The sequence below is a fragment of the Cibotium barometz genome, chromosome 55, assembly GCF_041138505.1.
Source record: "Cibotium barometz isolate CiBa-2024 chromosome 55, ASM4113850v1, whole genome shotgun sequence".
Classification (NCBI taxonomy): domain Eukaryota; kingdom Viridiplantae; phylum Streptophyta; class Polypodiopsida; order Cyatheales; family Cibotiaceae; genus Cibotium; species Cibotium barometz.
The window spans coordinates 19652621-19796799 of NC_141100.1; the positions used below are offsets into that span (position 1 = coordinate 19652621).

At 40.7% G+C, this 144179-nt stretch overlaps 1 protein-coding gene across 1 annotated transcript; it reads right to left on the bottom strand.

Annotated features, from left to right (window-relative positions):
* Positions 1–23671: 23671 nt before the first annotated feature.
* LOC147607485 (uncharacterized) lies at positions 23672–75940 on the bottom strand. Its single transcript, XM_086790590.1, has 11 exons — positions 75436–75940; positions 74810–74921; positions 74623–74714; positions 74404–74522; positions 74083–74198; positions 73850–73986; positions 73686–73772; positions 73529–73589; positions 73403–73443; positions 24077–24197; positions 23672–24000 (listed from the first exon to the last, which is right to left on the bottom strand). The coding sequence occupies exons 1-11, from the start codon at positions 75804–75806 to the stop codon at positions 23704–23706; spliced, it is 1554 nt and encodes a 517-aa protein (XP_086646716.1). The 5' UTR covers positions 75807–75940; the 3' UTR covers positions 23672–23703.
* Between the last annotated feature and the right edge of the window lie 68239 nt (positions 75941–144179).

Consider the following 144179-nt stretch of genomic DNA (forward strand, 5'->3'; position numbering starts at 1 on the left):
CAAAAAAAAAAGCGGCTCACACAAATATAAAAATGCAATCATTCGCACAAAAACCCCCCACCTCGTTATAGGAATTCCTAATACACCACTAACTTTATTCATTAACTATCTTTTCTTATTCTAGGGAGAAATAAAGACCATTAAACGTCATTCAACATCAAAGCCATCGACAAAGCTTGTTCATTCTTCCCACACAAAGGTCTTCAACATGATCACGGAGGACGCGATTGTCATTCAGGAAGGGGGGAATGTTAATCCAATTCTAGGATTAACAAGAGCTACGGCCATTATCTTACATCAAGGAGTCACGATAGATACACCAAAGGGTCATACATTCAAGATATCAAGCAATAGTGTCCAAAGCTACAACTTGGACAGGCACCCGTAATGGTGTGACAGAGTACAATTTCTGCTTCAAGAGCGTGTGCAATTTAGGAAGTCCTAAGTGATGTACTTCATGGATATATTATGAGAGTAGTCATTGTAATAGCATTAGGACTCTTATGAGCCTAAAGTTCCCGGCCGACCATAGTTTAAGTGAGTGTGAACACTTATGGCCATGTATATAAGTGAATATCTCTCATAATACAACAGACTCTTCCATTGTGCAATATTGAGTCTTGCTCTTATTAATCCTCTTGCTAATCTCTCTCCCTAATGCATGCTAGTGAGTGTGTGTGAGTGAAGTGAGGTGAGAGGAGGGACGAGGACCCGTAGTGCAACGCGGCGGTGTGACAACGCTCGCGGGGGAGACGCGGTGGAATTGCTTCTTAAGGAGTTGTAGAGCTTGGAGTCCTCGAGGGTTACGAGTTCGGCCATTGGAAAGGTCCTCACACGCCAGTTTGCGGTTCACCAAGTAATCTCTATTTGGATGTGTTAACAGTGAGTTACATCAACACTCAAGACTCTACAAACTCTAGTATAAGCATATATTTTGGAATGGTGGTTTTTACAAGAGGTAAAATCTTATAAAACTAATGATTGATGTAATAAACCAGTGGCTTGAAAGACTTAGAAGTGTCTCTAAGGTGAGAAAAAGATATTTAACAAGGACTTATGCTCATATCAATACCTAATGGGGTGATTATCCATGGCATTAGTAGAAGATCTTAAGCTCACAATGATTAAGGTGTTTTAGTTTGGTCAAAATTCCACAGAATGCATTGAACCACAAGGGTACAGACATCTAGAGTTAGAAGAACTCGTAAGCATTGGACTTAATTGATGTCACTAATGAAGGCACTAATTCAAATTTAACACTAAGAAAAATTTGCACAACAATAAACTAGCCTGGTTTTGCCTTAGTGTGGCAAATCTACATCAAATCATAGCATTTAAAGCACATGTGGATCTTCATTAAGTCAGAGTGCATCTTGCCATCAAGGTAATTAGACGATTTTGTTGTGATTAAGCACCATAAATCTTTGGAAGGCTTAAATTTGATGAGATAATGGGTAATGGTGAGCATTGAGGTGAAGAGCATGTGTTTGCAGCATGCAAACACATGAAAACGGGTTGAAAAATGATGCTATCTACAACTCATTTTGTGTAGATTTGCATGGTTGACAAAGTCAACAAATACTTTTGGCCACTCTCATAAATTAGGTTTTTAAAATCTTTGAAGGTAAAATTTTAACTAATTTATTGTGTGATGAAGCTAGAATGCAACTTAGAGGGGTTGTTCTACAGCTTGTAAAACCATCATATAACCTCGGCATTATGGGATTGAATTCCCTTATCCTTTTGGTCAGATCAAGGAAGAAACTTGCACTTGGATCATAAAGACCAACGCTTTTTTCCTCATCGAGAGGCACAGTCGTTAATTCTTTTTCATAGAACAATTACTATCCGGGATTTACTTCATCTATCGTACCATAATAGAATTGAGTCTTATTTTAGGGATCCATCAATCTAGCCTAACCCCATCCAGTCCCATGGGTTAGCCAACCACCCACCACCAACCACTGTAGTTATGGGATCCATTTAGAAATTTGGTTAGGTTTTGTCCCAGGTACCAGGGAAAAGAGTTCCCAGGTCCCCTAGCCGATGCTTCATGCAAACTTCAAGATAGTCACACCACTTACACACCCAATATAAAAATTGCCTGTTTCACAGATTCAGCTGACTTTAAAATAATCTTTTAATGAAACCATAGTATCACTGATCATAATCCTCCAAAATATCCAGTTGAATTCTAATTTCCAATCATTCCTTCATCGGTGTACCTATGGCATCATTGGCAACCAGAACGCTCACCACTTGTCCACTTAGGGGTCTTTTCAATAGTTCTTAGCTCATAGTACCTGGCAATATAATCACATAAGAAAATCCAGATGGACTCTCCGTTGAAGATAAGCAAGATCAACCAACAGATCCATATAAAAGAGCCATGGACTCATCTGTTGAGGACCAGTAAGGTCAATCAACCAGATCCATGCCCGAATTCAGAAAACAACTCTTACTCCTTGTTCCAATATCTTCCTCGATGCACACGTGGGTATCTTCGGCGACCCTCAGAGCCCGAGCACCGTATGGTCAGCACTCTTTAGGATCCTTCGTAGGTCACCTAGCGCTTCACTCATAGGCCACTTCCTGTTTCCTCATCCATCGTACCGGAAGCTCACCTTTTAAATCGACCCAAGGCTAGTCAAGACCTCAGCCGACCTTGCTACGTGAGACGTCCTCCATTGACTCTCCGTCAGCTGTTGCAACTTTATCACTTAGGTCTCCATGACCTCATTCAGAAGACGGTCAAAATGCTTCCCCAGCATTCTTGACATAAAACAATCATTTAAAAACAGGTCAAAAATACAGTTTCTATAACGAACTCTCGTCTTTCCACATTGTTCCACATCAATCCATATTACTTAATCCAAGCCCAATCATTTGTATTCCCATCGTCATTCATCCATTCTCATCCAATCACATCATTTTTCATCTCATCATATCTTTCTCACATTTATACTCATCACATCTCATCCACTCACATCTACCCATATTACTTAATCCAAGTCCAATCATTTGTATTCCCATTATCATTCATCCATTCTCATCCAATCACCTCATTTTCCATCTCATCATATCTTTCCACATTTATACTCATCATATCTCATCCACTCGCATCTATCCATATCCACATCTCATCACATCACATTCATTCACATCTCGTCCATTCATATCTACCCCAATCCACATCACATCACATCCATTTCACCTCATATCCCATTCATTCACATCTATCCCGATTCACATCCCATCACATCTCATCCATTCACATCACATCTCATTCATTCACATCTATTCCGATTCACATCACATATCATCCATTCACATCTATTCCCATTTACATCACATCACATCACATCCATTTCACATCTCATTCATTCACATCCCGATTCACATCACATCACATATCATCCATTCACATCTATCCCAATTTATATCATATCACATCACATCCATTTCACATCACATCTCACCCATTCACATCCCAATTCACATCACATCACATCTCATCCATTCACATCATATATCATCCATTCACATCCCGATTCACATCACATCACATCTCATCCATTCAAATCACATATCATCCATTCACATCTATCCCAATTTACATCATATCACATCACATCCATTTCACATCTATCCCAATTCACATCACATCACATCTCATCCATTCAAATCACATATCATCCATTCACATCTATCCCAATTTACATCATATGACCATTTCACATCACATCATTTATATCATATCACATCACATCTCACCCATTCACACTTATCCCCACTCAGATCACATCACATCCATTCACATTCATCACATTCATTGTATCCCCATTCCATCACATACATTCTATCCACATTACATCATGTCCACATCATATCTCGTTCATTCCATCCACATCCACATCATATCTCATTCATACACATCCCATCTCATTCATACACATCCCATCTCATTCATCCACATCCATCCAATCATTCACATGCACGACTATCCACATCTATCCATACATTCACATCCACATATATTCACATCATATCACATTTTATCCACATCTCTTTTCATCACATCACATCTCATCCACATCCACATCACATTCACATCCACATCTCTTTACATTACATCACATCTCATCCACATCCACATCACATTCACATCCACATCCCCTTACATCACATCACATCTCATCCACATCCACATCTCTTTTTTAGCACATCACATCTCATCCACATCCACATCCCTTTACATTACATTCTTTTACATACACATCCACATCCATTTACATCACATTCTTTCACACACATCCACATCCATTTACATCACATTCTTTCACAGACACATCCACATCCATTTACTTCCCATCTCCCCCTTTCACATATCCTCTCATCTCATCATTCACATCCACATCCATTTACTTCACATCTCATCCACATTCATTTTCATCACACCACATCCTATCACATCCCATTCACATCTTATCACATCCATTCACATCCTATCGCATCCCATTTACATCTATTCACATCCTATCACATCCCATTTACATCTTATCGCATCCCATTTACATCTTATCACATCCTATCGCATCCCATCTACATCTTATCACACCCTATCACATTCCATTCACATCTTATTCCCATTTAGTAGCTTTTCTTACTTCGATACCGATAATGGGACTTTTTCTAAATTTCTGCCAATTGTTTGGCTTAGATAAAGGTTTTTTTTCTCGATAACTATTTTCATATTCTTTCTCAATTTCTCAAATGAATTATATTCAATATTCCTCTTTTGAATAAAAGAATTCATGGGATTTATAAAAATCAATTCTACCCATATTTCCACTTTTGATAAATATTCATAAATTGAATTATACTCAAAATTTCTCTTTTTTTCATTTAATTTCTTGGATCTCAAATATCATGGAAATTCCTCTTTTTGCATTTAATTATTTGCATTCCAATGTCATGGGAATTCCTCTTTTATCATAAAATAAATCTATCTAAAATTTCTCTTTTCTTTAATAAAATATCCATTAATTCAATATGCCAAGAATTTCACTTTTACTATTTAAATGATTGAATTCCAAATGTCATGGAAATTTCTCTTTTATCATTTAAATATTTCTCATACATAAAATAAATTTATCTAAAATTCATCTTTGAATTTAAATAAAATATCCATTAACTCCAATATGCTAAGAATTTCACTTTTCCTATTTAAATGATTGAATTCCAAATGTCATAGGAATTTCTCTTTTATTATTTAAATATTTCTCATGCATAAAATAAATTTATCTAAAATTTATATTTGAATTTAAATAAAATATCCATTAATTCCAATATGCTAGGAATTTCACTCTTCCTTTTTAAATGATTGAATTCCAAATGTCATGGGAATTTCTCTTTTATTATTTAAATAAAATTACCATAATTTTCTCTTTTCTTAATTATTTAATTATACATAAACCTTAAAAATTAATTTTTCTTGAATGTGATGAAAATCATTCTTTTAGCCTAGGATATTCAATCCTAGAGTATGGTAGGAAGTCCTCTTTTCACGTTATGCATAAGAATGAATTATATATTAATTTCTTAAAAATTTTACCATAGCTCGCTACTATTACTGACAAATTTTAATATTTTTGAAAAGAATAAGACTTAGTAATGTAATTATGATAGTATAACTATCTTTTAACCTTAAATCTAATTTATGGATTTATCTCATAATATTACCATAATTTACAAGCATATAAGAATAAAAACTATAGCTTGGTAGGTACAGTATTAAGAGACCCTATGTATCATGTGCATTCAAGGGGTATTTAGAAAACCCCTTACCTATATGAGTTTTTCATGAATAAATGACCCCTTTTCCTTGATGGACTTATGGGTTTTTTAAAAAATTTATTTAAAAAAGGCATTCTATAAATGTGTTTCTATAAATTTATCTTCAAATTTTGAATTAAAAAACACCTTCATTTGAACTCACGTGCTATACTTACATATTTTTAGGTGAATCCCCCAAGCCTGCAAGGTAGAGACAAGACGAGGAGTTTCTTGAAGGTAACATTAGATTGGAAAGTATCTTTGACAAGCTCATATTCTTTGATTGGATCTATTGGTTTCTCCAATCTTGTTGGAAAATTATCCACTCATACTTTTATGACTTTGGGGTTTTGTAGGGGCACCATAAAGGCAAGATCCTCTTTGGTGGAAGGAAGTCATGCTTAGAGAGGTTCTTCTTATGCGTAAGGGCTTAGATATTGGTCCCGCTAGTTGTGGAACTTGAGGGATCATTTTTCTTTATTTTTTTACTTTTGTAAATCATCAATGGTGACTTTAAAGAACTTCCTTCTTTCTCTTTTCCTTTGAGGAGGGGTTGAGAAAATGTTACCTGCTTGTTGGCAGCTTATACTATTTTAGGATCTAAGGTATCTGTGCTTGTCCATGTACCACCACTAGTTCCACCAAGTGGTACGTATCTCTAGCTTTGGATTTCCTTCCTTTGATGCATCCATTGACGTCAAAGAGCTAGGACAATCTTTGGCCATATGACCTTCTCCTTTGCATCTTCCATATAAGGGCTTATATCCTTGTTGCTTCCTAGGATTTGGACAATTTGGAGGTATATGGCTCTTCTCCTCACACCTGAAACATTTCATTTGGCTTCTTTGATTTTTTTAAAGGCTATTCCTCTATAACTTTGGGATGAAAACATTCTAGGTCCAAAATTAAAACCAAACTCCTGGGGCTTAGGACCAATTATCTTGGCTTCTAAAAGGTTGAACCTTTGACTTCTTCCTTCTTTTTTCTCTCATACATTTGCTCCAAGAAGAAAATTTCTTCATTGTGATTCTTCCTTAAGAAATAAGAATAAAAGGCTCCTAGAATAGTTTACTTCCTAGTATATTTTATGGCCAAGTGTCTTGCATGATGACATTTCTTGCACCATGTGTTGGCCCTTAGAGTGTCTCTAATAGGTCTTGACAGGTTCAAGGAAGTGTCATTATTAACACTGAATTCATTTTCTCTAGCATGGCATCCACCATTAACTTATTCTTCATATTGGCCAAGGAGTGCAAAAGTAACTTTAATGTTCTCCTATGGTGCACTGGGGGGCAGGAACCTAGGGATTTTAAGTTATGACTACATAAACTAGCCGCCAGATGGGGTAGAGTTCCTTTGTACTTAAATTTGTTAAGGTGGATGATTCCATGAAGGTTGGTTCCATTGAGCCTAAGGAGCCACAGGAGGCCGGTTCCATTGAGACTGAGGAGCCACAAGGGGTTGGGATTGGGACCATGCTGGACAACCCCAAGTATGGAAAGATGTTTGGGGAGGAAGACTCTAAGTTTGTTGGGACATGGTTCATCATAGGATTGACATAAGTATTATATATAGGGAGGAGTGGGTAATACTCATTTTCCTATTATAAATGTGTCATCATATTCTCCACTTTATCACTTGGTCTAGGTGTTATAAATACATCACATTCTAATTTCCCTCCCTTCCTAAATAGCAAAAACCTCAAGATAGTCTACTAAGTCTAACTTGGGAAAATTTTCTACTCGTCCGACAACTTGACCATGTAAAGATACAAGGATACGATTACTAGGTAAGAACTAGTTCTATCCCGTAGGGGGAGCGTGGTCTTTCTAATTGATTTCTAAAATCAAACCACTCATAGAGTGATCAACCTTAGCTCGGGCAACCTCTATTCTTGACTTCTAGAAACAACGCTTTTTTCCTCATCTATGCAAGGCACAGTCGCCGCGCTGACCTAGTCCTCTAGAGTAGGGTTGCCCATGGACCTATTTATCTAACATGAAACTTCAAGTAATTTGTTGAAAAGCTACTCGACTAATCGGGTCCACCCATCCATATGATGTTGCCGTCATTAGGGCATTCCATCCTCCCACTTTCCACCCAACTCACGCGTCAATTTGTTTTCTAATTAAACCTACCACATTGTTTGACATAAATAAACAAGTTCCTTAATTAATGGCCTTACACATTGTTTGTTTAAATAATCTTTATCAATGATATAACAATGCTTACAAACAAAGGATTTTAAAAAAATAGATACAATGTTCAAAATTATCCATAGCCAAATCGAGGCTCTTTACTTAATTCTGCACCGATGAACTAGAATTCGGCCTTCCAACCTCTATAGACTAGGCAATCCCTATGGGACCACATACCTCATCGTTGGCAGCACCAAGACTCAAGCCGGGGCCTGTCGCCCTCTCAAGCTCCATCGCTTAATCCTCCCACCCCTCAGAGGGATGTCTATGCGCTAGGGAGGGCTTATTAACCGCACTAGCCTGGGCTCATAGAACTAGGCAGCATCACAATGCTTGCCTCAATTGGTGAACCTCATCTTCCTAATGATATGAGGGGTCGACTCCAGGCCTTGCTAACCTACCTGACTACACAAGCACGGAAATGGGATTAACGTTGAGGCGGGGAGAAGATGTACTTGTACGTTTTAACTTAATCAAGATAACAATTGCTAAACTAAACCATAGAATATGATAGACAACATGACTTTCTCAAGAAAACAACAATTTCACATAATTTTGGTATTTTCAAAGCAAAGGAAAGGGACATCTTCTTTCTTAATTTATTAATGTTGACATTGAAGATTAATCAAAAACCTCTTTTTTAAACGATGACCAAGTTAACCTGGCCATTAATTCCTTGTGAGGCTCCCAAAGGAGAGTTGGAGCCGCATCCAGGAAAATCTCTCGCCCCCCCCCCCCCCCAAGGTGATATTTTGGCATCTTCATGGTGGTTGGCAACTCTTGGGTTGTTTCACATGAATTTATAGCAAGGATATATGAGTTTTATGCATGGAAACCATGAGGTTACATTGATCAAAACTCATGTGCCAAGTATCAAGATGATTAATGCAACACAACGGAAGAGGGAGCTAAAGAAAATGGGATGCATATATGTTTTGCAGCTTTGCAAAGAAGAAAGCAATGAACAAAAGGGTGAGGTTATGCATAAAGGTATGAAGGAATTGTTGAAAAAGTATGAGAATGTGTTCCAAATGCCAAAGTGCTTGCTGTGCCAAAAAGGGAGGTAGATCATGGGATAGAGCTTGAGCCGCATACCAAGCCCATTAACAAACCACTTTATAGATTGTCAAAAGTAGAGAAGGATGAGGTGGCAAAGAAAGTGCAAGAGCTTATGGACATGGGATGGGTTACTCCTAGCCAATCACCTTTTGCATCACCAGTACTCTTGGTCAAGAAGAAGGATGACACTTTTTGCATGTGCTTGGATTATAGGGATTTGAATAAATCTACAATCAAGAATAGATTTCCCATTCCACGAATTGATGACTTGCTTGATGTGCTGAAAGGTGCATGTTTCTTCTCCAATATTGATTTGAGATTGGGCTATCACCAATTGAGAATCAAGGAAGGTGATGAGTACAAAACGGCATTTCAGACTAAGAGACGTCTCTACCATTATTTGGTTATGCCGTTTAGGTTGTGCAGCAATGCGTTGAAAATATTTCAAGCTTTAATGAACAAGGTGCTTGGAACTTTTCTCTAAAAATGGGTGCTTGTCCTTGTATTCTTTGATGATATCTTGATATATGACAAAGGGGAGAAGGAGCACTTGATGCATGTAAGGGCTATTTTGGATGCTTTAAGGGCCAACAAATTCTATGAAAAGGAGAGCAAATGTACATTTATGACATAAAAGGTTGAGTATCTTGGACACATAATGAGAAAAGGAGAGCAAATGTACATTTATGACATAAAAGGTTGAGTATCTTGGACACATAATGAGAAAAGAAGGCATTATGGTGGATCCTAAGAAGGTTGAGTGTGTTAAGAATTGGCCCATGCCTACAAATACTACTCAATTAAGGGGATTCTTGGGCTTGTCATCATTTTATAGGAGGTTCATTAAGAGGTATGCTCATATTGCCGCACCTCTTATCAACAATCTTAAGAAAGAGGTTTTGTTTTGGGATGCTATAGCTGATAAGAGCTTCCAAGAGCTCAAGGAGATGCTCACATCAGCCCCTATACTTGTATGTCTGGACTTCACGAAGCCATTTGTGGTTCAAGCTGATGCATGTGGAAGAGGCATTGGGGCTGTTTTGTTCCAAGAACATGGAGTGATTGCTTTTGAGAGTCCAAAAGCTCGATGAGAAGGAAATGGTTATACATGTCTATGATCAAGAGATGTTATAAATACTTCATGCAATAAAGAAGTGGCATCATTACTTGTATGGGAGTCATTTCTTAGTGATCATAGAGTGCTTCAATACTTCTTGTCTCAACCTACACTCTCTCCCAAACAAGCAAAGAACATGGGTGGCTACATTGCAAAATTATGACTTCGAAATCTCTTACATGAAAGGGAAAGAGAATGTTGTGGTGGATGCATTGTCATGCATATGGGCATGTAGATGCATGGCAATATTGGAGGTACATAAAGATTAGATTTTGGATATCCAAGAAGGGTACCTATTGTATGAGGAAGTGGCACCAATGTGGCAGCAAGAATTACAGCAAGGATCCCATGATGATTTGCTACATTTTGAACTTCGTAAATGGACTCATCTACTACAAAGGCAAAGTCTACCTTGTGCCTACATCAAGCTACAAGAAGAGGGTGTTAGAAGATATGCATTCTTCTCCATTATCGGGGCACATGGGGCTGTTTAAGACCTTTGAGAAGGTACGGAAGAATTTTTATTGGAAACGAATGTGGAAATATGTGTATACTTTTGTGACAAGTTGCTTGCCTTGTCACAACAAAACAAGGATCCCACGCATAAGCCTGGTGGTTTGGTTCAGCCTTTGCCTATTTTGGATCGCAAATGGACACACATCTCCATGGATTTCATCACGGGGCTTCCTCATACAAGGAGGGGATGATATAGTATATATGTGGTGGTAGACTGCTTGACAAAAGTGGCACATTTTATTCCTTCTAAGGTCAAATTTTTAGCATCTACGGTTTCAAAACAGTTTGTGGATGCTGTGTTCAAGTTGCATGGAGTGCCACAACGAATTGTTAGTGACTAAGATTTGAAGTTTATGAGTTCATTTTGGAGGACATTTTTTGAGATCATGGGGATTATTTTGACACCTAGCACCACCTATCACCTCGAAACCAAAGTGGGTAAAAACTTACTTAAGGCACTATTGCCATGATACGCAAGGTGTTTAGGATGAGTGGTTGCTACTTGTTGAGTTTTCTCATAATAGCACGCATCATGAGAGCATTGGCATGTCGCCTTTTGAGACACTCTATGGGTACAAAGTGAATATGCCAATGATGGTTCAAAAGCAAGAAGGGGTGAATCCTAATGCAAAAGAGGAGATGGAAAAGTTGGATGCACTCTTGCAACAACGCAAAGCTAATATGAAGCAAGCTCAAGAAAGAATGGATTATTATGCTAATGTTCGTTAGAGGCTATTGGAGTTCATGGAAGGTTGGGTATTCTTGATCAATTCCCAATACAAGATATGGTTCTCTCAAGGGCATGACAAATACCAAGCTAGCTCATTGCTACTATGGACCCTTCACTTTTATTGATGATTACTCCAAATATAAGTGGGTGTATCCGTTAAACCAGAAGTCAAAAGTTTTTATGTGCTTTAGGTACTTCGTATCCATGGCTTAAAACACATGTGAATGTAAAGTTGGCACCCTTCGTTCAAATCGGTATGTCCAAGGAATTTCATGCATATATGGCTGAAAAAGGCATAAGGCATCAATGTATAGTACCATACACACCTCAGCAAAATGGTGTGGTTGAGAGGAAGAACATGTCTCTCATGGAGATGGCACGATGTATGGTGAAAGCCCAAGATTTACCTTATGGTTTTTGGTTAGAGGCAACTATGTGTGCAAACTATATGTTGAACAAATGCCCTACCAAGGCCTTGCAGTCAAACTTCTTATGAAGCTTGGCATGGAAGGAAGCCTTATGTGGCTCATTTGCGTGTTTTTGGTTGTCTTGATTATGCTCTTGTGCGCCTGTCAACAATGCAGTAAGCTTGAGGATAAGGTAGTTAAATGCATATTTGTGGGATATAGTTCAGAAAGCAAGGGATATAGATTCTACCATACGGCCTCAAAGCGGATTTTGGTAAGTAGAGATGTTGGTTTTGTTGGAAACTCAGTTCAATCCATGCTTTCATGTAAAAAACAGCAGAATGTATGCTCACAGGACATGTTTGATTCGCTCCTACCTTTGTTTAATGGAGGGCAGCCATATGTAGAGCAATTGAATGCTCAACCAAGTACTGAAATTCAGCCTTTGCAAGTTCAAAACAGCCTGCAAATTAGCCTTTTGAGGCAATTATTGAGGATGTAGTGGATGAGGAAAAATGGCTTGTGAAGACATTGAGGGATAGCAAGTTAGCAACTTCTTTACCTAGCAGAACTCGTACACATTCTCATCATGTAGATTATTCTCATGTGGATCATGTTCTCATTTCTACTTTATGTACTGAGAAGGAACCTATTTCCTTTAAGCAAGCACAGGATGATGATCATTGGATGCATGCTATGCAGGATGAATATAACTCTATACTCAAGAATGACACCTAGTATGGGGGGTTTACAAGTTAAAACACAAAGCAGATGGTAGCATTGATCGCCACAAGGCCAAACTTGTTGCAAAGGGGTATGCCCAACAAAAGGGCATTGATTATGATGACACCTTTGCACCCACATCTCTACCATTAGGTGTCTCATTGCTTTGGCAACACATCATGGGTAGAATGTACATCAGTTGGACACTAAGACTGTATTCTTGAATGGTGATTTACATGAGGAGATGTATGTATCGCAACCTCCTGCTTTTGTTATGAAAGGAGAAGAGTCTAAAGTATGCAAGTTAAATAAGGCTCTTTATGGCCTTAAGCAGGCTCCTAGAGCATTGTATGAGAAGATTCATACATACTTGGTTGCAAATGATTTTTACAACAGTCCAACAGAGAGTAACCTCTATGTGAAGAGGAGTAAGGACACATTTTTGGTTATCGTTCTATATGTTGATGACATGCTACTCACGGGACCCAATATAAATCAGATTTCAGCCTTTACGATTGATTTGCAGTCATCGCTTGAGATGTCAAATTTGGGGCCGTTACATTAGTATTTGGGGATTCAGTTTATACAGCGCAATGATGGCATTGTTATGCTGTAGTCTAAATATATACAGAAGCTATTGAAGAGGTTTAATCTTGAAGACTATAAACCTATGGCTACACCTATGAAGACAGGTACTCGACTTAGTCTTCAAGATGCAGGAGACTCTTTTGATGCTAGTTTGTATCAGCAGGCTGTTGGATCCCTTCCTTATGTGTGCAACATGAGGCCAAATATACAATATGCGGTCTCACAGTTGAGCAGATTTATGCATAGCCCAGGTACGAAGCATTGGCAGGTTGTTAAGCAGGTTTTCCACTATTTACAGGGCACTCAGTATTTTGGATTGTTTTATCCAAAAGGAGGTGAGTCATATAGCTGCATGCTTTTAGTGATTCAGATTGGGGTGGATGTTATGACGCACGAGTGTCCACTAGTGGGTTTTGCTTTTGCCTTGGTGATTCACGTATATCATGGCTCAGCAAGAAGCAGCCTCAGCTATGAAGCTGAGTACAAGGCAGCTTTTACAGCTACAGTTGAGTGTGTGTGGCTCAGACGTCTTATGGTTGGCTGATTCGGGTGTTGGACAGTCGTCTAGCACTATGATTTTCACTAAGAGCCATAGCACATTAGCAATGGCAAGGTACCCAATGTTTCATGCTCGCACTAAGCACATTGAGGTGCATTACTACTATGTCAGGGAAAGACTCTCTGCAATAGAGATTAGCTTGGCAGATTTATTCACGAAGGCTCTTCCTCGTGAAAAGTTTGAAGCTTTTTGTAAAGCTTTAGGCTTACTGCCTTTTCCATACCCTGTACATGTTCACATCATCACTCTAGAGGGGATTTGTAGCATTGTATGGTAGTGATGTGTGTGAACACACTTAGGAACGTCGGGGCACTTTTTTCCTCACTAAGAGGTTTTTTCCCCCATTGTATGTACACCCTCTTATCTCTACTCATTTTGGGATGTGTACTTATCTCTTGTATCTAGCATACATTTGTTCATTCTAATCTAGTGAGTTTGTGTGCTCTCAAGCTTCTATAACTTGTGTGTGTGCATTGTTGTAACCCGAACCCTAATTCCAACAATATCCACCAACATATCGTATCAAACCTCACAACCTCCATCTAGGAAATAAATACTGACCTCCTATAAATGAAGGATGAGTCACTTCAACAAACAGTGCTAGAGGAATAGGTCAAAGTAGCATAGAGGGGACCACTATAAGATATAATCAGCTTTTGTAGGCAAGGGCTACAAGAGAAGTGGCAATTACAACATTGTTGTGACAAAAAAAGATCAAAGGATAGCCCAATTGGAGCAACAGGCTAAGCAACCAACTCTAACCACCACAAGCCGAATGCTCAAATGAAGTAACTCGTAATGCTAACTTTGCAGTTGGCTTCGTGTTGGCGATAACTCCTTGGGCCTCTCCACAAACCTTAACACTTTTCTTTTCTACACTAACCCTCTCTTTCTTACAATACAAGATAGACATTAGTGAGGATATTACTATGGGGAACCTTGTGTTAGTCCAAAAATATTATGATAGCCAACCATGATTTTCATAACGATATTTATCTTATAGATTATATAGCCATGTATACTTATGCCTTACACCCCATAGTACTTAACTTTACGTCATAGTGTAGAGTACTAATGAACTCTACCATTTTGGATGAGAGGGAAGACATGCTTGAGCTCTTTATGCCCCCTAACCTTCTCTCCACTCCTGCCAATTTTGAACTCTACCATTTTGGATGACAGGGAAGTCATGCTTGAGCTCTTTAGCATTCCCTCCCCTCCCGCCAATTTTGAAACTTTCACTAACTCATTTGTTTGGTTCCAAACCCAAGGATAAATAGAGGCCTACAATACATACAAGTACCTACGCTTGCATAAGAGTACCCTACACCATCCTAACAATATCGTAAAGCTTACATTGAGAGTACCCTATACCATCCTGATGGTATCCTAAAGCATCTAGAGTAAATTTTGGTGTTTGTGTGGTATATAATTTTTCTCTCCAACACATTGAATATATCCTCCTATTATTTCTCATGAAGAGTAATTGAAACTCAATGCATTCATGAATACCACTAAATCCCCTCCACCCTCAACTCTGATGAAGATAAATATGGGGAAAATACATATTCTTATACCTATCCCCTTAATAGGCCCCTATCCTCTAAGCGTCTTACCTCTCATGAACCACCACTTGAACCTACTAACACTGAGAGGAACCTCCTAATACTAAGGAACTTTCTTTCCATCATGATTTTCCCACTAACACTCTCACCCCAAGGAGTCACTGGCCAATAGCTCAGTGAGCTACATTAAGGCCGTAAATCCACCACCCTCTCCAATGTGTGCATACTATTCTAACAAAGATATCTTGGCACAAGTTTCTGTAACATATTATGAAGATATCATTAGAGTGGAAAACCCAATGTTGCGACCAAAGCTATTCTTTAAAGTTCTCATGTAGGTCACACCCTTTAATCTGATAATTTAGCTCTTCCCAGAGGCTTACAGTGATGCTCCCAAAAATCTACCATATGTGCCATACCCTATCAAAGTGTCTATGCTAGAGTGGGAGGAGTTAACGCCGATGGTAGGGGAAAGCACTCTATGGGGAGAATGCGGTTGTTTCAACAAAGCTTGCAAATCTGCACGATAGGATTTGGTTGAGATTCGTTTAGTCACATACATAATTGCATATAGCTATAGGAGGTGTAAGAGGAAGCATCCCATAGACACAAGGGCGGCTATTTCAAGATACTAGAGACAAATGAGCCAAGCCCAAGATTGAAGACTTCAACATTCAACCAGAGTGGTGAAAGGAGTTCGTGACCATCCCAAATATGGAATTATATACATGTGGTCATTACTGACACAGCAGGTAAATCACCTATACACGCCGATCTAAAGGTGTTTCATTGTAGCACAACAAAGAGACTCCCACGCTTGCTTCAAATTTCTAGTATTTGAGCCAGCAAAGTTTGATTGCATAGAGAGTCAAAGGAAAGGGTCGATCAAAGCATGGAGGAGGATCCCTGATCCAGCTATTGTTGGTAGTAGCTGCATATCGCTTAAATGGAAGTGATATGGGATTTTGACAAATAAGTGATATGTTTTGACATAAACGGGGGTCCAGAAGAGCACGTGATTATGTATTATTAACATCATCTAAGATACCTGTACCAAGTTACATCCATATTACTTTCAAAGATGAATACCTCCTTCTAGACACCCCATCTTTATTTTTGATGCACTTTATGCAAGCTTCAATCACATAGTAACCATTATAGGTTTAAGCTTGGCGATAGGGCCTTCTGGCCTTAACATGTTTCAAGGACAAAACATGCATCAGGTAGGGGGGATGTTAACCCCATTTTGGGCTTAAGAAAGGCACTCCCTACTACACACGAGAGTACCTGAATAAGTGTCATGTAAATGGCACTATAAACGTTGTATATATTATGAGAAAAGCTGGAAAATAACGAAGCTTAATAGACTAAATAAGAAATAAGAAAGGACAATGCATTCTCCATGGTCCAAAATTTTGACTTTGTAAAAAGCAAGGTTAGGATATTACAGAATATAAAATTTTATTTTTTGGATATGGAAAAAAAATCACTAGTTAGTAAATGAGAAAGAGCAAGTTGTAATTAATATAGAAAACTACTTTCATAATATACCTCTCATAGAGAAAAGTTGATCAATATGCACACATAGACATGTTGAATTTGAACTCTACACTTTTACTATGATTTTTCATTCTCTAAAATGCTATGAAAACTAAATACCAAGCTATGATTGAATGAAATGAGCATAGAAGTGTGTACATTTGTAGGAATGAACACTCTCTTATCTTGTATTGTATTGGATATTTTAATTCATAAGGTAATATTTTTTAATTCAATTTGATGACTATGGATTCATAGATAAGAACTTTATATATATATATATATATATATATATATATATATAATACATTTGGTTAGATTTTTACAAAAGTGTGAAGTCTAATATCTTGTGGCCCTTATCTCTTTTGACTATCACTACATTCAACAAGTGACTCCAGTGGTGGTTAATGACCTTTTCCAAAACCCGAAGGGCATGTTTTTTATCATAACAAAGTGTTTGATGAGATTTTGATCTTGGCATTAAGCTCTTCAACTTTCTCTCTCCATAAGTGCAATTCTTCACTCTGCCTTTGTTGCATCCATTAAAATGTTTTGCCGACTAAGTATAATCACTTTTTTTTGCTTACAACCTTCTTTGAGCCTTGGGATATGCAATAAAGTAAAGACTACTACAATATCTATAAAGACCATGTAGTAGTAGTAGCATTCTAAAACTTGAGTGTTAAACCTCATAGAGGATCTATAGATCAACGCTTTTCTAATTTCTTGCATGCACGCTTTCCAAATTAATACCTCTCATAATCTCTCTTCTGCTAATAATCTAAAGGCTTGCATACTATCCACATGCAATCCAAATTTGGGAGGTTTGCTTGTATTATCTTGTGAAGGCATTTTTACTAAAGTTGAACCAAAGGAACAATAAAATAAAACAAAGGTTTTCTTATATTGTCCCGTGGAGGCATTCTTCACTAAAGTTGAACCAAAGGAATGACCAAATAAAAGAGAGGGAAGAGACATGGGATCAATAAGATAAAAGGAAAAGTAAGTGTCTTCTAAGTAGACGTTGGAGGGGTGCTAGGGTGTTGTAGACCTTATTAAGGTTCTATAAACATTAGAGAGATGTTGTAAACCAAAAAGAGGTTTGTAGAGCTCAAAGAAGTATTTCAAAGCTCAAAGAGGTACTAGGGAGCTTGAAACATTTTGGAAGATGGAGATTTACCCCGCCAAAAAGAGACTTGTAGAGCTCAAAGAAGTATTGCAAAGCTCATAGAGGTACTAGGGAGCTTGAAACATTTTGGAAGATGGAGATTTACCCCGCTTCAAAATTATCATCAAAGTTTGAAAGCACCATAAACGCTTTGCGAAATTAACAAGACAAGACAAGAACAAGAAAATCAAGAACACCACCAAGCCACAAGGAGAAGAGAGAAAAAAAAATCATAGATTTCTAATAATAAAAGGAAAAAATCCCTTGGATTGCTATTTTGTTGCCGTTTTTGACCCTTTCCATTCTATCATCTCTTCGATTACCTTACTCTTTCCTTTTTCATTAGAGCAGCTTATTTTTGTTTGTGTAGCTTAGTTCTCTGATCAAACAAGGCTATGGGCTCGATCGTTGTGGATCGTCGCCTCAAATTTATAGGCGTGGCTGGCTCCGTTCGCAAGGCGTCCGCCAACAAGGGCCTTCTCCGCGCAGGTGGGTACTGTGATGGGCGCCTTCGCATAGCTTCTGTTAATTCATGCAGAAGTGTTATGCATGAATTAACTATGGACAACCAAGGCACCAGGAGAGAGCAACTATGGACAACCAAGGCACCAAGAGAGAGAGAACAGAAATCTTGGATTGACTCTTTGTATTCCGGCTTCCATTCCTGTGTTTCACTTCTTAATGTATTTTACAAACCGCAACAACGCATGGGTTGAGTACTAGTTCCAATTATATAGACTGTTAGAGCTAATAATAGCCTTTCTTTCAAAATTGGGTCTTTCATACTTTCATAATATACCTCTCATAGAGAAAAGTTGATCAATATGCACACATAGACATGTTGAATTTGAACTCTACACTTCTACTATGATTTTTCATTCTCTAAAATGCTATGAAAACTAAATACCAAGCTATGATTGAATGAAATGAGCATAGAAGTGTGTACATTTGTAGGAATGAACACTCTCTTATCTTGTATTGTATTGGATATTTTAATTCATAAGGTAATATTTTTTTATTCAATTTGATGACTATGGATTCATAGATAAGAACTTTATATATATATATATATATATATAATACATTTGGTTAGATTTTTACAAAAGTGTGAAGTCTAATATCTTGTGGCCCTTATCTCTTTTGACTATCACTACATTCAACAAGTGACTCCAGTGGTGGTTAATGACCTTTTCCAAAACCCGAAGGGCATGTTTTTTATCATAACAAAGTGTTTGATGAGATTTTGATCTTGGCATTAAGCTCTTCAACTTTCTCTCTCCATAAGTGCAATTCTTCACTCTGCCTTTGTTGCATCCATTAAAATGTTTTGCCGACTAAGTATAATCACTTTTTTTTGCTTACAACCTTCTTTGAGCCTTGGGATATGCAATAAAGTAAAGACTACTACAATATCTATAAAGACCATGTAGTAGTAGTAGCATTCTAAAACGTGGGTGTTAAACCTCATAGAGGATCTATAGATCAACACTTTTCTAATTTCTTGCATGCAAGCTTTCCAAATTAATACCTCTCATAATCTCTCTTCTACTAATAATCTAAAGGCTTGCATACTATCCACATGCAATCCAAATTTGGGAGGTTTGCTTGTATTATCTTGTGGAGGCATTTATACTAAAGTTGAACCAAAGGAGGAACAATAAAATAAAACAAAGGTTTTCTTATATTGTCCCGTGGAGGCATTCTTCACTAAAGTTGAACCAAAGGAATGACCAAATAAAAGAGAGGGAAGAGACATGGGATCAATAAGATAAAAGGAAAAGTAAGTGTCTTAGAAGTAGACGTTGGAGGGGTGCTAGGGTGTTGTAGACCTTATTAAGGTTCTATAAACATTAGAGAGATGTTGTAAACCAATAAGAGGTTTGTAGAGCTGAAAGAGGTGTTGCACACCAATGAGAAGTACTTCAAAGCTCAAAGAGGTACTAGGGAGCTTGAGACATTTTGGAAGATGGAGATCTACCCCGCTTCATAATTATCATCAAAGTTTGAAAGCACCATAAATGCTTTACGAAATCAACAAGACAACATAAGAACATGAAAATCAAGAACACTATGTGAGTTAGAGTCTCCTCTCGCATGTGAGTGGCTCCATCTCATTCACATAAGTATTTAAATCATATTATCTATTATTATACATATTAACCATGGACAACCAAGGCACGAGGAGGAGAGAGAAAAAAGAAATCTTGAATTTCTAAAAAATAAAAAGGAAAAAATCCCTTGGATTGCTATTGTGTTGCCGTTTTGACCCTTCGTATTCTATATCTCTTCGATAAGGAAAAAATCCCTTGGATTGCTATTGTGTTGCCGTTTTGACCCTTCGTATTCTATCTCTCTTCGATTACCCTACTCTTTCCTTTTTCACTAGAGGAGCTTATTTTTGTTTGTGTAGCTTAGTTCTCTGATCAAGCAAGGCTATGGGCTCTATCGTTGTGGATCGTCGCCTCAAATTTATAGGCGTGGCTGGCTCAGTTTGCAAGGCGTCCGCCAACAAGGGCCTTCTCCGCCTTCTCATAGCCTGTGTTGATTCATGCATAAGCGTTAGGTAACGATGTGTGTGCGCGCGCGCGACAGCGGTTGAGCTAGTCAGGGACGAGTTCCTAGACTTGGAGATGGAGATTTTGGAGACTGGACACCTGCCCTTTGTCAACGCGGACATGTAGGTGGAGGACAGGGTGCCCGACTCGCAAGGTGCTTGAAGCTGACGTGTCATCTTCGAATGCCCGGAATACAACTACTCTGTCTCAAGTAAGGCCGCCCCCCTTCTCTTCTCAGTAATCAGGCTTATGACTATTAATTTTACTTAATTAAGCGTTTGATTGATGCCTGCAGCTGTTTTGAAGAACGCGGTGGATTGGGCATCCCGACCCTCACGAGTGCAGTACTCTTTGCGACAGACGGGCGTGTTTCTTGATCTGCACTTTATCAACAAGCCCGAGGTGTTCATCAAGGCCCATGAGAGCCCACCGCCCGAGTTCGACCAACAGGGCGATCTCACCTCCCGAGCCCACGTCCGGAAACTCCTCGCTTCCCTCCACACCTTCCCTGTCAGGCTCTCTCACCACAACGAAGAAAAGTCATAGTAATGGCGGATAGTTTTTTTTTTAATATATCTTACTTTTCATGTTTTCATGGAGGACATTAATTAATCACCCATCTATATCTATTATTACATATTAACCATGGACAACCAAGGCACAAGGTTAGACGAGAGGACACAAAAGAGAAATCCTGGATTTCTAAAAAATAAGAGGAAAAAATCCTTTCAATTGACCCTTTGTATTCCAGCTTCCATTCCTGCGTTTCGCTTCTTAATGTCTTTTACATACCGCAGCAACACAAAGGTTGAGTAGTAGTTCCAATTATATAGACTCTTGGAGCTAATAATAGCCTTTCTTTCAAAATTGGGTCTTTCATACAATATTAATAATCATAGTCTCAGCTATATCACACAGCTATTATGGGCAAAAAAATAAATATAAATGCCCATGCACATGCAATCTACATAAACATCGTCGTTTGACCAATATTTACAAGCTAAAATGGGAAGAAAATAATAAACCAAACATATAGATCTAATACTCTGCAAGACACCTCAACGAGACTTTGCGCACCATTTCACTAATCCTCACCCAAGCAATAAGCTTACAATTTTCCACTATCATCACCTACACTCATCAAAGATTCCAATGTATTAGTTATATCAGTCTATCAAAGTCACATTAATAAATCCCAATATGAATGCTTGATAGTGCCCAAACACAAATACACCAATAACACTAGTGTCACCACTAGCACCGATAGCATTAACATGGACATCACCTAGAATACTAATCTAACATGGAAATAACCTAGAATAGTAGCATTAACATGGAAATCACATAGAATACTAATAGAACATGTTATAGTAAGAATAAATACTAATAACATTAGGTCACAATATTCACAGTGGTATCACGTATGATACCTACTAACTTGCATGGTAAACAATAGGTCACAAAAATTTACAATGGGTATCACCTATGATACCTAATAACATTAGTTTCACCTACGATACCAACTACTGGCATGGTAAATAGATTAGCGAGGTGTCCCCAACTAAACCAAGTATGCATATGTATCCATCATAGATAACCTCACACGTGTTGACATGGCAATCAACTCATTACATCCCTCTTGCTTGGCTTTTCCTTGGATTGGAACTGAACTCAATTAAGTGTTGATATGACGTGACGAGGTTGAGAAATCGCTCAAGCTTCTATAAAGCATTATCTCTAGAATAGTTGTAGCTAAATGTAAGAATAGAGATACCTCTATTTATAAAGAGTATCTAAAATATCTTTATAAATGAAATCATGAACTTAATACCACTAAAATGTTTTTGAAACTGAACATGCTCCATAAATTATCATCAAAGATTGAAAGCACAATAGATAAAGCTTGATAAAATAAATCAAACAAGCCAAGCCTTTTCAATCACCCTTACCGTCATGATTGCTAATTAAGTGGCCAATTCCTCGGTATGATAAATTCATTGCATTATCTCTTACACATACACCCTTGCTAGCAAGAATGGAGCTTCAACCTCTTCGTTAGGTTTTTTAGAACTAACCTCCAACTAAGCCTTCTCCAATCTCAAGCCAATATGTGGCTCATGAGTCACGCTTTAAAGCTCAAGAAGCGACCACCTCATGTTAAGAGTCATTAGCCTTAAACCTCAGGAAGCATTAGCCTTAAACCTCAAGAAGCAACCACCTCATGTTAAGAGTCATTGGCCTTAAACGCCAAGTTTACATAATTGCTTATCAACATTTACACTCTCACGGGTAGACATAAGAATCTATCCTCAAAAGGGGATGGACACACGCACCTTCTTGCTCCCACGGAACCAAAAGCATCATAGGAATACATATAAAAACAAATACCTCCCTCAGCGGGTTTGACTTCATGGACCATTAATTTTATTTTATTTTCCATTAAGATGGCTTTTCTTGCTCTCACACTAAACCAAAAAACATCATGACACAAGAACCTTTGCATAGAAAAGTACACAACCACCTTCTCTAGCAGGTTTGACCTCATCAACTATCCATCTTCAATGGGTTGCGAGGGCCAAAACGTTACACCTCCAGTAAATTCTCTCTCTCTCTCTCTCTCTCTCTCTCTACACACACACACACACACACACACACACACACACACATACATACATACATACATACATACATACATATATATATATATATATATATATATATATATATAAAAGCAAAGGGAGCAGCAGGCAGGCACTACAAAGAAGGAAGAAAGGGCTGACGAGGGGTGGAGAAGCAGAGTGAAGGGTCGGGATGTGCAGATTAGGAGCTTGCAGGACCGGCATAGGAGAGCAGCAGGCAGATGCACAGGACGTGATCATCAATGCTGCACATATATTGTCTCTTCCAATGAGACAGAAGACGGAGTCACAATAGACGAGATCACTGAGCCTGTTGCTATTTAATAAATCTCTACACTACTATTATCCTGTGATTCATTAAAGTCCATTAGAATCACAGTCGATTATCCAATAAAAAGCAACAGACCTCTGCATGGTAAGTCTAGGGATGTGCACGTATTGAAATAAGGCAAAAGAAGTGCAAACAATTTCACGAATGAGAAACCCACCTTTATTTTTGACCCTACTAAAGAGCTCCTTGCAAAATGGCACGAAGATACTTATCAAGGTCATTCAACATATTTAAAAGACCTTGCATAAGGTATTGTTTAACCCATAGTAAGGTGGTAAGGATATAGGTTACACAGTTCTTCTCAGAGCTAGCAAGGAACATCAACAAGGACCAAATGAAGATGATAATTTGTGGCATTGCAATCATAATGTTGTGAAATCTTGCTAGAACACTTCGAATGATCTTTGAATTTGCCACCAAGACGGTGGAGCCATCAATCTGCGATAGTACCGCTGAGACACAACAAATAGCCTGCATGCACCAAGTTCCTAATCATGAATATATTTAACAATTAACAGATTTAGGAGACACTTTCCTCAGAATCTACCTGAAATAGCATCAGCTTGATGAAGAGATGATATTCTGAACAGCATCCAAAGAGCCTCAAAAACAAGTTGACTAAGTTCATGTCATTTTTACCCATCAGAAGGCCCGATCGAGGGTCAAAGCTGTCTCAAAAAAAAATAGACTCAAAAATTTGGATAAGATTTGCACAATTATGAATTTGAAAATATTGATCCACAAAAGGTTTGATTGCGCAGTGCATGCATTGAATGAATTTTCGATTCACATTTTAGAGATGCTGAAAATCCTAAATACAAGACAAACCAAGTCCATTATATGCTCATTTTTTGGCCCTGGCAATATGCTATAATGTAACTACACCACACTGTCGCCACATTCTTAACCCTGCCAGTTGACGTAATTCCAAGGTGTAGTTTTGAAACTGCACTTATGAAACTAAAGCCAGCCAGACAATTTAGCTCATCTGTTGGCACCATAAAAGCTTTCTGACCCGAGCCTTTAGCTGCACATACTGCTCTAGAATGTGTTGCTTGCACTTGTTGCTGAATATCTCTCAAGCTTATTCACAATCAACCACTACTAAGCATGTAAATGGGAGACAGTTCCACCAATCTATAGAAAGCTTTTTCTTTTTTTTTTGGTGAAACCACTGTCTAATTAATCACTCAAGGTATGGTACAAGCATAGCTGCCCATCAGAAAGGACAAGCTAAAAACAATGGAAGAACACATCTAATTGCCTAGTAGTGATCTTCCCCAAGGTGTAAAGAGTCCTAGAGAGATTCACACAAAGAGTGTATAAAGCATTAGTCACATGGAACGGGAACGGACAGATGGAACGCGGGTCTGTTTTATAACGAGAACGGGAACCCGAAAAGAAAACGGGAACGACGTCATCACCATTTGCAAGCTAAGGAGATGCAAGGGCATATAATGCCAAGCCTTTTAGATGGAGGGTCATACACCACTCTCATATGATATGATATGATCATAGAAAAATACAAAAATTCTCATTTACTCAAAAATTAGACCCTGAATGCCTATAGCCAAGGATGCACATTTGCGGAACGGGAACGGGAACAAGAACGACACAGGTTATGGAACGCGTTCCCTCGTTCCCAAGGCTATGGAACGGTGTTCCATGTTACTATGGTATAAAGTAGACTGATCAGTCGGTAAAGACTCTCTGATTTCTATCATGCCAAACAGTCTATAGAATCTTTTGGGGTTTCCACCAAAAAGCCAGAATTGCTTGGAGAAATGATGCCAAGGAAGACGAGCCTTCAAGTATCCAGAAAGCCTATCAAGAAGACCACCAAAAGATGGAAAGTGCCAAAGCAAATGAGGCACCGTTTCTCGTCATGCATGATAGCACCTATAACAATGTGATGAGGCAATGTGTCACTTGGCCAGTAGTATACCGACAAGCACCCCAACCGGGCATCTCCACAAGAAGACTCTCTGTTTCAAAGCGAGATTATTTTTCCAAATGTTATTAAGGCATGTTTTCCACCAACGCAATGGTTTAGATATCCGCCAAAGCTGGTTAGCAACCCATTGGGGAGGAATAATTCAATTTATATGTTCTAGCTGCAATCAACTGACCAAATGAAACAGGCTTATAACCAGGCATCAATCTATCCAATTTCCAATCCATCAGCCTATTTTGTGCATTAAAGGGCGGAACAGGTTGTGCATACCGCATTATCAGGATGATCTCTTGCCATATTGGTCTATGATGCAAGCCCAAATCATATTCACGATTTGCTTGAGGAAAGCTGAGAACTTGTCCATTCGCATCTATAACATCATGGACAAATCGAATACATTTGGTAGATAGAAAATAAGCCTTTCGAGGTTCAATAATGCTAGTGGTTCCTCAAAGACTCTGCTCTAGCGTATACTTTCCAAAGCTAGAGAGTTTCCAATGTCTGCGTTCCTGCCATACCAATTCAAGTGTGATAGGATATGTTTCCAATCCTAAATGAGCTTGGTAGAATACCACAACCACCATTAAAAAGTCCAAGAACAATGTCCCAGTGTGTAAGGAGCCAGTTGCCAAATGCCAATGTTCTCATATTTGCACATAATGTGGCTATCATAATACCCATAGCTGTTTTTGTTGCAGAAAATCAGCTCTATCATAGTGGCTTTTCTGGCCAAGACATGATAATGTAAGTTGAGAATATTCAAACCACCATGCATCTTATAAACAAGTTCATATTTCAATAGCCTGGGTGCCTTTTATCAAATGTGGTTCTCCATAAGCATTCCAAAGCTCTTGACATAAAACTATCAATATCTTTTTTGGTCCAAACTAAAAGAGGCAAGTAGAACTGATCTCAAGCCATAAGAATGAATTGAACACTCCGAAGTCAAACATGCAAAGGCCATGTGAAAAGCTTCCAGTAATCCCACATACGGACGGCCTGACACAGATCTACAACCAGTTGGCCTTTGATGTGCCGAAGTGTTATGTCCACGATCAGCTTTGAATGATTCTTTTTCTTCAGCTATTGGAAGGACTCCATATGAGGCAGCGTTTGGAAGACCGTTCCAGTCGCTATTGACCAGGACCTCGTCTTCAGTATACCCGAAGCAAACAAAGTGACGGAGTCTTACCATGAGATTAGAGTCAGTAAAAGACATGTTGGCTAAAGCGCAAGAGGCCTACACTCGACAGGCCAATAAAGACCGAAGGGATATGAAGTTTTCGGAAGGGGATTGGGTTTTTTTTTTTTTCCGGAAAAAAGATCCTTCTATTAGTTAATGAGAAAACGCCATAAGGCTACAAAGCTCACCTCGCAAGGAGGGATAAAACACAGTGAACTCCTGAGCTCCACCCCCGTGGCTGGCCGCTCTCTGGGGGGGGCTACCTAATAGTACATGTGGGAGGTGAGAAAAGCCAAACTGGAGGCCTGTAGTGCCAAGTGACATCCTCGCCCCTCGCGGTGAGGAAAGGGCCAGGCTGCCAAGTGCGGAGGAAAGCCTTGCGGCGCCCTCTCATGCGGTCCGAGTCGCCCTGGAGTTTCCCCCAGTGTCCTCTCAAGGTGTGAATGATGTCCACCCAGAGGGCCTGTATGACCTCCGCCGGTGGAGTCGCCTGGCGGTCAATGGCCTCCCTGCATCGGGCTCTCCAAATGTGCCAAGCCGTCATGCTGCTGATCAACTCCCATCTGTGCCCGACCCCCTCCTGAGGGGCTGCCGAAGAGAAATCTGGCGTCGGAACCACCACCATCACCCTGTCAGAGACCTGGATGGTCGCACTGCCAGGGACGTCCTCATATCCAAGGGCCGGGCCGCTGTCCGTGGCCCAAGCCACCGCACCCCACGTCACCAGCATCTCACCTGGTGAGCCTGCAAAAACCATCCTGAGAGCGCGCTGCCAGACCTGCTGTGCCTGTGGGCAATCCCATAAGCAGTGCCGCTGCGACTCCTGTGCATGGCCGCACCGAGGGCAGGACCCTGGGTGACTGCCGAAAGCTAGCCAAGCCCCCACAGCCAGTCCTCTATGCGCTGTGAGCCAGAGAAACAGCGTCACCTTCCGGGGCCGGAAGCTGGCCCAAAGGCGCTGCCAGAAGTCCCTAAGAAAGGCAGGGGAGAGCCCCTGTCGCCGCCAATGCTCGGCCGCCGCCGGGGTGCTCGCTATCCTGTGTCTCTGAATCCGCCGCCCCAGCCTCGCTGTGTACTGAAAAAAGGGAATGCCTGGGCTGGTAGGGGCCAAGTAGGGATCTCGCCAAAACCACTCACCTGGATCCCACTGAAGGCGAATAAGAGGCCTGCTGTCCCAAGCCCATAATCTCCAAGAACAGTCCTCCCCTATCGAGGCCGGTGAGGGGTCTACATGCCACTGTCTCTGATGAAAGCCGACCACCCGCACCCTCTGAAGAATACATCCCTGGAACCCATCCAAATCTAGTCGTGTCCTCTGAAGCTGGCCACCCTCTCCCACCTCGAAAGTGAGTGGGGCGACTCTCTCCGCTGTGCCGCAGACCGCTAGAAGGATCTCATGCCGAGTAAAGACACCCATCCACTGTGGAGGTGGAGGGTCCTGTACTAGGGTCCGCCACTCCCGGGGGATGGCCGCCTCAATGTCCTGTCTCATCAACTCTCTGCCCCTCATCCCACTGAGTCTCCTCTCCTGAGCCTCTAGAGGCAGCTGCTGAAAACCTATCCAGTCGTCTAGGGACTGGGCTGGGCCAGAGCTCAGCGGGCCCCACGACACCTGAGACCGCGATCCAACCATATGGCCACTGGGGAGACGAATCAAGGGGTTCCAGATCAAAGGTTGCCTCAGGCGCTCCTCATCGGTGCCCGGGGGAGTCTGGAAGAGTGACGGCCTCAGATGCGACCAGGCCCTCAGAAGGCTAGCTGCAAAACGCTCCTCGAAGCCAAGGCCCACTCCTCTGGATCGCTGCTCTGTAAAGATCAACCTGATGCTGGGGTCCAGGGGCCGCTAAGAGGGGTGCGGCTGAGCATCCTGGAAACAAGAAACTCCTTCCACGGCTCAGCGCCTGGCAGGAGGCCACGAACTACCAGCTTGCCAAGCAATGCTCGGCTTTGGCAAATAGGATCAACAATGCCCAGGCCGCCTCTCTCCCTCGGCTGAGTGATCACCGCCCATGCCACCTTGGCCCTGGCGGGCCGCCCGTCGCCACCGGACCAAAGAAAGTTCCTGATGAGCCTCTGCACCTGGCCAATGCACGCCCGAGAGAAGGCCCAGCAAGAAGTGATGTACCACATAGTAGCAAGCAGAACCTGGTTGGCCACAACTACTCGGCCAGCCAGAGATAAACGAGCGGTACTCCAATACAGAAGCTTCTTCCGAATGCTCAGAAGAAGGGGGGCTATCTGCTGCTCCGGAGATATGTCAATGCCCACATAGCATCCCAAATAACGCACTGTAGTGCCGGGGGGCAGCCACTGAAAACCGTCAACTGGCCTCCAAGTCGGGGGGGGGGCATAGAGCTGACCCACAACCCACACGACTTGTGCCAGTTGATCAAAGCGCCCGAAGCTCTGCAAAACCTGTCCATGGCTAAGGCGAAGCGGCGGAGGTTCTCCTCACCCCCCTGAAGATAGACAGCAGTGTCATCCGCAAACTCCGAGTCTAGGAGCTCCTCCGAGGTGCGGATGGGAAGCTGGAGGCCCCGCAAACCTGTATCCTGTGCCGTCAAAAAAGTGCTCATGGCCTCCGCCACAAAAAGAAAAAGAAAGGGCGCCAAGGGGCACCCCTGCCGCACCGAGCGCGAGAGCTGGAACCTCTCTCCGCGCACGCCCTGTATCAGCACCTGGCTATGAGCCGATGTGTAGAGTGCAGAGACCCCACGGATCCACTGAGGGGGGAAGCCCATCCTCTCCATAGTGCCTTCCAAGAAGGCCCAATCCACCCGATCATATGCCTTCTCGAAGTCGAGAAGGAGCACTGCCAGATCCTCCTGTCGAAATCTAGCCAGAGCCGTAGCCTCCCAGAAAGAGAAAATGTTATCCAGAATGCTCCTATCCTGGATGAAGCCTGTCTGCGTGGAGTGGATGATGTCCGGAAGGTGAGGCTGAAGCCGCCTGCTGATCGCCTTAGCTAGGACCTTGTAGGCCGTGCCTAGCAAGGTGATCGGTCGCCACTGTCTAATCTCCAGTCTGTCTCCTCCCTCTTTGGGGATCAAGTGGATCAACCCCTCTGCCATGCTGTCCGGCATGACTCCTGACTCCATAATCTCCTGAAATGCCACTCTGAAGCCCCTATGTAAGAGGCCCCAGTACCTCTGGAAGAAAGCCACCGAAAGACCGTCCTCTCCAGGGCATTTGCCCCGAGGTAATGCCTGAAGAGCCTCCTCCAGTTCCGTATCCGAGAAGGGGGAGAGAAGGGAGTGCTGCATATGGGCCGGCACAACCGGTCTCGTGAAGCTCCAGACTGCCTCCCGAGCCTCTCTCACCCTGTCATCTGCTGGCTCAGCAGAGAGAAGATCCCTGTAAAAATCTGTGGCTATAGCCCGAACCCTGGGGGGATCCACCACAACCTGGCCATCCGCCTGCCGAAGACGCCTGAGACCCTCTCGTCTGAAGCGAGGCCCTGTCGCCTCAAAGAAATCTCGAGTCACTCTGTCTCCAGCCTGTGTCCAAAAAGACGCCCGAGCATGGAATCGGAACTCCACCCTCCTCTCCTCGATGGATCTGATCTCAGTGCGAGCTGACTCCATCTGCTCTGAGATCCAAGGGCTCGTAGGATCCCTCTCCTGGAGTCTCTGGAGGGACGCTAGACTCCTCCGTAGGCTCCTCTCCTGCTCTCTGAAGGCCTCCAGCCGGTCCAAGGCAGCCTGTCTGAGCATCTGGCTGATCTCCTGCAAGCCACTGGCAAGATCGCTGGCTGTCGATCCTCTCCTGAACTGCAGCTCCTGCCAGACCTGCTCAACTCTGATCGCAATCTCGGGCTCCTCTATGAGACAATCTGGAATCCGGACGCTCTGGCCCTGCTCTCCTCTCGTGGGGTCCTCGATCTGGAGAAGCACTGGAAAGTGGTCTGAAAACGAGGAACCTGCAAGTATGCCCACTGTGCCACCTCTATCACAGGCCCACTCATCAATGTAAAACCTGTCGATGCGGGAAAGGTTAACTCCTGTGGCCCGTCTATTTGAGCGCGAGAAAGATAGGAAGGGGATTGGGTTTATCTTCGGATTATGAAGCAAAGGTTGAAACAAGTGGGCAAGCAATGTCTTTCAGGAGCTTTGGACCTTTTCCCATCCAGAGAAAGATTAATGAGGTTTCGATGAAGTTGAAGCTACCTCCAAGTTGGACTATGCACGATGTGTTCCACGTCAGTCGGTTAAAGCCATATGCAGGTCCGATCCCTTCAGAAGTTATAGACAAGGTGGAACCAAATATTATTGATGAAGCTGAAGTTATGGTTCCAGCACAGATCCTTTTGCACCGTTTCAAGCATGACTCAGGCCAAAGGCAAAGACAGTTCCTCACAAAGTTTCAGGACCGAGGGACCCACGAAGCGGTATGACTTGACAAAGAGTTTTTTCAACGAATATCCGGCGTTATTGACGGATTATTTGGAGACTATGCAACTTCCGTCAAGTTAAGCAGAAGGGGATGTCATGTGCATCCCGCACTTGGATGCCACGTAGACATATCTGTACAGAAGGTGCACGACCTAGCGTGGAAAACTGGTCCAATGTGAACGCAATCCGAGACTAGTCAGCCAGGGTTCCATTCCAGTTGTCCGAGGTCAGGTGTGCATTGTCCTCCACATGAAAACAGTGACAGTCCGTGCTGTGAGTGTCACCAATTGGCCGACCATTTGGTCCATCTCCAGTTTTTGCGTCTCGTTCACTTGAGGCCAGGCCGGTGTCTCGTGTGAAGAGGCCAGTATTTTGCTGACATGGACGGGAGCCAGACTGGTGCCACCCGTGTGTTAGCAAGATGGTGTCTCGTATGGACGGGAGCCAGACCAGTGCCACCCGTGTATGACCTGGACTGTGTTCGACCCATGGGATTGTCACGCCATGGAAGAGCCAGTATTCGTGCCGTGTTTTGCCTATGGGACTGTCACACCATAGGGAGACTCGTGCCTGGAACCGTGTCTTACCTATGGGACTGTCACTCCATAGGAAGACCAGGTTCTTATGTTTTTATGTCGTGCCAGTTTTGTGCCGACAGATATTTTGTACTTGTTCCATGAACGGGAGATATGTCCATGTTACTATTTGCACATGCACACATGATTTGCATGCTTGAAACTGTTTTCGCATGACTTGTATTTTTGTGTTTGCCTACTTGACGTGTTACTTACTGAGCGGGGACGCTTGCCAGTGAGTCGTGAAGTCTGCTCTGTATTCTGACGAGTTTTGGTGCATGTGAACAGGTGGTAAGTATGTCGCACATATTGTTTTAATGTTTCACATTCTAACCTTTTATTTTATAAGGTTAGGTGTTCACATTCACTTAAATGAGGGCACCCCCTTTGGGCACCCACTTAGGGGCCAAGCTGGGGAGCCCCACTTAAGTGAGTGTGGGGGTGGGCATGGTCACCTACCCAAACTCCCCACCCACATGCAAGCGTGGAGTAAACTCCACTTTTATTTTATTAAAAAAAAGGGCTCTCTCCTTCAAGCGTAGACATCATCGCTTCTACCTTACGTGAGAACCGGCGAACATCTCTTCAGGCTGCGCACGTATTCTGATTCTTTGCGCCTTCATCACCCTGTGCTTCATCACGTGCTGCCGGTTGAGCCAAATCAAAGGCGGCTGTTTATGCTGCTGCTGCTGGCTGCGCCTACTCTTCCTACCAGGCGGCTGATGTACTGCTGCGCCTAACCTTTCCAGGCGACTCTGAAGTGCTGCAGCTGCTCCCACAGGCGGCTGATGTACTGCTGCGCCTAACCTTTCCAGGCGACTCTGAAGTGCTGCAGCTGCTCCCACAGGCGCCTGAATTCCAGCAGGCTGCGCTGTCCTCACCTCTGCGCTGAAGTTACCTGCAGACTACCCATCCTCTACCGGCTGTCACCTCCGATAGGTTGAGCTGCTGTACAGGCCAGAGGCGGCTGCCATAAATAGCTGTACGGCTGCTCATAACTGCAGCGTGCAGCTGCTGTTTTTTCCTTCCTACAGGCGGCTACTTCCTGCAGGTTGCCCATTCACTACCGGCTGCACCTCTCCAAGCTACGCATGCCCCTACAGGCGGCTATGGCTGTGCGCTTGTGTTCCAGCCAGTAGAACACTACCCTCAGGCGACTTTGCTTGAGCTCCTCCACACTGCAGCCAGGCATCTCCTCCCTTGCAAGTGGATGCTTCTTCTCTCACAGCAGGCGGCTGTGTCTTTTGCGGTGATACTTGTCTTGGTGGTTCACCACGAGGCAACTGTTTCTTGAACAAGGGTGGCTTCATCATACCACAAGTATTGGCTTTCTATCAACCATCTACAAGTAAGTGAATTTCAGATTTAAGTGAAGTATTTTATGTTTAAATCTGATAAGGGATTCATCCCGCTTGGCCAACACCCGTTCGCTGCCGGGTTGTCCAAGCTCTATTGGAGAACCTCGGTCCAAAGGTGCTGAGATCGGGAGAGCCAGGCGTTAGTACGAGAGCGCCTGTTTGTGCGTAGTCTCGGAACACCAGTGAGACGCTCTCCGCGGAGTCCAGTGAAAGCACAGGACCGTAGAGATTGGACCACACTAGCGGTCGTACTGCTTCAAGCTTCTACATCGAAATTCGACTTCGAGCCTATTTGTTTGGTACTGTTTTCATATGTACATGGACATTATCTGGTTCTTGGAACCCATGGAGCATTGTATTCATTAAATACTCCCAATAAATATATCATATATTGAGGGGGGGTCGGCCCGTTCCGGCCCCAGTGCTGGTGTCCATCTTTCCATTTCATTTCATTTCAATTTCAAGTTGTATTAAGTTGTCCATTTCAAATTTGTGGTTTTAAAGTTGTGCTATTAAGCGTGTGGGTGTCCAACGGAGTCTTTCCCACTTGACGGGATCGGTTTCATTGGTATCAGAGCACGGTTATTTCCCTCTTCCTAGTGGGGAAACGAACCTGTGTACTGGACATCCCGCTTTTAGCAAACTTAAAACACAATGGACAGCCAAGGCAACCCTTTGGAAGTGCCAAATTCGAGGGGTCCATCTAGTGCCTCTCGTGGGTCTGATGCCCTGCGTGGTAGGCACAAGCCCCTTGAAAGGGTTATTGTTAGTGAATCCAAGGGTCAACTGTCTCCAGGAAAGACAGTTATGCTTGAACAAGAGCCTGATGCTATGAGGGCTGAAATGGAACATATGAGAAAACTTTTGCAGACTCAAGAGCAAGAGTTAAAGTTTTTGCATGAAGATCCCCATCTGCAAAGTGCTATTGAAGCCAGGAAGGCTGATGCTATGGTAGATGTAACTTTTGAATCAATGGCTCGTGAAGTGGGCAAGAAACCAAGGGAGTTGACACTTGCCTATCTCCTTCGCAAAGGTGATATCAAAGAGGGGGATGACGGAGAGCTGAAATTCAGAAATCCACCTCGTTTGAAGCATGGAGATCCCGCATCCCAAAGGCTGAAATCTTTTATGCAAAAGGAAGAGGTGACAGTCACCTCTCGACATGCATCCTCTCCCCAAGGCACAAAGCCTGAAAGATATATGTATGCCAGTGCTCATGGAGGGCATGAAAGTCACATGCATGCAAGATATGTATCTCATGGTGACAGGTCTACTTCCAGAAAAATTTTACCTTCTGAGTTGTCTCATGGAGAGACATTGCCATATGCAGGTAAGTCACATGCATCTGAGTTTCGAGTTCGTGGAGCACATGCCACCGTGCCCCATGAAGCCCATGCAAATAGGGCTGCCCCGTTGGATAAGGGGACAAGAAAAAGAGAAGACCATGAGCCTCATGCTAGGAAGCTCAAGGAATTCAAAGCAGGTGACAAATCTGTTAAATTTGATGCTTTTCATGGTGAACATGATGCTTCTAAGGTATTAGCATTTGTGGCACATTTCGACATTGCTTTTAGCGATGAGGATTTCACAGAAAAGTCAAAGGTGCGCCATGCTAGCATGTTTTTGAAAGGGACTGCTCCTCATTGGTGGATCACTGAAAAGATCACCAAGGATCCCATCTCCACTTGGAAGGAATTCAAGGATAGATTTTATGCTCAATTCTTGCCACCAAATGCAGAGCAAACTCTCACTCAAAAGTGGGACAGGCTGGAACAAAGAGACAATGAAAGTGTGCAACAGCATGTTTACAAATTCTGGAAAGTGTTGCTGGAAGTGACTCCCTTCATGCAAATCACTGAGGATGAAAGAAAGAGGAAGTTTCGTTCTGGACTGCAACCAGCATATAGATCGGGTATTGAATTGCACCCGAAACATGCGTTGCAACAACTCACAGCTTCTGCTCTTGCTACGGAGCAATTGGTGCTCAAGATTAAGCAAAGATCAAGGAGGTTCCAAGGGGAAAGACAAGGCTGTCCCAAATCAGCAAAAGGGTGGACAGCCACCTAAAAAGAACTTCCGGGAGCCTTACAAGGGTGGTAAAGCTGAAAATATCACATCTAAAGAACAGGATCCAAGGAAGAACAAATTCGGCTTAACCCCGGAGCAAAGAGAGCAATATGCCAAGGATGGAAAATGCTTTTCTTGTGGTAGCAAAGACCACATGTTCCGACAATGCCCAGATCGCAAATCAAAGCACGAGGATAAGCACACCAAAGCTAATGTACATGCAGTTCCTGATGTGCAAGGAAATACAGGTCATGATGCAAAAGAGCATATGGTTTGCAAGGCTTGGGGGCAAATCAAGGATCAGCCCGCACTCTTCATGTTTGATGACTGTGCAACTGACAATTTCATCTCTATGCAAATGGCAGCTGCATTGGGTATTGAGGTTGAAAACATGGGACCTCAGATTGAAGCCGAAGCTGCATTTATTGGTAAAAGAGGTGCAGGTTACCCCTTTGATAGGGAAGTTGCGCATCCATACCCAGGGCTACCTTGATAATGAGCATTTCCTAGTTGCTCCACTGAATGGATGTGATGTATTGTTGGGCAAGCCGTGGCACCATAGGCTTGAGCCCCGCAAAGACTACAAGTCCAATATGATTTCTTTTATGCATAAAGGCCGCATGCATTTTATTGATGCTGGCAAAGAAGGGGATTCCATCCCAGTTGTATCACACATACAAATTAATAAAGCAATGAAAAAGAGTCTTTCAACGTACTTGGTTTTTGTGCGTGATAGTCTTGTGCCAAATCGTCAAAATGTGGATGCTATGTCTAATGATAGGCTGAATTTTCTTAATGCATTCAACGACTGTTTTGCTGACTCATTGCCAAGTGAATTACCTCCCCAAAGGCCCGAAGATCACCGTATAGATCTTGTGCCAGGTAGTTCTCCTCCTAACAAACCCGCATACACTCTTTTGATCTGCCACATAACACTTCAATAAATCCAACACGGCTGAATTTGCAGCTTCACTTTGGCCACCCGTTTGGGGATGATAAGCTGATGAAAACTCAAGCTTGGTACCCATATTATCAAACAAAGCCCTCCAAAATAGGCTTGTAGTTCTGGGATCTCTATCCCCAACAATGGATTTAGGCATACCATGATGCTTGAAAATATTAGCAAGAAAAAGCTTTACCATATGATCAGCTTTGATGGTTTTCTTGACGGGCAAGAAATGAGCTTGCTTGCTAAACCTGTCCACAATAGTCCAAATAGCATCATTCCCATGCTGGGATCTAGGCAAATCCATAATAAAATCCATCGTGATACTTTCCCAAGGTTGCGAGGGAATAGGCAATGGCTGAAGCAAACCTGGAGGCTTTTGCCTGTCAAATTTCACCTTTTGGCAAGTAATACATGCACGCACATAAGCCTCAATGTCTTTACGCATGGTTGGCCAAAAGAAATACCTCTGAATCATGCGAGTAGTAGGCATAATACCTCTATGACCAGCATAAGGTGGAGCGTGACATTCGTCCATAACCTTTGGACGCAAATCCTTCACGACACATAGGCAATTATCCTTCATGAGATAACCCTCGTTGATAACATAAGAGGCATGTGAATGACTAGCCATCAAATCAGTCCATATATGGCAAAAATCAGCATCCAAATGATACAAATCTCTCATAGCAGATAGGTCTCCATGAGAGGCCACTGAGACTGCGGCAACATAAGGCCTCCTAGAGAGTGCATCGGCCACCACATTTTTCTTTCCTGGGGTATGCACAATCTGAAAATGAAACATGGAAAGAAAATTTGCCATTCTCATCTGCTTGTCTGAAAGCTTGGTTTGAGATAGAAAGTATCTCAAGCTTTGATGATCTGTCTTGACTACAAATTCAGCCCCAAGAAGGTAATGTTTCCATATCTTTAAGGCGTGAATTACAGCCAAGAGCTCTTTCTCATAGATATCCATATGAAGCTCAGCATCATGCAAACGACGGCTCTCGTATGCAACTGCATGCCCTTTTTGATTTAGGACAGCTCCTATGCAATCACCACAAGCATCACATTCAACCACGAATGACTTGTGCAAGTCAGGAACAATCAATATTGGGCCACATATGATAGCATGCTTGAGCTGCAAGAAAGCATCCTGTTCCTTTGAAGTCCATTTGAAAGCAGTTTTCTTCTTCGTGAGATCATGTAGAGGAGTGGCAATCATAGCAAAATGCCTTATGAAACGCCTGTAGTACGAACATAATCCCAGAAAACTACGTACTTGATGTACGTTTTGCAATTCGGGCCAATTCCGAATGGTCTCTATCTTTGCAGGATCCATTGTAACTCCATCCTTGGATACAATATGTCCCAGATAATGAATTTCTGAAAGGAAAAACTCAATTTTCTTGGCATTGATGAAAAGTTTATGCTTCCGCAACTCTTCGAACACTGTGACCAAATGAGTTCTGTGTTCCTGCTCATTCTTGGAGAAAACCAAGATATCATCAAAGAAGACTCCTGTAAACTTGCGATGGGGTCGGAATATCCTATCCATCATAGGATTAAAAGTAGCAACAGCATTGGTAAGACCAAAAGGCATTACCAAGAATTCATATAATCCGAAGGCTGTCCTGAATGCAATCTTATGGACATCTTGTGGCACCACGCGTATCTGGTGATAACCACTCTTCAAATCAAGTTGCACATCCAGATACGCGTGGTGCCACAAGATGTCCATAAGACTGCATTCAGGACAGCCTTCGGATTATATGAATTCGTGGTAATGCCTTTTGGTCTTACCAATGCTCCTGCTACTTTTAATCGTATGATGGATAGGATATTCTGACCCCATCGCAAGTTTACAGGAGTCTTCTTTGATGATATCTTGGTTTTCTCCAAGAATGAGCAGGAACACAGAACTCATTTGGTCACAGTGTTCGAAGAGTTGCGGAAGCATAAACTTTTCATCAATGCCAAGAAAAGTGAGTTTTTCCTTTCAGAAATTCATTATCTGGGACATATTGTATCCAAGGATGGAGTTACAATGGATCCTGCAAAGATAGAGACCATTCGGAATTGGCCCGAATTGCAAAACGTAAAGTACGTAGTTTTCTGGGATTATGTTCGTACTACAGGCGTTTCATAAGGCATTTTGCTATGATTGCCACTCCTCTACATGATCTCACGAAGAAGAAAACTGCTTTCAAATGGACTTCAAAGGAACAGGATGCTTTCTTGCAGCTCAAGCATGCTATCATATGTGGCCCAATATTGATTGTTCCTGACTTGCACAAGTCATTCGTGGTTGAATGTGATGCTTGTGGTGATTGCATAGGAGCTGTCCTAAATCAAAAAGGGCATGCAGTTGCATACGAGAGCCGTCGTTTGCATGATGCTGAGCTTCATATGGATATCTATGAGAAAGAGCTCTTGGCTGTAATTCACGCCTTAAAGATATGGAAACATTACCTTCTTGGGGCTGAATTTGTAGTCAAGACAGATCATCAAAGCTTGAGATACTTTTTATCTCAAACCAAGCTTTCAGACAAGCAGATGAGAATGGCAAATTTTCTTTCCATGTTTCATTTTCAGATTGTGCATACCCCAGGAAAGAAAAATGTGGTGGCCGATGCACTCTCTAGGAGGCCTTATGTTGCCGCAGTCTCAGTGGCCTCTCATGGAGACCTATCTGCTATGAGAGATTTGTATCATTTGGATGCTGATTTTTGCCATATATGGACTGATTTGATGGCTAGTCATTCACATGCCTCTTATGTTATCAACGAGGGTTATCTCATGAAGGATAATTGCCTATGTGTCGTGAAGGATTTGCGTCCAAAGGTTATGGACGAATGTCACGCTTCACCTTATGCTGGTCATAGAGGTATTATGCCTACTACTCGCATGATTCAGAGGTATTTCTTTTGGCCAACCATGCGTAAAGACATTGAGGCTTATGTGCGTGCATGTATTACTTGCCAAAAGGTGAAATTTGACAGGCAAAAGCCTCCAGGTTTGCTTCAGCCATTGCCTATTCCCTCGCAACCTTGGGAAAGTATCACGATGGATTTTATTATGGATTTGCCTAGATCCCAGCATGGGAATGATGCTATTTGGACTATTGTGGACAGGTTTAGCAAGCAAGCTCATTTCTTGCCCGTCAAGAAAACCATCAAAGCTGATCATATGGTAAAGCTTTTTCTTGCTAATATTTTCAAGCATCATGGTATGCCTAAATCCATTGTTGGGGATAGAGATCCCAGAACTACAAGCCTATTTTGAAGGGCTTTGTTTGATAATATGGGTACCAAGCTTGAGTTTTCATCAGCTTATCATCCCCAAACGGATGGCCAAAGTGAAGCTGCAAATTCAGCCGTGTTGGATTTATTGAAGTGTTATGTGGCAGATCAAAAGAGTGCATGGGAGAAGTATCTTCCACTTGTTGAGTTTGCCTACAACAATACGATCCATGCTTCCACAAGAAAGGCTCCGTTTGAGATTATTTATGGCAGAGTGGTCTTGCCACCCATCCTTCGTACAAAGGATGAGATTTTTGCAGCTGATGAATATGTTCGTGACTTGGATGTTGCCTTTGGTCAGGTGCGGACAGCCATTGCAAGATCTCAGGATAAGCATAAAATGGCTGCTGACAAGCATAGAAGGGACATGGAAGTCAAAGAAGGTGATTAGGTATTGCTGAAATTTGAGAAGGCTAGGCTTCGGAAGAGGCCAGGACGAGAAGGATCATATCCTAAGCTTTCTCCTCGCTATTATGGACCCTTCAAGGTGATTCACAAAATCAATGAAGTGTCCTACAGGCTTGCTTTACCTAGTCATTGGAAGATTCACAATGCTTTTCATGTGAGTCTATTTCGGAAATATGTGGGGCCAGATCTTGATGAGCCTGTCACAGAAGATCCGCCAGAAATTGAAGACCTTGAGGAGATCCTTCAGCCAGAATAGATTGTTTTTCACAAGGAGAGAAAGCTACCTGCAGGAAAGCTTTCCAGGAGATACCTTGTAAAGTTTAAGAATTATTTGCCTATTGATGCCAAATGGGTAAATGAGGATTATTTTGCAAATTATCCGCAATTGTTGCAGGCATATCTTGAGGCTTTTCAGTTGAGGTCAACTCTTTAGAAGCCCGGGGGGAAGTCACCAATTGGCCGAGCATTTGGTCCATCTCCAATTTTTGCGTCTCGTTCACTTGAGGCCAGGCCGGTGTCTCGTGTGAAGAGGCTAGTATTTTGCTGACATGGACGGGAGCCAGACTGGTGCCACCCATGTGTTAGCAGGATGGTGTCGTATGGACGGGAGCCAGACCAGTGCCACCCGTGTATGACCTGGACTGTGTTCGACCCATGGGATGGTCACGCCATGGAAGAGCCAGTATTCGTGCCGTGTTTTGCCTATGGGACTGTCACACCATAGAGAGACTCATGCCTGGAACTGTGTCTTACCTATGGGACTGTCACTCCATAGAAGACCAGGTTCTTATGTTTTTATGTCGTGCCAGTTTTGTGCCGACAGATATTTTGTACTTGTTCCATGAACGGGAGATATGTCCATGTTACTATTTGCACATGCACACATGATTTGCATGCTTGAAACTGTTTTCGCATGACTTGTATTTTTGTGTTTGCCTACTTGACGTGTTACTTACTGAGCGGGGACGCCTGCCAGTGAGTCGTGAAGTCTGCTCTGTATTCTGACGAGTTTTGGTGCATGTGAACAGGTGGTAAGTATGTCGCACATATTGTTTTAATGTTTCACATTCTAACCTTTTATTTTATAAGGTTAGGTGTTCACATTCACTTAAATGTGGGCACCCCCTTTGGGCACCCACTTAGGGGCCAAGCTGGGGAGCCCCACTTAAGTGAGTGTGGGGGTGGGCATGGTCACCTACCCAAACTCCCCACCCACATGCAAGCGTGGAGTAAACTCCACTTTTATTTTATTAAAAAAAAGGGCTCTCTCCTTCAAGCGTAGACATCATCGCTTCTACCTTACGTGAGAACCGGCGAACATCTCTTCAGGCTGCACACGTATTCTGATTCTGTGCGCCTTCATCACCCTGTGCTTCATCACGTGCTGCCGGTTGAGCCAAATCAAAGGCGGCTGTTTATGCTGCTGCTGGCTGCGCCTACTCTTCCTACCAGGCGTGTCATGTGCACAGTGGGTATCTACCGTGTGCTATACGCATGCAAGACTGGTTTCGAGGCTTGGGGAAGCTTGGAACTAGGCAGGCTGATTGACGAGCTGAGTTAGGGATATACTAACGGGCGGGCACCCAAGTATGGACGGGCGGGCGGCCAAGTGTGGACGCCCGATGACCGGCCAAGAGCCTATAAAAGGGTGGCCAAGGTTAGTTATTGTATATAGAGAGTCTCGCGAGTTTGTGAGAGCTCTATGGTCTTGGAGCCTGGATCTAGTGCAGACGTGCACCTGCTTTATGCAGCCGAGGCCGGCAGCAATCTCGAGGCCCGCGAGGGCAGCTTCGTGGCGGTATGGGACGTCACGAGGAGGAGATTGGTCGGTACGTCAACCTAGTTAGCTCAGCTCGTGGCTCGGTGGGGACAGCCAAGACTGTGGGCTCGCCCACGGCTGTCATGGTTGGGAGGTGAGTCAGGCCTGCACCCCCTTTGTTGTTTGTTGTTCGTTTGTTTGCAGGATTCGAGTTTCGAACCAAGATCGATCATGAGGGAAGATCTGTGGGGTTTTGACAGTGGTATCAGAGCATACCTCGTGAACGAGCAAGTCGGTAGGTAGAGAAGAAGAGGTCGAAGAACGGTATGTGTTAAAAAACTTGCTGTTTTTCTGTGCATACTGCAGTTTTCAGATTTTGTATGTGTTTTTTCTTCATCAAAGAACCCCATGTTGATGGGAGATGGTAGGATTAGTAAGGGTTGATTGCTTTGCAAAGAAGGGGAGTCGTGTTGTGCAGTCGCATGAGAGAAAACAGGAAAAAAAGCATGATGCTTTTCGTTTCTTTTCGTTGAACGAACGAGAGAGAGAGAGTGAGAGAGAGAGCGTGCGAAGCGTATGCTGTCCTGCTGGTTACGTGCGTTGGTCGGGTCTCGTTCGATGCTGCGGGCTGTAGAAGGCACAACGGTTTGGGCGGCCAGGACCCGTAGGCTGGCAGGCGCCTAGACTTGCGTGGCCAGGCCTGCCAAGCCAGGCGGCCAGACTAGCGCAGCCAGCCAGGCCTACGCAGGCGCCCCAGCCAGGCCCTGTAGGCGGCCAGCTTACGTTAGCAGGCGCCGGTTTCCAGCAGCTGATGGCAGGCGCAGGCTGGCGTGCAGCGCAACCACCAGCAGCAGCCGACGGGGCAGGCAGGGTCACACCGCCAGTACTCGCCGTCAGCAGACAGACGTCAGCGCCGAGAGGAAAAGCATGCGCTTACAGAGGACCGACGGGCGAATCCAGGGGAGAAAAAAAAAAAAGCTACGTTTTTTTTTTAGCTTTCGTTTTTTTGGAGTTTAATTTTTATTTTTTTTTTAAAGATTTAAAAGTTCTCTCCTCTCTAAGGTTTCCAAGGTTTTTATTTTTTTAAGTCAAGAGAATATATATATCCATATATATATATTAAAATATATATATATATATATATTTATTCATGAAAAAAAAAACACAAAAGCTAAAGCAAAAGCTAACCATAGCTTTTCGAGATTTTTTGGCTTTTGGGAAACCTTTATAAACCCCCTCACGTGGGCTTCTTGCCACACATCTCTCAAGTTCTTGAGTTCTCAAGTTCTCGATTTCTCAAGTTCTCAAGTTTTCAAGCTCTCAAGCTCTCGAGCTCGCTCGCACTTTCATTGTGCAAAGATCGAATTTTCTCTCCACGTACCCTCTTCACGATGTCGACCCAAGAATCAGAGTTGGAGCCCCTCGTGGAACGCGAAGGCTTGCCAGCTACGGAAGGCACTGATGCCGATCTTTTTGACGAGTTTGTGTCAAAATCAGATTTCCAAGAGTTCAAAGTAGCTCTCGAAGCTTCTTCGGCGGAACGTCAGGCACAAATCGCAGCCCAGATGCAGGCTTTGCAGAACTCCATCGCTCACCCTCTCTACTTTCTCGGGAATGGATACCTTGGCTTCAGCTTTAGGCCCCAATATTACTCCGGAACCGTTCGGGGGCGAGCAAAAGCAGAGAACCAAGGAGATCGTGGACACTTGGCTGCATAAGTGGCAAGTTCACTTTCAGTTTCATCCATATGATGATGGAAAGAAGATACAGTTAGCAGCAGGTTTCCTGTCCGGCAAAGCTTTGCTTTGGTGGAAGGAACTGAACCCAAAGCCAACGACTTGGGCACAATTCGAAGACATTTTCAAGAAAAAATTCCTCAAGAAAGAGGATGATTACGATGTTGTTGCCCGGTTTTCAGCTTTGACCATGACCTCGCAGCACCTCACTTATGAGGTCTATCTCCAGAAATTTCGTGACTTGCAGATGAAAGCTACAAAGATGGATCCCACTACCCTTTTGGGATTTTTCGTAGCTGGTTTACCCGACTCGTACCGATTACAGGTTAAAAATATGTAATGCGCGGAAGCTCTGGGTAGTCTTCTTTCAGCCCTAAACACTCTTGAAGACCTCCTGATGCAAAAACGCACCATGATGCAAAAACGCAGGTAGAGAGAGAGTAGAGAGAGAGAGTGAGAAGTGCTGGAAATTCAGTATATACTATGTACAAAAAAGGTACAAATCTGTACAGCCATGGGCTGCCTTCATAAAAAGGTTGTTAACTCCTAAATCTGTCCCCAAGGGACCTCTAAGTGACCCACACCCCTAGTGGGAGTGAATACCTAAGACATTGAGCAAGGGGGCTATTTATAGCCCCTTGGAATAATGATGAACTGGCCGACTGCTGGTCGGCCAGTTACAGCTTCATAAAATTCCCTTTTAATTCAGCCGACTGGATGTGCTCTTGTCCTTGATGCGCCTGCTGCTGCCACCTCTTCCTGACGTCAGCCGACATGCTTTCTGGTGCAGCCGACAGTCCCTATACTCAGCCGACTGTACCCTGGTTCTTCTCCACATCCAAACTGGCCACTTGTGCTCCAAGTTCTGCTCCATGTCCATCTTCTACTGGTTCATAATCTTTATCTGCTTGCCTCTTCTGGATCTAGCTCTGAGCATGTCCATGGCATCTGTGATGCACATGACATCCCCCTCTGCTAAATGTAACGCGCGGAAGCTCTGGGTAGTCGTCTTTCAGCCCTAAACACTCTTGAAGACCTTTTGATGCAAAAACGCACCATGATGCAAAAACGCAGGTAGAGAGAGAGTAGAGAGAGAGAGTGAGAAGTGCTGGAATTTCAGTATATACTATGTACAAAAAAGGTACAGATCTTTGCAGCACTTGGCTGCCCTCTTGAAAAGGTGATAAACCCTAATTCTGGCCCCCTATGGGACCCTCCTACTGACTCACACCCCTAGTGGGTGGAATGACTCAAACATTGAGCAAAGGGGCTATTTATAGCCCCTTGGATTAAATGATGAACTGGCCGACTGCTGGTCGGCCAGTTACAGCTTCATTAAATGCCCTTAAATGCAGCCGACTGGATGTACTTGTTGTCCTGGCTGCGCCTGCTGCTGCCACTCCTTCCTGGCCTTGCTGATGTCAGCCGACATGTCTTCTGGTACAGCCGACAGCTCCTAAACTCAGCCGACTGCTCCCTGGTGCTTCTCCAAGTCCAACCTGTCCACTACTGCATCTTGTGCTCCACAGTCTGACTCTATCTGGTTCCTAGTCTTTATCTGCTTGCCTCTTCTGGATCTAGCCCTAGAAATGTCCATGGCATCTGTGATGCACATGACATCCCCCTCTGCTAAACTTGATGACGGGAATCCAATCTGCTCTTGGATGACTGTCATCATCCCAATCCTGTTCCGAAGTCCCTCTGTCATCATCCATCCCTGGCAAACCTTTTTCTCTGAAAATCCGATCTGTTCTCCAAACCACTCTGTCTCTGATGAAGATCTATGCATCTGGTCTTCCTCTAGTCCACAATCCATTCCTGCCCTGATTCTGAACACCGTCTTGGTCTTCGTTCCTGGAACTGAGTCTGGCACTCTCACATCACCCTTGGAGGATCAACCTCCCTTGGGACCGTTCCCTTAGAACCCATCTGGCTCACGGAACTGACATCCCCATCTGGCACTGTGGAACACCACCAACAAACCTTCTGGGAGTTCTTCCCGATCTGTGTTCTTGTCTTGGGCTTCGAATCCGTGTACTTTCCTGTACCTTGGACCTGTACACCATCATCTGGGACTGAATCAGCGTTTAGGTTTGCTGAGCCTGATGCTCTGATACCAATGTAACGCGCGGAAGCTCTGGGTAGTCGTCTTTCAGCCCTAAACACTCTTGAAGACCTTTTGATGCAAAAACGCACCATGATGCAAAAACGCAGGTAGAGAGAGAGTAGAGAGAGAGAGTGAGAAGTGCTGGAATTTCAGTATATACTATGTACAAAAAAGGTACAGATCTTTGCAGCACTTGGCTGCCCTCTTGAAAAGGTGATAAACCCTAATTCTGGCCCCCTATGGGACCCTCCTACTGACTCACACCCCTAGTGGGTGGAATGACTCAAACATTGAGCAAAGGGGCTATTTATAGCCCCTTGGATTAAATGATGAACTGGCCGACTGCTGGTCGGCCAGTTACAGCTTCATTAAATGCCCTTAAATGCAGCCGACTGGATGTACTTGTTGTCCTGGCTGCGCCTGCTGCTGCCACTCCTTCCTGGCCTTGCTGATGTCAGCCGACATGTCTTCTGGTACAGCCGACAGCTCCTAAACTCAGCCGACTGCTCCCTGGTGCTTCTCCAAGTCCAACCTGTCCACTACTGCATCTTGTGCTCCACAGTCTGACTCTATCTGGTTCCTAGTCTTTATCTGCTTGCCTCTTCTGGATCTAGCCCTAGAAATGTCCATGGCATCTGTGATGCACATGACAAAATAACAAATGTAAAACTTTGGACGAGGCCATTCATTCAGCTCGTATCTATGATGATACGATGGTCTCTTCCAAGTCCAAACCCGTTACCGAGCAGGGGAACAAGCATAAAAGAAAGTTCTCCGCATCTATGGCTAACACGACTGAAGGCAAGTCTTCGGACCAACCTTCGAAGAATACAAGTTCGACACCAGCGAAGAAGAAACGACTCCTTAGGGCTTTGAAGCTCAAGAAGGAAGGACGTTGTTTTATTTGCGAAGAAAAAGGACACATGCGTAACGAGTGCCTAAAGAAAAAGGGTACCAAGTCAAACGCAGGACCCAAGCCAAAGGCAGCTAACCAGTTGTCTTTGACAGGTACGTCAATTACTGTACTTTCTCGCCCTAGTACTTGTTCTGATTGTCTGTTCAATTCTAAGGTATTTGGCATGCATGATCTTCTTCGAGTTTATGGAGAAGTGAATGGCCATAAAATTCACATTCTTTTAGACCCTGGCAGTTCGCATAACTTTGTTAACTACAAACTTGTGCAGAAATTGAGTCTTGATACGACACTCAGCGACCATACCTATGAGGTACGTCTACCTGCGGGCAGACAAGTTTGGGATCGCAAGGTCGAGATGCTTCCAATCCAGATTCAGGACTACAAAGATACTCTGGAATGCTATGTTATGCATCTGGAAAATGTAGACTTGTTATTAGGGATTGAGTGGTTTAAGACTCTTGACGTCCAGATAGATTGGTCTAGTCATATTTTTTCTTTTCAGCATAGGGACACCAAGTATAGTATTTTAGGTGATTGTATTCATCCCTCTCAGGGACCTCTTGTAAATACTATTGATTTTGGAAATATAATGGATTCTTCTTTGTACACTGCTTTCCATTGTGTCTTGATTCCACTTTCTTCTTTTCTCATCCCTTCCATGGATGTGAATGAATTAAGTGTGTTTGAAAGCAAAGAATTACGGAAGATACTTGATTTGTTTCAAGATGTATTTCCTAAGGAATTGCCATCGGGTTTACCACCTGAACGGGCAATAGATCATCGTATTGACTTGATCCCTGGTGCTCATCCTGTGAGTATTCCACCTTATAGGATGAGCCAAGCTGAGGAAGATGAGTTGGCTAAACAACTCGAAGATTATTTGAGGATGGGCCAGATCCGTCCAAGTTGGGGTGCACTTGTGTTGCTTAGGAGAAAGAAGGACAATACTTGGAGAATGTGTATAGATTACAAAAGATTGAACAAGCTGACCATTAAGAACCGGTATCCTCTCCCTCGATCAGATGACCTAATTGACCGGTTAGCAGGAGCGAAATATTTCACGAAGATAGATTTACGTACTGGCTATCACCAGATACGTATTCATGAAAGGCATGTCGAAAGAACCGCCTTTCGGACTAGGTATGGCCATTACGAGTTTCTCGTATTACCTTTTGGGTTAACCAATGCTCCAGCCACTTTCCAGCAAATGATGAACGATCTTTTTCGTGAACATTTGGGAAAATTTGTGGTGGTGTTCTTGGATGATATTTTGATATATAGTCGTACTCTCGAGTATCATGTCAGACACCTCACGATTGTCTTATCTATTTTAAGACAGAATCGACTATATGCTAAGTTGAGTAAATGTGAGTTCTTTATGACCGACATCATTTACTTGGGACACAAGATCACTAGAGATGGATTGAGCATTGACTATGACCGAGTTCAGAAGGTTTTGGATTGGCCTATACCGCGAACAGTGAAACAACTTCGTTCTTTTCTCGGTTTTGTTGTTTTTCTTCGGAAATCTGTACGGGAGTACTCTCAGCTCACACTACCGATGACCGACTTATTGAAAGGTCGTGGACGTAAGTCCAATCAGCCTATCACTTGGAATAACGATTTGGATATGGCCTTCAAACTTTTGAAAGATAAAGTCAAGGAAGCACCTATCTTAGCATTGCCTGATCCTAGTCGGCCTTATGTTCTTGAAACTGATGCCGGTGACTATGCTATCGGGGCTGCTTTATTTCAAGATAGTAGACCGGTTGCTTTTGAAAGTAAAAAGCCAGACGACACTCAATCTCGTTGGCCAACCCTTGAGAAGGAGCTTTATGCTGTGATTCATGCTCTCAAGGTTTGGAGACATTATTTATATGGCTCCAAGTTTGTGGTATTGACTGATCATCAGTCAATCAAGTATGTGTGTGATGCGGATGATTTGAGAGGCAGGAAAGCTCGTTGGGCAGAGTTAATGCAAGATTTTGATTTTGAGATCCGTTATCGGAAAGGGTCCATGAATAATATTGCAGATGCGCTTAGTTGGATTAGAGAGGTGAATACTTTGTCGTTCACCGAGATTTCTACTGACTTATTTCAGTCATTGAGAGGGCTTTGCAGGACTGATAGTTATTTTGGTCCATTTTGGCAGAAGATCCAGGACGGGAGCTCATTGATTGACCAAGACTCGGTGACTGCGCAGTCTACCATTCAGGCTGCAGGAGGTCAGTGGATGATTCGGAATGGTTTACTATTCCGTAATGACAAAATTTGTGTACCACAGATCCCGGACATTAGATCCAAGATTCTGAGGGAGTGTCACGACGCCCCTTCTGCTGGACACCCTGGGGTACACAGGACGCTATCATTAGTGAAACACACTTTTTATTGGCCGAAGATGAAAGGGTATGTAGAAGATTATGTTCTTAAGTGTCAGATTTGTCAGGCAAATAAAGCTGAACGCTTTAGACAGGCTAGGTTGTTGCATCCTTTGCAAATCCCAGGTAATAAATGGGAAAGTATTTCCATGGATTTTATTACCGGATTGCTAAGAACACATCAAGGCCACGATTCTAAATGGGTTGTGGTAGATCGCTTGACAAAGATGGCTAGATTTTTACCGACCCGGAAGACTATTACAGCTACGCAATTAGCTCGGCAGTTTATCGAGCAATTGTTTAGACTGTACAGGTTACCGCAGGACATAGTCAGTGATAGGGACTCTAAGTTTACGAGTGACTTTTGGAAACTTGTTTTCGAGAAGTTGGAAACAACTTTAAATTTGAGTTCCTCTGATCATCCTCAATCTGATGGCCAGACTGAAAGAGTGAATCAGATTTTGGAGGATATGCTTCGAGCATATGTATCCAAAAGACAAAGTTCATGGGAGGATTATCTTCCTATGTTAGAATTTGCATATAACAGTACTAAGCATACGAGTACAGGGTTTAGTCCTTTCATGCTTATGTATGGTTTTCAACCAAGATCACCTGTTACAGTAGGATTCTCAGGACTTCAGCATGATGCAGCACGTAATTTTTTGCAAGATATGTAGGAAATGTTACAAGTTGCAAAGGAATCTATTAGAAGTGCTCGAGACCGCGGCAGGTTTTATTCTAATAGACATCGTTCACCTAGAGAGTTCTCTGAAGGAACGATGGTGTATTTGCGAGTTCCAAAAGATTCCGAGACTTTACGGACAGGTAGATCTCCGAAATTATCTCCTAGATACTGTGGACCATTTCATGTTACACGACGGATTGGTTCGGTTGCATATGAATTGGATTTGCCTTCTCATGTGAAAGTTCATCCTGTATTTCATGTCAGTAGACTTAAGGAAGTACTGGGTGGAGCAGATCAATTAGTTACTCCTCAAGAAATTATAGATGTCCAGGACATGACATTTGTTCCGCACGAACCTGAAAAGATTCTTGGATTTCGTGAACGAAGATTGCGTCATACGCTTATCACGGAATACAAGATCAAGTGGAAGGATCGTGTTGAGGAGGACGCTACATGGGAGACATTGACTTCTCTTCAGAGAGATTACCCTGGCTTTTTAGTGAGCTCAGGAGTGAGCTCTTAGAGGAAGGGGAGTATGTCATGTGCACAGTGGGTATCTACCGTGTGCTATACGCATGCAAGACTGGTTTCGAGGCTTGGGGAAGCTTGGAACTAGGCAGGCTGATTGACGAGCTGAGTTAGGGATATACTAACGGGCGGGCACCCAAGTATGGACGGGCAGGCGGCCAAGTGTGGACGCCCGATGACCGGCCAAGAGCCTATAAAAGGGTGGCCAAGGTTAGTTATTGTATATAGAGAGTCTCGCGAGTTTGTGAGAGCTCTATGGTCTTGGAGCCTGGATCTAGTGCAGACGTGCACCTGCTTTATGCAGCCGAGGCCGGCAGCAATCTCGAGGCCCGCGAGGGCAGCTTCGTGGCGGTATGGGACGTCACGAGGAGGAGATTGGTCGGTACGTCAACCTAGTTAGCTCAGCTCGTGGCTCGGTGGGGACAGCCAAGACTGTGGGCTCGCCCACGGCTATCATGGTTGGGAGGTGAGTCAGGCCTGCACCCCCTTTGTTGTTTGTTGTTCGTTTGTTTGCAGGATTCGAGTTTCGAACCAAGATCGATCATGAGGGAAGATCTGTGGGGTTTTGACAAGGCGGCTGATGTACTGCTGCGCCTAACCTTTCCAGGCGACTCTGAAGTGCTGCAGCTGCTCCCACAGGCGGCTGAATTCCAGCAGGCTGCGCTGTCCTCACCTCTGCGCTGAAGTTACCTGCAGACTACCCATCCTCTACCGGCTGTCACCTCCGATAGGTTGAGCTGCTGTACAGGCCAGAGGCGGCTGCCATAAATAGCTGTACGGCTGCTCATAACTGCAGCGTGCAGCTGCTGTTTTTCCCTTCCTACAGGCGGCTACTTCCCCAGGCGACAAAACCTGCAGGTTGCCCATTCACTACCGGCTGCGCCTCTCCAAGCTACGCATGCCCCTACAAGCGGCTATGGCTGTGCGCTTGTGTTCCAGCCAGTAGAACACCACCCTCAGGCGACTTTGCTTGAGCTCCTCCACACTGCAGCCAGGCATCTCCTCCCTTGCAAGTGGATGCTTCTTCTCTCACAGCAGGCGACTGTGTCTTTTGCGGTGATACTTGTCTTGGTGGTTCACCACAAGGCAACTGTTTCTTCAACAAGGGTGGCTTCATCATACCACGAGTATTGGCTTTCTATCAACCATCTACAAGTAAGTGAATTTCAGATTTAAGTAAAGTATTTTATGTTTAAATCTGATAAGGGATTCATCCAGCTCGGCCAACACCCGTTCGGTGCCGGGTTGTCCAAGCTCTATTGGAGAACCTCGGTCCAAAGGTGCTGAGATCGGGAGAGCCAGGCGTTAGTACGAGAGCGCCTGTTTGTGCGTGGTCTCGGAACACCAGTGAGGCGCTCTCCGCGGAGTCCAGTGAAAGCACAGGACCGTAGAGATTGGACCACACTAGTGGTCGTACTGCTTCAAGCTTCTACATCGAAATTCGACTTCGAGCCTATTTGTTTGGTACTGTTTTCATATGTACATGGACATTATCTGGTTCTTGGAACCCATGGAGCATTGTATTCATTAAATACTCCCAATAAATATATCATATATTGAGGGGGGGGTCGGCCCGTTCCGGCCCCAGTGCTGGTGTCCATCTTTCCATTTCATTTCATTTCAATTTCAAGTTGTATTAAGTTGTCCATTTCAAATTTGGGATTTTAAAGTTGTGCTATTAAGCGTGTGGGTGTCCAACGGAGTCTTTCCCACTTGACGGGATCGGTTTCAGTGAGCCTCCCTCTAGAATGATGTCAGTGGTTCTGTGTATCTGGTATGATACCGGATCCCAGATCACTGTGTAGACAGTTACGGTTTGCATATGGGAAAGGGCCAGCCCATACAAGGACACATGTGGGCATGGGGAAGGTGTAGAACCACCCCCATAGGGACCAGGAAGGCCTTGGCTGTACCCACCAGCCATGGGATGGCCATGGAGGGAATGTAGGACAGCCCTAGGGCTCCTGGACAAGTGGCCGACTAGTTACACAGCCCCTAGGGGACTGTAGACCAGATGTGGGGCAGCCCACACAGGCTGCCCAGCAGCCAGATCTGAGGTGCATGGTGGCCAGTACTTATTTAAGTGATGCGCAGCATTTTACAGCATTTAATGCTGATTTTACCAGTCGTGGAGCAACTTTAAGACAGCCAACTGCTGTAAACCAGCCGACTGCATACTGTTGAGGGTATAAATACCCAAGACATAAATCAGTTCATTTATCTCATAATTCACCAAGTGCTGAAGCTGAACAAAGGGCTAGGACAGCCAAGGACAAGCTAATGCAGAAGGGATGAAGGATTGAAGGTCAAGGGCAGAGATCTATCTTAGCCAAGAAGGTTCAGATTCAGTCTTTTATTTCAGTTTTGCATCATTCTAATAAAAGCAAATACACCATTCGTGGTGGGGACCCTACAGAGGGTATTCGGGACCCAATACTGTGTCCTCCTCTCTCTCTCTCTCTCTCTCTCTCTCTCTCTCTCTATTTTTCTGCACATCTATATTCAGTTTTGTGCGTTAATTTCGTCACGACAAGTGTGCTGTTTTTTTGAGCATTGAAGTTACCGATCTCCCCCAAAGCTTTCGCATGTTACAAACTCCTTGAAAAAGGTGCTAGATCACCAGCTCTATTTGTGAGGAAAGGGCCAAGCCGTCAGAGCCTCAAGAAAGCTTCCCGCTGCTTCCACATGCAGTCAAAGCCACCCAACAACTTCCCCCACTGACTGCGGAGGGTATGAATGATGTCGAGCCAAATGCTTCTGAAGGACTCCGAAGGCGGAGAGTGGGTACCCTCAATGGCTTCTCTGCATCTAGCTCTCCATATGTGCTAGGCTCCAATGCTACTGCAAATCTTCCATCTCTGGTATACGAGCCCGGACTCAATTGATCAGTAGATAGAACTGGGACTAGGACTACCAAAATGCGAAGGTGAGAGACCTGAAGGGCTAGCCCCCCACCTTCCTCCTCATAAGTCATGACAACCTCAGCCTCTGTGGCCCAAGCGATAGTGTCCCATGAAATGATATGGGTTGGAGTCCTATCCATCATGAAAATGTGGAGAATCCCTGTCAAATCCCCACGGATCCCCTCGTGATCGATCTTGGTTCGAAACTCGAATCCTGCAAACAAACGAACAAACAAGCAAGGGGGTGCAGGCCTGACTCACCTCCCAACCATGACAGCCGTGGGCAAGCCCACAGTCTTGGCTGTCCCCACCGAGCCACGAGCTGAGCTAACTAGGATGACGTACCGACCAATCTCCTCCTCGCGACGTCCCATACCGCCACGAAGCTGCCCTCGCGGGCCTCGAGATTGCTGCCGGCCTCGGCTGCATAAAGCAGGTGCACGTCTGCACTAGATCCAGGCTCCAAGACCATAGAGCTCTCACAAACTCGCGAGACTCTCTATATACAATAACTAACCTTGGCCACCCTTTTATAGGCTCTTGGCCGGTCATCGGGCGTCCACACTTGGCCGCCCGCCCGTCCATACTTGGGTGCCCGCCCGTTAGTATATCCCTAACTCAGCTCGTCAATCAGCCTGCCTAGTTCCAAGCTTCCCCAAGCCTCGAAACCAGTCTTGCATGCGTATAGCACACGGTAGATACCCACTGTGCACATGACATACTCCCCTTCCTCTAAGAGCTCACTCCTGAGCTCACTAAAAAGCCAGGGTAATCTCTCTGAAGAGAAGTCAATGTCTCCCATGTAGCGTCCTCCTCAACACGATCCTTCCACTTGATCTTGTATTCCGTGATAAGCGTATGACGCAATCTTCGTTCACGAAATCCAAGAATCTTTTCAGGTTCGTGCGGAACAAATGCCATGTCCTGGACATCTATAATTTCTTGAGGAGTAACTAACTGATCTGCTCCACCCAGTACTTCCTTAAGTCTACTGACATGAAATACAGGATGAACTTTCACATGAGAAGGCAAATCCAATTCATATGCAACCGAACCAATCCGTCGTGTAACACGAAATGGTCCACAGTATCTAGGAGATAATTTCGGAGATCTACCTGTCCGTAAAGTCTCGGAATCTTTCGGAACTCGCAAATACACCATCGTTCCTTCAGAGAACTCTCTAGGTGAACGATGTCTATTAGAATAAAACCTGTCTCGGTCTTGAGCACTTCTAATAGATTCCTTTGCAACTTGTAACATTTCCTGCATATCTTGCAAAAAATTACGTGCTGCATCATGCTGAAGTCCTGAGAATCCTACTGTAACAGGTGATCTTGGTTGAAAACCGTACATAAGCATGAAAGGACTAAACCCTGTACTCGTATGCTTAGTACTGTTGTATGCAAATTCTAACATAGGAAGATAATCCTCCCATGAACTTTGTCTTTTGGATACATATGCTCGAAGCATATCCTCCAAAATCTGATTCACTCTTTCAGTCTGGCCATCAGATTGAGGATGATCAGAGGAACTCAAATTCAAAGTTGTTTCCAACTTCTCGAAAACAAGTTTCCAAAAGTCACTCGTAAACTTAGAGTCCCTGTCACTGACTATGTCCTGCGGTAACCCGTACAGTCTAAACAATTGCTCGATAAACTGCCGAGCTAATTGCGTAGCTGTAATAGTCTTCCGGGTCGGTAAAAATCTAGCCATCTTTGTCAAGCGATCTACCACAACCCAAATAGAATCGTGGCCTTGATGTGTTCGTGGCAATCCGGTAATAAAATCCATGGAAATACTTTCCCATTTATTACCTGGGATTTGCAAAGGATGCAACAACCCAGCCTGTCTAAAGCGTTCAGCTTTATTTGCCTGACAAATCTGACACTTGAGAACATAATCTTCTACATACCCTTTCATCTTCGGCCAATAAAAAGTGTGTTTCACTAATGATAGTGTCCTGTGTACCCCAGGGTGTCCAGCAGAAGGGGCGTCGTGACACTCCCTCAAAATCTTGGACCTAATGTCCGGGATCTGTGGTACACAAATTTTGTCATTACGGAATAGTAAACCATTCCGAATCATCCACTGACCTCCTGCAGCCTGAATGGTAGACTGCGCAGTCATCGAGTCTTGGTCAATCAATGAGCTCCCGTCCTGGATCTTCTGCCAAAATGGACCAAAATAACTATCAGTCCTGCAAAGCCCTCTCAATGACTGAAATAAGTCAGTAGAAATCTCGGTGAACGACAAAGAATTCACCTCTCTAATTCGACTAAGCGCATCTGCAATATTATTCATAGACCCTTTCCGATAACGGATCTCAAAATCAAAATCTTGCATTAACTCTGCCCAACGAGCTTTCCTTCCTCTCAAATCATCCGCATCACACACATACTTGATTGACTGATGATCAGTCAATACCACAAACTTGGAGCCATATAAATAATGTCTCCAAACCTTGAGAGCATGAATCACAGCATAAAGCTCCTTCAAGGGTTGGCCAACGAGATTGAGTGTCGTCTAGCTTTTTACTTTCAAAAGCAACCGGTCTACCATCTTGAAATAAAGCAGCCCCGATAGCATAGTCACTGGCATCAGTTTCAAGAACATAAGGCCGACTAGGATCAGGCAATGCTAAGATAGGTGCTTCCTTGACTTTATCTTTCAAAAGTCTGAAGGCCATATCCAAATCGTTATTCCAAGTGATAGGCTGATTGGACTTACGTCCACGACCTTTCAATAAGTCGGTCATCGGTAGTGTGAGCTGAGAGTACTCCCGTACAGATTTTCTAAGAAAAACAACAAAACCGAGAAAAGAACGAAGTTGTTTCACTGTTCGTGGTATGGGCCAGTCCAAAACCTTCTGAACTCGGTCATAGTCAATGCTCAATCCATCTCTAGTGATCTTGTGTCCCAAGTAAATGATGTCGGTCATAAAGAACTCACATTTACTCAATTTAGCATATAGTCGATTCTGTCTTAAAATAGATAAGACAATCGTGAGGTGTCTGACATGATCCTCAAGAGTACGACTATAAATCAAAATATCATCCAGCAACACCACCACAAATTTTCCCAAATGTTCACGAAAAAGATCGTTCATCATTTGCTGGAAAGTGGCTGGAGCATTGGTTAACCCAAAAGGTAATACGAGAAACTCGTAATGGCCATACCTAGTCCGAAAGGCGGTTCTTTCGACATGCCTTTCATGAATACGTATCTGGTGATAGCCAGTACGCAAATCTATCTTCGTGAAATATTTCGCTCCTGCTAACCGGTCAATTAGGTCATCTGATCTAGGGAGAGGATAACGGTTCTTAATTGTCAGCTTGTTCAATCTTTTGTAATCTATACACATTCTCCAAGTATTGTCCTTCTTTCTCCTAAGCAACACAGGTGCACCCCAAGGTGATTTACTTGGACGGATCTGGCCCATCCTCAAATAATCTTCGAGTTGTTTAGCCAACTCATCTTCCTCAGCTTGGCTCATCCTATAAGGTGGAATACTCACAGGATGAGCACCAGGGATCAAGTCAATACGATGATCTACTGCCCGTTCAGGTGGTAAACCCGATGGCAGTTCCTTAGGAAATACATCTTGAAACGAATCAAGTATCTTCTGTAATTCTTTGCTTTCAAACACACTTAATTCATTCACATCCATGGAAGGGATGAGAAAAGAAGAAAGTGGAATCAATACACAATGGAAAGCGGTATACAAAGAAGAATCCATTATATTTCCAAAATCAATTGTATTTACAAGAGGTCCCTGAGAGGGATGGATACAATCACCTAAAATACTATACTTGGTGTCCCTATGCTGAAAAGAAAAAATATGACTAGACCAATCTATCTGGACATCAAGAGTCTTAAACCACTCAATCCCTAATAACAAGTCTACATTTTCCAGATGCATGACATAGCATTCCAGAGTATCTTTGTAGTCCTGAATCTGGATTGGAAGCATCTCGACCTTGCGATCCCAAACTTGTCTGCCCGCAGGTAGACGTACCTCATAGGTATGGTCGCTGAGTGTCGTGTCAAGACTCAATTTCTGCACAAGTTTGTAGTTAACAAAGTTATGCGAACTGCCAGGGTCTAAAATGTTGGATATATCACCCAAATCCATTCAATGGTTGAAAGGGGCTATATAACCTTGACTTCTTTACTCAAGCCACATCCTCAAAAGGGCGCCTACATCAAAAATAGCCTAGAGGGAATATTGCTCATTTATGGCATACCCACATGGGGGAGATGGCCTCTTATGGTTGTAAGACATCATAGGTGATGTCATGTGGTCATGTACTACTTGCCTATATAAGAGGCCTTTGCTAATGAAGAAAGAACTCGTGTATTTCCATGATAATGCCCAAGCTATGTCTCATTAGTGTCTCCTAATCCACTCTTAATCATGGTTCTAATCATGACCTAACCATGACTATAACCATGTTTGATCCTCCTTAGTTTTGTTAATTCACTCCTAATACCAACATTTGGTATCAGAGCCACGTTAATACAACCTCATCCCTCTCATTTGCCTCATCATTAGTGATTAATTAGCTTAATCATAAGCTTATCCCTTCCTATTTCATAGCCTGAAATATAGGGCTGCCTTGGAGCATCCACAGCTCACAGTCGCCTCCACGAACTCGTACGGGATTCAAGCTGTGCATTCTCAACATCATAAAGAAGCTGCAGCTCGGTGGAATTAGGCGGATTTTGCGCAGACACGCCAGCATTGCAGACGAAACCGGCGCCAGTTTTTTTGGGGGAAATCAGTCCACCGATTGAACCAGTGCAAGATTCACTAATTCGCCTTGGCTTTGGGGGTTTTCAATAGCTGCAAACACGCCTGTGCAGTCAGTTTCTTGAATGGTTTAGTGGTTTGGTGGCTTCAGGTCTGACATAATCTCAGAAAGCTCATTTGGTAACAGTTAAAGCATGGATGATTAACTCACTTAATCACTAGTAATTAGTGCTTAATCTGGCCTCAAGTCATTGCTATTGAAGGTGCTAAAGGCATTTGGTGTTTAGACTTAGGCTTCTATCTCATTCAAGTACTCCAAGTGACCCAATTTTTGGAAGTTGTTTTGAAAGCATTATCACATTGGTCACCATATACTTGATGATATTACTATATTGTGATGATGATATTGTTTACATCATTTTTTGAATCACAATGACTGAACCATCTGATGCTGAATCATCAAATATTCAACATTTGAGGCCTAAGAAGAAAAGCAGAAAGCCGAGGAGACGGGTAAGAAACAATGTCTACAACTCAAGAGCAAACAATGTTTTAGGAGGGCATGATTGGTCTGAATTTTTCATAAATAACCTCCATCTATTTGGTGAAGGTATCTAATCTTGTAAAAGCATTAGACACTGCCCTTGAGGGATACTCAAGTGGTAAGACCTTGCTTTATCATCATGTCTACATCCTCATTTCATGTTGATAAGTTTAATGGGATAGGCTTTCATACCTGGCAAGTTAGAGTAAGATTTATTCTCATGAAGAAAGGTCTGTGGGGAGTTGCTAGTGGAAAGGAGAAAAAACCTACCACTAGAGATGGTGAACAAGGATGGTTACCTAGGGATGAGAAAGCTTTTGCCATAATTGCATTAGGTCTAAGTGACAACTACATACATCATATCTCTAATGCAAACAACTCAGCTGAAGCATGGGAAATCTTAGAGAAATTATTTGGGGCAAAAGGGAAGCATTCCAAGATAGGGCTGAAAATCCAATTCTTTAAACTTGAAAAGAAAGCTTTTGAGTCTTTACCTACTCATCTTAATTATATGAAAAGCCTAATGTCACAACTTGCAACAATATGAGCACCAATAGATGAGGAAGATGCCATTGCAGTTTTATTGAAAAGCATGCCTTATGATGAATATGGGCACTTAGTGTCAACTCTCATGAATCTTCCGGATCCTACTTTAGAGGCCATTGAAGCTGCACTCCTTGAGGAGTACAAGAAGAAGCAAGAGAATCTAGGGATAATGGAAGAGGCATACTTCTCCAACAACAAGTCACACTTCAAGAAGAAGAACTTCATCGACACAAAAGGAAAGAAGAAGACTTGTGGATTCTGCGGCAAGGACAATCATATTGAAGAAAATTGTTTCTTCAAACAAAAGGCACAAAAGGCATTTCTCGCAAGTCAAGACAAAGAAGAGCTGCAAGAAGAGGCCTCCGAAGAGGCCAATTTTATCGAAGAAGATTGGGCCTTTTGAGTAAAATCAAGGGATAGCCCATACCATGTTTAAAAACCTCTCCATCCTAAACATAACTATCTCATTGTAAGCTTTACTATGGTATTCTAGCATCATCCATCATTGCTAGCATTGTAAACCTAACTGGAATAAGACCTACGGGCACCAGCATGGTCATCATAACTAGTTTTTGTATGTTGTAACTAGAACCTAGAATTGCCATCATAAAGGTAGCATTGTCATGGATTTGGTTGAAGGAGGGTTTGTTGGATATATCACCCAAATCCATTCAATGGTTGAAAGGGGCTATATAACCTTGACTTCTTTACTCAAGCCACATCCTCAAAAGGGCGCCTACATCAAAAATAGCCTAGAGGGAATATTGCTCATTTATGGCATACCCACATGGGGGAGATGGCATACCCACATGGGGGAGATGGCCTCTTATGGTTGTAAGACATCATAGGTGATGTCATGTGGTCATGTACTACTTGCCTATATAAGAGGCCTTTGCTAATGAAGAAAGAACTCGTGTATTTCCATGATAATGCCCAAGCTATGTCTCATTAGTGTCTCCTAATCCACTCTTAATCATGGTTCTAATCATGACCTAACCATGACTATAACCATGTTTGATCCTCCTTAGTTTTGTTAATTCACTCCTAATACCAACATAAAAGAATGTGAATTTTATGGCCATTCACTTCTCCATAAACTCGGAGAAGATCATGTATGCCAAATACCTTAGAATTGAACAGACAATCAGAACAAGTACTAGGGCGAGAAAGTACAGTAATTGACGTACCTGTCAAAGACAACTGGTTAGCTGCCTTTGGCTTGGGTCCTGCGTTTGACTTGGTACCCTTTTGCTTCGGGCACTCGTTACGCATGTGTCCTTTTTCTTCGCAGATAAAACAACGTCCTTCCTTTTTGAGCTTCAAAGCCCTAAGGAGTCGTTTCTTCTTCGCTGGTGTCGAACTTGTATTCTTCGAAGGTTGGTCCGAAGACTTGCCTTCATTCGTGTTAGCCATAGGTGCGGAGAACTTTCTTTTATGCTTGTTCCCCTGCTCGGTAACGGGTTTGGACTTGGAAGAGACCATCGTATCATCATAGATACGAGCTGAATGAATGGCCTCGTCCAAAGTTTTACATTTATTATTTTTAACCTGTAATCGGTACGAGTCGGGTAAACCAGCTACGAAAAACCCCAACAGAGTAGTGGGATCCATCTTTGTAGCCTTCATCTGCAAGTCACGAAATTTCTGGAGATAGACCTCATAAGTGAGGTGCTGCGGTCATGGTCAAAGCTGAAAACCGGGCAACAACATCGTAATCATCCTCTTTCTTGAGGAATTCTTTCTTGAAAATGTCTTCGAATTGTGCCCAAGTCGTTGGCTTTGGGTTCAGTTCCTTCCACCAAAGCAAAGCTTTGCCGGACAGGAAACCTGCTGCTAACTGTATCTTCTTTCCATCATCATATGGATGAAACTGAAAGTGAACTTGCCACTTATGCAGCCAAGTGTCCACGATCTCCTTGGTTCTCTGCTTTTGCTCGCCCCCGAACGGTTCCGGAGTAATATTGGGGCCTAAAGCTGAAGCCAAGGTATCTATTCCCGAGAAAGTAGAGAGGGTAGTGGTCAATAGAGCGATGGAGTTCTGCAAAGCCTGCATCTGGGCTGCGATTTGTGCCTGACGTTCCGCCGAAGAAGCTTCGAGAGCTACTTTGAACTCTTGGAAATCTGATTTTGACACAAACTCGTCAAAAAGATCGGCATCAGTGCCTTTCGTAGCCGGCAAGCCTTCGCGTTCCACGAGGGGCTCCAACTCTGATTCTTGGGTCGACATCTTGAAGAGGGTACGTGGAGAGAAAATTTGGTCTTTGCACAATAAAAGTGCGAGCGAACTCGAGAGCTTGAGAGCTTGAAAACTTGAGAACTCGAGAGATGTGTGGCAAGAAGCCCACGTGAGGGGGTTTATAAAGGTTTCCCAAAAGCCAAAAAAAATCTCGAAAAGCTATGCTTAGCTTTTACTTTAGCTTTTGTGTTTTTTTTTCTTTTTTTTTTCTTGAATAAATATATATATATATATATATTTATTAATATATATATATATATGGATATATATATTCGGTTTTCTTAAAAAAATAGACACCTTTGGAAACCTTAGAGAGGGGGGTTTCTTTTAAAATTTAAAATTTTAACCTCCCCTAAAAAAAAAAAAACAAAAACGAAAGCATAAAAAAAACGTTGCTTTCTTACGTGTTTTTTTTTTCTTTTTTCTTCGCATCCCTCCTGGCGCCTGGATTAGCCGGCGGTTGCCAACATGGACTGCTGACGTCACGTGCTGGTGCCTGCGTTTCATACGTGCTGCTGCTGCTGACGTCAACCTGCGCTGCAGGAGTTTGCTTTCCAGCCGGCGCCGCCTGTGCGCACAGGTGGTCTTGGCCATTGTTGCCTGCCCGCCTGGCCTAAGCGACTACGTAGGCCTGGCCTGGGCACCAGCCCGCCTGGCCTAGGCGCTGCGTAAGCTGCTGGCCGCCTGGGGGTAGGCCTGGCCGCCTGGTTACATGGCTGGCTGCCTGCGTATACAAGCTGCCTGCGTACAAAGCCTGACAGCCTGCCTGCGTACAGAACCTGCCAGCGCACAAGTCTCAGCCAGCGGTACCCTGCGCATACCACAGCACGCGATGTTCTCCTCTCTCTCTCTCTCTCGTTCAACAAAAAGCAACGAAAATCAACATGCTTTTTTCTTCTTCTTTTTTTTCTGTTTTCTCTCCCTGCAGTTCATGCGTATGCACAATAATTCACCTCTTCTTTGCAAAAGCAATCAACCCTATTAAACCTACTATCTCCCATCAGCAACATGGGTTTCTTTGATGAAGAAAAAACACATACAAAACTGAAATCTGCAGTATGCACAGAAAAAACAGCAAGCTTTTTAACACATACCGTACTTCGACCTCTTCTTCTCTACCTACCAACTTGCTCGTTCACGAGGTATGCTCTGATACCACTGTCAAATCCCCACGGATCCCCTCGTGATCGATCTTGGTTCGAAACTCGAATCCTGCAAACAAACGAACAAACAAGCAAGGGGGTGCAGGCCTGACTCACCTCCCAACCATGACAGCTGTGGGCAAGCCCACAGTCTTGGCTGTCCCCACCGAGCCACGAGCTGAGCTAACTAGGATGACGTACCGACCAATCTCCTCCTCGCGACGTCCCATACCGCCACGAAGCTGCCCTCGCGGGCCTCGAGATTGCTGCCGGCCTCGGCTGCATAAAGCAGGTGCACGTCTGCACTAGATCCAGGCTCCAAGACCATAGAGCTCTCACAAACTCGCGAGACTCTCTATATTCCAATAACTAACCTTGGCCACCCTTTTATAGGCTCTTGGCCGGTCATCGGGCGTCCACACTTGGCCGCCCGCCCGTCCATACTTGGGTGCCCGCCCGTTAGTATATCCCTAACTCAGCTCGTCAATCAGCCTGCCTAGTTCCAAGCTTCCCCAAGCCTCGAAACTAGTCTTGCATGCGTATAGCACACGGTAGATACCCACTGTGCACATGACAATCCGTTACCAAACCTACTGAGCCTTCGGGCAATCCCAAAGGCAGTGTCGTTGTTGAGACTCCTATGGGTGGCTGCACCTCGAACAAGCTGCTGGTCAATCACCAATGGCCAACCACGTCCCAACCGCGCCATGGACTGCCAAGAGATTATCATGCCTAGTAAACACACCTAGCCACTGTGGGGGGGTCAGGTCTGAGATAGGTGTCAACCACTCCCAGGTAATAGCAGAGTCGATATTGAGATTGAATCTGTCTCTACCCCGAACCCCTGCTAGGCCTTTCTCCTGAGCCTTCGAGGGCAACTGCCTGTGTGCAAGCCAATCTGCAAGGGACCTGGCAGGTCCTATGCTCAACGCTTCCCATTACACACGAGGTCGGGCCCCCAACATATGGCCACTAGGTAAACGGATCAAGGGGTTCCAAATCAAGGGCTATCGAAGGCGCTCCTCTAAGGCTGTCGGAGCTAATTACCTAAGGTGATCCCAAGCACGAAGTAGGCTAGTTGCAAATCTGTCCTCAAAAGCAGGGCTAAATCCGCAGGCCCGCATCTCTGTGAAGATCCATCTAGTGCTGTGCGGCTAGGACCACCCTAGGCTCAAGGTACAGACTGACGTTCGGGAGACGAGGAAGTTCTTCCAAGGCTCGCCACCGAGCACGAGTCCTCTAACAATCAGTTTACCCAACGAGGTGCAGCTTTGAATGGCAGGGTCAATGATGCCTAGGCTCCCTCTGCGTCATGCCTAAATAATCTCTCTCTAGTCTCCACGCCACCTTGTCCCAGGCAAGCCTCCCATCACTGCCACAAGAAATTTCAAATCAACCGATGTACTTAACCAATGCATGCTCGATAGAAGGTCCAACAAGAAGTAATGTACTACTCAGTGGCAAGAAGGACCTGGTTCGCCACCACCACTCGACCAGCTAAGGAGAGCATTGTAGAGCTCCAGTACAAAAGCTTCTTCCGAACGCTCAAAAGAAGAGGGGGAGCTGCTGCTCCAGACAGATATCGATGCCCACTTGGCATCCCGGATAGCGGACTCGAGTGCCCCTCGAGATCCACTAGAAAGCCTCAACTGGGCGCCAAGTCAAGGTGAGTGCAAAGCCTACCCAAAAACCACACGATTTGTGCCAGTTGATTTGCACTCCTGATGCGCGACAAAAGATCTCGATCACCTCAACAAATCTTTGGAGATTCCCCACATCTCCAGATAGGTACGTTGCTATGTCATCTGCAAACTCTAAGTCCAACAGCTCCTCCTAAATACGGAGGAGGAGACGCATCCCAGAAGCCCAGTTTCCAAAGCTGAGAGGAAACTGCTCATGGCCTCGGCAACAAATAGGAAAAGGTAAGGTGCCAATGTACAGCCCTGCTGGACCGAGCAAGAAAGGGGGAATCTATCGCCTCGGGCTCCATGAATGAGAACCTGACTGTGAGAGACTCAGTATAAAGTCCTGAAATACCACCGATCCACTCCACTGGGAACCCCATCTGGTGCATCGTACCCTCCCAATCAACCCTATCATAAACTTTCTCAAAGTCTAGGAGGAGCACAATGAGGTCCTGCTGCCATATCCTGGCCAAAGCTATCGCCTCCCAAAAGGTGAAGATGTTGTCTAGAATGCTCCAATCCAGAACAAAACCTATCTGAGTGTTATGGATCAAGTCAGGGAGGAAAGGCTGAAGTCTCCGGCCAATGGCCTTGGCCAAGATCTTGTAGGAAGTCCCAAGAAGAGTGATGGGTCTCCACTGCTGGATCTCCAATTTATCACCACCCTCCTCAGAAATCAAGTGTATCAAACCCTCTGAAAGCCTCTTTGGCAAGGCACCTATGATCATAATCTCATTGAAGGCTAATCAAAGGCCACCTTCCATGAGATCCCAGTGGTGAAGAAAGAAGGAAATTGGAAGCCCGTCCGCCCCCTAGGGAAAGCTGTTAGTGCCTTCACCAACTCCTCTGCTATGAAGGGAGTCAATAAGGACCATAGAGTGCAGGGAACCACCTCTCTCGTGTGCCACCAGACTCTCTTGCACGCGTCCATCACCTGTGGGGATAATGGGACACCCAAGGTTGTTAGAGGCGTCAAAGGCGTTTGGTACGAGGTGGGTATGGTACGCGCCTCGAAAGACTCGTATTTTTTAGAGATGTTAGAGGCGTGTTAGAGGCGTTTGTTATATACATACATATATATATGTGTGTGTGTGTGTGTGTGTGTGTGTGTGTGTGTGTGTGTGTGGTGATAGATAGATATAATATATATAGTGAAAGTTGAGAGAGAGAGAGAGAGACTAGAGTGTGTATGTATGAGCCTTGAGGGAGGGAGAGAGAGGGTGTGTACGAGAGGGAGAGAGAGAGTGTGTGTGAAAGAAAGAAAGCTGTATTAAACGTCTACAAAAGACCAAAATGACCTATGAGACCAAAATAATCTATCCTCATCATCTGGATACATCATCAAGATTCAAGGGTACAAAGTAAACTAAAATGAACTGAAATGAACCGGTAGAGTATATAGAGAGAACTCCAAAAGTGGGTATAAAAAACATCATCATCCTAGTGTGTTTGAAGTTTGAACTTTGAACTTTGGGTCTTGACAAAGGCTTAAGGGAGGGAGGGAGAGAGAGAGTATGTGTGAGAGGGGCTGCCTTGGGCCCTTAAAGCCCCCGTCTAAAGACTCAAACCAGCAAAAAATAATAATAATAATAATAATAATTAATAAATAAATAATAATAAAAATTGTGGATGCCTCGATCAGGCAATTGTACGCCTCGATCGGGCCTCGAACGCCTCGAACCGTTAGAGGCACGCCTCATAACAACTATGGGGACACCCATGAGGGATCGAAAAAAATTAGTGGCGATGGCTCACATTGGGGGGAGGGGGGGAGGGGGGGGGTCAAAAACAATAGCTCCATCCTGGCCATGCAACCTGCGAATACAATCTCTCCGCCTATGGGGGCCTGCTATCTCAAAGAAGTCCCCATGACTCTATTGCCGGTTTGGGTCCAAAAGGAAGCTCAGGGATGGTACTTGTACTCCACCCTCATCTCCTTGATGGATATGATCTTTGTATGGGCGGCATCAAGCTCACTCTCAATCCACAGCTATGGGGGAAACCTCTTGAAGCTGCTGGAGAGAAGCAAGACCCTCCTCATGCTTCTCTCCTGTTCATGAAATCCCTCCAATCTGCTATGTGCTGCCTCCTACAAAAAATTGTTGATCTCACCAAGGCCCATATCCCGAGGTGCACGCGGCAAAGCCTGAGATAAAATCCAGTCCCGCCCATATCTGCTCTATCTTGTTGGAGATCTTGGGGTCCTGTATGAGGCTGTCCGAGATCCTAGTGCTCGCATGCATGTTCTGCCTCCAGCAGTCCTCTAAGGACATAATAACTAGGTCGTGATTAGAAAAAGTAGTACCCGCTAAGATGCCGATCATGCCCTTGCGACCGCAAGCCCACTCATCCACACAAAACCTGTAAAGTCAAGAGAGGTTGGGGCTAGTGCTCCTCCTATTGGATCACGACAAGCACATGCTCCCGGGACTGTGCCCAGACTGTGGTAGATGCCAAGGGTCCTATCCCCTAAGTGCCAGGATCAGTCCTCTGCTGACGCGATCGTGTTAAAGTCTCCACCCATGCATCAAAAGTCAACCTGAGGAAGGGCTTGACAGACTGTACCCGCTGTGGCATTCGGGGCATAAACATTGAGAAAGCTCACGCACTCCTCTCCGATCATAATGGAGACCCACTGTGTACTAAAAATATATACGAAGAAGGGCACAAAAACTGAGGAAAGAAAGCAAAAGACGAGACGTGGGACTCGCCTATAGAGCTCTTCAAAACGTAAACCGCTAGCATTGTGGCTGTAGATTTCGTGGATGGAATCTTCCAAAACCTTCCATGTGCACTCAACATACCTTGCTTGCCCAGAGACAACGACACATGAGCTTGTCTCTGTCGGCAAGAGCTGCTCACTGACAGAAATACAAACTCCTCCCTGCATCCCCCAAGGGCCGAAAGAGGAGACCAAAAAGGGCGGCTCCTGCCTAGTAAAATCTTCCTGCAATGGTGGGTACGCCCCTCGGAAAGATGGTGCTCTTGGAGGGAAAGAATGTCGATGGGTCCCCCAACTGTAGCTCTATGAAGCTCTCCTCTGAGGACTCCTCGCCTCTGAAAGCACTAAGGCCCCCTAAACCCTAACTCTTCCACGAGGCTATCTGCATATCATCTCTATGGTGGGGGGGGGGGAACTATTGGAACTGCCCTCCACTCGAAGAGTCTTGGGCCTTGGTTTTGATGGGGAATAATCACAATCAGTCATGGGGCAAAGGTGCGCCAAGTAGGCGGATCCTGTCCTCCATGTGTCGCCACTCTATCCGAGCACGAGAGTAGGTATACTGTCACAACCCTGTGAATTTGTGCTGGTGGACAATGTGCAGGACACAAGTGTGCAAGACATTGGTTATATGTTCACACTTGGGGACACTTATGAAGGGTTCTTTTTATTACCCCATGTGGGGGGGGGGATAAATGTTTAGAGGGAACAAAGGGTTAAAAACCTTTAAAACAAATGAATCTTTTTTTTGGAACATCGTGGCCTATTTGGGAGATCCCACGTTATTTTTGGCGTAGAAATTTTTTTGTGGAGAATCGGGCTGCTGGATACGTGTGTGCTTCTACTTACGTTTTTGGAAGGAGCTGGCGGCTGGACTGCTCACTCAGGTGCTGGGGATCGTGGAAAAGCAGATTGGCTGGATGGGTAGCGACGCCGGCTGATTTTCTCAATCTCTAGGCACACAGTCGGGCTGCAGCACACAGCACACACAGGTTCTTCCCTCTTTGCAACAGGCTGGAAGGCTGGTCGGGCAGCACTCACAGTTCTCTCTTTCACGATTTGGGGAGGCTGACGGGCTGGGCTACTGAGGTAGACCTGCAGATAGCACTGGACAGCAAGCAGGTTTTCCCAACTTCTCTCTCTCTCAGCTAGAGATTGAGACTAGCAGATTCAAAGGAGTACCAGCTGAGGCCAGGATTAGCCAGTTGTGCCAGATGGAGCCAGAGACAGAGTTACATTACATATGTCACTGTCCAATATATTATGAGATACGAGGCCATTTTCACTGCCTGTTCAGAGAGGGTTTCAGACCACTTTCCAGAGTCATGAGATACCAGGATCAGAGATGCCTCGGATTATACTTGCTGGAGCCGCATAGACATAGAGAGGGTCTCTTGAGAGGGAGGGGATCAAAGAGGGAGAGACACCTACAGAGGCAGATTACAGAGTTCTTTCGACCAGAGATTGAGCAGTCAGGCCAGCAGGCATTGCAGCTAGCCCCAGAGTATAGCCGCACCAAAGGTACACTGATTGATCGGGCTATAGAGCTGGGGCGGTCCAAGCGCCCCACGATGAGAGGCTCATCTCGACACCGGCGGAGACTACAACAGAGGATCAGGACCATACTAGCACGGCATGGGAGACGTCCAGTACTCACCATGGAGGACATTAAGGATATCCGCCATCGACCGATGAGAGACATCTTTGGATAGTGATGTATATGATGCTTACCTTTGTTGCTGGAGTTTTCCTTCCCAGATGTTATCCATTAGGAGCTCCTAGTACCTTACTTTTCCTCATAGTTGTTGTTTCAGTTTCAATTAGTTGTTTAGTTGTCTTAGCTTTTCTTACACAGACATTGTATCATATCCACCAATTGTTGTAACCTTTTTGGTCTCATAGGTCATTTTGGCCTTTTGAAGACGTTAATATATCATTTCATTTCATTTTCATTTCTCTCTCTCTCTCTCTCTCTCTCTCTCTCTCTCTCTCGTGGAAGACAGTGAACAGCAAGAGCAACAGGAAGGCGCTTGACTGTTACCATGCAGGGACAGCCAACTATTGTTTCTCTCTCTATCCCTTTTTACAGGCTTGTGGGCAATGTCAGATGCACACAAGTTAAAGCTCTTCTTCCTTCCGGCTCGTGGGTTGTTCGGGAGTGCTACTCCTGGTCCCTTGTGAGAGGAGGGATTTGCAGCCTAAGAGGGCAGAAACAGGAGTATATTTAGCATGTTTTTGGAAGAGTCTACGAACTGATGTACGGCTGTGTTTTTGGCTATGTGCATGGGCCAATCAGATGCGTATTCAAGGTCTCGTGGATGTACTATCTTGGCTGATTAGAGGTGAATAACAGTGTGGTGTTTTGGGGCACAGGGCTATGTGAAACCTCTATGCTAAGAGGTCCAAAGGATTGGCAGTTTGGACATGCATATGTATAAGCCATCAGTAGTCATGATGTATTCAGTTAAACTCTTCCATTGAATGTGAATAAAGAAATACTAAAAGGGGCGCCAAGTTTTGGGGCCAACAGGTGTCGCGGTTCTTTTTGTGTAGGAGCACTCTAGCTCCCTTTTATCTGTCTTATTTGCTGGATTACAACTATGTTTGGGTGACTGCTAGTCTACCGCACTTTGGTTTCTACCAGAGGCTGGTTTCAAGCTTCCGTTGCCGGGACCATCACCAACTTTCCTAAGGGGGTGAGCTCGTGGTTGTCTTGAGGAAAGTCGTTGCTGAAAATTTCAACAAGATGTCAGACTATGAGAATGACTATGACTAGACTATGATGATGAGGAAGAGCAGGAGACCACTCTGAGAGGACTGAATCCAAGGATGTACTTGCTGGAGAACAGGCTACACAAGATGCACATTATGAGGATGTAACACAACCAAAAGATATGCCAAGTAAAGAGGAAGATGATGCCCAATTCAAAGCCCTTTTGGCAGGGGCATGGATGTGCTCATGCAACTCATGCAAAGTGAGAAGTTTGTTGACTTTATGAGGGCCCCTTCTGAGCCTAAGAAGAAGAAGAAGAAGGTGCTTTCTAGGAACCCACCTCAAGGCAATAGCGATGCCTTCCCCCAAGATCCTACTTTTGGACAGTTTTCCAACATGCAGAACACTTATGGTGCAAACCCACAGAATTCTTTTTTCAGGCAGCCACCTATTCCGCAGCAATCGATGCATCCAGGCTATTTTGGCGGTGGTTCCGTGTTCCAATCTATGACTGGGGGTTATCCTCAAGGAGGCATGGGAATGCAAGGGAATTTTGGAGCTAGTTTTCAGCCTGGTATGCAAGGCAACATGTATGGTGGTATGCAGCCCGAAATGCAAGGAAATATGTATGGGGACATGCATCCCGGAATGCAAGGAAACATGTATGGGGGCATGCAGCCCGGTATGCATAGTGGCATGTTTGGAAACATAGGAGGATCAGTAGGATTGCATGGTATGCAAGGTGTGGGAACTAGCAATGTTGACCCTAGTATGGGCATGAATGCAGGGAGTAGCAATCTTGTGAAGCCACTTCCTTACAATAATCTGACACCTATGGGTAAGGCAAAGGATTATAAGGAAGGGGGAGCTACGGTGAAATTTGACAGGGCCAAAGACAAGCTCAAGGCTCTTACCTTTTTACAACAGTTTGATGCTGCTAATCTAGTGGAAATTACACGGAGTCCTTGAAAGTGAGAAAAGCCGCGACTTTCTCAAGGACAATGCATTGCAGTGGTGGTCCACTCTTCTTTTGCAAGGCATAGCACCATCTACTTGGGTACAATTTAAACAGGTGTTCTCTTCCGTGTGGCTCACATCTACATTTGATGTGGACGTAATGGCAAGCATGGCATAAGTTGGATGCATCAAAGTGTGAAAATCTGGAAGACTCTAACAAGAAGCTTTGGGCAGCTCTACTCCCAGTTACTTCTTATCATGCAGTGCCACTGTCTGAGCAGGTTGAGAAGTATTGTTGTGGGTTGCCCAAGGAAGTGCGTGACTATTGCATTAAGACCCCAGTAACAAATGTCGCAGATGATAGAGAATGTCGTGACGGCAAATGCGTTACTCACTAGGGTTTCAACTGGATTTAAGGGCACCAAAAGCACTAGCAAGAAAACTCAAAAGTCAGGGCATGCATCTCGAGATGCAACAATGCCTGCAGAGAAGCGGCGTGAGATGTTACCAATGCCCAAGAAAACTCTTGAGGAGAAGCAGGCTTTGTTGGATGCCAAGAAATGCTTTTTCTGTACCGAAGAGGGACATATGTCTTTCAATTGTCCCAAGCGTAAGTCAAATAAGAACTCTGACACTAAAGGGGAGCCCAAGTCTAAGAAAGAAAAGCCTTCTGTAGGATTAGTTCCTAATCTTGTTGGGAAACAGCTAGGTAGTGAGGAGACTGAGTTGTGCACAGCATGGGGCAAAGTTAGAGATCAGAATGCTTTGATTTTCTTTGACACATGTGCTAGAACCAACTTTATCCCACCAGATTTGGCTGGCAGATTGGGGATCCGTGCAAAGGAGATGGGGTCTTTGTATGAGGCTAATATGGCTTGTCCTAGGTATGCGGAACCCATTACCCCTATTATTGGAAAGCTGAGGCTTCATATGCAGGGTTATGTGGACAGTGACGAATTCTATATCATGCCACTTAATGGGTGTGATGTTTTGTTGGGCATGCCATGGTGCCATAGAGTATATGCGCTGGTGGATACGTACAACTAGAAGATTACTTTGACTCATAGAGGAAAAGAGCACATTTTGGATGTAAAGCTTAAAGGGAAATCTATTCCTATTATATCGGCTTCATCCATTTCATCAATAATGAAAAAGTGTCACCAATTGGCCGACCATTTGGTCCATCTCCAGATTTTGAGTCTCGTTCACTTGAGGCCAGGTCGGTGTCTCATGTGAAGAGGCCAGTATGTTGCTGACATGGACGGGAGCCAGACCGGTGCCACCCGTGTGTTAGCAGGATGGTGTCGTATGGACGGGAGACCCGTGTATGACATGGACTGTGTTCGACCCATGGGATTGTCACGCCATGGAAGATCCAGTATTTGTGCCGTGTCTTACCTATAGGACTGTCACTTCATAGGGAGGCTCGTGCCTGGAACTGTCTTACCTATGGGACTGTCACTCCATAGGAAGACCAGGTTTTTATGTTTTACGTCGTGCCATTTTTGTGCCGGCAGATATTTTGTTCCATGAACGGGAGATATGTCCATGTTACTATTTGCACATGCACACATGTTTTGCATGTTTGAAACTGTTTTCGCATGACTTGTATTTTTGTGTTTGCTTGCTTGACGTGTCACTTACTGAGCGGGGACGCCTGCCAGTGAGTCGTGAAGTCTGCTCTGTCTTCTGACAAGTTTTGGTGCATGTGAACAGGTGGTAAGTATATTGAACATGTTAGTTTAATACTCTTATTTCTAACCTTTTGATTTATAAGGTTATATGCTCACACTCACTTAAAAGTGGGCACCCACTTAGGGGCCAAGGTGGGGAGCCCCACTTAAAGTGTGTGTGTGGATGGGTGGGTCACCTACCCAACCCACCTTGGAACTGGCCACCCACATGCAAACGTGGGGAGCCAGCCAAATCAAAGGGTTTTACTCCACTTTAAATTTTATAAAAAAAAGCCTTCTCCTCCAGCGTAGTCATCACCCGGTGATTCGCTTCCACCATCTTCGTGGAGATCAACCGCCGGTGACCATCTCTCTTGCGCATGTTTCCCTACAGGCGGCTGCCTCAATTCATGCGGCGTTTCTTCTCCTTCCCAGGCTGCTGTGTATCAATATAATCAGGCAGCGAATTGTACAAGACTGCTGCGCTGCTGCTCATCCAGTCACCTGTATGCTGCGCAGGCTGCCTATTCCACAGGCAGCTGTGTACTTCTTCAGCCAGGCGCTGCACTGCCTATCTTGCAGGTTGCCGCACATATTTCTCCTCCAGCAGACGACTGCACATCAGCTGCGTTTTTGCTTCACTCAGGCTGCGCCCACTTTACCTTTACAAAAGGCTTATCTTATGCTGACCCTTCCAAGATAAAGCACCTCCAGCTAAAGTTCCTAGACCTTCTATAAACTATGGCAACTGATCAATGGCCAGGAGAGACTATTCAAACAAACTTATTGTTACTTGGGGATGTGATTACTGTTAGGAAACAGGTCCCTGGCAAACAGTATCAGTTTCCCAAAAAAAAAGAGATCAAACTTGCCCTGGTTTGCACTACTCATGGCTGTAATAGCATTTACCTGCCACACAAGGGATGGGGATCTAGAGTATTAGAAAAGGGGGTGTACACTGCTGCATTAACTTGTTGCAGTAATAATGCACAATCTTGTGCTCAATAATTGGTGATGCATTTACGTTGTTGTGGAAATTTCAGGCTACAAGTAAAGCTTCAGTTGTCAACTTCATCATGCCTATAAGCCACTATCTCATCAGGGCCCAAGTAGAGGTTTATACATAAAGGCATTCCCACTTTCCTAGTCACATTTTCATATAAAAAAATTACTGTCCCCATACCATCAGCCCTTCATTTTTAAGATTTGAGATGCTGTTGACTGGTTGTGGAATTCAGAATAACTAGGAACTTCTTCCTTGCTATTTTTGGGATCCTGTCATATGGCAATAACCTTGTAATGGCTGTTACCGCATTTATATTATGGCCAACATCTGAAAGCTATCTAAAGGTAACCTGCAGATAGATGTGTTTCATAACCATAGCAGCATGTTACTGGGAATGAAAACAGCAGTCATTTGCTGTCTCTATGAAGTCTCAACTTGATAGACTCTATGTTCAATTCTAGACATTAAAACTTCTCTTATCCAGACAAGAAATTGGTGCCTTCCACATTGTGCAAACTCAGGTTAGCTATTTTAGATCAGAGGTCTACACAAACAACTGTCTACTTGATTCCTATAACAGCAGAAAAAAGCAAGAACAATCAAAGAAAAATTTTCATTCAAATAACACAAATCTTTGAGGAGATTTCTTGGCACCATACATAAACAAATAGATTGAAAAGATTATATTCAATAGAATGGGTACCTGGGCAGCCTATGTCTTGGGCATGGCACTATTTTCAGAAGCTGTTAACATTCGTACCGTAAATTAGTGGGTCACATAAAACAATGGTAGCAATTATGGTGCTAAATTCAATGTAGAGAAAGTTACCTGAGGTAAAGAGTAGACGAAGTTCAACACCTGTGGCAACATCAAAAATACCAACGTCTCACTGCAATACACTCAAAGAGATCAACCGAAATTAGAATCTCATGAAGATAATTATACCAGTCACTCTGAACTATACATGCAAAAGAGAGGACCCGACCTAAAATGACCGAATATGGCCACAACAGCCATAGTCATCCCTGCAAAATATGTGAAGGAGTCTCCCACAAAAACAGATGAGGGATACCTGCCAGCAAACACCATAAGAGTAGCTCTAATAACAACTCATCAAATGACATTCAGGACAAACCCAAGGGAACTAACCAATTGTATGAGAGTAGACCAAGAGATACAGCAACCAATGGCTGAGTAAGATAAACGGAGAATATATGGGCTAGCTGCTGGTCTGTACGATGGTCAACTGAAGCTGACACAATGTTTATCAAATTATATGTGAGGACCTGCAGTAAAGCTTCACAATCAGTCCTTTAGTTTTTGCCGCCCTCAAATCGGTATTTGGCTTAATGAATAGAAAGTATACTTGAAAACAGGCTTACCGAACATGCAATGACTACAGTCTGGCCAGCTTCCAGGCCATTTATGCCAGCAAAGATATTCACAGCGTTGGTGCAAAAAACCACCAGAAATCCAACACATAGCTTGTAAATCCACCCTGTGCATGATAAAGCAAGACAACAAATCAAGATTAAACTTCCTGCAGATATACTGCGAAATTGTTACCTTCAGTAACAATCCAGTCTTAATACCAGCTCACCTTATCTCAAGAAAAGTGCTAGTGCATGAAAAATGAAGATGACCAAAACAGCATGTAAACTGATGCATAACTTTCTTGTCTTTTTTTTTTTACAACTGCTTACCTAAATCCAAAAGTGTAATCCCAAGCCACATACTGAATGGTTTTGGTATAAGAATGGTTGTTCCCCCAGAGTATGCCATCACTAAAAGCAGAGCTGCAGATGACGGCAAAAATAATTTTCTGTACCAGATGTGGAGAAAACTTGTAAGTAAAAAAAAGTCTAAAATGCAGCCATAGTGATATTGCATTAGAAAAGCACTTGTAGAAGAGAGCAACTTACATGCGCCAGGGGATGTCAAGAACATCATCCACAAACCCTAAAAAAAGCATGAAGCAAATAGAAGCAAGGGCAGCATTGAACTCTTGAAGGGACTGCAAAGCAACAAAGCAAGTCACGACCAAACCAAAAAACTTGAAACAGTATTAACCCTAGGGTTAGGAATCACTAACTTGAACTCACAACGCACCAAGGGACTTTGCGAAAAAGAGTTCGTGAAATTTTGTGCTATGTAGAACCGCTGAAAAGCAATCATGACCACCAGATAAACAATGCCTGAAACCAAGCCCATAGACTCTGGTCTGGACCACAGACACCATGGATTACACTCACTTTAGTGAGATGTCTAGTGTGCTAACACCATCACTTGCACCGACAAACACACAAAAAAATACCTAATGCACTTTAATTTACACAAAGATACACAGCCTATCTTCGTTACACAGATATTCATATCCCGGTTTGCATCATAGAAACCACAGAAATACAGCTTGCATCACAGAGATACATAGATCTTGTTCTGGAACACAGAAACCCTAGCTTACACACATCTTGTTGAGAACAGTAGCTTACACAGAGACACACACATCTTTGGGTGCATCGTAAAAAACCTAGCTTACACAGAAACACACACACAGCTTGGCAAAGGATATGACTAACGTGCATTAGACATCACCTCTTACACATCTTCGCAAAGTATGATGCCTATGTCACAATCACCGTAGCTTACACAGAAATACAGACGTAGTGGCTAATCGCAACGCCTGAAGCACCTTGCACAAACATACACACCTTGCACGAGATTTAGCTTCTTACATTTTCACCAATCCGGCCGGGGTGCCTTTTTTGTTGACGTCGTAGCCAAACAAGTCCCGCTTCATCATATACTTCGAAGCCACAGGGATGAAGAAGACTGTCGCCAAAAAAGCCAGAGAGCTCATCCCAAAGTTGAGCAGTATACTTTGACGGACGTCATGACCGAAGTCAGAACGGAAGAGGAGGTAGAGGTAGGGCAAAAGACAGAGAAATCCAAACACAAGAACCTCCTTGTGCTTGAAAATCAACCGATTCGATGAAGATGAAGAAGAGGGGGAAGGAGAGTTTCTCTGTGATGTAGGTTTTCCCCTGCTACGAGCCAGAATGAGTAGCCTTCTCCGAGCTTTCCTTCCTTTGAGTGACAGAAACATCCTGTCTACAGCGAGAAAAAACCCGAACTCTTCTTTCCTCCAAGGGGATCGTGTTGCAGCGAGGAAAAAAAAAACTAACGCCCCCAGTAAAAGAAGAACTGTGCTGCAAGAATCCCTAACACTTCCTCTCAGCCCGTCACCCTACGAAGCAGGTCTAAACTCCAAGATGTTCTTTTGGGCTCGATTAATTAATTCGTTGACGTAAGAAAACTCCAAATATATATATACCAAGATGTTTTTTTGGGCTTGATTAATTAATTCGTTTAAAAAATAAGGAAGTAAGTTTTCAAAGGTTTTTAACCTTGTGCTTTTAGTAATATGCAGACGTGTCATTGTTTTTTTATATGGCAAGCGAGCGATCAATAACGTGCAGTGTGATGTCGTCTATTGCTTTGCATGTGGTGGCTTTCTATATGATCTCCATGGCAAGCTTCTAGGCCATGGCACGGTGATGGTCCAATTTGCTAGTGTTGTTACCTTCACACGCAGTCAACAGCATGTGATCTCCGTGGCAAGCTTCTAGGCCATGGCATAGTGATGGTCCGATTTGCTGGTGTTGTTACCTTCATGGGCAGCTGACAGTGTACAATGACGTCGTGTGTTGCTTTGCATGTGGCAGCTTTCTGTGCAAACTCCATGGCAAGCTTCTACCCAATGCCATGTTGATGGGAGGATTCGTGGGTATGTTGACAACGTGCAATTTAATGGCGTCTACTACTTTACATGTGGCGTCTTTCTGTTGCGATCTCCATGGCATGGTGATGGTCTAATTTGCAAGTGTTGTGACCTTCACATGCACAGTCTGACTTTTGGCACTCTTTCTATTCTAATGTTTTGGATGTGGGCATGTATCATGCATGGCATCGAAAGCTACTAGCCAATGCCAAGTGGTCTACGTGGCTGCTTTTCTAAGGACCCTAAACTCTTTTCCTTGTCTACTATTAGATAATGTTAAATGTCTTAGAGGATGGCCATCATGTGCCCGCAGCACCTACGACAAGAATATGTCTATCATTTCTTTTTTGAGCCGTTGCTCGTCACCGAGACTATTTATAAGGATCCTGCCATCGTACCTGTTCGTGTGCTTGTGATACTACCGAAAAGGTTTGCTTTACGTGATGTAACTAATTTTGCACCTACTCTACCATTATCTTGTCTTCTCTGTCTCACGAACCAGTGCCAACGTAGTCTACTGTTCAAAGAAATGCTCCTACAAATCATCAATCTTCGAGGATACTCGCGCACCCTAAAGGTCCCTCGTGTGTGCGTAATATGCTTGTTACTGTGAAGAGGAAAGCAAGATCGTTAGGTTTGTTTCTTGTACATTTTAACGAGCATAGAACTGTGCAAGAATAACCATCAAAGTTCCTGCATAACTCATTACATGAAGCATTTGTGACAGTGGGGATTAGAAACTGTCAGGAACTTGCCACCAAAAGAGAATCAAAGTACCAAATTGCACACAATAACATGAATAAATATTCAACTCCAACCAAATAACAGATTCAGACATATTAAACATAGACATGGAAATAAACATGGAAGATAAACCATAGACTTGAAAACTGTGCGCAAAATAAACATCACCATCAATCAACAAGGATTGGGTTAAATCTCCCTCTCATACACGTGCTGACTCCTTGCACGACATGAGTATTTAATCATGTATTCCTCAAAATAGCCCTTGAGCCAATCGTGAAGCTTTTGCCAAAAATAGGGCTCTTTTTACAAAAATAATAAATCCTTCTAGAGGATGTTCACACACATTTAGTGTATACCAAAAACAATAGTGAACCTCTAGTTCACAGGCACTACACCCGTGCACATCGGGGTGCATAAATATACGAGTACAAATAAATGGCACACGGCCAACCAACAATAATGAAGTATACCTCATAAATGTTGAGGCAATGTAAACGCCCATGCACATGACAAAATCCGTGCGACACCTCGTTCGGTGACCCTTGCACACTCATGCCTATGCGACACCTCGTTCGGTGACCCTCGCACAAGTACAACGGCTCATTCGGCATCCTCGTACTCATCACCTATACTCAACAAGTCAACATGTTAAGTGAGGCAATCAAACACCAATATCAACAACACTAGCATGCGTACACATAGCATTACCCAATCACAGCATACATAGCATAGACCCGCAAAGCATATGCTAATCACACTTACAATGTAGTATTTAATATGACATCACTCACGATACTAATTGCAAGCATTGCACAATGGTCGGATGGGCGTCCCCAATAGACTATGCATAGAGGGCCAATAATGTAACATCCCTCTTGCTCGGGTTAGGAACTGACCTCAGTTGCGTATTTGATAGGAATGTATTAAGTCAGGGCATGTGCGAAAAAACCGCTCGAGCATCCAACGAGCATCTTCTTCTCTCGGATGGTTCTTGAAGGTCAAAAGTCTGCTCATGGTCAATAATTTCATCAGGTATTAATTTCTCTTCATCATCAACTAGCTCTGGAGGTTCTTCATAAACAGGATGAGTAGGGATTGGTCCTTTAAAAGGTCTTAAAATAGACTAATATGAAAAGAGATGAATCCTCCAATGGGATGGAAGATCTAGTCTATAAGCCAGGTCATTGATTTTGTCTACTATCTTGAAAGGACGATAGAATCGAGGTGCTAGTTGATGACGAAGAGCAATTAATACCTGATGAAATTATTGACCATGAGCATACTACTACAACATCTAGCAATGTTTATAACAGATATCTTTTGACCTTCAAGAATCATCCGAGAGAAGATGCTCGTCGTTAGATGCCCAAGTGGTTTTTTCACACATGCCCTGACTTAATACACTCCTATCAAATACGCAACTGAGGTCAGTTGCTAACCCGAGCAAGAGGGATGTTACATTATTGGCCCTCTATGGTCTATTGGGGACGCCCATCTGACCATTGTGCCATGCTTGCAATTAGTATCGTGAAAACTCTACTTAGAGAAGAGATGTACAGACACACTTACTTGAGGCTCACACGCTCTTGTGTACTCCCATTCCTTTTGTGTCACCACCTCTCCATCTTTCTCTGCCTTTTCCCTTTTCTCATCAAGCCATCCAATAATCCATTCAATGCTACAAGCTTTCAACAATGATGCAAGATAAGGTGGAAAGGGCAAGCATCTCTAACGTATCCTAAAAGCTCTTCTCATCATTTCCAATTCTTCTTGCCTCGTCATACCTTTCCACCCTATTATGTGAGTGAACTTTCTTGAGAATTTAATTATATTTATAAATTCAATAAAAATTATAGTTAGAGATAAGAGTACATGAATATCTCTAAACAATTAGAGAAATATAAAGAATATAAATTTATGATAAAAATAGCATATTTATGATAAAGATCCCCAAAAGTAGGTCAATTTTTGCATACGGTTGACTTTAGCAAAATGGCATGCGCATAGTTGTAGACTAAGCCTATTCTTGTAATTTTAAGTACCAACTCGACTATATTCTAACGAAACACCAGAGAGATACAATGGCTGCAAGTTGCAGGCCTATACTTGTATACAGGGAGTCAAGATAGGCTGAGACATGCAAACGTATACAGGGAGTATTAATTCTCTTATTATTTTCCTTATATGGTTTAATTATTTCATGAGAGAGAGAGAGAGAGAGAGAGAGAGAGAGATTAAACATGGTTTGTAAGAATTGCAGGTTCCTTATATGAAGCTCTCTTTTCTTTCTATGTTCTCTTTTCTCCTCTGATGAGAAGATGTATGATTGTATCAAATTACTTCATACCTTAATAAATCATTGAAATACTCATATGTGAGACCGCGGGTCTTACATATGGGGAAGCAGATTGGACCCAATGCTTTTGTCTTGTGTTCATAAATATTTTTTTGTTTAAGTTCTCCATTTAATTCTTCTTCTAAGGTTGATGTATTAACTTGTAGTTAACGTATTTAAAGTAATTTGTAAAATTTATTAAAATCTTGTACTCGGAGAAAAGGTCCTGTAATACACCCACTTCATCATAACTTCACTAATGAGAAGACAAAATGTATTCAACTTGTTCAACATTGTTCTATCTATCGTCCTTGCTCTTTCTTTGCCTTATGGTACATGTGACACCATCCGCTCATTATAAGATCCACTTAAGAGACATACTTTGAAATGTAGACACACACTTATTACACCAACCAACCCTCCATCATGCTTCATTTTGGCCTTGCTCTTCTCTTAACAAAATCCTTCAAGGTCTTCATTCCTTCCTTGTGTAAGCAAATCTGCAAGAGAGGCCCTAGTGGTGTTTGCTGTGATAAAAGTGAAAGAGAATTCTTGAAGCTCACAAATCCACTTTGCAAACTTCCCTCCTATAGGACTGGGTTTGCGGACCAAGAATTGTAAAGAAGGTTGAGATGTGAGGAAAAAAAAAGGGCGAGGTAACAAGTATGACCTGAACTTCTTTACTATAAAAACAAGAGACAAACCACCTTTCTCCATTTCACCATACCTCTCCTCGGCATCAATGAGTTGTCGGCTTGCATAATACACTGGTTGCATACGCCCTTGCTCTCCCTTTTGCAAGAGTATAGCACCCACTGAATGTGATGAGACACTTGGTTTCACATAAAAGTCCTCCCCCCACCTAGGAGGCTGCACAATTGGACTTTGACTCATGCATTCCTTGAGCAAACAAAAAGATTGAATTTGATCGGGCCCCCATTGGAAAGAAACATTCTTCTTTGTCAACAAATTTATAGGATACATCTTCTCAGAGAACATGTCAACAAAGCATTGGTAATACTTTGTTTTACCCAAAATCCTCCTTACCTCCCTTACATTGGTAGGTGGTGGGAGGGCCACAATTGCCTGCACCTTCTCAGGATCCATCTCTATGCCTTCTTCTGAGATAAGATGTCCCAAGAGAACCACCTTCCTTCGTGCCAAGCGGCATTTTCTAGGAATAAGACACCCTTTTGCATCATCAATACTTTGCAAGGCCAACCTCAACTTTTCCAAGTGATCCATGCGGCTTGAATAAATGCAAAAATCATCCAAAAAGACCCTTATAAACTTTCCCAAGTAAGGTGCAAATACCTGACTCATGAAGCGTTGAAAAGTTGCTGGTGCATTGGTCAAGCCAAATGGCATCACCCTATAAGCATACACTCCCCAAGGGGTGATAAATGAGGTTTTCCTTTGATCTTCTTCACAAATTCGGATTTGAAAGTATCCAGAGTATCCATCACACACTGAATACAACTCATGACCTGCAACTTGATCCAAAATCTCATCCTAAAAGGGTAGAGGATAATAATCCCTCTTTGTGCATGCATCCCTCTTTGTGCATGTATTCAGAGGGCGAAAGTCCACACACACACGCCATTTTCCACCCTTTTTGGGAGTGACTACAATTGGAAAAGTCCACTCTGAATTCTCTACTGAAAAAATAAATCCAGCTTCAAGCAAATTAGTTACCTCATTCTTAAGCACCTCCGCTTGCACTACTCCCAAATGCCTTAGCCGTTGTACCACTGGCTTACTTTGGGGCTTGAGATCAATCTTGTGCTCTACTAGGGTAACTTGGCATACTTGTGTGAGTAGTTGTTTGCAAAAAGGTTAGGAAATCCATCCAACATTTTTAAGTAATTCTCCCTTCTAGTACCTGCTACTATGGACTCATCAAGAAGAAGCTCATTCTGTTGGGGTGAAGACTAGTGAGGTCCACATCACCTTTCTTGAACATGGTTGAAGAAGCTTCCCCTTCCAAGGTTCCATTGTCTTCAGCATCCCCTCGATCGCTTCCCAGGGAAAGACCAAATGCAACTCCCTCCATCTCCCCTTCTGAGATAGAATCCTCGAAGCTACCACTTGTCTCCTCTTCGTCGGATGACTCTGACTCAGAGAAGCAAGCAAAAGGCGGGCCTTGTTGCTGGATAGCCACTTGCAGGTTTAGTTCTTCATTTTTTCCCACCCACCCTCCCTTTTCAGTTAAACACCCGCAATGGCAGATTTACTTGGAATGGCTGAGAAGCACGTGAAGATCCCGACACTCCCCACGTTCGGTGGACCGTCAGTTGGACGGGAATAACTATGGCATATGGAAGGTAATGATGGAATTTGTTTTGGAGTCTTATGACCTTGCTGATTTCATTGTTGCTGGGGTTCCACGGTCGGAGTTAGAGAGGAAGGGGGGTTACCCTCTATTCGGAAGGAACGGGAGGCACAGGCACAGTTATGGGATCGGGTCGATGCCAGAGTCCGTTCTTTCATCTTCCTCAATTGCATGCCACAGGTGATCAACCACATAAAGCATTTGACACTGGCCAGAGGTATTATTTACTGACCAAACTGATCCGACCGAACCTGTGAATCACTTTGTCACATCAAGGAAGAAACTTGCACTTGGATCATAGAAACCATCGAGAGGCACAGCCATTGATTCTTTTTCCATAGAACAATTACTATCCGGGATTTACTTCATCTATCGTACTATAACAGAATTGAGTCTCATTTTACGGATCCATCAATCCAGACATCCAGTCCCATGGGTTAGCCAACCGCCCAACCACTGTAGTGATGGGATCCAATTAGGAATTTGGTTAGGTTTTGTCCCGGGTACCAAGGAAAAGAGTTCCCAGGCCCCCTAGCCAGATATTCATGCAAATTTAACGCCAATCACACCACTTACACACCCAATATGAAATTGCCTTTTTCACAAATTTAGCTATCTTTAAAACAATCATTTAATGAAACCATAGTGTCACTGATCATAATCCTCGAAAATATCCGGTTGAATCCTAATTTCTAATCATTCCTTCATCGGTGTACCTATGGCATCATTGGCAACCAGAATGCTCACCACCTTTCCCTTAGGGGCCTTTAGATCTTAATGAATCCATCCTCGGGGAGTCTCAAGGGGTGGTCTCTTTAGAACTCACACTACTTACCAATCTCTGACAATGACACCCATGTCTGATGTATGTGTAGTCTGAGTAGAGCTAACCAGATGATCCGGTTGACTACTTACCAATCATTCCTTCATCGGTGTACCTATGGCATCATTGGCAACCAGAATGCTCACCACCTTTCCCTTAGGGGCCTTTGGATCTTAATGAATCCATCCTCGGGGAGTCTCAAGGGGTGGTCTCTTTAGAACTCACACTACTTACCAATATCTGACAGCGACACCCATGTCTGATGTATGTGTAGTCTGAGTAGAGCTAACCAGATGATCCGGTTGATCTCATGTCATGTGAGAAGTCAAGATAAGGGAGGAATCTAGGCTGTATTAAAATGGGGGAGACGGTCCATCTGTATGCCATGTGCATGAAACCGCTCAACTACCTCCGAATAACATGCATGTATCACTAATGGTGGTGGCGGAGTCAACGAGGAGGGCGATTCAGCTCGTCTCACCCACTCTCTCTCCCTCTCGTGATATAACTACATAGAGGATTCTAGTACTAGCCATGGGACCGTTCACATAATCTTGAGTCGGAAGATTTTCTTCCAACAAAGAATTGCCCTCTTGTTTGGAGCTGCCAGACTGGCAGAAATTCTTGCTTCTCTGGAGCCTTTCATCTTTCCTTCCATGAATTATGATCTCACCTTTGATGTGTATATCTTTATCTTGACCTAGGGAGTGAAAGGGAGGTGAGGAGATTTGGGATAGTAGAGTCAGCAAATGCTTTACTATTGCAATTGGATCAAATTTTTCTCAAAAGGAAGGAGAGTCAGTTTCTGCCTTTTCAGTGAGGTATGAATCCTTGTTCATCAAATATCAACAAGCTGCTTTACATGTTGTTTTTTCTTCTTCTTCTTCACCTTCTATGAGAGATTCAAAGAGTTCTTTAGAAATGGAGCACCTTAAGATGAGCAAGTTTATCAGGGCTTTGGATCCCCGCTTGCATGGAAAAGTTCTTAGCAAAGATCCCACTATTTTTAAAGAGGCTCTTTGTATTGCTTTGAAGAAGGAGGCCACTCTTCATATTGAGTCCACATTCCAATCTTCTCCGAGTGTGCCGACCCCACCACGAGTAGAGATAGCCTCAACATCTCAGGTACAAGCTCCATCCTTGGATCATAACATTGCATAACTTATGGCAGAATTTGCTGATTTGAAGTTACACTTAGTCAACGCAAGGCCACCTAGGGTTCCACAAGTAGGGATAGAAGTAGTGTCACATGCTATGAATGTCAAGAGAAGGGACACTATTGCATTGAGTGTCCAAAATTGAGGAAAAGAGAGAATAAAAGTTTAGCACTTTTAGAGGAAACATGCTCAGAAGAAGAAGAGGAAACATTGATGCCATTAATGGGCAAAAAGGGGGTCGTAAAACTAGAAGCCAGGAAGAAGAAGAACAAGAAGATAAATCTGAAGAGGAGAAAAATAAGAAGAAGAAGAAGTCGTCTAGGAGAAAAATTGGACAATCTGATTTTCCTCTTAGACAAGGATCTCTTAGTTATGACCTCTTAACAGATCTTAGGGAGAAAATGGCACAAATCACATTTAGGCAGCTGTTGGCACTCTCTCCAAAGCTCAGAAAGGAATGGGGTAAGCTGGCTAGAACAAGGGAATCTAAGAAAAAGAAGAAGAGGGAGAATGGGACTCCTATGGCTCAAAAGGTGGATATTAATGTAGGAGATGATGTGCCTGTGATTGATGTCATCATTGAGGGGCAAACAATTTCTATTGCATACATTGATGGAGTTGTCTTCTACTAACTCTTCCTATCGCATCAAACTGCTGATAATACTAGGGTGAAAACCTTAGGAATTGTCAGGAATTTGGGAGTGGATGTATGTGGTATTTCTGTACTTACAACTTTCTAGGTCATTCCTACAAAGCTTAATGCTAGGGCTTACCCATTGATATTGGGTAGGCCATGGCTTTGCCAAGTGAAGGCAATTCAAAAGTGGGAGACAGGTGATCTTATTCTACAAGGTGAAATGTTGGTAAGGTTTATCCGTTCGAATTGGGCGATTTGGACGGAACATATTAAAGTAAAAGAATATAGCAATCACTTACAAGAGGATAAGACACATGGGATTGGCCTTTTAATAAGAGATTAAGAGGAATTAATCATTATTAAGAAGAAATAATGGCCAAAATCATTATTAAGAGGAAATAATGGCCAAAAGTCTATAAAAACAGAGATACACAGAGAATTGCAGTTTTAAATCCATATAGATTATGCAAAAGAGGATTACATAGGTACGTAGAGCTTGAAGAGAGCTAAGAGCTTCCTAGCCATATGATCAATTTTATAAACCAATACCCGAGTGATGAGTAATTACCGGTTGAAATTTGGGTATTGGACCACAAAAACTACACTTCCCTCTCTTTGCATGAAACCTTAATTTTCACATAGCCTCTTGCCTTTCATCTCCTTCATGATTCAAGCTAGAGGGTAAGGGTTAACATTGCTCAACGGACAATCGTAAAGATTTACCTATGGTCCCCAAAGTCTTTCCACATTCTCATTACCGCTAAAACCATTGGTACCTCCAAAGGAGGGCGGCAATAAGGCAAGGGCTACCTTGAGAAGTCACAGGCCCGCCAAGATAATAACTCCTTATCCTACTTATCATGAATCATCAAAGAGGTCCAAAATTGGGTTAAGGATGAGGAACTAATGCTAAATGAGACATTCACATGTAAAGAGAGTGTTTGAATAAGGGTTTGAAGATAAGAGAATGGTAATGACATAAAATGCTTAATTGAGGAGGCTCCATTCATTGATTTGAAAGGGAGAGGAGGGCTCCTTTTATAGGCGGAGAATCACCCTCTCTTCCATTGTTACAAATTACAACATAAAAATCTTCAACCCTTCAGTGACATAAGGGTAGATGTCACCATCAATTGTCCTCTTAGACTAAGTCTTCTATTGATTATTAAATTGAAGACTTTTTGACTTTGAAAGTGTGATGAGATAATAGCCAAGTCTAAGTGGCATGTAGGTGGAGATCCCACTTACACATGGCGGAATTCTCCTCTTCCATGTAGGCATTCTAGAAGAATCTTTCCCAATTATGCACCTACACACACTCCTCCACATGCCTTCCACACTCCCCAACTTGTAGCCTTATGGTAAATACTATATTAATAATACAATTAAAATCCATGTGAGCATGAAGGCCCACTTTTATTTTCCACATCACTAGCCTATCTACCATACCAAAGTATTTATCAAGCATACTTGTGGCATTTACAATGTGTGCACCCTAAATCAAGTAAAACCATTATATTTGAAGATAGAATCCTGTTATCAGGGTAGCCACCAAGCCGCCGTATTACCACGCCGTTATTCCATTATGGGTGCCGCAATCTTCTTCGACAAGCTTCCACCTTATTACCATTGAGAAACCATCAAAATATGTACAAAATTGAAAATGAAGGATTGTTGGAATTAGGGTTGCAGGAAAGCACACAAAGCTTGGAGAAGAAGAAGCAAGAATGCACACAACACACAATGTATTAGATTGTGTCAATGTACAAAAGATAAGTTAGCCCTAGAAGGATGGGCGTATATACAAGCCGGGGGAAAAAACCTCCTAAAGAGGGAAAAAGTGCCCCGGCGGTCCTAAGTGTGTTCACACACATCACTGCCTATATATATATATGGCAACAAATCCCCCCTGGGAGTGATGGTGTGAACGAGAGCTGGCACTCATGTATAGGGGAGTGCCATGCTCGAAGTAGATCAGTCCACAAAGGGGAGCAAGCCCAAAGCTTTGCGGAAAGCTTCGAACTTCTCACGAGGAAGCGCCTTTGTGAAAAGATCGGCGAGGTTGTCCTGTGTTAGCACATAGGCCAAGCTGATCTCTCCTGCTGAGAGTCTCTCCCTGACATAGTGATAATGCACCTCAATGTGCTTTGTGCGAGCATGAAAAATTGGGTTTCTTGCAACTGCCAATGCGCTTTGACTATCAGTGAAGATAGAGGTGGCAGACTCCTGTCCAACACCCAAGTCAGCCATAAGCCGTCTGAGCCACACACACTCAACCGTAGCTGTGAAAGCTGCCCTGTACTCAGCTTCACAACTAGAAGTGGCCACAGTAGGTTGTTTCTTGCTCAACTAAGATATGCATGAGCTACCGAGCATGAAACAAAAACCACTTGTGGACACTCTTGTGTCATAGTAACCAGCCCAATCTGAGTCCGAAAAAGCATGTAAATCTGGCGGCAACGATCCCCCTTTGGGATAAAACAACCCAAGATGTATGGTGCCACTCAAGTAGCGAAAGATGCGTTTAACTGCCTTCCAATGCTGAGACCCTGGGCTATGCATAAACCTGCTCACCTGTGAGACTGCAAACTGAATGTCTGGCCTCGTAATGCATACATAAATGAGGCAACCAACAGCTGTCTGATAGAGTGTGACATCAAAGTGATCTTCAGCATCATGAAGACTCAACTTCAAACCTGTCTCCATTGGAGTAGCAATAGGCTTGCAGTCTTCAAGGCCAAATCTCCGCAACAATGTCTCAATATACTTTGTCTGACACAAAGCAATACCTCCATCACACTGCTTAAATTGTATCCCCAAATAATGATGCAAATGCCCCAAATCTGACATCTCAAAAGAGGCATTCAAGTCAGCCTTAAAATCAGCAATATGACTCTCATTTGGTCCTGTGAGCAGCATTTCATCGTTATAGAGAGCAATGATTAGATGTACACCATCCATTTAACATACAAAGTGCTTTCTGTTGGACTATTCTGAAACCCATGTGCAGTAAAATATGCATGTATCTTTTCATACCAAGCTCGTGGAGCTTACTTTAAACCATATAAAGCCTTTTTCAACCTGCACACTTTGTTTTCCTGCCCTCTTTGAACAAAACCACGAGGCTGCGATACATACACCTCCTCATGCAAATCTCCATTCAAGAATGCAGTCTTTATGTCCAACTGATGTACATTCCAACCATTATGAGCTGCCAATGCACAAATGCTACGAATGGTAGTCATACGACAAGTGGGAGCAAAGGCCTCATTAAAATCAATGCCCTTTTCTTGAGCATAACCCTTTGCAACAAGTCTAGCCTTATAGCGATCAACACTGCCATCTGGCTTTCGTTTCAATTTAAAAACCCACTTACATCCAATGGCCTTTTTACCAATAGGCAAATCACACAAAGACCATGTACTATTCTTCATTATAGCATCATATTCACTTTGCATTGCAGCCAACCAATTTTCTGATTTTTGTGCCTCATCAAATGAAAGAGGTTCTTCCTCTTCACACATACTAGACACAGCCAAAGCATAACAATCTGATACATAAGAGGCATACTGAAAACCTGAACGAGTACGACTAGATATAGGTGCATCAATTTTACTATCACGCAAGGTTTGCACCAGCCATTTAGGCATATCTCTAGCCTGCTCATTTTCAGCCCTATCCTCAAAAATTACATCCTGTAAATCTGCATCAGAAATAGGCTGATCTATGATGTCGTTTGAAATCTGCATAGGCTGAATATTTGCCTCATTAGGACTTACATTTGAATTCCCACCTGTAAACAGAGGCAACAATGTATCAAATACATCCCGTGAGCTCACACTTGTCTCTTTGCTACATGATAACAAAGGCTGCACAGCATCTTCCACAAAAACAACATCTCGACTAATCAAGATACGCTTTGACTGCGGATGATACAATCTGTAACCCTTGCTCTCAGCACTGTAGCCAACAAAAATGCATTTGACAGCCTTATCATCTAATTTTCTGCGTTGTTGCACAGGCACTAAAGCATAGGCCAAGCAACCAAAGACACGCAAGTGACCAATAGAAGGCTTCCTGCCATGCCAAGCTTCGTATGGAGTAATAGACTGCAAGGCCTTAGTGGGACACCTGTTGAGTACATATGCAGCACACATGACAGCCTCAAGCCAAAATGCATGTGGCAAAGCTTGGCTCTTGACCATACATCGTGCCATCTCCATAAGTGACCTGTTTTTTCTCTCAGTAACACCATTTTGCTGAGGGGTATACGGCACTGTACATTGGTGTTTTATCCCACGACTAGCCAGAAATGCATCAAACTCTTTAAACATGTACTCCCCCCCTCGATCAGAACAGAGGGTGCCCATATTACAATTGGATACATTTTCAATCATAAGCAAAAACTGTTTGAAGCACAAAAACACTTCGGACTTTGCCTTCAGTGGATATACCCATGCATGCCTTGAGTAATCATCAATGAAAGTCACGAAGTACAAGTGTTTACCAAATGACGGAGTTTGCATAGGCCCACATACATCACTATGTACAAGTTGCAATTTGCGAGTGGCCCGCACAGAACCATCCTTTGGAAACGCAGAACACTGCATTTTGCCCAAAATACAGCCTTCACAAACATGTTTCAATGGTGCCTCAAGAGGGGGCAATGAAGCAACCATATCAAATTTCTGCAAACGCGCAAACTAGCAAAGTTTAGATGACCAAAACGAGCATGCCATAGTTTTGCATCTGAAACTGCCTTTTCATCAGAAACTGCATTTGCTGAATCTTCCACACACTTGCTATAAGAATTGAGCCTATACAGCCCACGAAACAAGGTGCTAGATGCAATAATTGTATCACCAGAAGTCAAATCATGAACAGTACATCTGTCATCCACAAATTTGACTACAAATCCAAGTCTAGCAAGCGCAGAGACAGACAATAGATTCTTCTTTATCCCTGGCACATACAAAGCATCTGAAAGTGTGAAAGCGCTGCCATTTGCAGCAGTAAGCATAATTTTACCAATGCCCTTCACTGGGTAAGAAGCATTATTGGCACATGTGACAGTATTCCCATTAGAGACAACCTCAAGACAAGTGAACATATCACGATGCGAGGTAATGTGCTTTGTAGCACCACTGTCAAAATACCAAACATGAGAGTCAACAGAAATTGCCAAACATGCATCATGTACAGATGGTCATACTGGCAATACACGCTAAACGCCCATTCTGTATCCTGCACAACATTTGCAAAATCTGCATTTGTAGAAGCATCCGCTATTGTGGCTGCATTTGACTCTTGCTTCTTTGCCTCTTTAGCCTTTAGCTTAGGGTAATTCTTAATGACATGATCATTTGCCTTACAATAGTTGCACCTGGTCTTTTTCTTGCCTTTATCAAGAGCCTTCTCAGACTTATTGTTGTTACCTGTGAAAGGAGAAGAAGTTGCAGACCTACTAATAGGAGAAGAAACAGTGGAAGGGGCTGCCTTACCACTTCTTCTCTGCTGCTGGGCAGCAATAAATGCTTGATCAACTGCACGCTGCATGGCCCTGTTTTGCTTGGACTGCGCTTCTTGCAAGAGCTTGTTGATTAAAGTATCATACTTGACAGCATCAGGTCTGTCCTCAGTAAGAAGTCTCCACGTGGAAGCAAAAGTCTGATATGTCTCAGGTAAAGTATCAAGAACAGTCTGCACAAGAGAATGATCAGGAATAATCTCACCTGTAGAAATCAACTGTTCTTTGAGATCCTTAATCTCAGCAAGAAAAACATTCATGTCATCATCTTCCTGCATAATCTTCAATTCTAGCTCTTTACGCAGGTAAGAGATTTTTGCCTCGTTACGACCTGCATACAAACCAGCTAGAATATCCCAAGCCTGTTTTGCTGTTTTAGCTGAATGAATATGTGGGGTTATGTTACGTTTGACAGAAAGTGCAATCAAGGCATGAGCCTGCGCATCTTTACCATCCTAACGAGCTTGTTCAGCAGTGGGTAAAACAGCAGCAACAGTAGAGCTGCTAGATCCTGCAACATCCTCAATAGATCCTACATCCAAAGAACCTGGACGTACATCCATACCTTGCACAATGTTCCACACTCCTTTTGCAACCAAAACATGCTGCATCATGTATGCCCAAAGTGGGTAGTTGTTGTCTCCATCCAGTTTGTCTTCAGCAGACAACATGCGAAATACATCATTGTTGTTATCAGCCATGGCCACTGACTGAAACTGATGCAAAAGCTACCTGTAATAAAGCAAAGACTGAACAGAAGACAACTTGTGCTATGTAGCACGGTCCACAATAGAATACGTATGCCTGTTTTGCAGAAAACTGCACTGTCGAAATTTCTGCACAAAATGACGAAAACACCTGTGCAAGAACTTGAAATGCAAAAACAGAGCCCGAAACGACCTCAGATGCAAATTCTGAGAATGCATAGCCCAATGGGCTGATTTGCAGAGTATAGGGACCTGCAAGCGCTCGTGAAAGCTCACCTCAATCGGAGAACGTGAGTCGGAGGGTGCTGGCGGTGTAGCCCTAGAAGCTGATGCCTGCTCTGATACCAATTGTTGGAATTAGGGTTGCAGGAAAGCACACAAAGCTTGGAGAAGAAGAAGCAAGAATGCACACAACACACAATGTATTAGATTGTGTCAATGTACAAAAGATAAGTTAGCCCTAGAAGGATGGGCGTATATACAAGCCGGGGGAAAAAACCTCCTAAAGAGGGAAAAAGTGCCCCGGCGGTCCTAAGTGTGTTCACACACATCACTGCCTATATATATATATATGGCAACAAGGATATCAATTTTTTATGTCATTGTACTTTAAGAGCGTTGCACTAACATGTCTCCCCTCTAGTCCTCCCACTACCCATGAGACCCCTCTCCCCTTCGATCCTCCCACTACCCATCACCTCCACTATGTTGACCCCTTTCCTTTCTAGTACTCCAATAGTGTTGCACTGACACCTCTCCCCTCTGGTCCTCCCACTACCCATCAAACGTCAATCCCATCCACTTTGCATACCCCTCTTCATGAGGGTAGTGGCTCTTTGCACTGATAAAAGATATAGGTGGTACTTCAGGAGGGCAGTGGGGGTGGGTTATGGCACCCTATAACTAGGATGAGAGATTGGTAGAGAACATTGCCCTTATTTCTCTAAAGATTGCTTCGGTGAGATCTTAAAACCCAGTTTGTAGTTCCATGACCATGAAAGGTCTTACAGCTCCATGGCCATGAGAGGTCTTGTAGCTCCATGGCCATGAGAGGTCTTGCATACCCATGGTAGCCTTCCTGTCTACCTCGTGGATACCTCAAAAACTCATCCCTAATGTCACTAATATAGCTTGCTTCATTTATACACTTGTAGCCATTATTGGCCCTAGACTATTTATTATAAGCTCTTAGATAATGTAGAACTCATCTTGCTAGCACCCTTAGCCCATGTGTGAACCCTTAAAGTCCCCACGCCCCAACTCAACACTAACCCTAGCTTGGGTTAGTCCACTTCCCTAGCCCTAACCCTAGGTATATCAAGACGTAACATACTTCCCTCCTCTGTTAGCATTCATGTTCGCTCCCTCTACACCGGTTATCCCCACAATCAGTAGCATTTTCAACAGGGATCCAGCTGCCTTGGAAGCAGTTTAGGGACTTCCAGCTGCTCTGGAAGTGGTTCGGGACTTTTAGATGAATATGTGCACCCTAAATGAATATTGCCTCTTGGAGACGGTCCCCAAAGTCTCTAAGGTTTACCCTTTTCTCCCTCTTAGATAAGTAGAGGTCGAGTCTGCAATCGTCAACCATCGGCTATGGAATCTATCAACAAGAGCTTTCTGTCCCCCATGCAGGTTTAAATTTGGATTTTTCTGGCTAATATTGTGGCCTTAGCCTTGGAAAAATGTAGGATAAATGCCTTGAAAGGGGTCCAATATTTAGACAAGGAGAGCTACTTAAGGCTCCCTTCTCTATGTTATTTCTTGATCTAGCTAAATGCTCATCACCTATGGGAATCTACGGACAAAAAAAGGGATCTATGGCCTTCACCAAGCCAAGTGCTAATTACTACTCCGAGAGCATCTGGAACATCTAGAGACCCTATCTCAAATGTGCTTGCAAATTGTTTGATCCAAAGGTGCCTTGCGAATCTAGCATTATCGGTTTGACCATGTTATTTAGTTTGTCCTTAATAATCTAGAAAGTTTGTTTCCTAACAAACCGATTGTTTTCACTTATCCTTACTATGCTCTAGGCTGGGAGGACAAGTTAGGAACTTGGTATTAGTGCAGGTATCCTTTATGTATTTTAGGGATATTATGCTATATATCTTAAAAGAACTAAGGAGTGATGAACTAAGGAGTGATGAACTAAGCACTACTCTCACCACTTATGCTCTCTGCAAAATGGAAGTAAACATGTGCATCTGTATGCTATGTCAGGTCTAGATATGCTTACGTGCCTTCAATGTAGGGGTAACTGGCTTCTTTCTTAAAAGTGATGCAATCCTTACCTACCTCTGTGATGTGTCTTCAACAAAATACAGAGACTTGCTTCTCATGCATATGCGATTGCAGCTTTCCCTAACCTTCTCTTGCTCTACCAAAGGCCTTGATTACTTTGGAATCAAATAATACTCATAGAAATGCTCGAACTTTCAAAAATTCAAAATACTAAGCTAGATTATATAAATTGTTGAAATCTCACATATTTAAGATATTTAAAATGTCAATAACATATAAGTTAGACTTCGCCCAGACTTGGTCATTGTATACATTAAACCATAAAATATTCGATGAATCTATTATAATATTAGTAAAATGTAGTCCCACACACTATACAAGGAGTGGTTGCAAGATGAGGCTACTCACTTTTGTTCACTCTCTCTAAAATTGGGACATCGATGCAACTTTGGAGTACCTCGATTGTGATATCGCCATCAATTAAAACATGACACGTGCCTCTCGAGTCTAAAGCCCCATATCTCGAACGAGATACTAACTAACACCACGCCAGCAGGTCCGAGTTTCAAGTCACCATCCATGTCACCAATACATGTCACCGCCACCACGTTATCTTGATCGAGATATGTAGGCCACTCGGATCCACGTCAATATGCCACAGTGGATCCCCCTCGACTTGCGTGCTTGGATGCCACAATGATGCCATCTCCACCATCCATGTATCTCAAACGAGATAAGGAAATATCATCTCGACCATTGAAAAATCTCATTTGAGGTATAGAGATGTGATCTCATCTGTCCACATTTCTTGTTCGAGATACCAAGAGGTAATTGAAGCCGTTGAAATACCTCGATTGGGATACACCTACACAATCTGACCCATCCATTTGCACCCATTCCAAGATGCGATCCTAGCCATTTACATATCTCATTTGAGGTATGAAGCAAATCGCGACCATCAAACATACCTCGATCATGGTACTCACTCAAGATCTAAGCCGTCCATGTATCTTGAAGGAGATATGTATTTCAAATCGCAGCCACCATCGATCACCACCAACCCTAAAATCAAAGGCATATCTTGGCCGTTTGTCTCACTAACCCTAGAACCACGCCTACATCTGGGGCGTTAATCTTGCAAACCCTTAAATGCATGCCACCAAACCTCGATCGAGGTTATAAAACCGAAAAGTTTTTTTTTTGCCTCATTCTCACATGTTGTTTTCACTCTCCTTGCTCTCTTGATTTGGATTAGCAATTAGTGGGCTCATCAGTATTGTTTTATAGCTTCATTATCGAGGTTATAAAACCGGAAAGTTTTTTTTTGCCTCATTCTCACATGTCGTTTTCACTCTCCTTGCTCTCTTGATTTGGATTAGCAATTAGTGGGCTCATCAGTATTGTTTGATAGCTTCATTAGTGCTACTTAGCACTAAGAATTGGCCCTTTCACATTGACCTGCCCGTTTGTGTTAGGCTTAGGTTCTAGCATGGAGTCACGCGAGGAGGGCCACTCGTCTATTGTGGACCTCATCGCGCAGAGATAGACCACCAGTTAGCGGCTATTCGTAGGACTTCTAGAGACACACCATCTACATTACATATCGGGTCGGGGGGACTTGGAGGCGATGCTATCATCCCTTCGTAGCCTTCACGATATTGTTTATGTAGATGAGTGGATAGCTCACCATCGCACTACTCCTATGTCACATGGCCTGACATATCGTCAGGTCTGTGAGGTTGGTCCAATTAGGGATGGAGCCTACTTAGACCTTTTCCTTGATAGCCATGGGATGCGGCCTGGGGGGTGGAGAAACCCTATACTATTTCACGGTGTTCACATCCTCGTACGACGGCACATATCTATAGTCGATATGTTGCCACATATGGGAGGATGCCAAACAACCGCTAGATTCCCATATACTTCACAAAGCAATTATATGCGGAGTATGTCTTAGGGGAGCAGGTGGATTACACTAGCCATCGGCCTAGTGGTGGTGTTGGTCGAGGTCATCTCTAGGACCAGGGTAGGCGGCCTCCACCAGTCTTTCATGTAGCTGTTATACAAATCCTACGTTTTGTGCCTCTGTCAATGGGCGAGGCACTTGGCACCTTAGTGGGTATTGGCATACAGAGTACCACAGAGAGCATGGTGCACTTGTTTTTACGGTCGATAATACCGACAGATGTTGAGGTATTTACACATATTTATTACTTCTTAAGGTTTTTCATAGTCAATTGTTTACATGTTTATATGTACTTTTCTAGGCCTAAAGTTATAAATTTCTTTAAGTAATACCTAATGAGAGAGACTAATCAATTATTTGTATGCTTTAGTTTTTTAGTAGGCCTAGACTGAGGTAGAGAGTTCTAGAGCTAAGGCAGAGTAGCAGATGATTATGGAGCAGATTGCACAACATAGGGCAGAGCAGTTGATACTGCATGTTCGGGAGTTCCGTAGATCTTCAGACGTAACAGTGCCTTACTTGCCTCTATTTCCTTGTCCTGTTACTACAGAGGTTTTTCAACGACCTCTCTCTTAGGATGCACCATCATTCCTCCGCCACGCTTGTTGCACTCTGTCCCTTGAGGAAATTGACAATACTGGTGGATGTGATCTGGGATGTGGACATTTTTTCCATCTGTCCTACATCACCCAGGAGCTAGTACGCTTCTCGGCATGTCCCTCTTGCCGAGCACACATCGACCTAGCGACATATAGAGTTCTCAGCATTAACGATCTTCACCCAAGCTTCGCTCGAGTAGATGCTAGGACTAGCAGGCCCCTTGATTTTACCTCAGCTACTCCTGGCCTAAGACTCGACGTCATGGATGACAGAGAACAAGAGCCAGAGGTGCCTCCAGAGATTGAGTGGAGTGCACACGAGTTTGATGCAGGCTATTTCCATAATTTTTAATCTGGCGAGAGCCATCTTGCTCCTCTCATTATTATAACCGGTTACAGCAAAGTACTCCTCCATTGTCTCAATCCATTTTTCCACAATTGTTCCCCTTCACCCTTGAATGGACTAGGTTGGGATGGCTTTACGAACGTCCAGATCTAACTCTTCATCATCGGTAAGAGGATCTGACTGCCTACTAGCACGGACCGCGCGCCTCATGATTCTGACAAAACGAGATTTTTTTTTCAACTTAACTTCGTCAAGATTTATGACTATTTAATTTTTGAGATTTATTTCTTAAACAAATAAATATTCCATCATAATTCCATAAAACAAGATTCACTCTGATAATTTTATTAACCAATATTCACAACCACGAAAACAATTTGGAATCTTTTGCAAAACATCATTTATTATCAAAAGTTTTTGATATATACATAGAGCGTCACGGCTCCAAAAGTCACTGCCTCAATCGCATACGCATAAAAAGGCGATACTGCGATGGAGAGATGCTATGATACACACGATTCATCACTGATAAAGGTGTTGTAATTCTACTCCTAGGAATAAAGCGGCTTAGAAGTCTGAAATCGGCAAGAAATTCTAAAATTCCGGGGTGAATGATTATAGAGTTGGACATAATGAATATTTCCTAGCCTTACCAAGATCATGGTTAGCGAGATATTTTGTCTGAGTCTCTAACGCTGATTGGTATTGACGTTAATACATTGCCCTCTAGAGAACCACATGCGCTGACGTCGCTCTACTGGATCAGGAAAGTATAGATCCTCAAAGTGACGAGTGAGCCTCACTCTGCTTTCTCGGGTTGTAGCGAAGATGAGATTTTTGAAGGCAAAGGCGATCATATCCTGACTCTGGGAAAGTCCAAGAATGCTTTTGATAGATTGGAGGTATCCATCTAAAAATCTAGTTCAATTTATGAGTGAGTCAATTTATGAGTTCATTTCAAACATAATCTTAGCAAGTGAAAACATTATTTCCCAGATTTACTTTAAAATTTTAGGCAATTTCTGCTGCTGTTTCGTAAGTTTACAACAGCGCTCTGATACCAGTTGTGAGACCCCTCTGTCCCCTCCATGCACCGGGATTCCCGGTTGGTAGTAGCGGAAGTAGCTTCGTCTTACACGGGGCAGGGTTTCCCACTCAGGGCCTCTCCCTCGAATGTTTGAGCATGAGACTAATCTGGTGGTCATTCCAAAACCGAAACCGGGAAAATTTTCCTTGCCCAAAAAACGGGGACGATTCCACCTTTTTGATTTTTTAACGTTTTTTCTAACGGGGTCAAGAGGCTAAACTATCCTTCACCTGATTAAACTAGATACAAGGAAAACTATTACAGACTTAACTTGAAGAAATCAATGCTTTTTTCCTAACCGCAATCAGGCACAGCCATTGATCTAATCATTGAGAAGTCTTCATGTTTTTATTTAACTACTCGAGTTCTAAGCGTATTCCTATTATTCAATTTCATTATTAAAACTCCACTGATTCTAGCCTAACCCCATCCGACCCATGGGTTAGCCACCACCCAACCACTGGAATTAGTAGAACCAGACAATTACTCACCCACCCATAATTGAATGCCTTTCTTAACTTTTGCTTTTGAATACAGATACGCACACACTCCCCTTTGAAACTTTAACTTATAAAATAATCCATTGACAATGGTTACAGATGTCATAACTCAAAATTTCTATCCAGTCCCTTGTTTCTCAAAACAAACAGTATCACTTTGGACTCTCCGTTTAAGACCAGCTGGTCAACAACCAACGAGATCCAGTAACAGATTATAATAATCATTAGTCCATCATACAATCTTCCACGACATACGCATGGGTGTCCTAGGCATCGCGAGCCCGTGCATCGCCTAGTCAGAACCCTCCAGGATCCTCCTTAGGTGTCTTGGCACTTCACTCAGGGACCGCTTCGTTGGCCCTCGTCCATCGTATCGCAAGCGTATCATTTTAACCGTACCGAGGCTGGTCAAGACCTGGGCAAGCTTTGCGGTGTGAGCTGTCCTTTGAACACTCCTCACCAGCTGTTGCAACCGAACTTCCCTTAGAAAAACACATACCAAATTCTCCCTCCAGCATTCTGGCATAAGACAGTCCTTTAAGAAAACAGGGTTTCCATGCAAGTTTTCAGTTTAGTTTTCTTTTGAATACAATGAGTATATCTTAAATCAGTATCCCCAAAACTTCATGATTGTAGTTCTGAATTCCATGATAGAATTTCTCGAATTCTGTAACCTTGATCCACAGCTCAATTCAAAGGTCTCAAACTTAGTTTTAGGTTTGGCAAGAGATTTGAGAGTATTTTCCTGAACTGGTCACATCTTCTTTCCTCGAAACTAACGAAAGAGTTTGGTCTTGGTCATAGTTTGATTCAGGGTGGTTCGAGTCTGATAAGATTTTTCCTGAACTATCTTTCTCGAAAAGGGGTGATATTTCAGTTACTATTTCATTCATTGAATATTCACTTAACTGATTTCTAAATTAATTACGAATTCCGATGAGAAATAAATTAATCATTTATCTGAATATTTTTGTTGCCATATATATATATATATATAGGCAGTGATGTGTGTGAACACACTTAGGACCGCCGGGGCACTTTTTCCCTCTTTAGGAGGTTTTTTCCCCCGGCTTGTATATACGCCCATCCTTCTAGGGATAACTCATCTTTTGTACATTGACACAATCTAATACATTGTGTGTTGTGTGCATTCTTGCTTCTTCTTCTCCAAGCTTTGTGTGCTTTCCTGCAACCCTAATTCCAACAATTGGTATTAGAGCAGGCATCGGCTCCCAGGGCTACGCTGCCAGCACCCTCCGACTCACATTCTCCGTTTGAGGTGAGCTTTCACGATCGCTTGCAGGTCCCTATACTCTGAGGTCGTTTCGGGCTCCGTTTTTGCATTGCAAGTTTTGCACAGGTGTTTTCGTCATTTTCTGCAGAAATTTTGACAGTGCAGTTTTCTACAAAACAGGCATACGTATTCTATTGTGAACCGTGCTACATAGCACGAGTTGTTTTCTGTTCAGTCTTTGCTTCATTATAGGTAGCTTTTGCATCAGTTTCAGTCAGTGGCCATGGCTGATAACAGCAATGATGTATTTCGCATGTTGTCTGCTGAAGACAAACTGGATGGAGACAGCAACTACCCACTTTGGGCATACATGATGCAGCATGTTTTGGTTGCAAAAGGAGTGTGAAACATTTTGCAGGGTATGGATATACGTCCAGGTTCTGTGGATGTAGGATCTGTTGAGGATATGTTGCAGGTTCTAGCAGCTCTACTGTTGCTGCTGTTTTACCCACTGCTGAACAAGCTCATTGGGATGGTAAAGATGCGCAGGCTCATGCCTTGATTGCACTTTTTGTCAAACGTAACATCACCCCACATATTCGTTCAGCTAAAACAGCAAAACAGGCTTGGGATATTCTAGCTGGTTTGTATGCAGGTCGTAACACGAGGCAAAAATCTCTTACCTGCGTAAAGAGCTAGAATTGAAGATTATGCAGGAAGATGATGACATGAATGTTTTTCTTGTTGAGATTAAAGATCTCAAAGAACAGTTAATTTCTACAGGTGAGATTATTCCTGATCGTTCTCTTGTGCAGACTGTTCTTGATGCTTTACCTGAGACATATCAGACTTTTGCTTCCACGTGGAGACTTCTTACTGAGGACAGACCCGATGCTGTCAAGTATGATACTTTAGTCAACAAGCTCTTGCAAGAAGCGCAGTCTAGGCAAAACAAGGCCAGGCAGCGTGCAGTTGATCAAGCATTTATTACTGCCCCAGTAGCAGAGAAGAAGTGGTAAGGCAGCCCCTTCCACTGTTTCTTCTCCTATTAGTAGGTCTGCAACTTCTTACTGAGGACAAACCCGATGCTGTCAAGTATGATACTTTAGTCAACAAGCTCTTGCAAGAAGCGCAGTCCAGGCAAAACAGGGCCAGGCAGCATGCAGTTGATCAAGCATTTACTGCTGCCCCAGCAGCAGAGAAGAAGTGGTAAGGCAGCCCCTTCCACTGTTTCTTCTCCTATTAGTAGGTCTGCAACTTCTTCTCCTTCCACAGGTAGCAACAATAAGTATGAGAAGGCTCTTGATAAAGGCAAGAAAAAGACCAGGTGCAACTATTGTAAGGCAAATGATCATGTCATTAAGAATTGCCCTAAGCTAAAGGCTAAAGAGGCAAAGAAGAAAGAGTCAAATGCAGCCACAATAGCGGATGCTTCTACAAATGCAGATTTTGCAAATGTTGTGCAGGATACAGAATGGGCGTTTAGCGTGTATTGCCAGTATGACCTATCTGTACATGATGCATGTTTGGCAGTTTCTGTTGACTCTAATGTATGGTATTTTGACAGTGGTGCTACAAAGCACATTACCTCGCATCGTGATATGTTCACTTATCTTGAGGCTGTCTCTAATGGGAATACTGTCACATGTTCCAATAATGCTTCTTACCCAGTGAAGGGCGTTGGTAAAATTATGCTTACTGCTGCAAATGGCAGCGCTTTCACACTTTCAGATGCTTTGTATGTGCCAGGGATAAAGAAGAATCTATTGTCTGTCTTTGCGCTTGCTAGACTTGGATTTGTAGTCAAATTTGTGGATGACAGATGTACTGTTCATGATTTGACTTCTGGTGATACGATTATTGCATCTGGCACCTTGTTTCGTGGGCTGTATAGGCTCAATTCTTATGACAAGTGTGTGGAAGATTCAACAAATGCAGTTTCTGATGAAAAGGCAGTTTCAGATGCAAAACTATGGCATGCTCGTTTTGGTCATCTGAACTTTGCTAGTTTGTTGCGTTTGCAGAAATTTGATATGGTTGCTTCATTGCCCCCTCTTGAGGCACCATTGAAACATGTTTGTGAAGGCTGTATTTTGGGCAAAATGCAGCGTTTTGCGTTTCCAAAGGATGGTTCTGTGCGGGCCACTCGCAAATTGCAACTTGTACATAGTGATGTATGTGGGCCTATGCAAACTCCGTCATTTGGTAAACACTTGTACTTCGTGACTTTCATTGATGATTACTCAAGGCATGCATGGGTATATCCACTGAAGGCAAAGTCCGAAGTGTTTTTGTGCTTCAAACATTTTTTTATTATGGTTAAAAATGTATCCAATTGTACTGTGGGCACCCTCCGTTCTGATCGAGGGGGGGAGTACTTGTCTAAAGAGTTTGATGCATTTCTGGCTAGTCGTGGGATAAAACACCAATGTACAGTGCCGTATACCCCTCAACAAAATGGTGTTATTGAGAGGAAAAACAGGTCACTTATCTGCTTTGAATGGATGCAAAATTTTTGGATTTGATGTCTTAATTGTGGGGTGAATGTGCTTCTTTGATTGAGTTTATGGTGGGAGGTTGCATTTGCTTGAGTAGGAGCTTCTTCTGGACATCAGTGTATAGTGTATTGGGAAGTGGAGGCTAATCGTCATGGCCATCATTGTAAGATTAAATTTTTAAGATTACAAGATTCATACTTTGCACAACGCTTAAGCTTTTTTAAAAGTAAAATATTAAAATAATTTTATTTCTTAAATATTTACAAGGACAAGTTTTATTACAAAGATTTGAGAATAATATAATTAGTCTTATTTGTCCATGAAGGGAAATCGTTAGCTCAACTATGACATAAGGCTAGAGCGGTCCACATAGGTGAAATATGGGGGTTTCGCTATAGTTTTGAAGACTTGAAAAATTGATTTGATAAGGGTGGTAAACTCTGGATTAGGCTATGTCCCATCACGACTACTCTATTGTCGGCAGGTAAGACCTGCATCACTCGGTCATACACCCAACGGTCCGGTGGTATGCAATTCTCATCTATAGTCACAGAGGTGTCGGGCCTGGGAGTACCCCCACGAATAAAAATAAACACACCATCTTCAACTTTTCAATCCAACGAATTTGCTTTAGATCAGTGGTAAGGTTCCCAACTCGATCTGCTCGGATGAAGAAATATCTCGGCCCGCGACTCCAAAAATCTCTACAACATCCTCTTTCGATATGAGAGAAATGGGGGAGGGACATCTTCTCTAGTATCTGCACCATGGTGTCACGGAACTCAAAATTTGATAAGTGACAACAAGCGGTCTGGAAGATGCACTGGAAAACTAGAAATCTCGAGTAGGCGTCTCTCTCTTCCTACAATCATTCAAACATTAATTCAATTTGTTCTTAGTAAGGCATTTTTATTAATTAGAATTATGTTAGGTAAAACATACATTGCAAAACAATCCTTAAATGGCAAGTCCTAGGAGCTAAGATCAGCTCTGATACCAATTGTAAGGTTCCCCCTTTCCAAAATAGGAAAAACACTTAAGATAGTCTACTAAGTCTTAACTTGGAGAAAATTTCCTACTCGTCTTGACCATGCAAAGATTCAAGGATACAATTTGTAGGTAAGATCTAGTCCTATCCTGTAGGTGGAGCATGGTCTTCTAAAAATCAAATCACCCATAGGGTAATTGATCATAATTTAGGCAACTACTAATCTTGATTCCTAGAGACAACACTTTTTTCCTCATCCATGCAAGGGATAGCCATTGGCCTAGTCTTCTAGAATAGAGTTGTTCGAGAACCTATTTATCTAGCATAAGGCTTTCACTTAATTTGTTGGAAAGCTACCTGACTAATCGGATCCACCCATCCATAAGATGGTGTTGTTGGGACATTCCATCCTCCCACTTTCCACCCTACTCACACGTCAATTTGTTTTCTAATTAATCCTACCACACTATTTGACATAAATAAACATGTTCCTTAATTAGGGCCCTTTCACAATGTGAAATCCCCTGCCCCCTCTGAGGGCAATGTGGCGCGACGTAGCGTCAGCCTCACGCGCGGGACGGGGATCCACACTCGGGGCCTCACCCACGGATATCCAGACAAGGGACTAGTCCGGCAGTTCCTTCGAAACCAAACTTGGAAAAACCTCCCTCGCTTGGAAGGCATGGGCAATTCCTCCAGGGAAAATCTTCGAATGGGGGAATTAATCTAATGAGTCAAAGTCTTAATTATTTAAACTAGTCCGATTGAACCTGAAGCCACATGGTCAGATTAAAGAAGAGACTTGCACTTGGTCCATAGAATCACCGCTTTTTTTCTCCTTTAACGATGTAAGATCTCTCCCTCTGGCTTTTGAGGTGTGCAGGTGTAAGAACCTCCCCTTCTGATCTTATAATTATTCCCCTCTCTGAAATAAAAGAAAGATCTTGTTTTGGCCTAGAGAGAGAAAATATATAGAGGAGGGAGGTAATTAAAAATTGAGATATTTTTGGATATAAAAATCCTCCTAGAGTGTCTAATATGATTTCCCCTGAAACAGAAATTCAAAAAGAACTTTCCAATGTGCAATTGGAATTAATTAAAAATAGGTATAAAGGACCTTAGCCTAAGGGTTCAGATTTTTAGAAATTTTTAAATTATGCTCCAATTAAGGTTCCTATGGACCAATAAGATTAACCCGAATGTAGGGAGGAGATAAATTTAAGAATAAAAGAAAATCTCCCAAAAATGAGTAAATGCTCACATAAGATGAAAAGCTGACTAAGGACAAGGTTTATTAGTTAAAAAAGAAGAGATATTTAGGAGAAATGATGCATTTTTGACACCTTAGTGTGGGGATCTCCCCTCATAAAGGAGATGCCTATTTCACATGTGTAGAGAAGCTTTAAACTCATAAATAATGTGATATTTTTATCTCGCCTCTCTCCTGTTTCAACTACATCCAAAAGTAAGCTAAACTGACCCAAAAATGGTCAAAAAATTGACCAAATTGATCAGGAAAGTTTTAGAATCAGTTTGCTTGGTTAGAGGCTCATTTCTCCTATAAATAGAAGCCTCCCCCTTTGTAAAAGGTTAATAGTGCATTGTTACTCTACTCCTTCCCAGAGCCAAATACATTGAATTCACTTGATGATAATTCAATTGTTTTTCACTAAATCCTCTCCAAAAGAACTAGTGGCCACTCTTGATCCAAACAAGAGTAGAACCCTCAATCCCTCAAGCCAAAGGAAAGCTCACAAAACTCTATGTAAGCTAAAAATTCTACTTTTTAAATTCTAATCTATGGTTTTCAGATTTCTTTGCTTTTTTAGTTGATTAAAGTGAATCTTGATGTTATGCCTTGATGAAAAGGCCACCCCCTTCTCTTCCTTAAGAATTTAGCATTTCTTTATCCTAAAAAGAGTAACAAATAAATTGATTTAAACTTTTCTTATTGTTTACTCTTTAGAAAGTGAAAATTGAGTAGATTAGAGTACTTTACTTCAAATTGGGATAAATTTTAAATTGATATTAGAATGTAAAAATTGAGAAATTATGGTGAGCCATACAAAGGAGGTTATGGTAAAATTTTCTTGAATTTTATGAAAAATAAAGTTTATTTTTATGTTATTCTGAAAGAGTAATTCCCACCGTTTGTGCATTCTAAAAGAAATATTTCTATTTATTCCATGTACATATTCACCTATGAATATGCATGGATATCATTGATATTAATTATTGAAATTAATTTCTATGCATAGAAAGATGCATATTGGAAATCTTTTTATTATAAAAGTGTTGTTTTCATTGAATTTAAATTCTATGCATAGAAAGATGTATATTGGAAATTTTTTAATTATAAAAGTGTTATTTTCATTGAATTTAATTCATACGCATGAAAAGATGCATAATAATTTTTTTAATTATAAAAGTGTTATTTTCATTGAATTTAATTTAAATGCATAGAAAATAACACTTAATGAAAATTTTATGCATCTTTCTATGCATAATGAAAATTTTTATTATAAAAGTATTATTTTCATTAAAATTGATTTTATGCATAGAAAGATGCATCAAGGATTTATTTTTCTTTCAAAAGTGTTATTTTCATTAAAATTGATTTTATGCATAGAAAGATGCATAAAAGGTTTATTTTTCTTTCAAAAGTTTTTTGTATTAAAATTGATTTTATGCATAGAAAGATGCATAAAGGATTTATTTTTATTTCAAAAGTTTTATTTTCACTAAAATTAATTTTATGCATAGAAAGATGCATAAAAGATTTATTTTTATTTCAAAAGTGTTATTCTCATTAAAATTGATTTTATGCATAGAAAGATGCATAAAGGATTTATTTTTATTTCAAAAGTGTTATTTTCATCAAAATTGATTTTATGCATAGAAAGATGCATAAAAGATTTATTTTTATTTCAAAAGTGTTATTTTAATTAAAATTGATTTTATACATAGAAAGATGCATAAAGGATTTATTTTTATTTCAAAAGTGTTATTTTCATTAAAACTAATTTTATGCCTAGAAAGATGCATAAAGGATTTATTTTTATTTCAAAAGTGTTATTTTCATTAAAATTGATTTTCTGCATAGAAAGATGCATAAAAGGTTTATTTTTATTTCAAAAGTGTTATTTTCACTAAAATTGAGTTTATGCATAGAAAGATGCATAAAAGATTTATTTTTATTTCAAAAGTGTTATTCTCATTAAAATTGATTTTATGCATAGAAAGATGCATAAAGGATTTTTTTCTTTCAAAAGTGTTATTCTTATTAAAATTGATTTTATGCATAAAAAGATGCATAAAGGATTTATTTTTCTTTCAAAAGTGTTATTTTCATTAAAATTGATTTTATGCATAGAAAGATGCATTAAGGATTTTTTTAATTTCAAAAGTGTTAGTTTCATTAAAATTGATTTTATGCATAGAAAGATGCATAAAGGATCTATTTTTATTTCAAAAGTGTTATTTTCATTAAAGTTGATTTTATGCATAGAAAGATGCATAAAAGATTTATTTTATTTCAAAAGTGTTATTTTCATTAAAATTGATTTTATGCCTACATAATTTTTTTTTTCAAAAATGTTATTTTAATTAAAATTAATTTTATGCATAGAAAGATGCATAAGAGATTTATTTTTATTTCAAAAGTGTTATTTTAATTAAAATTGATTTTATGCCTAGAAAGATGCATAAAAGATTTTTTTTATTTAAAAGTGTTATTTTCATTAAAATTAATTTTATGCATAGAAAGATGCATAAGAGATTTATTTTTATTTCAAAAGTGTTATTTTCATTAAAATTGATTTTATGCCTAGAAAGATGCATAAAGGATTTAATTTTATTTCAAAATTTTTATTTTCCTTAAAATTAAATTTATGCATAAATAGATGCATAAAAGGATTTTTATAAAAGTGTTATTCCCACTGAAGTTGATTTTTATGCATAAATAGATGCGTAAAGAATATGTGAATCAGTTAGATGTGAATGGATGGGTGGTTGTGATGTGAATAGAGGAGATGAGATGTGAGGTGAATAGATGTGATGAGATGTGATGTGAATCAGATAGATGTGAATGGATGGATGGATGTGATGTGAATAGAGGTGATGAGAGTAATAGATGTGATGAGATGTGATGTGAATGGATGGATGGATGTGATGTGAATAGAGGTGATGAGATGTGAGGTGAATAGATGTGATGTGAATCAGATAGATGTGAATGGATGGATGGATGTGATGTGAATAGAGGTGATGAGATGTGATGTTATGAGAATATATTTTAAGTCCTCTAGAAAAATATTATTTATCCCCTCTTGAGTAATTTGGGGACGCCTAGATTACTCTTGCGTCATGCCGGCTAGGTTAATATCGTGGGTGATACCACTATAAATATTAATACGTGCGGTATATGACGTATGTTTGAGGCCACCTATGATTATTTCAGTTAGGTTTGTATGGCAGGGTGATTCCTGGGGTACTTACGCCTGGTAGTCATGAGTTGGTGATGATTTGTGCCTGTTTAATATTTGTGGGATTAATTTAATAATTAATTGGGCTTATATTTTCAGGTGATGAAGACTATGGGAATTGAAGAGTTTACTTTGGAAGAAATGTCTTGGTTCATCACATTTCATTTTTGGAAAACAAGCATAGTAGCTTGCAACCTTAGCAAATGATTTTTCCATTTTGAACTTTAGGAAAGATACATTTATTATGTGGAATTTATTAAAGCCTATGGCTTTACCCTAGCCCCAATATTTGACACTCTATTTTTGTAAAAGAAGAGTGCCGTGCTCTCTAAAAAGCACATCTTGTATATTTTGGGGGCTATGGCCTAATTTTGGTGAAAAAGAAAGCTAATAAAGAAATACTCTTGTGTGGGGAGAGGCCACGCACAAGAGGGGGGAAGATTGCACCCAATATGGTCTATTGAGCTAAGTATTTTAATTTTGTTAAGTGTTTAAATTTCAATTGATTTGATTTAGTTGAAGCTTACAAAGCAATGGTTTTTATGGTTGAATTAATTCTTGCTAATTCTCTACTCTTCCACAATCAATTCCTAGAATAAGATTCCGGTTGCAGTGGTATCAGAGCTTGGGCTAGGAGATTTGTGGGGAGAAGGTAGGAAAGGGCTTCAACTTCTCAAAAATCAAGAAAGTGCAGGAAATTATCCAGTGGACAGAAGGGTGTTTTGTAGGTCTTTACCCAAAGGTCAAAGATTCAAAACTAGATCTATTCTCAAACCCACTCACCACCCTGCAAAACCATCCCTCTCTATCAAAAAGTGGTTTTTCCAAATACTCAATGAAATCAAAATCTGACCGCATGGATGAAATCCTCATAGCCAAAAACCTCACGGGATTCTCTCAGAAATCAGAAAGCTTCGAGCATGAGTAAATCTATAATGGACGGAGCAGATTAATCAGTGCAAAAGCCATAAAAAAAAATCTCCAAAAGAATTCCAAGAAGAGGCGCACGGCCGCAGCCTGCCGGCGCAAAACGGTGAGTGGAAGGGATTGAAAAAAATCCCATAAGCTTAATTTACATAAGCTTAATTATTACTTAATCCATATTTACCCTAATCTTACTTTTCCCCAATCCCCATACAAGTCACATCACCTTTTTAGCCTTTACTTTTCCTATTTTCAAATTTGAAGAGAAATTCAAAGGTTTCCAAATCTGAAAATTTCTGGGTGCAGAAAAGTGATTTACAGGTTTTAAAAGGCTTAAAAATTGCCTAGAAAAGGCTAGAAAATTCCGAAATCGCTTCTGAAAAATTCTGAAAAATTTTAGAAAAATATTACAAAGATTGGGCAAGGTTTACAGGACTGTTTTAGCAAGTTTCAAAGTGCAAAAAAATTATTTCATCAACAATTCGACTAGCCCAAGTCTCTTGAATCACACGGAATCGTTCGGGATTTGTTTGAGGCGACGAGAATTCAATTCAGCTATTGAACAGCGTCTTTGTTCAGCTTCAACCAAGATCAAATTGCAGGAGAAAAACAAGATAAGTACTTACTTTTGCTTTATTTATTTACATCAAATAAAGTAAAATTTTATTTATCTACATCATTTGCACAAGCACTATGGTAGATTTGCCTATCTCGCCATCAATTCAAGAGCAACTCCTTTCTTTACAACATCAAATTGTAGAAGAAAGAGAGAAGCGTATTGAATTGGAGAGACAGCTCACGAGTCGTAGACGCAAGCGTGACTCTTCGCTATCTTTTGATGACGAAGATGACACTATTCAAAGGGCTATAAATGCTACATTGCAAGCACAAAGGTCATAAAAAGAATCCAAGATTAGTCGGAAAGCTTTCACATTTCAAAATTATGATGGAAAGAAGGATGCTAGGGTCATATTAGCTTGGCTTAGTCAACTAGATGACTATTTTTCTGGAGAAAAATTTTCAGAGAGTGATAAGATTAAATGTGCAGTCAATCATATGGTAGACAGTGCAGCTTTATGGTGGAGTGTAATAAAGCAAGGTTGTGATAAGCCAGATTCTTGGAAAAGATTTCAACGGCTGGTTAAAAAGCACTTTTTACCCTCACAATTCAAGTCCAAAGTTAGGCACCAATGGGACACTTTGCATCAATTGGAAAAGGAAACTATGTCACAGTATGTATAAAAGTTCTGGAATACTTTATTACAGGTGCAGGTTGTGGATAGAGTTAGCGAGAAGAACCAAAAAAGGAAGTTCATATCGGGCCTTAGATCTACCATTAGGGCCGATGTGAATATGTTTCGACCTCATTCACTATCTTCTGCAATATCTTTGGCAACTAATTCAGAACGTAAAAATGGTTTTCCTAAAGAGATTAAAGCACATGAGGGTACTTCTTTTAAACCATTTACTAAATCTTTTTATGCTTCAAAGAAGATGTATAAACCAGGTTATGACAAAGGCAAGGACGAGGCTAAAGGCAACATTAGTACCAATAAGAAAGTCAATGGTGGAAAACCAAAGGCATCTACTATCAAATGTTTCAAGTGCCACAAAGAAGGACACATAGCCCCGAATTGTCCGGAGCGTACCAAGAATTCAACAGCAGCAGCATCAGCAGCAGCTCGAGTCAATATGATTGAAGAAGACGACAATGAAGAAGGATCATTCGAGCAAGAGGGTAATTCCGATCCAGACTACTCAGAACAAGAAGGTAAACCTCATGTTCATTCTTTGCTTAAAATAAAAGGTACGATAAATGGACATGTTCTTATTTTGCATGATGATGGTAGTACACATGATTTCATTTCTGAAAAGGCACTTAGAGCACTAAATCTTCATTCTTCACCTACGTACTATAAAGTCAAAGCAGCATTTACTGGAACAAAGTCTAATTGCATGCAAGAGGTGAAAGATTTGGATTTATGCATCAAGCCGTTAACAGAAAAGAGGGATTTCTTAGTTGCACCTTTACAAGGGGTAGATATAATTTTGGGTATGCCTTGGAGACACAAATACAATCCTATTATAGACTATGACACTCATAGCATTTCTCTAAGGAAGGACAATGAAAATATTATCCTCCAAGTGTCAAGTCAAAGGAGAAATGAGTCCTTTGTTGAGTCACACTTAAGCAAAGAGAGCTCTAAGAAAAAGAGACAAGACTTATATGGTATGGGTTAACCAGCTTGATGTTGAGTCTGACACATCCAAAAGTCCAAAGTTTGATCTTTTTATCTCCAAATTTAGTGACTGTTTCATGGAAGATCTACCTCCAAGATTACCTAAGTCTAGGCCTGAGGATCATAGTATTGACTTATTGCCTGGAAATTCTCCGCCTTGTAAAGCTCCCTATAGAGTCAACAATTTAGAGCAAAAAGAAATCCAAAGCCAAATAGAAGACTTGCTAGAGAGAGGCCTTATTCGACCTAGTAGTTCACCTTTTGGAGCTCCAGTACTTCTTGTTAAGAAGAAGAACGGAACTTACCGAATGTATGTAGACTATCGTGCATTGAATAAGATTACTGTCAAGAACAGATATCCTATTCCTAGGGTAGATGATCTTCTTGACAAGCTTAGAGGATCAAAGGTCTTTAGCAAGATTGACCTAAAGTCTGGGTATCATCAAGTTTGTATGACTCAATCTGACATTTTTAAGATAGCTTTTAGAACCCAAACTGGTCATTATGAGTTTTTGGTTATGCCATTTGGTTTGACCAATGCTCCAGCTACTTTTAGCCGTATGATGAATCGCATATTCCTTAAGTTTCAAAGTTTTGTTATAGTGTTCTTTGATGACATTCTTGTTTTCAGCAAGGATCGACAAGAGCATGAACAACACTTGGAACAAGTGTTCAACCTTTTGAGAGAAAATGAATTGTATGTCAATCCTGACAAGAGTTCTTTCTTTCAAGAAGAGATTTAATACTTAGGTCATATAGTCTCGGCTGAAGGGATTCATGTAGATCCTAAGAAAATTGAGTGTATAGCTTCTTGGCCTATGCCTAGAAACATACATGATCTTAGATCTTTTCTTGGCCTATGTAGTTATTATAGGAAGTTCGTCAAGAATTTTGCTTGTATTGCTCATCCTTTGACTGAACTCCTTAAGAAAGCTACAAATTTCAATTGGACTGAAAAGCAAGATGAATCTTTTGCAACACTCAAGAATGCTTTAACACAAGCACCAGTTCTAACACTACCTGATTTTCAAAGACCATTCTTTATAGTAGTGACTGATGCTAGTGGCAAAGGATTTGGAGCTGTTCTTATACAAGACAACCATCCTATTGCTTATCAAAGTAGAAAGCTTAAGCCTGCAGAGCAAAATTATAGCACATATGACAAGGAATTAGCAGCAGTAGTGCATGCTTTGAAAATCTGGAAGCATTACCTAATGGGCTTTGAATTTCTCATCAAGACAGATCAACAAAGCATTAGGCATTTGCTTACGCAACCTCTTATTTCAGATAGGCACATCAAATGGGCATCTTTCATTCAAAGTTTCCAACCTATGATTCAATACCAACCTAAAAAAGAAAATGTTGTTGCCGATGCTTTGAGTCGAAGACCAAATATCAACAAAATTTCCATTATTGAAAGTGAACCATTTGTACTCATGAAAGAAACTTATGAAGTTGATCCAGATTTTTTTGAAATATGGATCAAATTGCATGAAAACAATTGGACACCTCAAGGAAGTTATTCTCATAATGATGGCTATCTTTTCTTTGAGAAAAGATTGTGTATTACTCAACCTTATAGACAACTTGTCTTGGAAGAGATGCACCAACCACCATTTGTGGGACATAGAGGAGTTTCCGCAACACTTCAAGTAGTTTCTCGAGAATTCTATTTGCCTCATTTGAAGAATGATGTAGCTAAATTTGTAGCTGAATGTAACATTTGCCAAACAATTAAAAGCTACAAAGGCAAAGCTTTAGGATTGCTTATGCCTCTACCTATTCCTGATAGACCATGGGAACAAGTGTCTATGGACTTCATTACTGGCTTTCCTACTACTTCCAGTCACCATGACATGATTTGGACAATAGTGGACAGATTTAGTAAGCAAGCCTATTTCATTCCATGTAAAAAGACACTAACTTCTCAGCAAGCCGCGAACATATTTGTTAAGCAAATTTTTGTTCATCATGGACTACCCAAAGTGATAGTTTCTGATAGAGATTCTAAATTTTGTAGTCACTTTTGGGTTGCTCTTTTCTCAAACTTAGGCACTAAGTTAGATTTTTCCACGGCTTTCCATCCGGAATCGAATGGACAAACCGAAGTTACAAATAGCACTATCTTAGATATGCTTAGAGCCTATGTTTCCCAGCAACCTAGTGCATGGGATAAGTACATACACCTACTCCAATTTGCTTATAATAATACTCCTCATACTGCTACTGGTCGAGCAACATTTGAGATCATCTATGGTAGAGCTTTGCCTATTCCAGCTACTAGACTCTCTCATAAGATTGAAGCTGCCGACCAATATGTTAGAGACTTTGATCACATTTTATATGAAGTGCGTGATTGTATTGCAAGAGCTCAAGAGAAGTATACATCTCAAGCAAATAGGAAGCGCAAAGATTTTTCATTTCAAGAGGGTGATTATGTACTTCTGAGAATTGAAAAACGTCGATTAAAGAGTGTGGAAAAATTTCCTGCAGTGAAGCTAGTGCCTAGATATTATGGGCCATTTAAAATCCTTCAAAAGATTAATGAAGTGGCCTATAGACTAGAGCTTCCATCTAATTGGAATATCCATAATTCTTTTCATATCCATCTCTTGAAACCTTTTCGAGGAACACTTCCTACTCACCCAACATATGAGGAACCACCTCTTATTGAAGGAGAGAAAGAAGTCTTAGTTCCTGACGCTATCATTGACCAAGAGATAACAACAACAAGAACAGGTAATCAATACTTCAAGTATCTTTTAGCTTTCAAGAATCATCCACAAGAAGATGCTAAATGGATGCCTGAGAAATTTTTTCGAGTTTACCCTAAAATTCTTCATTCTTTTCAAACCCAGCAAATCCACAATTGAGGACAATTGCAAACTCAAGCAAGAGGGATGTTATGAGAATATATTTTAAGTCCTCTAGAAAAATATTATTTATCCCCTCTTGAGTAATTTGGGGACGCCTAGATTACTCTTGCGTCATGCCGGCTAGGTTAATATCGTGGGTGATACCACTATAAATATTAATACGTGCGGTATATGACGTATGTTTGAGGCCACCTATGATTATTTCAGTTAGGTTTGTATGGCAGGGTGATTCCTGGGGTACTTACGCCTGGTAGTCATGAGTTGGTGATGATTTGTGCATGTTTAATATTTGTGGGATTAATTTAATAATTAATTGAGCTTATATTTTCAGGTGATGAAGACTATGGGAATTGAAGAGTTTACTTTGGAAGAAATGTCTTGGTTCATCACATTTCATTTTTGGCAAACAAGCATAGTAGCTTGCAACCTTAGCAAATGATTTTTTCATTTTGAACTTTAGGAAAGATACATTTATTATGTGGAATTTATTAAAGCCTATGGCTTTACCCTAGCCCCAATATTTGACACTCTATTTTTGTAAAAGAAGAGTGCCGTGCTCTCTAAAAAGCACATCTTGTATATTTTGGGGGCTATGGCCTAATTTTGGTGAAAAAGAAAGCTAATAAAGAAATACTCTTGTGTGGGGAGAGGCCACGCACAAGAGGGGGGAAGATTGCACCCAATATGGTCTATTGAGCTAAGTATTTTAATTTTGTTAAGTGTTTAAATTTCAATTGATTTGATTTAGTTGAAGCTTACAAAGCAATGGTTTTTATGGTTGAATTAATTCTTGCTAATTCTCTACTCTTCCACAATCAATTCCTAGAATAAGATTCCGGTTGCATGTGAGGTGAATAGATGTAAGGAGATGTGATGAGAATCAAATAAGTGTGAATGAATGGATGGGTGTTTGTGATGTGAATAGAGGTGATGAGATGTGAGGTGAGTAGATGTGATGTGAATCAGATAGATGTGAATGAATGGATGAGATGTGATGTCATGTGAATCAAGATGTAAATGAATGATATGAGATATGAGTGGATGATATGTGATGATAATGAATGTAAATGTATAAGTGAAGAATGGATGTGAATGTATATGTGAAAGAATTGATGTGAATGAGTATGTGAAAGAATGGATATAGATGTGTATGTGAAAGAATGTGATGTGATGGAAAGAGATGTGGTGTGTCATAAATATATGTGGATGTGAATGTGACGGATATGAATGAATGTGAATGTGATGAATATGAATGTGATGGATATGATTGAATGTGAATATGATGGATATGAATGAATGTGATGTGATGGGATGTGAATCGCGATAGATGTGAGTGAATGAGATGTGAGGAAAAATGAATGATATGTCATGTGAGTGAATGTGATGTGGTCTGAATGGATGAGATGTGAATGAATGTGATGTGATGAGATGTGGATATGGGTAGATGCGAGTGGATGAGATCTGATATATGAATAAATGAGAAAAGATGTGATGAAATGATGAGAATGGGAATACATATGAGATAAATGAGAATTGATGTGGAACAATGTGGAAAGATGAGAGTTCGTTATAGAAACTGTATTTATGACCTACTTTTAAATGACTGTTTTATGTCAAGAATGCTGGGGAAGCATTTTGACCGTCTTGTGAATGAGGTCGTGGAGACCTAATCTGATAAAGTTGCAATAGCTGACAGAGAGTCAATGGAGGACGTCTCGCGTTAGCAAGGTTGTGGCCGAGGTCTTGACTAGCCTCGATTAAAATGGTGAGCTTCCGGTACGGTGGATGAGGGACGGTGGATGAGGGACCTAGGAAGCGGCCTATGAGTGAAGCGCTAGGTCACCTCCGAAGGATCCTAGAGGGTGCTGACCATACGGTGCTTGGGCTCTGGGTCGCCAAAGATACCCACATGTGCGTCGTGGAAGATATTGGAACAAGGAGTAAGTTGTTTTCTGAATTCGGGCATGGATCTGGTTGATTGACCTTGCTGGTCCTCAACAGATGAGTCCATGAATCTTTTATATGGATCCGTTGGTTGATCATGCTGATCTTCAATGGAGATTCCATTTTGATATGTGAATATATATTGCCGGTGGTTACTATGAGCTAGGAACTATCGAAAAGCCCCCCTGAGTGGACAAGTGGTGAGCGTTCTGGTTGCCAATGATGCCATAGGTACACCGATGAAGGAATGATTGGAATTAAGGATTCAATTGGAGATTTTGAGGATTATGATTAGTGACTATGATTTCATTAAATGATTGTTTTAAAGACATCTCATTCTGTAAAAAATGAAATTTCATATTGGGTGTGTAAGTGGTGTGACTAATTTTAAGTTTGCATGAATACTCGACTAGGGGGACGTGGGAACTCTTTTCCCCTGGTACCCAAGGCAAAACCTAACCAAATTCTTAATTGGATCCCATCACTACAGTGGTTGGGCAGTTGGCTAACCCACGGGACTGGATGGACTGATGGATCCCTAAATTGAGACTCAATTCTGTTATGGTATGATAGATGAAGTAAATCCCGGACAAAAATTGTTCTATGGAAAAGAATCAACGGTTGTGCCTCTCAATGAGGAAAAAAGCGTTGGTCTCTATGATCCAAGTGTAATCTTTTCCCTGATCTAACTATGGGACTTACAGGTTCGATCAGATGAGTTCTGTTAGTTAAGGCTTTTGACTACGTTAGAGAAAAATTATCCTGGAGGAATCGCCTGTGCTTTCCGGGCAAGGGAAGTTTTTCTGGGTTCGGTTTTGGAAGAACCGATGGATTAGTCTCTTGTCCAGATATCCGTGGCCCCCCGTGAGGGACCCTGTCCCCGCGCAAGAAGTGCTACTTCCGTTGCTAGCACCCCTGAATTCATTGCGTGGTGGGGACAGGGATCTTACAGCTGGTATCAGAGCAAATTGGCTAATGTGGATCAACCGAGAAGACAAAAATATAAAAAATTTATGAAGTAGCAGTAAAAGGTTGTAATTGTGTGATAAAATTCATACAAATTGTTATTCAGTCTGAAATTCATAAATTGGTAATTGGGTCTTTAGATAGAAGTACCGCAATTGCATGGAATCCCTGACTTGTTTGAGACCTAGACATGATGGTATTTACCTTATAGTTCCAAGGACCATGACTACCCGTATATACCGAGGGTATAACTGCAGCTCTTTGCTGGCAGTATATACGAGTAAATCTAAGACTTGAAATTTTAAGCATAAATGCTATCCAGATGATGAATTTGAATGTGGTTGATATGATTTTTAAATTCTGGTTGAGAAATGATGAGTTGATTTGGATTCCGATTGAAAAATGATGATTCCTGAATTTTGGTTGAAATGTAATAAGCTGAGCAAAACCACAATGAGGATGAATGAGACGAGTCCCTGTGATGATATTCATAACTGGAATGACGTTAATGACTTCAGCAAATCACTATGAGATTAGTGGATTGTGCTGATAGATTGCTATTGTTAACACTTGACCCAGTGGATCAAGTTAAGGGATGTCAAATTAAAAATCTGTATAATTAAAAATTCCAATGGAGGACTGTTCAGATAAAAATTTTGGTCTGATGGACCATTATTGTGATAAGGATTTGAATGTTATGATCTGAGTGAATTATTATCTGATGATGAGTTCTATATAAGGGATCTTTATCCCAGGATTCTGTTGGGTTCACCAAACTATAAGGAACCTCAGAATCAGTTGGATCTTAAGGGAAAGAGTTCTCCTCTAATTTTGCGAGGAGGACATCTCACATTTTTTAAGTGGGGTAGTAAGATTCCTCCCTCTAGCTTTTGAGGTGTGTAGGTGTAAGAACCTCCCCTTCTGATCTTATAATCATTCCCCTCTCTGAAATAAAAGAAAGATCCTGTTTTGGCCTAGAGAGAGAAAAATGTCTAGAGGGAGGTAATTCAAAAATGAGATATTTTTGGATATAAAAATCCTCCTAGTGTCTAAAATGGTTTCCCTTGAAACAGAAATTCAAAAAGAACTTTCCAATGTGCAATTGGAATTAATTAAAAATAGGTATAAAGGACCTTAGCGTAAGGGTCTAGATTTTCAAAAAAATTTGAATTATGCTCCAATTAAGCTTCCTATGGACCAATAAGATTAACCCAAATGAAGGGAGGAGATAAATTGAAGAATAAAAGAAAATTTCCCAAAAATGAGTAAATGCTCACATAAGATGAAGAGTTGATTAAGGACAAGGTTTATTAGTTAAAAAAGAAGAGATTTAGAGAAAATGATGCATTTTTGACACCTCAGTGTGGAGATCTCCCCTCATGAAGGAGGCGCCTATTTCACATGTGTGGAGGAGTTTTAAACTCATAAATAATGAGATATTTTCATCTCTCCTCTCTCCTGGTTCAACTAGATCCAAAAGTAAGCTAAATTGATCCAAAAATGGTCAAAAATTGACCAAACTGATTTGGAAAATTCTAGAATCGTTCTACATGCCCAATGAAGCATTTTGGTTTTTAAAGCCTACATTAGGAGTTTGATTTTTTTTCGCAACCCCCAAAAAAGGACACTTAAGTGTCCTGTTTTGGTACCAAACTAGTGTTAATTATAAAAGTGTTATTTTCATTGAATTTAATTTATACACATGGAAAGATGCATGATGGAAATTTGTTTTATTATAAAAGTGTTATTTTCATTGCAATTAATTTAAATGCATAATGGAAATTTTTATTATGAAAGTATTGTTTTCATTAAAATTGATTTTATGCATAGAAAGATGCATAAAGGATTTATTTTTCTTTCAAAAGTGTTATTTTCATTAAAATTGATTTTATGCATAGAAAGATGCATAAAAGATTTATTTTTATTTCAAAAGTGTTATTTTCATTAAAATTGATTTTATGCATAGAAAGATGCATAAAGGATTTATTTTTCTTTTAAAAGTGTTATTTTCATTAAAATAGATTTTATGCATTGCATTCCATTACATCTCCATTCCATATGAAAATATGTGAGGGACAATTCCCTTGGCTTCACCCAACTCCTTTGCCATGGAGTCGAATGTACGGTCCACCATGGATTCAGCTTTGGTGGCCTTGATAAGCTTGTGAACATCTGGGTTCTCATGCAAAAGCTTTAGCTCCTCATCTCTTGCCTGCAATTGCCGCTTCACATGTTCCAATGCATAAAGGGTTTATTTTTATTTCAAAAGTGTTATTTTCATCAAAACTGATTTTATGCATAGAAAGATGCATGAAGGATTTATTTTTATTTCAAAAGTGTTATTCTCATTAAAATTGATTTTATGCATAGAAAGATGCATAAAGGATTTATTTTTCTTTCAAAAGTGTTATTCTCATTAAAGCTAATTTCATGCATAGAAAGATGCATAAAAGATTTATTTTTATTTCAAAAGTATTATTTTCATTAAAATTGATTTTATGTCTAGAAAGATGCATAAAAGATTTATTTTTATTTCAAAAGTGTTATTTTCATTAAAATTGATTTTATGCATAGAAAGATGCATAAAGTATTTATTTTTATTTCAAAAGTGTTATTCTCATTAAAATTGATTTTATGCATAGAAAGATGCATAGAGGATTTATTTTTCTTTTAAAAGTTTTATTCTCATTAAAATTGATTTTATGCATAGAAAGATGCATAAAGGATTTATTTTTCTTTCAAAAGTGTTATTCTCATTAAAATTGATTTTATGCATAGAAAAATGCATAAAGGATTTATTTTTCTTTCAAAAGTGTTATTCTCATTAAAATTGATTTTATGCATAGAAAGATGCATAAAGGATTTTTTTTTTCAAAACTGTTATTCTCATTAAAATTGATTTTATGCCTAGAAAGATGCATAAAAGATTTATTTTTATTTCAAAGGTGTTATTTTCATTAGAATTGATTTTATGCATAGAAAGATGCATAAAAGATTTATTTTTATTTCAAAAGTGTTATTTTTATTTAAATTGATTTTATGCCTAGAAGGATGCATAAAAGATTTATTTTTATTTCAAAATTGTTATTTTCATTAAAATTGATTTTATGCCTAGGAAGATGCATAAGAGATTTATTTTTATTTCAAAAGTGTTATTTTCATTAAAATTGATTTTATGCATAGAAAGATGCATAAGATTTTTTTTATTTCAAAAGTATTATTTTCATTAAAATTGATTTTATGCCTAGAAAGATGCATAAAGGATTAAATTTTATTTCAAGTGTTATTTTCCTTAAAATTGAATTTATGCATAAATACATGCATAAAAGAATTTTTATAAAAGTGTTATTCCCACTAAAGTTTATTTTTATGCATAAATAGATGCGTAAAGAATCTTTATATCAAAAATTAGAATTCTCTTAAATTCTATATTTAAATTCTATGAATAGATGTAACGAGATGTGATGTGAATCAGATAGATATGAATGGATGGGTTGTTGTAATGTGAATAGAGGTGAATAGATGTGATGTGAATCAGATAGATGTGAATGGATGGATGGATGTGATGTGAATAGAGGTGATGAGATGTGATGGATGGATGTGATGTGAATAGAGGTGATGAGATGTGAGATGAATAGATGTGATGAGATGTGATGTGAATCAAATAGATGTGAATGGATGGATGGATGTGATGTGAATAGAGGTGATGAGATGTGAATAGATGTGATGTGAATCAGATAGATGTGAATGGATGGATGGATGGATGTGATGTGAATCAGGTAGATGTGAATGGATGAATGGATGTGATATGAATAGAGGTGATGAGATGTGAGGTGAATAGATGTAACGAGATATGATGAGAATCACATAAGTGTGAATGAATGGATAGGTGGTTGTGATGTAAATAGAGGTGATGAGATGTGAGGTGAGTAGATGTGATGTGAATTAGATAGATGTGAATGAATGGATGAGATGTGATATCATGTGAATCAGGATGTAAATGATATGGGATATGAATGGATGAGATGTGATGTCATGTGAATCAGGATGTAAATGAATGATATGGGATATGAATGGATGATATGTGATGGACAAGTAGAATATCGGATTTTAATGAAAATACTCTTCTTCCATTTAATCTAAATTTGGGTAAATACCAATTTGGTGTTTTAACCACATAAATATCCAAGATATTCTTATACCAATTTAATTTATCCACTCTAATTCTCTAGGTGGAATTAGGGTAAAAATTCCTCTTTTGTCACCAAAAATTAACTCAATTCGTTTTCTACATAAATACCATAAAAATTCTTCTTTTAATTAAATACAATTATCCATTTTTTTGAATAAGCTTAAAATTCCTCTTTTTTTCATTTAACGAGTGAAATCCAAATGTCATGGGAATTCCTCTTTTATCATGAAAAAATCCTATCTAAAATTTCTCTTTAAATTAAATAAAAAATATTCAATATTCTAATTATACCAAGAATTTCACTTTTACCATTTAATTGATGAATTCCAAATGTCATGGGAGTTCCTCTTTTATCATTTAAATTTATTCATGCATAAAAAAAACTTAATCTAAGATTTCTCTTAAAATTAAATAAAAATATCCATTAATTCAAATTTGATAAGAACTCGACTTTTACCATTTAAATGATTTAATTCCAAATATGATGGAAATTCCTCTTTTATCATTTAAATTTACTCATGCATAAAAATAGATTTAACTAAAATTTCTCTTTAATTTAAATAAAAATATTCATTATTTTAATATACCTATTTTTCTCTTTCTCCATTGAAATACATGGATCTCCATTATCATGGGAATTTCTCTTTTTGCATAAAAATAAATTTACTAAAAAATTCTTTTTTTCTCTAATAATTAATTATGCATAAACATTACAATTTAAATTTCCATGGATGTGATGAAAATCATTCTTTTAGAATAGGATGACCATTCCTAGAATATGGTAAGAATTCCTCTTTTCACATTATGCATAAAGATGATTTATGTATTAATTTTCAAAATTTTTGCCATAGTTGCACTGCTAATTTTCAATAATTTTGGAAAGTATAAGACTTAGTAATATGAATATGATAGAATAACTATCATTTGGATATGATTCCAATTTATGGAATGAATTCCTAAGTTTATCATAATTTTTGTAACATAAAGGCATAAAAGCCATTTTCTTAGCCTCTAGCTTAACTAGCATAGAGTTTGATTTTCGAATTAAAAATTTCTCCCATGAGAAGCATCATTTGAATAGAGAATTGGTCATAGGAATGACCATTCTTTTGGGGAGAGAGAGATATACATAAAAACATCCTGAATTAAGCATAAATATAAACTTTTTGTGATTATTCATTAAAATTCTTTAGAAAGCTTAATTTGTATTGAAAAACCCATTCATTTGAAACTTCTCAAGCTTGAGAGGGGTTGAGAAGTGAAAACATTGAGAATATAAGAGAAAAAACCATAAAATCACATCTTACCTCTTGATTTGCTTGCTTCACTATTCTTAGAAGAAGCCCCCAACCAATCAATTGGTTAGTATGTTGAGAGGAAAGCTCCAAGGAAGGTTGAAGGGAGAGAGAAGCTCCAATCTCTCCAAAATGTAGAGGATTTTTAGGGGATAATAGAAAATATGCTTATTTTAATGTAATACTGGCATGGTCTAGTTCATAGATGAGAATACATAAGAATGAGGGTCTATTTATAGGTGAGGGAGGCCACTAACTGAGTCCAACTAAGTTCTAGAATTTTCCACGTTCAGTTTGGCTGAATTTGGATACGATTAGAACCAGTTTAGCTCCCATTTTGATCTAGTTTGATTCAGGAGAGAGGAGAGATAAAAATATCTTAATGTTTTTGAATTAAAAACCCTCCCACACATGTGAAGGAGGCACCTACCTCAAATGTCCCCCTCTCCTTACCAAGGTGTCAAAAATTCATCATTCCACTAAAATATCTCATTTTTCTAGTAATATCTCTTAATTTTTAACTAATAAACCGTGCACTCAGTCAACTCTTCATCTTATGTGAGAATTTACTCATTTTTGGGTATTTTATTTTATTCATTGGATTTACCTCATCCCAACACTTGGATTAATCCTCTTGGTCCATAGGAACCTTAATTGGACCATAATCCCAAAATTTCTAAAAATCTTGACTCTTAGGTTTAGGTTAAGGTCTTTTAAGTCATTTTTAAATGATTCCTAATGCACCTTGGAAAATTTATTTTGAATTTTTATTTCAAGAAAATATATTTTTAATTTTTGTAGAATTTTTATATCCAAAAATATCTCAATTGAATTACCACTCTCTAGAATTTTTTCATCTGTCTAGGCAAAAACAAGGAAAAATAATATTTTCTTGTATTGAGAAACAGGGAATGATTACAGGGGATTGAGGTAAAGGCTTATTTATTATTCAGGCTGAGGAGGAATCTTACATCCTCTCCCACTTAAAAAACGCGTGATGTCCTCATCTCGCAAAGTGGGGGTAATCTTTTGCCGACTCTCCCAGGTGGCGTCTTCAAGAGGGAAGAACTTCCACTTTACTAAAAGTTCTCTGAGGACTTTGCTCCTAAGAATCTTCTCCCGAACGTCAAGGATTTCCTCAGGTTGGAGTACCATCTGGCCTTGAGTTGGAGAAATCAATTGTTCATCTCATCAAGCATGTGACTCGGGCTGGATACATATTTCGTAAGCAAACTGACATGGAATACACTGTGTACCTTGAGATAGGGAGGTAGAAGAAGTTTGTAAGCTAGATCGCCCACTTTCTATATAATAGCATAAGGCTCACAGTATCTGGGAGAGAGCTTCTTGTACTTTCCTAAAGATAAGGAACTTCTTTTTGGTCGTACTTGAATGAAGACCATATCTGATTCTTCCAACTCTCTCTCTGATCTCTTTTTATCTGCACACTACTTTTGCCTTGAGTAACTCCAAGTCATGGTGGATGACATAATTCCTCTCATGTGTTCTGAGTTTTCTGGATTCATAGGCCACTGCATCACCTTCTTGCATAAGAGCATTGTCTAAGGCAAACCCACTGGCATCAGTAACTACCTCAAAGGGTTTGGTAAAATTTGGCATCAGTAACTACCTCAAAGGGTTCGGTAAAATCTGGCAACTTAAGGACAAGGTTGGTTACTAAGGCTATCTTCAATTTATCAAAGGCACTCTGACACATTGCAGTCCACTGAAAAAGTGTACTCTTCTTGAGAAGGTTAGTTAAAGGGGATGCTATCTCAGCATACCTGGGTATAAAGATCCTTTACCATCCGGTTAATCCTAGGAATCCTCTGACTTCCTTTACTGTCTTGGGTTCCGGCCATTCTATGATTGCTTGGATCTTTGCAGGGTTAGGAGAAATCCCATCTTTTGACATTATGAATCCCAAGTATTCCACCTGGTCAACAGAGAAAGAACACTTGCTCTTTTTTGCAAAGAGTTGGTGTTTTCTTAGGATTTCCAGGACCTTGCGCACATGATCTTCATGATCTGTAGCATTCTTTGAGTATACAAAGATATCATTAAAGAAGACAAGAACAAAATCATCCAAGTATTCTCTGAGAATATCCTGCATAAGATGATTAAATGTCGCCGGGGCATTAGTCAATCCAAACGGCATGACTGTGAACTCATAATGTCCATAGCGAGTATTGAATGCTATCTTTGGGATGTCCTGCTCCTTGATTCTGATTTGGTAGTACCCGGATTTGAGATCTATCTTTGTGAACATTTGGGTCCCACTTAACTGATCCAGAAGTTCATCAATACTAGGAATAGGATACTTATTCTTAATTGTTAATTGATTCAATCCTTTGTAGTCAATACAGTCTTAACGTTTCATTTTTCTTTTTTTGAAAGAGAACAGGCTCACCCCAAGGTGAGACACTGGGTCTGACAAATCCCTACTCTAACAATTGTCTTAATTGCTCCTTAAGTTCTATGGCTTCAGGGATTGGCATTTTGTATGCCCGCTGGGCTATTGGGGCTGAGCTCCGGGGTTAACTTGATTTCGTGATCTAATTCGCGAGACGGGGGCATCTCAGTCAGCTCTTCGAGAAACACATCTGCATACTCACTTAACCACTCTAGTTCTTTAGCCTTACATTTTATGTCTACTGGATTCATCTTAACGACATAAACAGCTTGCCTATTTTTGAGCCCTTTTAATAATTTGGAAGCCTTGACTAATTGTAGCACAGGGGATCCGGAAAAAGAAATTAACACTTTTTTCCTAACCAAAATCAAGCACAGCCGTCGATCTAATCATTTGAGGAAATCAATGCTTTTTTCTTAGGCACAGCCATTGATCTACTCATTTGAGAAATTCTTCAGGGTTTTATTTAACTACTCGAATTCTAAGCGTATTCCTATTATTTCAATTTAGTTATTAAAACTCCACTGATTCCAGCCCATCCGGCCCATGGGTTAGCCACCACCTAACCATTGGAATCGGTAGAACCAGACAATTACTCACCTACCCATAGTTGAATGCCTTTCTTAACTTTTACTTTCAAATACAGATACGCGGGTTAAAACTTTGACATATAAAATAATCCATTGACAAACAGTTATTGGTTACAGATATCATAACTCAAAATTTTCATCCAATCTCTTGTTTCTCAAAAAACAGTACCACTCTGGACTCTCCGTTGAGACCGGCTGGTCAGCAAAACAAGATCCAGTAAACAGATTACAATAATCATTTCGTCCATCATACATATCTTCCACAATGTACGCATGGGTGTCCTAGGCACCGTGAGCCCGTGCATCGCCTGGTCAGAACCCTCCACGATCCTCTTTAGGTGTCCTGGCACTTCACTCAGGGACGACTTCGTCGGCCCTCGTCCATCGTACCAAAAAAGCGCACTGTTTTTCAACCATACGAAGACTGGTCACTACCTAGGCAGGCTTTGCCGCGTGAGCTGTCCTTTGATGAACACTCCCCGCTAGCTGTTGCAACCGAACTTCCCTTAGAAAAACATATACCAAATGCTCCCTCCAGCATTCTGGCGTAAGACAGTCCTTTAAAAAAACAAGGTTTCTATGCAAGTTTTTTGTTTGATTTTCTTTTGAATACAAGGAGTATTTCTTGAATTAGTATCCCCAAAACTTCTTGATCGGAAATTCTGAATTCCATACCCGAATTCCTCGAATTTTATAACCTTGATCCACAGATCAATTTGAAGGGTCTCAAACTTAGTTTCAGAGTTAGCGGGAGTTTTGAGTGTATTTTTCTAAACTGGTGACACCTTCTTTCCTCAAAACTGACGAAAGAGTTTGGTCTTGGTCATAGTCTGATTCAAGGTTCGAGTCGGATAAGATTTTTCCTAAGCTATCTTCCTTGAAAAGGTTTGATAATTCAGTTATTATTTTACTGAATTTCTTTCTTTCAATATTCACTTAATTGATTTCTAAATTAGTTACGAATTCCAATGAGGAATAAATTAATCATTTATCTAAATATTTTGATCTCGATAGATTTCTTGAATTTTTCTTTTTACAATCCGTGTGAATATAAAATGATAGAAATTTCTCTTTTAGAGTATTTAATTATTCATTTACCAAATAATCAAAGAATTTAAGAGAATTATAATTTTGATATAAAATTTTTTAATGCATCTATTTATGCATAAAAATCAACTTCAATGGGAATAATACTTTTATTAAAAAAATCATTTTATGCATAAAATCAAATTTAATAGAAATAACACTTTAAAAATAAAAAGAATTTCTTTATGCATCTAATTATGTATAAAAATCAATTTCTATAAGAATAACGCTTTTATAATAAAAAAGCTCCATTATGCATCTTTCTATGCAGAAAAATAAATTTAATAAGAATAACTTTTATAATAAAAAAATTTCCATTATGCATCTTTTTATGCATAAAACTCAAAGTTAATGAGAATAACACTTTTATAATAAAAAATTTCCATTATGCATCTTTCTATGCATAGAAATTAAATTTAATAAGAATAACACTTTTATAATTTAAAAAAATCCTTTATGCATAAAAATTAAATTTAATGAGAATAACACTTTTATAATAAAAAAAGTTCCATTATGCATCTTTCTATGCATAAAAATCAAATTTAATGAGAATAACACTTTTATAATAAAAAAATTTCCATTATGCATCTTTCTATGCATAAAAATCAAATTTAATGAGAATAACACTTTTATAATAAAAAAATTTTCATTATGCATCTTTTTATGCAAAGAAATTAAATTTAAGAATAACACTTTTATAATAAAAAAAATTCCTTTATGCATCTTTCTATGCATAAAAATCAAATTTAATGAGAATAACACTTTTATAATAAAAAATTTCCATTATGCATCTTTCGATGCATAGAAATTAATTTTAATAATTAATATCAGTGATATCCATGCATATTCATAGGTGAATATGTACATGGAGTAATTAGAATATTTCTTTTAGATGCAAAAAATGGTGGGAAGAATTACTCTTTTGGAATAACATAAAAACAAACTTTCTTTTCCATAAAATTTTGAAAAATTTTACCATAACCTCCTTTGTATGGCTGATTATTTCTCATTTTTATCATTCCTTATTTAACTTAAATTAACCCAAATTAGATTTATAGAACTCTAATCTACACAATTTTCTAAATTCAAGAGAGTAAACAATAAGAAGAGTTTAATTAATCCCTTAGTTAATCTTTCTAGGATTGAGAAAGGTTGGAATGTAAAGAGGAGAAGGGGGGTGGCCTTTTTATCAAAGGCATATCATTTGAATTTAATTCAACATTTGCAAAACATAAAAATTAAGAAAACCATAGATTTTTTATTAAACAAGTAAGAAAATTAGCTTACATGGAGCTTGTAAGCTCTCCTTTGGCTTGAGGTATTGAGGGTTCTACTCTTGTTTGAAGCAAGTGTGGCCACCCACTTTGGAGAGGATTAGGCCAACAACAATTGAATTATTAAGAAATTCAATGTAGATGGCATAGGACAGGAGTAGAGTAACAATGCATAAACACCATTAATAAGCTTTTGCAAAGGGGGAGGCTTCTATTTATAGGAAAAAGTGAGCCTCTAACCAAGCAAACTGATTCTAGAATTTTCTAGATCAGTTTGGTCAATTTTGACCATTTTTGGGTCAGTTCAGCTTACTTTTTGGATCTAGTTTTGAAACACGAGAGAGGAGAGATAAAAATATCTCATTTTATATCATTTTATTGATTAAGAATTGGGGGTAATGAGAAAAAGGTGCCTACTTCATGAGGGGAGATCCCCACTCTGAGGTGTCAAAATTCAGTTTTTTAATTCTTTTCTTTGGTCCTTAGTCCACTCTTCATCTTATGTGAGCATTTACTCATTTTAGGGGGGTTTTTCTTTTATTCTTCAATTTATCTCCTCCCTACTTTTGGATTAATCTTATTGGTCTATAGGAACCTCAATTGGACCATAATCCAAAATTTTCAGAAAATCTTGACCCTTAGGATAAGGTCTTTTGTGCACATTATAATTTATTTCTAATGCACCTTAGGAATTTCTTTTTAAATTTCTGTTTCGAGGGAATTTATTTTAATAAGAAGGGATATTTTTCCGTCCAAAGATATCTAAAAATTGAATTATCTCTCTCTAGAATATTTTCTCTCTCTAGGCCAAAATAGGTAGAAATAAGATCTTTCATTATTCTGAAAAGGGGATTGATTATAGGGGAAGAAACTGGACATCTTGAGGGGCTGGGGAGGAATCTTACACAGTTCCTTGAACTTTATTCCCGTGAAGGTCAAGGAAAGAGATGGTTCCTTTGTGACAATGAATGTCAGCTTGAGTCTTACTACTACGGAGCCAATCCATTCCAAGGATTTCATCATAGACTCCCAAGGGTAGGACTCTGAATTGGTACTTTGTTACATTCCCATCTAGGCTAAACTGAATAAGGTCTGACTCAAGGTGCGTGAAAAGAACCTTTCCACCACCACTGGCCAATTCCACTAGCATAGGTTTCCCTGATTTTTGATTTAGGACTAATTTACGTAGACATCTTGGGGAAATAAAAGAATGAGTACTGCCTGAATCAATCAAAAGCTTGAATTGCTTACCCTGGTACTCTGCTAGAGTCTGGAGGACTGAAAATTGGTGGTTATTCCCCTGATGCTCTATTGCTGCATAGATGTGTCCTTTTTCTTCCTCCACTTCTTCAGCTATAGTGAGACTGCTCTAGCTGCTGCAGTATAGTGTGGTGGAACTCTTTCTCTTTGGTTTTCCCAATTCTAGGAGGGAGTTTGGAGACTGCTTTTCATGGAGGCTGCAGGTTGAGCTAACACACTCTTCTTGGGTTATCCTGATTCTGGCGCGGGGGACCCTGACTTTGGCACGGGGATGGGGACTGTTACGAAATAGTCCGTCTTTGAATTCTGGGACCCTGGCTTCCTTGGCCCATAGAATGAGATGGGAAATCCTTGAGCTGGTGCTCAAACCCCTAACATCCGAAGCATCTGTTCTCGCTTTGAAGCTCTTCTCTCTGCATTCTTCAGAGAGCCGGAGTTCCCGAGAAAGTACTTCAAGGGAAAGGCCTTCCTTTATTTCTGAAACTTCCCGATCGGTTGGGACCTTGGTGTCTCTTTGGAGGCGGAAAGTTGGAAGAACTTCCCGGCGTTTGAAATCTCTTGAAGGATGACGGGGCTGGGACTTTATTTTACTTGTTGTTTCCAGATCAGTATATGTTGTGTGTCCTTAAAATTGACCCGATGGAGTTTGTCTGCTTCATGAGCTTAAATGAGCATCTTGTCCTCCTTCCCTTGTTATGTTCTTGTTCATCTCATCCCATTCAAGAATCACCTTTTAAAAATAGTCATATAATGAATGATCATATTGCACTGGTTGTTGCCCATATCTATTGAAGGTTATAACATCACGCACATCTTTTGCACCATCTAAGTACAATAGAACTTTGAGCTCCATCCAATTGAATTTGCATTAATAAATGGCACCAGCTCATCTTGCAAGACCTTGTCTTCTTTCATTTGCTTTGATCTATCGGCCATGTCAATGTTATGAATGTCTGATTTGCTCTTTACCAATAGAGTTTTTCCATCAAATATATCCCCTCCTTGGATTACTCTAATCTACTCCTCCTCCAACCCTTGTAAGCATTGGAACATTGCGATAGTTGGTTGCTTCCCACCCTTAATTTGAGAGCCACTTGGACTTCTTTGTGATGAGGGAAGGTCTCCTTTCATGTAGGCCTCTATTATGATGATTCAATTTTTGAACAAATCATCAATAGATGTGATCATGTGTGAGTCCTTTGTAGTAAAGCCATCACCAAAAGCCACCTTTCCAGTCTCCAAGAATCTCTGTTACAAAAATACCATACTATTACATGAATATTGATTGTTTACAAACTATTTTGTAGAAGATTTGGACTTAAGTTCAAATATTCCTTCAATGCCGAGAGATTTGGACTCAAGTCTAAATCTTATTTCAATCCATGTAGATTTGGACTCAAGTTTAAATCTCTTGTGATTAGAGGGACTTATATTCAAGTCCAAGTCTATAGACATTGGAAGGAGATTCGGACTTGAGGTCAAATCTTTTAGTGAAGGAAAATTTGGTAAATTTAAGGGGATTAAAGGAAGATTTGGACTTAAGTCCAAATCTAGAGAGATTTTGAAGTGAGATTTGGACTTAAGTCTAAATCTTCAAGCCAGAAGGGGATTCTTAAACTTGAGTTAAAAAAAAGTAGTGAACTTACATCCCATTGTGCTCGTTGTCGACTCCCCTTTGCCAAGCTTTGTTGTGCTCTTGGTGGTCTTTCAAAAGCTATCCATTGATCTCTTACTTGTTTTAGAATATCTATATAGGCTGATTGCCTCATAATGTTTTGTGATTCCAAGTTTGCCATCAATGATAATTCAACACATTCTTTAGGTGGACAATTTATAATAACCCTTGATTCCCTAGTCTTGTAGTAACTTTTTTGTTCATCCATGGCTGGATGTGGGTTACTGAGATGCAGCAAAGATAGAATGTTGACTAGAAAGTATCCAATACTAATATTTCTCTATCTTTTCCCTGACTACATTCTCCAAGGGTATGCATTTGCCATCAACTTTATGAAAGGTCATAAGCTCTGCACAAGAAGCTGGAGATCGAGAATTGATGCCAAAATCTGCACAAGAAGCTGGAGATCGAGAATTGATGCCAAAATCCAAAGCCAGCTTCTTCACATGCTCTATGTTTATCCTTCTATATACATATTGTGCAGGTGCTTGGAAACAATTAACCACAAGGAGATGGAATTTTGCTTTTGATCGCATGAAGTAGTATTTCTCATACTCTACCAGGCCTGATCTACCGACACTGCTCTTAGAAGATAGTTTTTTCTTTGTTTGATCAAAGTTGACAGAAAACACAATGTTAAAAATAGTTATTGGCATGGGTGTGCTTGACCCAGATCCTCCTTCAACACCACCTCCTTTGGTATCGAAATATATTTCCTATCCTCCTATCCATCCTTTCTTTGTTGGGTTTGGGTGAATCTCTTGAATGAGCATCGGGCTTGATCTTTGCCTTCACTTTAGCATAAGAGTCAATTATTTGGTGGATTGGAGCTTCCTGACCATCATCATCCACATTCCATCCTAATGTTGCCATACTGTAGGTGTTGTTTGCCTTCATTTGTGTGTCATCATAATTACTAGGATGAAGCAAAAAAGCCTTGTCTTTACCCACATCCACACGGACACATGGTACACCTTGCTCTCCAATAGATCCTTCTTGTAATCCAGTCACAGACCCTTCACGTTTGTAGGTTTCAGTGTTAGGCTTAAGCACAAAAAATTGGATGTTCTGCATTCATTTTCAATCTTTTTTATGAAAATCCAAGTACCAATCCCAAGAATTGTCATCTCAGTAACTCCATCATAAAATTGGATTCTTGCTTGTGTTGAGTCAGATGTCCTCTTAGTCTCATGTTTGAGGCCTGTTAATATCAATAAAAGATAGTAAGATAGTAAGTACATACATAATTATATTCTCATTTAGCAAGAAGTATATGCACATTTACCTATAGGAGTTAGATCCTACATCTTCCTACAATGCTAAGAGATTTGGACTCAAGTCCAAATCTTCAAGAGATTTGGATGGAAGTCCAAATCTATAGACATTGAATGGATATTTGGACTTGAGTCCAAATCTCCTAGCCCCACATGGAGATTTAGACTTGAGTCCAAATCTCTAATTGAAGGGAATTCAAATCTATATGATCTAAAAGAAGATGGGGAGATTTCAACTTAAGTACAAATCTAAAGTCATTGGAAGGAGATTTGGACTTGAGTCCAAATCTTCTAGCCTCACAGGGAGATTTGGACAAATCTCTTTGCCTCATAGGGAGATTTAGACTTAAGTCCAAATCTCCTAGCCTCATAGGAAGATTTGGACTTGAGTCCAAATGTCTTTGCATCACAGGTAGTTAAGTCCAAATCTTCTAGCCTCACAGGAAGATTAAGACTTGAGTCCAAATCTCTTTGCCTGACGGGGAGATTTGGATTTGGGTCTAAATCTCTAAGTGAATAGAATCAAAATCTATAGGGCTAGGAAAGGATTTGGAATCAAGTCCAAATCTAAAGGGCTTGGAGAGGATTTGGAATCAAGTCCAAATCTAAAGGACTTGGAAAGATTTGGACTCAAGTCCAAATCTTTAGGGAAGATGGAGAGATTTAGACTCAATCTATAGGCGACGCTGGAAGAATATTTGGACATAATTCCAAATATCTAAGCCTCATGGAGAGATTTAGCGTTGAGTCTAAGTCCTTATCATGTCCAAGTCTATTTGGACTAAAGTCCAATTCTTAAGCCTCATGGGAAGATTTGGACTCCAGTACAAATCTATAGGCATTGTTGGGAGATTTGGACTTGAGTCCGAATCTCCCAACCTTGCAAGGAGATTTGGACTTGAGTCCCAATGAGGCTAGGAGATTGGGACTCAAGTCCAAATCTCCCAAGAATGCCTAGGAATTAAAGGAAGAGTAGGCCTTGCATCAAAACCTTTAAGTCTCATGGGAAGATTTAGACTCAAGTCCAAATCTTTAGGGAAGATGCAGAGATTTGGACTTAAGTCCAAATCTTTAGGGAAGATAGAGAGATTTGGACTTAAGTTAAAATCTATAGAAATTGGAAGGATATTTGGACTTAAGTCCCAGTTTATAGAAATTGGAAGGATATTTGGAGTTGAGTCCAAATCCCTATCATATCCAAATTTATTTGGTCCCAAGTCTAATTCTTAATCATGATGGGAAGATTTGGATTCAAGTCCAAATATTTAAGCATCGAAAGGTGATTTGGACTAGAATCTAAATCTCCAAGTCTTAGAGGGAGATTTGGAGTCAAGTCCAAATCTTTTAAGCCTCTCATTGAAGATTTGGACAATAGTACAAATGTACACAGGCATTGTAGGGAGATTTGGACCCAAGTCCAAATATGAAGCCTCATGGGAAGATTTGGACTCAAGTCCAAATCGATAGCATTAGAAGGAGATTTAGACTTGAGTCCAAATCTCCAAGCCTCATGGGAAGATTTGGACTCAAGTCCAAATCTATAGCATTGGAAGGAGATTTAGACTTGAGTCCAACTCTATAGCATTGGAAGGAGATTTAGACTTGAGTCCAAATCTCCAAGCCTCACATGGAGATTTGGTCTCCCAACTTATTGTTTATGGCTTTTTTCTATAAAAAATTCAAATTCAAAACTTTCCCGCCAAAAATTTAAAATTTGAATCTTCCCCCCAAAATTTCAAACATGAATCCACAACCCCTTCACCTACAAGGATTATACCAAAGGGCCGAATAGAAAAACAAGATTTTTATTCATCTACTTGGTTGTAAAACAAGGTTTCAACAATTAATATGTAAGATTTTTCTATTTGTGTATCCATGATTCTTAATTTTGTTCAAATTAAATAAAAAAGTATGTATTTAATCTAGGCTTTGAAGTAGGGTTTGCAAGTATAACTAAGATTATTTATTTGGATTGTAAATTAAGTTTTGAAATAAAATTATGGCTTTTTTAATTAAGAAGCATGCTAGTTAGATTAATAAGTACATAGTGTTTAATATTTTTATTAGAAGATTAGAAAAACAATTTAAAAAGCTCTTTTTTGTTTAACTAGATTAAGAGAAGTAGAGGAAGAAGAAGAAGAAAAGAAGAGGAGAGAAAGAGAGAAGAAGAAAGAAAGAAAACATTGTCTTTCATTTTTTTAATTTAGGGTTTATAGAAAAAAAGGATTAAGAAGAAGAAGAAAAGGGAGAGAAAAAGAAGAAGTGGGGGGAAGAAGAAGAAGAATATTAGGGTTTCTTCTTCTTATTATTAGGGCAGCAATACCATTGGCGCTTCATATGAAGCTTTAAGCTCTTAATTTTTAAAAGAAGCTTGAAACATAAAGCTTAAAGGAAGATGGCTATATCTAGAAATAGAATGCTTTTCTTTGCAGAAATTTGTCTATAAATGCATCATTTAGAGTCGAAAAGGCCTGCGCTCATTGTGTTCGATTTCCCGTTGCCGTTTGCACCAATGATGCGGTTGAACCAACGATGCGCTGCCGTTTGCATCAACGATGCGTTGCCATTTGCACCAACGATGCTGGTTGTATTAGTTTATCATTAGTATCATTAGTATTAGTTAATAATACTAATATTAAATAATAATAATAGTCAATATTAACTAATACTAATAGTCAATATTAACTAATACTAATACAACCAACGATGCTAGTTGTATTAGTTTATCATTAGTATTAGTTAATAATACTAATATTAACTAATAATAATAGTCAATATTAACTAATACTAATATTATCATTAGTATTAGTTAATATTAATATTAACCAATATTCACTATTAGTGATTATTTAATTAGTATTAGTTAATATTAATAGTTAATATTAACTATTAACTAATAATATTAGTTAATAGTTAATCGCTTTTGGACTTACATAATAGTTAACTAATTAATTAATTAGTATTAGTTAATATTAACATTAACAAATAATATTAGTTAATAGTTAATCGCTTTTGGACTTACATTTATAGTACTAATTAATTAGCTAATATTAGTTAATATTATCTAATTAATAGTTAATATTAGTTAATAGTTAATCTCTTTTGAACTTACGTTTATAATACTAATTAATTAGTATTAGTTAATAATTAGTATTTAATTAATATATAATATATATATTAATTAATATATATAATTAGTATTAGTTAATAATTAGTATTAGTTAATAATTAGTATTTAATTAATATATAATATATATAGTATACAGTATAGTATAATTAGTTAATATATCATAGTCTATAGTATATTATAAATTATCTGAGCTAATTTTAGCTAATTATTAGTTAATAGTTAATATTTCATTGCTTTTCATCACTTTTGGACTTACGTTTATAATACTAATTAATTAGTATTAGTTAATATTTTGAATTTAATTAATATATAATATAATATAATTAGTATTAGTTAATAATTAGGATTTAATTAATATATAATATACATAGTATATAGTATAGTATAATTAGTTAATATATCATAGTATATAGTATATTATAAATTATATGAGATAATTTTAGCTAATTATTAGTTAATAGTTAATATTTCATCGCTTTTTGATTACGTTTATAGTACTAATTAATTAGTATTAGTTAATAATTAGTATTTAATTAATATATAATATATATAGTATATAGTATAGTATAATTAGTTAATATATCATAGTATATAGTATATTATAAATTATATGGTATAATAATTTATTAGTATAATAAATATTTAATAATTAATAAAAAATAATAATTAATTAGTATACACTATAGTAAATAATTAGTATATAGTTGGGTACCTGTGGTTCACAATAGGTTGAGATTTGAAATTGAGTCCAAATCTCTAAGGTTTAGGGGGGAGATTTGGACTTAAGTCCAAATCTCGAAGAATTGGAGGGAGATTTGGACTTGAGTCCAAATCTCCAGGGTTTAGGGGGAAGATTTGGACTTAAGTCCCAATATCTCAGAATTGGAGGGAGATTTGGACTCACATCCAAATCTCAAAGCATGGATGGGAGATTTGAACTTGAGTCCGATTCTCTAGGAATTGGAGGGAGATTTGGACTTGAATCCAAATCTCTTATGAATTGGAGGGAGATTCTGACTCAAGTCCCATATCTCAAAGCATGGAGAGGAGATGTGAACTTAAGGCCAAATCCCCAAGAATTGGAGGAAGATTTGGACTTAAGTATGAATCTTGAAGCATGGAGGGGAGATTTGGACTTGAGTCTACATCTCTAGGAGTTGGAGAGAGATTTGGACTTGAGTCCAAATCTCGAAGCATAGAGGGGGATTCGGAGTTGAGTCTAAATCTCTAGAAATTTGTGAGAGAGATTTGGAATCAAGTCCAAAACTCTAGGAATTTGAGGGATATTTAAACTTAACTCCAATTCTCTAGCAATTGGAGGGAGATTTAGACTTGAGTCCAAATCTCTAAGTATAGAGAGGATATTTAGACTTAATTCCAAATCTCCAGGCATTGGAGGGAGAGAGAATTGGACTTGAGTCCAAATCTCTAAGCCTCCCAATGAGATTTGGACTTAAGTCTAAATATGTAAGCCTTACAGAGACAAACCTCCAAGCCTCCCAAGGATATTTGGACTAAAGTCCAAATCTCTAAGCCTCCCATTGGAAAATTATGGATTTGTACATGGTAAATTTGTACTCAAACAAATCTATAAGATTTGACTAATAATTTATGGATATATTAAGAGTATGAAACTCTATCCTAAAACAATACTAATTTTTTAGAATGGTTTCCATTCTTATGACAGGTGAAATGGCCCTTCAATTTCAAAGCGGAGAATGTGTTGATATGCTCATCAATGGAGATATAGTAGCTAGTGGGAGAGTCCTTTCAATTGAAGCAAATGATTTTTGTCAAGGGGAGCTTCTTGGTCATGGCAATGTGTCAGTTTCTATAGATAAATGCTTTAACAAGGATGTGGCCCTACCATTTCCTACAATGGATGCAGTCACGATATGTGAGGCAATTGGTAGCATTGTCAAGTGGGATACGCAATTCTTGCAAAGGTCACCAAATGCATTAGAAAATTTTGAAAAGACCATGGAATTTGAAGATGGTAAGATCCTAGTTTCATATGATGATATTAATATTCGAGAAAGCTGGAGAGAGAAGAGTGTTTTGCTATGGTTGAGGACAAAACTAATTGCATTGGTAGTGGAGTCATTCTTTTGGTCTTTCCATATGAGGCAATGAACTTTGAAGTGGTTGGAGAAGAAGATGTGGGTGTGGTTATTGAGCAGGCATGTGAAACTAGCTCCTCAACATTACCTACAATGGAAAGTGTTAACCTTGTGAGATGGCCTGTCCAAAGACTTACCTTCGAAGATGGATCACCACTATTGGTGGATGAAAAAATACAAGTAGAGCATATAGCCAACAATGGGTTCAATGGGAGCCTTGCTTCCTTGCCTATCAAAAAGAGAAGATATTTTATGGTAAAAAGGAAGGGTAAGGAGGTGTCGACAATCGCAGGTTTCTCTACAAGGATATCATTGGACATAGTATCCCTATTGTCACCATAGATTGTTGTGAAAAGAAATGTTGTCAACTTGTAGATCGTGGATTGGTCTTGAATTTACATAAACATTATTGGGGACAGTGCTTGCAAGCTAGAACTAACTATGTGTATGACTCTCTCAGCATGGCATGTCGTATTGATACTATAGGAACAAGGCAATATAGGTTTGCAATGAATGGTGAGGAGATATGCTCTGGAGCATGGCATTCCAAGGACATCGTTCTATTGGTATAGGGGGCAATTCGAGAATGGTATGCAAAGAGCTATGCCCTCTTCCCAGAATATCTCCACACCTCCTAAATCTCCTCATGCTACCCTTTATTCTCTCCTAGTAGATACTTCTCACCTTTTCACAGGTTCTCTCACATTTACAGATTCTCTTTTACAGCCTCTTGCCAAGGGCACACCCTATTCACTTGTATATTTTCACACCTCCCCTCAAGTGAATACTCCTAGCACACCTGGACCCTATACCAAGTTTCCCTCTTACTTATAGTCCGCGACCAATGCCTCAAGTCCCTAAACTCATAGTCCTTGACACACTCTCTCTCTCTATGTGTCCAAGGCTACTACAAGTGCCCGTGACCTCCTTGACTAAAGTGCTCACACATACATCTACCACATGGCCTACATCACAAGTGCTCACACATACATCTACCACATGGCCTACATCATCGGTGGCTCAGAGGTGGTTTTACTCTGTTGGGGCAGGTTACATTGGGTTGTGGGGTTTCGCTCTCTCTCTCTCTCAGAAAAGATGATATGACTCCACTTCCTTAGGTCCATGAAGTTTGTTGATGTCATTCCTTCTCCCACTGGGTTTGCTATAGCATTCTCTTGCCATGTGTCTTGGCTTTCCACAGTTGTGGCAAGTGAAGGTCCTTCCTCCTACTCTGCCTCTTCCTCATCCTCGTCCTTGAGAGAATCCTCCTCGGGTGAAGAATGCTTTTTCTTCTCCTGCTATTGAGTCTACCCATTTCTTCTCTTTGCCTCTGGTCTCTTGCTCTAGTAGAGCTCCTTCTATCTCGTGTAGCTTCAATTCAGGTACATTCTTTAATGTTGCTACAATGTTTTCATATTCACCTTTGTCCACACTCTTCAGAAGCATTGCTAGTGCCTCATCATCTTCTACCTTTTTACCAATAGCTGCCAGTTGTTGCTTAATGCTTTTATATCTGTTCAAGTGTGTGATTAAAGGTTCACTTTCCTTTATATCCGATTTGTAGAATTGCATTAACAGATTTATCTTTGAATTTTTAGCTTGTGTGCCAAATAATTTATTGAGTTCATCCCATGCATCTTTTGCCCACTATATCCCTGTGATGTGATGAATGATTTCATCATTTAAACTGAGTGCGATAAGTCCCAATGCTTTCTCATTCCTGCTCTTCCACTCATTTTCCCCTCTCACCTCTGGGCATTCATCTCTTCCCTCAACTAGTCTCCATGGATTTTTCCTCATGAGCAGATACATGGTTTTTGTTTGCCATGTGTAAAACTGCTCCCCATTAAATTTGGCTATCTCTTGTGCCGTACTCATGATGATATGAAGGGGGTCTTACCTCTTGATCCAATTTCAAGATTCAAGGGCAGTGTCTACCCTTTTACAACTCAATCTGGTGTTCAAGTGATGATTACAACAGATTTATCATAAAGCATAATTTTACCAGAAATTACATTAAACCAAGGGTAACAAATCTGTACAGAATGGTTGGAGTATCAAACCATCTCCGAATTACAATCTGAAGTTATAGAGATCTCTATTAGATACCTAATGGTTAATTTAAACCCTTAATTACATCAAAATATAGTGATTAGTACCGATTAATCACTGATTAGCAAATTAATCTTCTATTTTGTGTGCAAAAAACAAAGTATGCGGGGAGTCCAAATCTGAGGCCTTAGAGTTCAAATCCTTTCAAGGCCATCAATAGCAATTAGTCTAGTAGAGGATTAAGCTAAGAGACACAAGATTTGACCAAACATTGAATGCTTGATCTCTGTTTTACCGAAGTCACCTGCAGATTTGATGAAGAGCTTGGATCTCATTGTAGACTTGATCAAATAAAAAATTGTCTTCACCAGCTTGTAGAACACCCTTGAAAACCCTTAGGGCCAAGAGGAATTAGAGCCATTGCATCTGGAGCAGCTGAGATCTCATATTTTCTTCAGAAAAGTAGCGCTAAAAAAATCACGAATTTCTGCAGCAACGCTTGGTGGTTTGCTGTTTTGATTGAATGGGCTAAAGCCCTACCCATTGGGGCTAAAGCCCTACCCATTGGGGCTAAAGCCCAATGGGTATGGCTATGTGTGGCTAGAGTGGTTTGATGTATGAAGGGAGAGAGAGCTCCTCCACCAGTTGGGGGTACAGATGCTACTTTGAAAAAGAGGTAAAAATCTTAATTATCTACTAATCCTAATTAGTGAGGTGATTAGCAAGATAATGGGCTCACGAATTGATGGATTCTAGGCTAGGCTCTGATACCATGTTAAATTTGTAGCAGTGTGATGAGCTATGGTGGATCAAATGCTAGAATTAACATCATTAAAAAAGAGATTAGATGATAATTAACATGATTAGTGAGCAATTAACTGATAGCTTAATGTAGGCATGAATAATCAAAAACTAGCAAATTCTCATTAGGCCAATGCCTCAATTTATAGAGTTTACATCCAAGCATCTAATCCCACTGATTTCTCCTTGATTCACTCCACCTCTTTTGCTTGATTCTCTCCACCTCTTCCTAGAATATCTCCACACCTCCTAAATCTCCTCATGCTATCCTTTATTCTCTCCCAGTAGATACTTCTCACCTTTTCACAGGTTCTCTCACATTTACAGATTCTCTTTTAGAGCCTCTTGCCAAGGGCTTGTTCCCGCACACACCCTATTCACTTGTATATTTCAACAGCTAAGACAAGTGAGTTTTCAAAATGTGCTATGTGCAGTGGAATCAAAGAACATTTAGGAGCTATAAAGTGCCAGGAGGAAAGAAACAAGCTAATGCATCACCAAAAACTTCACATGTTACAACAGTTCAGTTGTAGAAATTTATATTATGCATGGCGTTTGAGCTCTCAGTTGAATCCTCAAAAATACTTATGCATTATACATGATAAGATGGACCAGAAGAAAACAACAATCCCTAGATTGAAGGTGCACTCAAAGGAAATAGATAAATCCATATCGATATCATTAATAGGCATGATAACTCATGGACATGGTCAAGGGCATTATGGGCACTTTTCTATCAGCTTATGGCCATCAAATCCAAATTTCACAATTGGTTCTCTTGCCTTATGTTTAAGGAACTTGGAGAGACGTGACATACATGACTATGGGGACCTTGCTTATGATGGAAAGCCAAGATTGAGTAGCACATTATTTAACACCTTGAACTCACGAGTGGCTCTTGATCACCATAATACCTCAAGCTCTGGGAAACCCTCTTATATAGTTGTTGACCCAGATCTTGCATCTACAACTGAGGAAATACAAAACAACACACAACATGGTGATTTCAAAAGGCTACCAGAGAACCTAATGTTGCAATTGGATAATTGTGCATCTGAGAACAAGAATCGTTACTTGTTTGCATACTTTTCTTTGTTGGTTGCTAGAGGAGCTTTCAAAATGATACAATTGGGTTTTCTAATGGTGGGTCATACACACAGGGATATTGATGCAATGTTTAGCAGATTCTCTGAAAGGTTGAGGACAAGCCAAACATTCACATTTTCACACTTGATGTATATTTGCAATGTCAAATTTTAGCTCCAACACCATTCTTGATTATGCAAGTTCTAGACTTCAAGACCTTCATTGATGGTGGATACTTATGTGATGGCCAGGATGCCTTAATAGGACACTCAAAGCCACTACATTTTTGGTTCTTCATGCAAGATAATGTGCCAATCATGCAATACAAGGTCCACCCAAAATCAATTGAGTGGCTGCCAAAAGAAGGTGGTTGAGCTATGGAAAAAGGATACTAAGGGTAAGCCTATATTGCCAAGAGGGGAGCCATGTTTGTTACCAATGTTTGAGTACATTAAAGACCACTCAAAGGTAGTCAAGGGAATCAAGAATTGCAAAAAATATTGGCAAAGATAGTCAGATGACCAAGGACCAAAAGTGGCTTTCATGGTGTACATCAAACCTATGATCAAGTATTGGAAAACTATGATGCAAGAGCTTCAGAAGCCTAATGTAGAACTTCGTATGTAGATTTCTGGCCAAGAACACAAAGGATAGACAAAGAGAATTCAAAGGAGAGTCTTGATGATGACTTCTTGGGAATAGAATAATTGGATCATCACTACTGTGGTCCAATTAGTAAAAGGCCTAAGGAAGCATTTCAGCCAATGTTTGATGTTAGGAAGGGAGATTTTGTACTTTTTTGGCTAGCAGAACCAATCTACCCAATTTGGCTAGGCACAGCACAAAGTAACATTGGTGTGAACAGGTCATCTGAGAGCTACAAGAAAGTTTTGATACAGTATTGGGCACCAATTTATTTAGTAAACGAAGAAATGCAAGTGATGCTGAGGTTTATGCCGATTGTTGGAATAAGTTTGGATGTGCAAAAGGAAAGATCCAGTTCATTGGGAAGATGTTAACTTAATAGTGTTTGCATGGGTTACAAAGGGACAAAAGATTCCACAAAGGATCAAAATACCACCACACATTTGCTCAAAGGCACTTCAGAGCTTACGTGGTTGCGATGTGGAGAATGAATGAGGATGCATTTATGGTTCCATAGCTTATTTTGTCATGTAAATATTGAGAACATGGTCATGATTTTTCTTTTTACTATTCTGGCACCATACTAATGTTTCTTTTTTTTAATTTTGTATATCCTTTACATATTTTTTTAAAAACAGTTGTGGAATTGTTTAAGTGCAATCGACTTAAATGGTGTTTATAAAAACCACCTAAAAAACAATTTAGATCAACGATCAGCAATGCTATGTATGTTACAACTGACTTAAATGGTGTTTATAAACACCACTTGTAAATTGATTTCAATCAACAATCAACAATGCTATGTATGCTACAATGATTAGTGTTTATAAGTAACAAACATTATAGACCCGTTGAATGATAGCTCAATTCATGCTTATGTGAGAGTCTCCTTGACACATTGGAAGGAATAAATCTCAAATTTAATGAAATTACCAAAATCAATGAAATTACCAAAATTACTAGGAGGCTCTATATTTCAGATTCCCAAAGTATGTGGATTTTCCCAAAATTCTCTAATATGGTGTTCAATGATCTGTTGGTTCATCACTGTTCCCCTATATCTTCTTTCTATTTTCCTTAAATTCCTTGTTATGCATGCAAGGCTCTTTCATTCCACATGGTTTTAAGATCTTCCAGCTCTTTCTTAGTTTCACGACAAAGATCTACCTTCCTCCCACTACACAATGGTAAAAGCAATTCTACCTAAAGTTAAAAGTAATCAAAGTAATCAAAGTCTAGCTTGCAAGGGATGGAAGTTGTTGGTCTTGGTCCCCACCCAGTAACTTAAAAAGGTATTAAGATGAATTGTGTTAAATTATATTATATCTATCACCCTCAAATACGTTACTAGCTATATTGACAATAAATCATTGGGGCTAGGAGAAGAATATTCTAACTTTTAGAGATCGATCCAAAGGATCCACTTGTAATTTCAGAAATCAACCCACCTTGCTTGCTTCAAAGGTGGTAGAATCTTGATTTGGCTCCTCATCTTTTTTTCCCTTTTGGTGTATGTAAACATACTCACTCTCCCTCACCTTCTCCACTATTATCCTCTTCCCTTATGTTGGGAGATCATCAATCCTAGGTCCATCCAATTCAAAAACTAAGAGATAATAAGCTACTTTTTAGGGAAGTGGAAATTTGAATTCTTCTCGTCTTAAGACTTCCTATAAAGGGACTATCAAGATATCAATGTGGGGAAAGATTATTCTGTAGTGTCTCATTTTCCCTAAGAAATCAAGTAGCTCCTTTCTCAATTAAGGATAACGTTAGTTATCCATAGTTCATCTTCAAATCATTTATAGGGTTCTTTTTAGGACACTTTTAAGAGAAAAGGAAAGGGAATCTATAATCCCACTACCTGACCCAAGAATAGGGCTCAATGGTACTCATAGTTGACTGTGACTTTCCTTGGATCTAATCCTAGGATCTATAACTTAATCCTCTCAAAACTAAAATAGGGGGAGATAAAGAAAACTCAAGCAGGATAGGTTTCTAGTAAGGGCAGGAATAGGATTCCCATTTCTTTGCATTCTTTCCTTGCTAAATACTTCTTTTCAAGGGGGTAAGAAGCTTGCCAATGATGATTCCCATTTCTTTGCATTATTTTCCTTCCTTTCTTGTTGCTAAATACTTATTTTCAAGGGGGGTAAGAAGCTTCTTCTTTATTGATAATTATACTTCATTCTTATCATTAAATCCTTCTTTGATATTTTGGTTTCAATTCTTTCTTGATTGTTGATTGTAGTTTTCCCACCATGCAGCAAAACTTATAGTACTACTCTCTCAAGCAACATTTTAATAAGGGATTCTTATGCAAGAAAGTATACCTTATTCACTAATAATCAATTAAGAAAAATTGTATTGATAGCATGATTCAAAGGATGAATTATAATTAACAATAAGAACACAATTATCTTCATCATTGTTTAACCATGCCATGGATTTATGTTCATTAAACAATGGGTTTACATTAGAATTACACTTTCATTATGTTTGAATCAATAAAATGTATGATTATACAATATAAATTAGAGTTTTGGTCATCTTTTTCACGAATTTAGCTTTGAATGATTTGTATTTACATTGAAATCCTTCAATTCTCCATTGTTTTACATTCAAAATCACCTTAGGAATGTATAGTATTAATAGGATTTGGATTCAAAGAGGGAAAAATCACTCAAGGTAATGGTTTGAATACATATCACACTTAACCACATCCAATAATGTGAAAACATTTATAATCCTATTTCTTATAACCATGATTTCATGTGAAGTAGTCTCCTATGAGATATTGTGACTCTTCATACCACATTTCTAGTATCACCAAACCACTTAAAACTTTAGGCCTAGGGGAATATACTAATGAACCTTGTATCATTGGTCATGGATAATTATCCATAAAAGTGTGAGAATGTTTTGAATAATGTAGAAACACAACTTTGGCTTTGAATAGGCTTGACACGGGCTAGGTAATGTTGACAGTAAAAATTTTAACGATGTTGAAAATTTATAAAAGTTTGAAAAATGGTTGGAAATGGTTTAGAATGAGTGGAAAAATAATTGAAATGATGTTTTGATAAATATTTCAATGTAAAATAGTTAATTTATAATTATTTTAGAATAATAAAGAAAATAATAAAAAATAAGAATAATGTTAACCCATTTCTGGGGTTAACAGGAGCTACCACCATTATCTTACATCAAAGAGTCAAGGTGGATACACCAAAAGGTCATACATTCAATATATGAAGCAACGGTGTCAAAATCTACAACTTGGATGGGCACCTGTAATGGTCCGACGAAGTATTTACAGTGATTCCCGCTTCAAGAGTGTGTGGTAGCAACCTAGGATGAAGTCCCAAGTGATATATATTATGAGAGTAGTCATTGTAATAGCATTAGGCATATTATGAGCCTAAAGTGCCCATCCGGCTACAGTTCAAGTGAGTGTGAACACTTATGGTCATGCATATAAGTGAAAATCTCTCATAATACAAAGGACTCTCCCATTGTGCAATAGAGTGTGTATCTTGCTAATACTCTTGCTAATCTCTCTATAATGCATGCTAGTGAGTGTGTGTGAGTGAAGTGAGGTGAGAGGAGGGACGAGTGCACATAGTGCAACATGGCGGTGTGACAAC

Excerpts from the sequence above, each read along its gene's own strand:
- LOC147607485 (XM_086790590.1), bottom strand. The coding sequence starts at position 75,806 with ATGTTTCTGTCACTCAAAGGAAGGAAAGCTCGGAGAAGGCTACTCATT. Across the intron at positions 74,199-74,403 it reads GATTACACTTTTGGATTTAG|GGTGGATTTACAAGCTATGT; the intron begins GTAAGCAGTTGT and ends TATCATGCACAG. Across the intron at positions 73,987-74,082 it reads CTGTAGTCATTGCATGTTCG|GTCCTCACATATAATTTGAT; the intron begins GTAAGCCTGTTT and ends GCTTTACTGCAG.